General features: G+C 41.9%; 4 protein-coding genes and 1 long non-coding RNA gene across 9 annotated transcripts in view; 1 reads left to right on the top strand and 4 right to left on the bottom strand.

Moving 5' to 3' along the window:
* Positions 1-4,809: 4,809 nt before the first annotated feature.
* C2H6orf136 (chromosome 2 C6orf136 homolog) lies at positions 4,810-13,041 on the top strand. 2 transcript variants are annotated; one of them, XM_026685900.2, is made up of 6 exons: positions 4,810-5,121; positions 6,424-6,924; positions 8,614-8,702; positions 11,744-11,941; positions 12,489-12,558; positions 12,685-13,041. In XM_026685900.2, exons 1-6 carry the CDS (start codon positions 4,978-4,980, stop codon positions 12,832-12,834), a joined length of 1,152 nt encoding a protein of 383 aa, XP_026541685.1. In that variant the 5' UTR covers positions 4,810-4,977; the 3' UTR covers positions 12,835-13,041. The 2 variants fall into 2 exon arrangements, with proteins under 2 accessions (XP_026541685.1, XP_087810504.1); XM_087954378.1 differs by lacking the exon at positions 12,489-12,558 and having other exon boundaries at positions 4,834-5,121.
* A 3,418-nt stretch (positions 13,042-16,459) lies between these two features.
* Positions 16,460-41,141, bottom strand: DHX16 (DEAH-box helicase 16). 2 transcript variants are annotated; one of them, XM_026685906.2, is made up of 20 exons: positions 40,803-41,141; positions 38,376-38,641; positions 38,145-38,292; positions 36,727-36,783; positions 35,062-35,316; positions 33,815-34,039; positions 32,447-32,635; positions 31,096-31,206; positions 29,617-29,732; positions 27,529-27,739; positions 25,199-25,297; positions 24,953-25,105; positions 23,202-23,342; positions 22,101-22,263; positions 21,727-21,845; positions 20,900-20,967; positions 20,114-20,276; positions 19,030-19,191; positions 17,930-18,103; positions 16,460-16,714 (listed from the first exon to the last, which is right to left on the bottom strand). In XM_026685906.2, exons 1-20 carry the CDS (start codon positions 41,004-41,006, stop codon positions 16,586-16,588), a joined length of 3,153 nt encoding a protein of 1,050 aa, XP_026541691.2. In that variant the 5' UTR covers positions 41,007-41,141; the 3' UTR covers positions 16,460-16,585. The 2 variants fall into 2 exon arrangements, 1 of the variants encoding a protein (XP_026541691.2); XR_015747437.1 differs by lacking the exon at positions 16,460-16,714 and having other exon boundaries at positions 20,114-20,317; positions 40,803-41,095.
* Positions 41,142-43,353: 2,212 nt separating this feature from the next.
* PPP1R18 (protein phosphatase 1 regulatory subunit 18) lies at positions 43,354-85,154 on the bottom strand. 3 transcript variants are annotated; one of them, XM_087954392.1, is made up of 4 exons: positions 83,818-85,154; positions 80,545-82,752; positions 46,898-47,105; positions 43,354-46,076 (listed from the first exon to the last, which is right to left on the bottom strand). In XM_087954392.1, the coding sequence occupies exons 2-4, from the start codon at positions 82,174-82,176 to the stop codon at positions 46,057-46,059; spliced, it is 1,860 nt and encodes a 619-aa protein (XP_087810518.1). In that variant the 5' UTR covers positions 82,177-82,752; positions 83,818-85,154; the 3' UTR covers positions 43,354-46,056. The 3 variants fall into 3 exon arrangements, with proteins under 3 accessions (XP_087810518.1, XP_087810519.1, XP_026541692.1); XM_087954393.1 differs by having other exon boundaries at positions 80,545-82,723; XM_026685907.2 differs by having other exon boundaries at positions 80,545-82,219.
* A 23,348-nt stretch (positions 85,155-108,502) lies between these two features.
* The window catches only part of LOC148131869 (uncharacterized), a 312,201-nt gene continuing 298,807 nt past the window's right edge, over positions 108,503-121,896 (bottom strand). The window contains exon 2 of the long non-coding RNA XR_015747444.1: positions 108,503-110,563. This is a non-coding gene — a long non-coding RNA (uncharacterized LOC148131869). The remainder of the gene's footprint in view (positions 110,564-121,896) is intronic.
* Positions 109,474-121,896, bottom strand: part of RPP21 (ribonuclease P subunit p21) — a 13,152-nt gene continuing 729 nt past the window's right edge. The window contains exons 2-6 of the mRNA XM_026685896.2: positions 118,712-118,760; positions 117,272-117,372; positions 116,054-116,136; positions 113,560-113,706; positions 109,474-111,445 (exon numbers count right to left, since the gene is read on the bottom strand). Of these exons, the coding sequence (XP_026541681.2) occupies positions 111,300-111,445; positions 113,560-113,706; positions 116,054-116,136; positions 117,272-117,372; positions 118,712-118,759 (525 nt within the window). The 5' untranslated portion in view covers position 118,760 and the 3' untranslated portion in view covers positions 109,474-111,299. The remainder of the gene's footprint in view (positions 111,446-113,559; positions 113,707-116,053; positions 116,137-117,271; positions 117,373-118,711; positions 118,761-121,896) is intronic.

Here is a 121,896-nt window from a genome sequence, read left to right as displayed (position 1 = left end):
ATGCTATAAACTTGGGGATTTGACCCACGTGGAAACTTGAATGCAGATTTAAAACATCGTTTAAAATGTGGTAGAATTGAATTAAGTTATCTCACTTGGAGATACTGTGCCATGTTGAAGTTTTTAAATGTTAAGGGAGGGCAGGGTAGAGTCTTGTGCTTTTGTCTTGACTAATAAGAAAATGTTGGAAGGGATATGTGCAATAAAAATATCCAATTTAATCAAAATGGATTTAGCACTTTGGGGTCTAAATTCAGATCTCATTCTAGTTTGGTTTATTTTAATTCTTAATTGATGTACATCAATTTACATGTTGTAGTTGGTTGAAATAAAACTGGCATTTCTCATTCTTTGTTGATCCTTGTCAGGTTCCTTTAACTCAGTGGTCGCCAACCAGTGGGCCAGGGACCACTGGTGGTCTGTGAGAAAATTCTGGTGGTCCACAAAGAAATGTCACCCCCAAAGCAATTAATCCAGGCTGTGCAGGAACACAAGGCTTGCATTGCGAACAACACGATAGTGAGGGGAGGGGGAAAGAAAGGAGGGGGGAACTTGCCTTTCTCGCCCCACGCGCCTGGCCTGGCCACCAGGCTGCTTCTTTCTGCTTCTTTCTTCTTGTGCTTTTGGCTGCACACAAGAAAAGCAGCAAAAATCTTTTTTCTCCCCCAAACTCCATTAGAAATGAGTCTTTGGGACTCTGCAAGGCCTCCTGCTCCAAGAGGCTGCATTGGCAAAGATTCATTTCTGGTGGAGTTTGGGGGAGAGAAAGAAAGACTTCTGCTGCTTTCCTTGCATGAAGCCAAAAGTCTCTCTCTCTCTCTCTCTCTCTCTCTCCCAAGAACGGAGCTGGAGATGGTATCCTGTGATCCCAAATAAAGAATGATCAATCGGTAGGAAAACGGGGTGGGGAATTTTCCTGCAGGCTTTTGGGGGGATTTTCCCAGGGTCTGTGGTCCGCGGGATATAGAATTATGAGTTTGGTGGTCGCTGAGGTCCAAAAGGTTGGCGACCCCTGCTTTAACTAATGAGACATTTAATAGTAGTGGATAGGACAAAATATGCTTAAGGGAGGAAGTGTATTTGTTAATTGAGGCATGTGTGAAATGTGAAAGTTTATTATATGTTTGCTGATGTAGAGAAGCACATTAAGAGAACAGACATGAATTATGGATTGTTCTCCATGAATATGGAGTTGAAAGTTGATTGCTGTATGTGATAAAGGAGTATAGGATGGACATAAAGCATGAGTAGAGAGTAAATGGAATGCTTAGCAAATGATTTAAAGTTAAAGAACTTAGAATAACTTTGTCACTTCAAATGTACACTAATTGGCATACTTTGAAATGAAATTCCATTGTTATACAGCTCTCAAAGGGTCACTACCTCCAATATACGCTACATAAACATGACTAAATAAATAAATAAATGAATACAAAATTATGCATATACCCACATATATGATATGACACAGAGAAACAACACAGTCTGGCTTGGATGTATACATGTACATGGCACAAAAGTGAATCTTCCGTGGTTACCAGACGGATGGCATAAAGAACAAAGCTGTTACAGAATCTAGTAGTCCTGCTAGAAATACTTTGAAACCTCCTCCCAGAGGGGAACAACAGAAACATACCGTAAAGTGGGTATGTGAGGTTTCTAACAATGCTTTGAGCTCTAAGCACATAGTGCCATGATGGCGAACCTATGGCATGCATGCTGGAAGTGGCATGCAGAGCCATCTCTTCGGGCACGCCAGCCATCGGCCATTGCTCTTCTGGGTTTCAGCGCATGCATGTGTGACGGTCAGCTGGTCTTCGCATGTGCTGGAGCGCCAGAAACCGGAAAAACAACTTTCCGGCACACATGCGTGCAATGGCCAGCTGATCTTTGTGTGCACATGCACGTTAGAAACCGGAAGACCAGGTGGCCGACGCGCATGTGTGCACCAGGAAGATCAGCTTCCAGTTTCTGGTGCTCCTACGCACGCATGCACACTCCCATTTCGGCACTCGGTGCTGAAAAGGTTTGCCACCACTGACATAGCACTTATAAGCAGTACCCTAAATCAGGGGTCCCCAACCACCGGTCCCTGGACCGGTACCGGTCCGTGGAACATTTTCTACCGGGCCGCCGGTTTGCTGGGCGCCGCCATCTTGTTTCGATGAGAAAGGTTTTTTTAAAGACTCCAATTTTTCTTCTTTCCTTTCTCCCAAAATGAAAATACGAAAAATGAACTGCATAAAGTTCTGCTACAGCAGGCATTCGTTCCCCCAAAAAGGAACTCACAAATTACAGAACAAAAAAAAAAGAGAGGTAGGACCAGGATATAGGCAGACGCAAAACTTTATATGCAAAAAATAGCCAATCTGGGCGGTTAGCCCTGAGGTAAGTGTGGTGGGGCGGGGAATGGTAACAGCTGGCATGCATTTTTCAAAAGAACCACACAGGCTGCTGAGCCCTGGACAGAAAGAGTGAGCCGAGTAACATTTTGTTGCTTCCTGATTGACTAATTTCAAGCTCCCGGCTGCACTGATCGGGCAGGGCCGTGTCGCTCCCGTGACCTCCAGGCGCGAGATTAAATTCAAACGGCCGTGTAGGAGGATATCAGGGAGTCGGTTGCGCCGCTTCTGCGGGAGAATCTTTTCATTGCAAGGCAAGCGGGTGGGTAAGCGCCGTGAGGTGGGGGGGGTCAGATGGGGTGCCGCTGTTAAAAAAAAGAAAAACTGAGCGAAAACAAATTTAATTTGGATTTAGTAGAAGTTTTCCACTTTGTTGGATGGGTTCTAGTTGAACAAATGAAGCCGAAAAAGGGGGCTCTTGCTTTGGGGTCGCTCAGCTCGCCTTGCCTTGTCATGTCTGCTGATGTCGGTACCGGGCCGCGGATCATTTTGTGATGCCGGTACCGGGCCGTGGCACAAAAAAGGTTGAGGGCCACTGCCCTAAATAACAGGAAGCGAGCTTCTTATAACCTTCTCGGCTGTCCTAACCACTCTCTGTAGGGACTTTCTATCTGAGGCACTGCAGCCACCAAACCAAAGAGGGATGCAGTTTATTAAAACACTCTCAATTGTGCCTCTGTAAAAACAGGACTAAAATTAGGAAGTGTAATGCCCTTTTAGTTGTTTAATGTATTAATGGGTGAATGTATTAGGAATACCTGTAGAAATATTAGAGATGTGTTAGTTGGGGTTATCAGTGTCTGCACACTTTTGTATGCAGTTAAACTTATTTTGAAGACCAAAATATTGAAAACACTACAATTCAGCCAAATAAAAACAAAGGGCAAAAGACCAGAGAATTAACAGAATTTGCAGACTGACTGAGCAGAAGTAAATCAATCAAGAAATCCTTCTCAAGATAATCCAAATCCTTCTCAAGATAATCATAAACAAAATAGGGTGACCTGCCTAGATATTTCTTTAGTGAGAGTACAATTATCCCAATTTAGTCACCTTGTTGTTTGTTTTATTGCTTTTAAACTGCTCAGAATAATTTGACAAGTGGGAAGTCATAGAAATGTGCTAAATGAATGAATAAGTAGGTTTTTTTTCTGGTAATAAAAATAGAATGTTCTCACCAGATCAGTCACGATGGAAAATTAATAGGTTGCAACCAACTGATAAAAATAACAATGCAATAGTATTTGCAAAACTCTCTTGTGTATGCCATCTGGACAGCAGCCCAGGAAATCACGGGGCAATATATTAACCATCAGTGGCAAGGCACTTAGTCTAAATAGTGGGAATGTTCTTTTTTGTGCGACAGAAAGGATATTATAATTAACTATGGAGAGAGGTCTACCACAAAGATCACAGTTGCTGCTAACTCTATTCAGTTCCAAGTCATTAACTGTGGCAAAAAAGGTCATAAAATGAGGCAAAACCAGAGGTGGTATCCAGCAGGTTCTGAACAGTTCTGGAGAACCGGTAGCGGGAATTTTGAGTAGTTTGGAGAACCGGCAAATCCCACCTCTGACTGGAGAAGATTTTACAGTATCCTTCCCCTGCCACCCCCACCAAGCCATGCCCACAGAACCGGTGATAAATTTTTTTGAATCCCACCACTGGGCGAAACTCACTTAACAAATGTTTCACTTAACAAAAGAAATTTGGGGCTCAATTGTAGCCATAAGTCGAGGACTACCTGTATTGTACAATGTCTTGGGAAACAAGTTTGGTTCTCCGGATCCTCCTGAATACCATCCACAAAGGGCATAACAGATTCCAAGATCATTTAAGCAACCTCAAGGTTTTGGCAGTACACAACTAATGGGGACGGTGGGGGGGGACGGGACGGGGGACATGATTTAAAATGTTCACTCGCTGAAAACAAGGAGGAAATTTGAGGGAATTCAATAGAATATGGTTTGGTGGGGAGGGAGAACTGCTGGACGCCTTTCCCCACTGTTTGACATTTCAGACGTTGCCTTCAGACGTTGTGGGTGCTTCATCACTGGAGGTTTTTAAGAAGAGACTGCACAGCCATTTGTCTGAAATAGTATAGGCAGGGTCTCCTGATTGAGCAGGGGGCTGGACTAGAAGACCTTCAAGGCTCCTTCCAGCTCTATTCTGATTCTACTCCTTGCAAGCTGCACGTGTAACTCCAGACCTCCCGCTGTCCCCGCCCGGAGGACTCTCCACAGTTACAGCCAAGAACCGGAAGTCTCGCTGGGAAAAGCAGCGGGACGTCTGACAGGAGCCCTCGCCGACCTTCTCGGTGCGCAGGCGTAGTTAGGGACTCGGCTCGCCAAGTTCACGCCGGGTCTGCAGCTGGCGTACCATTTCCTCCTTCGGTCAAGGAGACTAGAGACGTGCGCCTGCGCAATAGTTAGCGCAGGCGTCGTGGCCTTTTTAAGCCGGCTGAAGAGGCGGCGGCGGAGTTCGCTGCTCAAGGGGCTCGCGGGCTGGCGGGTGGGGGGCGGGAGGAAGGTGGGTTACTGGCGCGTGGAAGGCGCCTGCCTCGCGCTCGCGCGCCATGTACCAGCGGAGCCCGAAGGCGGCCCTGCGCGTGGGCGCCCGCTGCTCCTGGAGGTGGGACGGCAGCAGCAGCAGCAGCCCGTTCCGCCTATGCCCGGGCGACTCGGCGCGCTGTTGCCACCCGGCGCGGTTGCGGCCGCGGGTGAGTGAAAGGCGGCGGGGGAACCGGGCGTGGTCGGCCATCCCCGATCCTCGCGGGAAAGAAGGGCAGATCTGCAAGGAGCAAGCGTGCTGGGAAGCGTGAAGGGGTGGGGGACGGGACACCGGCGGACCGCGGAGAAGACAGAAGCAATTGGATCCTTTGCAAAAAACAAAAAAAAAACCCTGGCTGAGATCGCGAACCGATCGGTCACTATTGCAGACCTCCCTTGCGGGGGATCGGCGGTGCTGGGCTGGATGGACAAAACCTTGGTTTTGATCGGGTTAGAATTGCCCCGGTTGAGCTCGGGAGGATTATAACGCGGTTGAAATGTGCCGGTTGGCTAAAAGGTTGCCCGGGACTTCACGCATCCTTCTCCGGTGACAGCTCGCCCGGCTGATCCGTCGAAGCTCTGCTGTCGCTGCAAGGATGTGTAACCTGCGGGTAAAAGCGGTTTCATCTACCGCTTGGAAAAATCTTAAGAGGTGTGCCTGGCAGTGTTCCCAAAAGTTGCTCCTCGGTGGTGGATGTCACCCCAGGGGCAGTGATTAAATCTTGGCACAATACAGGATTAGCCGTATTGAATGAAATTCGTTTTTGTCTTGCAGCACGGCTGCTTACAGGCCATTGAAAGATCACAGATAGTCAAAGAAAACAACAATTAACAGTGCAAAGTCTTGCTTTGGAATGTATTCCATTCCTGTTTCTGGTCAAATCAGCCTATGAGTTAGGAACCTCAGTCTGTACTTGCTTTGTGCTCATTAAAGTTATTTTTTTTGCCTACAAAATGGTTGCTGGGTTCTTGCCTTATGTTAGATTTGACTTTCATTTTCATGAGCCAATTTTAAATTCTTATTTCTTTAATTTATTTTATCCTGTACCATGCAGAAATGTTCTTGTTATGACACACCACAGTTCTGAGATGATTTCTTCTCTCAAAATAGAATAAATTATGGCACATAGCATATCTTGTGGTTGGTCCTTAATAATTAAAAAAAAAAGCCAACCAACCAAATAGGACATGTATTTAAATATCAAAGTTTTTTTTTCTTAATTACCAAAATTATTCTATAAAATAATGAGTTCTGTGCTCTGTATGCATTACCCAGATAAAAACAAACTTCCTTTTCCACAAAGAAAGCTTGTCACTGTGCAGGCTGGTCAGGTGAGATCAGACAGCCCAGGAAAATAAGCTGAATAATAATAAATAATAAAAATAAGCCTTTCAGGAATGCCAAGGACAATATACAATGTTTTTGATAATTAGTTTCATTATTATGAAATCTATCTCTCTTTTTTTTTAAGGATGTGGCTGCCTCCTGGGATAAATTACCTCCTGAGCTTATCTCTTCTACGTCAGTAAGACTCACTTTCCACTCTCTATTCTCCAAGAAGCTGTCAGAGGCTGCCCCTCACCTTCCAGCTCTGTCTCACCCTTCTTACTGTACTATAATAAATTATGGACTGAAATTCAGCAGCCTGGAGACCAGGCCCCTTTTCCAACCAGCTGTTCCCTCCCTCCCTGAAAGCATGGAAGATGCCATCATTTTGGAGAAGGGGAGGCAGGAGGATAGCCTAAGGGTACAGCCTAGTGAAGGACTGGACAGTGCTTCTTTAGACTCCTTGTATAGTCTGTTTCATGGCTGGCATTTGCAATCACCTTTTCAGACTTCGGAGGCAGCACCCGCATCCCTTACGCCTTTCCAAGCCACATCTGGGGCTCCCTCCCCAGTCACTTCGCCTACTAGCAGTAACCGCGACATGGAGGAGCATCTCGAAGTCATGCACCAGAAATTACGGGAAGAGGTACTAGTGTTGCAATTTTGCTGTTTAGGGAAATAGATTTTTTTTTTCCTTTGTAGAATGGCAGGGAGACTATTTTATTATGAACTTGGCATTGGATAGTTATGGGAGAGACAGTTTTGTCAAGTATACCTTGGGCAAATGAGAGAGTTATGGTTTGTGGTCCATTGTTTGTACTGAGGTTCAAGCAATTCCTAAGAAAGAGGTGATCTTTTCTAACCTCATCTACTCATGAATTACTGTCTTCTATAAGTTGTGCCAGCAGCCAGAAATGGAAAAATACATATTTTAAGTACCTTATCATAAAATATGATTTTTAGAGTAACTGGTAAATTGCTTGTAAGTATGTAAGTATAACTTAATGACAAATTCTTTCTCTTCAGTCTTGTTTTAAAATAAAATAAAAAATCCTTTCTTTCTATGAGGTATATTTAAATAGATTACTGGCTTGGTCAATGACTATGCTACAAAATGTCAGTTATAAGAGATTCCAAGATCCCAAAATCTTTTTGGATCGCTTCATAAGCTACTATCTATCTTAATGTTTTGCTTTGGACTGGTAAAATAAGCTTTATTAGGAATCCTCATTCATCAATTTGAATAACTTTTAAAGAAAGAACAGAATGTTTGTGTTCTGGTGTGTTTTTATCCCTTTGTTGCAATTTGTAGAATAGCACTAATGTGGTTTTTTAATTATTTGCCTTAGCACACCTGCATTTCCTAATCACCAGAGAAAGAGTAATGATTTTTGCTTTAGTCATATCCTATACAAGACTCAATATGGTTGTTTAATATTTGTGATTTGCAATAAACCTCCGAGTCATTGAAGTTATAATGAAGCTGTTCATTCTAATATTGTATAAAAAATTACTTAAGACAATTATTTGAGTAGGCCTTGTAGTTCAAAGCATGCTAAATCTGCAGGTAAAAGGATTACATAGCAGATGATTATGTGGTTTATTAATGTAAAAAAAATATTTGACTTCATAGACTAATGGTTCAATGTGTTGCAAAGCAGTTTTGTGTATCTTAAACACCTAAATTATTTTATATGTGGAATAGGAGGTCTAGAAATATATTGCACTAAACTTGAAAGCTTGCAGAAACAGAATTTATCTTAAGGGGAGTTTATTATCACTCTTTTCTGCAAGGAGGTTGAAATTTTGATTTGGTTTCCAAAAATATCCCCAAAAGGTCTTGATTTATGCACATTTATATTCCACCCAATCCTACAATAGTGGAAAATTATTTGTGCAGTCCAAGAGGCTGATGCATGCACTTCATGAAAGCATATAGGATCGCAACATGTTTTATTAACTAATTATTGATACAACACGCATTCATGAATAAGAAGCAAGATTGTGAAATCTGCATTCCTATTTGTGGAAAGTTGAGGCATTAGATCAGGGGTCTTCCAACTTGACAGGTTTAAGACTTGTGGACTTCAACTCACAGAATTCCTCCTCCAGTCATGTTAGCTCAGGAATTCTGGGAGTTGAAACCCACAAGTCTTAAACTTGCCAAGTTTGAAGACCCTTGACTTAGAATGTAACAAGAATTAGTTTTGTCTATACTGGACAGAATATAGGCAGAAAACTCTGAAAGCAAAATGTTGTCAATGGACTTCTGAGAATCTATGAGTTCTAAATTCCTCACTTTGGTTTGCTCTTCTTCTCTCTCCCATCCCTCCAGTTACCAGGCTTTTTTACGAGGACTCATAATTTTGCAATGTATTCCCAGGACGTAGAATTCATCAACGAGATTCTGCATCTGAAAACACGGTCAGTGTTGAATCAGGGAGGAGGGTGGGAAGTTAGAATATCCGATGGCTGGATTGTCTGTCCTTCAATGAATATGAAAAGTTCCATAATATCTTTAGGCTTATAGAGAGAAATTCAGTCTACACCAGGGGTGTCAAACTAGCGGCCTGCGGGCCAGATGTGTCACATGCAGGCCATGCCCACCTCAAATCCGCGTAGGAAAAAAAACATCGTGATATATCACGTGACTTCAATGTGACGCGGTGAGTTTGACACCTGTGGTCTACGCATATGTAAGAGATCTAACCATTGGAGAGCTGGGCACATTTTTTTCCTCATGAAAAGTTTCCCAGATCTAACTACAATTTATAGTTGGGCCTTGATTCTAGAAGACAGGAAACTATGGTCAGTGTATCTGATCCACAAAGAACAATCTTTGCAAAACAGCGCCAGTCGTGAGGAGAATGTAATAACTTGCCCTCTTTTCAGTATATGTTTTTTTTTATGTATTAAATGTGTACAATATTTTCCTTCCCCCACTTCCGTTGCCCATAGTTGAGGGGGGAGGGGAGACTTCTTTTACACCCTCTAGCCAGGGGTGCGATTCAGGTGAACCAGTCAGTTCTGGCGGATCAGTTGGCTCCGCCCACCCACCCCTGCTCTAGTCTGTCCTATATTTCCGTGTTTTGCAGCTCAGCTGCTTCGCGCAGCACAGTGGATTGCCGCGTGAATCCGCTGTTTTTACTCACCAGGGCTGCAGCAGAAGGTAAGTTTTAGAGCTGAAAATGGATGGTTTTCAAATGCACACGTGCCAGTGAAGCAAACCAGTTGTTAATACCGGTTGAACCCCACCACTGCCTCTAGCCTTCTCCCCATTTATATAAAGGTAAAGAATTCTATTTATGGGGACAATTATTAGTAATCACATTCGGTATAGGAAAGAAGGTGTCTGTAATTTTTTAATAACAAATTATACATTTTCTTAGCCATATAAAATGTGATAATTAACAATTGGCATGACAGGAAGGGCAAAAGACTGATCGAGGGAGCATCTGGGATGGTTTCCTAGAGATCCTGAATGATTCTTTGCAACCTTGGCCAGTGAAGCAACTACCTTATCTAATTAATGATTTCATGAACAGCACTGATGCTGAAAGAAAACCTGCTAATCCACCACCACCCCCTTTTATCTAAGAACATATTGTAGGAGGCAGCTGCATAAAGAAGAGTCATGGGCCATCACTTTGTACTGATGTGGCATTTTGTCAATTGCTACAATAACTACTAAACTCTCTGCTTTACAGTTTTTCTGAAAAATGTGTTTTATTGCTTTTGCTGAAAACTGGCCCGTAGTGAACAGTTGATTCACTGCCACATTTGCGTTGTGACTGCTGCAAAAAGGACTGTAAAACCGGGTCAAATGTTATGGACCCACTTTACAATCATCACTACTTATGACTATAATGGGCAGGTTCCATTACAGTTGTAAGTCAAGTTCTACCTGTAGTCCAGGGGTCCCCAAACTCTAGTGGGCCGTGCAGTGTTTGCAACTGGCCACGGGAACGGGTGAGCATGCACGCACCTCACCACTTGGGTGAGCAGCGGGCGAGCGCATGCACATGTGCTTCATTTGCGTGAGCTGTGTGCATGCATGCTTGCCCGCTACATGGAACCATCTTCTCTCTCCCTTTCCTACACAAACTCAGAAAGGTTGGGGAACTCTGTTGTAGTCAACTGTCTTACATGGGATAAAACGGGTGTCAGGTGAAACTCCATTCAAAATCCAAGAAAGAAAACCTTAGACTCCACTGTTATAGAGAAAAGGACTTTTACTGAAAATTGAAGTGGTAGCATCAGAAGAATGCAAGACCTGAGGCAATAGGCGCGAAAATCACATATAGAAAGTTATCCCATGAGTTCAAACTGACCATTCAATCTGAGGTGCGTATAATGTCATTTGGGGCATCTTCAGGTGGCGCCTCACACATCTGGTGTGCCAAGACGGTTGACCTTGGCTTAGGCAGATAAGGGGCTCCATCTGCCTAGGCATAGTCAAGAAAACATCCCAACTTTTACATTTCACCAACTTAAACCTCCAGCATCCTTCCCGCCAAGAAACCCAACTATTCTTCCCTCCCCCCGTTTCTATGGCAGCCAGAAAGACAAGCAGAAGAAGGATTCTTGGAGGCTGACCGTGGGAGTTTTGTACCTCCCGCTGCCTTAAGAAAGTTCAAAACATTCTCAAAGATCCATCTCATCCTGGGCACCCTATTTTTGAACTATTACCATCTGGCAGACGGTACAGGATAATAAAAACAAGGACAAATAGGCTGAAAACCAGCTTCTATCCCAGGGCAGTAACTCTATTGAATTCTACTGTATAGTGCAATATTAATGCAATATCAGGGGGTTTCAATTCAATGTATAGAATGTGAAGGATGTCTGTTTATTTTCATAGTCGTAATGTACACTGAAGATGGTATTTAATCTCATTGTACGAGGTGCAATGACAATAAAGTAAACTAAATAGGAAATAGATGTTTAAGGCATAATTTGATGTATGTGGGAAATCCACAGTGAGAGAATTATTTAAACATTCATTGATGTATAGATAAGGAAGTGTAGGTAGTCCTTGATTGACAAGGATATTTGTTGTGTGACCATTCTAAGTTACAATGTCACTGAAAAAAAATGGACTTATGACCGTTTTTCACACTTACGATCCATGGTCACGTGATAAACATTCAGCCATTTGGAAACTGAACAAAATTTATGACGGTAGCAGGTCACCTTTTGCGACGTTCTGACAATCAGAGTCAATGGGGAAGCTGGATAACTTCACAACCGTGTTACTAACTTAACAATTGCAGTGATTCACTCAACAGGACTGGCAAGAAAGGTTGTAAAATGGGGCAAAATTCACTTAACAAATGTCTCACTTAGCAACAGAAAGTTTGGGCTTAGTTGTGTTCGTAAGTCGAGGACTACCTGTAGCTTTTTCCACAGTGAGGTGACACAGGAGATCCCTATTCGAACCATTCTCTTCTTACTTCTACCACCAGTGGCCTAATGATATATCAACTGGCTGTTGTCTTGTGCCGTTTTGTGGCCTGGAACTATTTTGTTCATATGCACCTAGAGGTGATGAAGGTGACACAACATCCTGAGAACTGGAGTATCCAAGTGCGGTGGCGGATTAGAGGACTGCCTTTCCACATCTTCCTGATGCGTTTCTTCAGGAATAAACCTGAATTTTACAGGTGAGGCACCTCCAATGGGATAGTAATCCTTAAGATTGAAATAGAAAAGCAGGCATAGAATGCCCTAGTTTTGCTTCTTTCTAACTCTTCTGAGATATTTCTCTGGAGTCCTTGGTGCCCTCTGAGCTTGGTTGTTTTCCTGCAGATATTTCATTACCCAACTAGTAAGTAAACCTCTTCAGCGCTAGTCCTCTAGCACTGATGATGTTATCTAGTTGGGTAATGAAATGTCTGCAAGAAAGCAACCAAGCTCAGAGAACACCAAGGACTCCAACAATTCAACCCTGAGCTACAAATATTTATTTTTCTACTGATTTACTATTCCCTTTTGGCATCAGGACTGGTCTTCGGAATCCTTCCTTAATATGGGCGGATTTGTTATGCTTATTGGCCTGTGATATAAGTGCAATTAAAATTAATCCAGCTGTTTAGGACAGAGTAAAATAGATACCCAAAACACATTATAATTCTACTGCTGTATTCGTCTAAGGCGGACAGCAGAATGTGGGTCTTGCTTGGCTAATTTTCATTTTAATTCCTCTTCTAGAGTTTACGATGCCTATTCCACTTTCTTCTTAAATCCACAAGGGTTAATTAAGTGTCACAAAGTAAGCAAGGTGAGTTCCTGAGCGGGAACAGTGTTGAAGGAGGTGATACTGATGTGATTTCGAATTACCCTTCCCCAAAGTCTTGGCAAGAAAGCAAGTGTGTAGAAACCAACTTGGTGTTTTCTTTCCTTTCAGCTCATGCCCTCCCAGCCACTTCAGAACAAGCTAAAAAATCTTGCTGTAGCCTCCTTGCTGGGCCTGGAGCTGTCAGACCAGAGGCCATCACTTTTGCCGTGGCTAGTTAGCAGCAGCAAAGGGCATCAGGAGTCTATAGGGGATAGTTAAAGCCTTGACTCTCCTGTCAACACCTCTCTTGATTCATCTACCTGCCTGATAAGGAGGATGCCACTAAACAACTCATTGTATATCTGTGTTTTTTCTGTATAGTGTGGATGTTGCCCCATGTTGGTGCTGTTAAATTGCACTAGTAAGTGCTGTAAAGATGATTGCAATCTAATATTGTACATAATAAAAAAAAAGTTTACATTGGAAGAGTGTCTAGTTGTGCCTTAGGCTAAAGATACTGCCAGGAGGCAATTAATTTCACCTCCATTCATCTGTAAGGAGATCAGAGGCCTGGTAACCATAAAGCATCACCATGAAGTCCCTACCCCCAAATCTTTCTTCATAGACGTATAAGCAGAGTTGGTTTCCTTTGACGGGAGCTCTTGCTATCCAGGCTGTTTGGGATGTGAAAGAAGGAATGGAGGAGGAGTGTCACAATGAACCTATGAAGAAGATGGTGAAGCAAAATGGAATTTAAAAAGCCAGTAGGAAAAACGAAAGGAGTAAAAACATACTGAAAAAGGGCTACCCCACTTAGACTGCAAAAATTCAGATGAAAGCTATTGCACAGGACTTTTCTGTGTCTCGCTGCTGCCTGGATATTTGCAGCTCTGATCTTACAGCTCTAAAAAAACAGATAACCATTATTCCACCAGCATCTTTAATTTCTGAAGATTGAATTCCATATAAAACTTACTCCCTTTGAGTCAGGTTTGACTCCTGTCCGCGTAATTCTTTGGCCAGTTTTTTCAGAAAATGTGTTTGCCATTGCCTTCTTCCTAGAGCCTGAGACACATGTATGGATGGGTGGTGAAATAGAGCTACAAAGGCTGTACAGACTTGTCGGATCTGACTCAGAGGGGAAAGCTGAACAGCTGACAAGGAGTGGGAATGTGGCTCGGTTGGCTGTGGAAGAAACTGGGGAAGGGCAAAGTCCAGCTGGGCAGAGCAGGGAAGAGGTAGGGGAGAGGTAGAACAAGGGAGAGGTAGAGCAAGGGAGAGGGAATTCAGAGGAAGATCCAGGCCCATCCCCTCTTCATCCTAAGGCATGCAGGGAGGAACGGAGAAGGGAACAACATGAGTTGTGTGGCTTATGGGAGGAAAGGGCCCTGATTCCCATTAGCTGCAGCTGGGAACACAGTATATAAAAGAGGAAGCTGCACACAGCAAGTTGTTGGGAGCAAACATGAATTTATCTGGTATCGTCATGGCTTATCTGTGTTCCTGGCGTCTTCCCAACTCTGAGTTTTGCCGGGCTTTCAAGTCTGAAATTCCTTCTCCTGTCCTGTCAAGTTAATTACTTCAGCTTGGTTTGTTTGGATTTTTAGTTACAGTTTGTGTGTACCTTGTTTTTGACTGAATTTTCTATAGTTAAAGGCTGTTCCTGGGAGAGTTTTTCTTCAGCCGAAGGTAACCTGGACATTGGGGGCAAAGTTGGAGATAATAAAAGAACTCTTCTTGCTTATTTGACTGTGTTGCTTATTTGACTATGTTGCCATGCCCCGAGTCATCACTGTGATAGTGACCATTCAAAGTTACAATGGCACTGAAAAAAGTGACTTATGACCATTTTTTACACGACGGTTGTAGGACCCCCATAGTCACGTGATCAAAATTCAGGCGCTTGGCAACTGATCATATTTATGACAGCTGCAGTGTCACATGGTTATGTGAACACCTTTTGTGGCCGCCTTATAAGCAAAGTCAATGGGGAAGCCAGGTTACCTTAACAACTGCAGGGATTCACTTAACAACTGTGGCATGGTAGGTTGTAAAAGGGGGCAAGCAAATGTCTCACTTAGCAATAGAACTTTTGGGCTAAATTGTGGTCATAAATCGACTACCCACATTTTCCTAATCTCTCCCATGCTCCAGTTCTACTGGTAAGATGTTGACCTTGTTGGTCTACTTCAATTCAGAATTGTCAGTGTTCCAGCTGACAAGAATGCTGTGTCGCTCAACTAAATATACAGATAGTCCTTGACTTGCAATCATTCATTTAGAGACTATTCCAAGTTACAACAGCACTAAAAGAAAAGTTTTTACACAACTGTTCCAGCATCCAGGAACTCAAAATTTGGGCATTGGCAACTGACATATCCCTGGGCAGAGGTGGTATTCAGCAGGTTCTGACCAGTTCTGGAGAACCGGTAGTGGAAATTTTGAGTAGTTCGGAGAACTGTCAAATCCCACCTCTGACTGGCCCTGCCCCCATCTATTCTCTGCCTACTGAGTCCCAGCTGATCGGCTGAGTCTTGTTTGGTTGGCCTGCATAGGAGAACGGAGCTGGAAAGCAGGTTGGTGGGGTGGGGAGGGAATGGGGATTTTACAGTATCCTTCCTCTGCCACACCCACCTAGCCACGCCGACCAAGCCATGCCATGTCCACAGAACCGGTAGTAAAAAAAATTTGAATCCCACCATTGTCCCTGGTTCATGTGGTCACCACTTGTAGCCTTCCCAGCCAGCTTCTGACAGCAAAGTCAATGGGGAAAGATTTGGTACACGTGATTCGTGTAAATGGCTGTAGCAAAAAAAGGTCATAAAATGAGGTGGAATTCATTTGACACCTGCTTCACTTAGCAACAAGTTTCAGGCTCAGTTGTTGTACATTTGAGGACTTAACCTGCATTTTGTTTTTAATATTATTCAACATTCCAATAATGATTTTATATTCAAAATTCCTTGAGAAAGCTACAAAAATGTTAGTTTTGCTGAGTTATAAATCTAATATTTAGTATAAACCCAATATCTAAAAGGCTAACTTTTCCGCAGGAATGAGGCTGTCGCTTTCATGCATTTAAAGCCCGGGGAGAACTGAAGAAAACAGAGCTTTGTTTGGGTTTGTTGCATAATACCCCTCTATCAAATGTCTCAGTCTGGAATGGAAAATTCCCTTCAGTCTGAATTTGTGGTAAGTGTTGCCGGTAGCATATTCTAAAAATTTTCCCAAAATTATTTTCAGAGTATGCTACTTACAACACATATCTGCATGCCATTCTATTTTATTAGCATCTTTGAACACACAAATTTGGGCTTTGTGGGAGGTGCATGGAATCAAACACACTACATACTACAAAGATTTTCTGCTTGCTGGTACTGAATTATGGAAAAGTTTATTTGATATACTGCTTTGATATATTAAGATTTCTAACAGGTGTGGGGATGCAGCTTCTCAGTATCAAGCATGGCTGGTTATTCTTGTTTATTACTCCCTCACCTAACAAAATAGAAAAAAATACCCAAAGTACTTATTTGCTTATTTTAATGGAACAGAAAAACTTACGCTGGGTTGATGCTGGGTTCAAAGTGCCCCAAACAGAATGAGGTTCAAGTGCCTACTCAGCCACAGAACTTATAGGAAGTCTTTATGCTAATAATTATATCCCAAAATTACAATGAGCAAGGATAAAATGAGATAAAAGTTCCATGGATGCCACCTTTACATCCCATAAAACGTCAGGATACAAAGAAAATGATTGTCTTAAAATGTTGAAGATGATTTGAAAAGATTTGAATTCTGTTTGTATGCATTCCAAAGCGTCTTTTGAAAGAAGAAATTGATTTCTTAAAGCAAAGATTAAATTTGTCTAGAAAGAAAATGAAAGTAAATAACACAGGGGAGCTTATTTTTTTAAAAAGGTGTTTATTTTATGCCTCTGAATAACAGCAAAACTATATAGCTCTACAAAAAAGTGTCCAAAGGTGCTATTGAGCACCAGAATAGTCAGAACTGAAGGCAAGTCCTTCTTTTATCCCAGCTCTTCCCGTGCCTTCCCCATTTTCTTGGGCAGTTTCTTGGTTGAGGCATCTTCCAATTCTTTGGCCTTGTAGTAGTGAGGGGCCACTTCCAGCAGCCACGTACTATCAATTTCAATCACCTGCAAACAACACAAAAGCAGCTCTAGCTAGAGTCTGATTTCAGCACTGTCTCAGGATACACAGAAACATACTGGATTTAGATAGATGGTTAGATAAGATATAGGTGTCAGATTAGATAGATGATATAGATAGATAAGATAGATAAGATACAGTAGATGATAGATAAGATAGATGATAGATAGATAATGGATTGGTGGATGATAAATATTGAATATTTCTTAACTGCCCATCTCCCTTTAAAAAGGGCCCTGGGTGGTGTCCAGTATCAATAAAATTAAACTTTAAAATCAGAATAATTTGGGATTAAAAATTGTATAATTATAAAAACAACATTATGAAAGTTTCCAAAGTTGAAACATTCCAAGATGGGGAGTTAGTAGTTGTTAATACAGGTGGGTGGAGTTCTCGTGGGGCCAGCCAGCCCCATGGTTGTGTGGGCCTTTGTGTTCCCCACACAAAGCCGTACAGCCAAGTTTTGTCTCCTTTGCGGAAGGCCAAGTGATTGGGGTCTTTCCACAATGTAGGGGCAGCGGCAGAGAAAGGCCCTCTTCCTGCTCCTTCCTTTGACTGATAGGATTTTAGCCTACCTTCCCTGTTTGAACGAGCGGGATGGGCTGATGTGGATGGGGTGAAGCTGGTTCCATAGCCGATTTGACTAGCCTATCGCCTAGGTCAAAGGGCCACGGAAAGGTGGTCAAGTGTGATGTGTCAGATGTAAGAAGGAGGGTAACTGAACTGGCTGTAAAGGAAATCCAGGATCGCTGTTCCACAAAAGTCCCACTAATACCCGATTATTGAATCTCTCCTCCATCTCTTTTAATTATTTAATCCACTAATAAGAAGTCACCTCTGTCTTTACCGTTGCAGCAACAACAACGTGAAGTGATTTGTATATAAAATATTGAGTTAGACCAGAATAGAACAGGGAACTAAGTCCACTGAAAAGACAAGAGAGCAAACTAGTTCCATATTACACAAACCTCTTATTCGACACTTCAGTAGGAAGCCTACAATAAAATGCTACAAATTCACAAGCAAAGCGTTCAGCTCCTCCTTTATTTCAACTGTCAAAAATGGATATTTTCTAATGCTTAAAGGCAACCTTTTTATTTGAACTAAAGCGCCTGCTACATTCACACGTCAGTTTTCCTTTGAGCAGAGACAACGTTTTATCTCTGAGGAGAAGCTTTTTCTTGAGAAGGTTCAGAACTCACCTGTCTCATGAATTCCTTAGTGGTAAAGACCAGTTCGTGATAAATGAGCCAGCGGGGCTGCTCTTCAAACAAGGAGCTGTTGGGATGGATGTACACTGTTTGCTGATGCTTGACCGTTTTGTAACCACTGCGGGTTAGCCGGGCAGTGTGATAAAAGAAACCGGCTGTTATGGCCTATAGAAACAGAGCAGGAAGGGCCCAATGTGAGGCAGACAATGAAATAAATGGTATCAATGGCTGAAATTACAGACGGTTAAATCATAAATGGCTTTCATTTTTGCTTAGCATCTTGTGCAAATCCATCCAATATGGCTTATAAACCACCAGGCTAGTATGACTTGTTCAATAAACCATGATTAATACATTAAGTTGGATTCAGATGTCAAGCTATGAGTCAGTGTGTTGAAACCAGCTGAGCTTAAATTAATCACTACCAACTTTCAGTTTCAAAGGTTCTACTCGAAATCTGGATATAACTCATTGTATTGTAATTTAAATAACGCAAAATAAGCTATTTTTATAGACTGTAGATTAAATAATGAATGAAAAACAAAGTTAAAAAAATACTATCAATAAATAAACATTCAATAAGTACCTCCTGCAATTTTAGAAATCACTGGCTTTTTTTTAAAAAAAAAGTGATTATCATTATGAAGGTTTCTAAAATAGGTGGCTATGCCAAATACATTGTCTAAAGCAGGGGTCCCCAACCGCCGGTCCGCGGACCGGTACCGGGCCGAGGAACAAGCCTTACCGGGCCGCTGGTTGCTGGCGCCGCCATCTTTTGGTAAAAAAGCAATTTTTCGATCAAAAAGATGGCGGCGCCAGCGTTGGTGAGCTTTTCCGGGTAGAAAGCCATTTCTACCCGAAAAAGCTCACCAGAAGCGCTGGCACCGCCATTTTTTGGAAAAATCACTTCCGGTGACGTCACCGGAAGTGATTTTCGTCAAAAAGATGGCGCCCAGCTGACGCCGGAACCGGGTCGCGCCCAGCTGGCGCTCGGAACCGGGCCGCGGCATCGAAAAGGTTGGGGATCCCTGGTCTAAAGGGACTTTGGAAATCCAGAGCAGAAGAAAATAACAGATGTCGGGTGCTTTTACCTTGCGGATAGGAATGTAGTCCCCTTCAGTGGAAGTAATATCCACCTCAATGCGTTCCATCAAACCTTCCAGCTGTTCTCGCACATCTCGAGCTCTCCTCATAGAACGAAACTGTATGAAATTCTCATAGCACCACTGCATGGAGTAACCGCTTTCTACCCACTAAGAGAGAAGGGAGGAATAAAACAGATCAAAGGCTTGCTGGGATTTCAGGTAAGGAATGCCATATTCTTAGTGACTTGACCACACAGTATTGAGTACAAGTAGTCCTTGATTTATGACTGTGATGGGCCCTATCTATTACAGTTGGAAATCGTGACAGACATTAAGTGAAACATGTCATTTAATGATCCCCCCACCCCTGCTCTCCCAATGTGGTTTTTAAATGAATGCGCAGGTTACTAAGTGGAACATGGGGGGCCTTGGGTGGGGAAAGCCTACTGCAGGCCTAACCTTACCCCTAACCACCACAGCAGGCCCCACGCTTTTTCTACTATTAATAACCTATCTGTACTAGCTACTGTCCTCAGTCCCAGAAAACACTCATTTTGTATCTCTTGAAAGTAGAACCTAATGCCATAAGAGCTCTGGAAAACCCCACACTAATATCCTAGAACTGCTATAAAGCACACAGAGAAGAAGCAACCATTAATTATCATTCTTCTGAATGACCTCTACAATAAAAAGTATTCAATAGAAGAGAATATATTTCCCAACTACATAACATCATCAGCTCTAGAAAAGAGTGGGGTTTTCTCCTTGTTTATATACAGTAGTTTGCCCTGCCAATTTTGATGGTGGGGTGGTTTTCTCCTTGGTAATTCCTTGATTAGGTTATTAGGTTGTTCTATTTTTTTTTAAATAACGGGACCTTTGATATACAACTCTACAATAAATGCAAGGCTGGTTGGGATTTAAAAAGTCATCTAATGAAACTTTCATCAAAGATTGGAGTTATTTCTTCCTCTCTTACACTAATCCACCTCTACCATCCAGGATATGAAATATTATTCCCTACTCGGAATTCTAAGAATTGCAATTCTAAAAATGGGATGCCAGGCTAGCCTTGACATTTCATCCTCACCTGAGTATAAACATTGAGAAGAACCAGATGGTCTCCACCCGGCAGGAAGAAATTCATGCGGGCATTGTCAGCGTGAACCACTTTGTCCTTAGGACGGTAAAAAATGGCATTGTTGACTGAAAGCATAGCAGCAATGGTCAAGATTTGCTCTGAGCACTTGTATCTGGGGAATTTCCAGTAAAGAAAGAGTAATGTTGGGTTTTACTGTGGTAGAAACAAAATCAAATTGAACAGCAGCAATAAAAGCGATCAGAAAACTTCAGAAGAAAAAGGAGAAAAGGCAGACTGAAAGGAGACATACATTAACAATTGATGAAAAGCTAAACGAAAAATATGATTTAAAATCACAGTTTAAATCAGATCTTCTAAAGTTAAACAAATGAAACTTTAGAAACACATCAATTAATATCAAGTAGGCAGGTAGATTCTTAAAAAGAAAGTAAAATATTTAAAATTTTACTCAAGAATTGGAAGCATTTTTAATCATAATAATTTATTTCAATTCTATCCATACTTAATCAGGAATGTTTTTATGCTTACAATTTATTATTTAAATTTTAGAAATACTCTACATCTATAGGATTTTCATAATTAGATAATCATTGTTGTTCAAATATGTTGGAATGTTCTGGGAAGAATGTAGTAGGGAATTAGGGATTGAACTAAGAAATAGGAGATGGATACAGTATGTTGCACTTGTGATTCCTGAAAAAATGCTAACAAGGCCGAAGCCACTTTCAACATATTAAGGGAAAAAAACCCCAGGAAAAGCAGAGAAGGACTCACTGTTCAGAAGCTAGAATCATCTTCGAGAGCATGGGATCAACTGGCAATTCTGCCATCTTCCGGCCCAACTAAATACAAGATGCAGAGGTAATAAATTCAATTAAAGGACAAAAACCTCCCGCAAGTGTAATATATTTCTCCCCCTCCCAACAAGTCAAAACACTATTTCTGATTGAAATATATAGACAAATATTTTGAAGTTGTGTGTGCGACAACTTAAAGACATTTGTGATACTGGTTCTTATCACTAACCATCCCAGCAGGCCTCTGTTTCTTTAAGAATAGAAAGGAATAAGCAGGTACAACCCATTCAGATATCTGCCATTCTTCATTGCACTTCTGTTTCCTCTCTCTGCAACCAGGTACTTCCTTCCAAATTCCTCAAAGCTTCGTATATCCTTGGTCTTTTATCCTAATAATAACTCTATACTGAGCTGAGATACAACCATTTATTTGTTTGTTTGTTTGTCTGTTTGTTTATTTATTTGACTTTGTTTATTCTGTAGCAGAAAAGCAATCTTGATTCAGGCCCACCTACTTAAAATAGAACACTTTAGTGCTCAAATCAGGATGAACAAAAATCTTTCCTGTTACTGTTGATGTGATAGTGACAAGTCCTCTTTTATGCTATCTTTGAAGAACACAGTGAAAATAATTTGTATCCGTGGAACCTAAACTAAGGAGTAACTAGAAAGTATAGTTGGATTAGAATACAAATTTGAAGCTTCAGTCTCTTTTCCAACTTCTAACTTCACTCCCGCTGATAGACTCTACTTTCAAAGTAAGTCTCCTGCCCTGACAAGATAGTCTTGAATAAGAAATCATACCTTGGTGAGTTCACCAAGATGGTTGAGGGCCCCCAAGGCATACAGCTGCTCTAATGCCAATACTAGAGTCTCGTGGGGTGGTGGATCCATGAAATCAAAGTGAATCAAATCATTGATGCCTGAAGAAAGATAAGAAATACAATCGGCTAAGTATTGCATATACAAGTTACTAGTTTCTGTAAGATCTTGAGCCTAGATATTTCCATCTTCTATAATAAGATAAATCTTCTGAAATTTAACCCTTAAAAATGATTCCACTTCCATTGTAACGTATTCTAAGATGGGAGCATGCAATCCCCATATTTTTGTAACGTATTCTATGATGGCGCATGCAATCCTCATATTTTACCACCCAAGATTGCCAAAATACACACCTAAGCTTTTGAGAAGAAGCACTACATTGCCAAGGTTGGTTCTCTGAATCTCTGGCACCGTGGTTTCCTCCATCTCATTTTTGTACGCCCAGGCTGTGTAGAGACGGAAGCACTTCCCTGCAGCCACACGGCCTGCCCGACCTGCTCTTTGATTGGCAGAAGCCTGATGGAGAATATGAAGTGTGTGTTTTTACTGAGATCAGTGAGAACTGGAACGGTTATTTCATCAGATTCCAGAGTGAATGTAGGAGAAAAATAACAAAGAGAATCTTAAATTTCATAGTGTAAATGGCAATAAATGTTTCTCTCATCATTTATCTTTACTACAGCTAAATTAAGATAATTGATCATCCGTTCAATTACATCAATTCTGACTTGATTATTTTTTGTTATTTTAACATTTACATATGGCAGAAATGTAAGCTGCACAGAATTTATGTGGATTGGCATAAACTGTAAGCCTGTTAAAATCTACACAAGCACACCATCACTAGAAATTTCTAAAAGTTCTTGGTATGTCCACAAGGATTAAAGTAATGTCCACAAGGATTAAAGTGTATTTCAAAAACCTACATTTCAGAAAATCCCAATTTTTCCTCAACATTCAGTAACTGCAATTAGAAAAGATGCTCTGATCATTTTTTTATTAATGGCTCCATTATCACAGGACTCAACAACAGAATTTATATGACACCATAATACTCTCTTAACAATCCTTGCCCAATCCTTGCGTTGATCTATATGTTATGCACCCTTTCTATTTTCCTTTAGGCTCCTGCAGGATTAGAGCTTCACCATTGGTGGGCTGGTGAATACCATTACATGGATGTGTTATATTACAAAAGTGATTTCTGTACAGCTTCATAGCTTTACAGAATTATAGACCACAAATCTCTGATTTATCCTGTGATTTTTTTTTAACTGTTACCAGATTAACTACATTCTTAACAAATTACTTCCTGCAAACAAATTAACACCAGCACGAATAAGTGAACCAGATTAAATGAGAGCTTCAGATAACTTTGAAGACATTCAAGCTCAGCAAATGAGATAGATTGGATGGAGAAGGGAATGGGGACGTTAAGTACTAATACCAGATACCCGAGAACAGGGGGTAACAATAAGTGACTCCATGCCCGTGCGAGCGTTGTAACTCTTCTGCTTGCAAAACCCAGGGTCAATCACGTAAATTATGCCATCTATGGTCAGTGATGTCTCTGCTATGTTTGTGGCCACAACAACCTGTGGAGAGAAGAGAAACTCATAACTGATTGTGAAAGGCAGCTACTTCTCCTAACTTAAAATTTCACTATAAATCTCTTACGTTATAATACCCGAATTACATGACATGAAGGGTGCTCAAAAGAGAAGTCAGTATTTTTTAATCATGGCATCTAAACCCTGGAACAAGATGTTTTACCCATGGCAGTTTGAAGGCTGGGGAATTGTGGGAGTTGAAGTCCACACATCTTCAAGCTGCCAAGATTGAGAAACACTGTTCTAGAAGCTTGATGATGGTCTTCTGGAAGGCCTTTTATAGGGCCTTGGGGGAGGACCTATGTGCTAGCTGGAATGCGATTCTCTTAGCTAATTTATTTGCTGTAACGTATCATTTTGTAGCTTATTTATATATTGCATGTCTTTTTTAAAAAAAAACCATGGATTGTTTTTATATTTTTTTAACTCGCCATGATTCAAATTGACTATTCAAACAAATAAATAAAATGATGATTACTGAAGGAAGTCCAGCGGTAAACCTGATTTCTTCATTAAAAGCATTCTATGGAACAAGCTGCTGAAAGATCTCTGCCCAAGAATTAGCTAATACAAATAAACGACAAATGGCATCCTGTAGGTCTCAGTAAAGCAGCTTCAAATATATTTACTACAGAGACGAAAAAAATTGTCTTGAGTCCTTTTCTTTCATGCTGTGATTGACTTTCTGATTCCCCACCCCCTCTTTAAATCCAGGACAGTCAGTAAAGTGTATTAGATCAATTACATCCCTGTATTACTGGCTTGAGATGAAAGAAGAAGGGGTGTGTGTGTGTGTGTGAAATGCTTGAGTATTCCTGGCAGGCTGCAAATACAGAAATAAGCACTATTCACAGACAATATGAAGAGAGAGTGATTTCAAGCTAAGAGCTAGAGATGTTTTTTTTGTTTGTCTGTTGTTTTTGTGGTCTCTATTGAATGCTGTGTACAGTATTGCTCTTTGTGGAGCTTCTGTGATGAGTTAACAGCAGGCTTTAAAAGACTTCATTTCAATCTTTCGTGTAGGTAGAGAATTAGATCGCAGTCATCAGACATTATTACTCCACCCTAGGAAGATACTTGTTTTGCATTCCTATTGCCTCTATAGTGAAATACTTGAACTGTTCAGCAAATAGAACATACAACACTTGAGGAATTCAGAGTTTGTTCTTTTAACACTGCCAACCTGGCTGTTTTATCTCATTCTCAAAGCAAAACCTCTTCTCTTTTGTGCACACTCCTAATGTTCATCTTCTTTCAACTACTACAGCACTGGAGTACCGAAAAGAGCTCCTCACAATATTTATTCCCTTCAAGCAACAAAATAGAATACTAAACAACTGATGTCTGAAACCACATCTCCCCAAACACAGCACTTAGGCCAAAGCTCTCCACTCTCTCTTTTTCCAAACATCTCAAATGCAACTCTCTAATTCGGGGGGGTCTCCAAACTGGGCAACCTGCTGGCTGGGGAATTCTGGGAGTTGAAGTCTTAAAGCTGTCACATTTGGAGAGCCCTGCTCTAAATAATGAAAGCTGCACACATTGGCCCCAAATAGGAAGACCTTTCTTTCCTGCTTTATACAACCAGCTTTTACCTTCCGGGCTCCTGGTGGGGTTGGTTCAAAGATCTTGGCTTGCATGTCGGAGGGCAGATTAGCATAAATTGGGAGGACCACAAGTTCTGCGATTTTGGAGCCCAAGCGCCGGCAACGATCTTGTAACATCTCACAGCAGGCTTCAATTTCTTCCTGCCATTAAAAATGGAAGTTAAGCTCTGCTTATTATACTACAATACTGATAAGTAATGGCAGTAAATTAGGAGAAAACACACAAGAGCTTACCTGGCCTGTAAGAAACACAAGGATGTCCCCTCGGGGCTGAGTAACATGAATCTGCAGCACCGACACCACACAGGCTTCCAAATAATCAGCCTCTGGTGCCTGAAGGAAAGAGGCAGAGGGAGGACGATCAAATTACAGGTAGTCCTCAGTTAGTGGCTGAGGTTTGTTTAGCAACCATTCAAAGTTATGCCAGGGCTGAACAAATGACAGTTACACCTAATCCCCAAAGTTACAGCACAATGAGCCGCGGTGGTGCAGTGGTTAGAGTGCAGTACTGCAGCAGTGGTGGTATTCTACCACTTTGACCCGGTTCTGCCGAGCCGGTAGCGCCGATGAGCAGCGGAGACTGAACCAGTTCTCTCCGCCACTCTGCTGTTGTGCCCACTCACCCGGGCTCCCCTACTCACCTTTATTCCCTGCTTCTGAAGCGTAACTGCTGTGCGCTGCACAGCAGAGGGTTGTGTGGCAGCTGTAGAAGCAACAGGGAGAGTGCAGGCTTTGTGCACTCTGTGCCTGTGCAAACACCTCTGTGCTTTGCGCAAAGTGCGCATTTGGTGCATGTGCGCAAAGCGCAGACACCAAGCCATGCCCACCAAACGGGGGGTAAAAATCTTTGAATCCCACCACTGTACTGCAGGCTACTTCTGCTGCCTGCTGTCTGCCTGCAATTTGGCAGTTCGATCCTGACCGGCTCAAGGTTGACTCGGCTTTCCATCCTTCCGAGGTGGGTAAAATGAGGACCCAGATAGTTGGGGGGCAATAGGCTGACTCTGTAAACTGCTTAGAGAGGGCTTTGAAGCACTGTGAAGCGGTATATAAGTCTAAGGGCTATTGCTATAACTGCATGTGATCAACATTTGCCCGCAGAGGCACCTCAACCCTCCCCGTCTATCTCCCATTGCAGCTCTGTCCTGGTGGTGCCCTCCGCTCCACTGCCTCGACCTGCATTCCTCTGGCCCTGCCACCCCCAGCTGACCTTTGCCATCTTCTTCCTCCCACTGCTGATGAGGCATGCCTGACCTGGCCCTTCGTGAGGTGGCTGTTGGCTGCATCAGGCTTTCTTCTCAAGGCCGCACGCACCATTCTCCAAATCGCGTGTGGTCTTCACATGAGGCTTTGAAGTTTCCCAGAGCCTTGCAAGAAGGCTGCGTGCAATTTGGACAAGGCTGCTTAGGATTTGGACAAGGCCGGATATGGCTTTGGGAAGCAGGTCTGGCTCAGCAGGTCAGGCAGACCTTGCAGCAGTGGGAGAAGGAAGGCGGCAAGGATCAACTGAGGATGGCAGGGGCAGTAGAACAGCAGGATGACTGAGGATTACCTGTCACTCTTCTTAAGTTAAAGAAACACTTCATCTCCCTTCATGGTTCCTACTGTTGCTTGTCCTTGTTCCTCACTCAGTTTTTCTGCTCTGGATTAGATATGCTTCTTCTATAGCAGTGGTGGCTAACCTTTTTGAGCTCCAGTGCCAAAAATTGTGTGTGTGCTAGCATGCTCACACTCGCGTGCCAGCACCCAGAAGGCAATGCACGCCCCCCCACACCCCCTACGCATGCGCATGTAATCCCCACCCACCCACCCCTGCCACCCCTTATCGGCACTGCGCCTCACAGCTGATTTTTGGCCAGTTTGAGGCTCTTTTCGTCCTCCCAAAGGCTTGAGGAAGGCTTCTGCAGGCTTTGCAGGCCGAAAACCCGTTTCGTCACTTCCGGTATTTTCAGAAAAACAGGAAGTGATGAAACGGGGCTAGTTTTCGGCCTGCAGAGCCTACAGAAGCCTTCCTCAAGCGTTTGGGAGGCCGAAAATCAGCTGTGAGGTGCACGTATGCCCAGTGACGTTAAGTTTTCCTGCAGCTCATGTGCCAGCACAAATGGCTCTGCGTGCCAGCTGTGGCACATGTGCCATAGGTTCGCCATCACGGTTCTATTTGCTCGTTTTGCTCTAATTCTGTGAAACTAGAAAGACTTGTTATAGGGCAAGGGTATCTGAAAAATTGTAGTCCCAGTTATGGTCATAAATCAAGGACTACCTGTAGGAAATAGCGATTGTACAAAAGATAAGCCAAGTTAGGAAAGTTGAATAGAATGAAATCCAGGTATGAGAATAAAGCTTGTGATGCGGTGGCAGCACACAACAGCTATAAAACGAAGAGTGGTACAATCTACCACTTCAATTTATGAGCATATAAATTCAAGTTTGGATGTAGGAATTGGCATTCTGGAAATCTTACATGCTCTCCTCCCAGCCATGCCCACTGAGGTTTGATCACTTTGTCTCTCATCCCTTTACACACATACAAACAAACAAACACAAAACACTTCGTGCTTGCTAACCTTAGTGTAATAAATGTCAACAGGAAAACGGCGCCCCGGGATGCGGAAGATGGGAGCATCGTCAAAGAAGGTGGAAAAGCGCTCGGTGTCCAGAGTAGCACTAGCAATCAGCACCTTCAGCTCGGGCCGGAAACGAGCAATGTCCTTGATCAAGCCAAACAGGATGTCAGTGTGCAGCGTGCGCTCATGAGCCTCATCTATGATGATGACGCTAGAAAGCAAGGCAGAAAAGGGTGTGGTGCTGGTTAACACTCATGCAATATTTGTACTCGTTTGCAAGGGATTTTGCAGTCTTGGGTCTGTTTAAAATCAGCCCAGTGTTGGCTTTTTTTAAATATATACTAAGATAGGAAGACTACAGTTTATAGCCTACTACAAAGACTACAATTTTAAGGACTCTGCAACAGAGACCAGCCTTGAATCTAGATCTCTCAAAACCATAGCTTACTCATTAAGTGATCATTACTCATCACTATGATCCCACACTGCTCACCACTCTCAGAACTGTGGAGACTTTTTTTCTAACTATGGTCCCAAAGCAAGCTCTAAAATAGACTGCACTCTCTGCAGCAATTCTAAAATCAGACCCTCCCATGAAATATCATTTATCCCCCTACATCCATCTTTGGGCTCAGCGTTATGTTTGAAAACCGTAGCATAGGTATGGTTTTGCTCACTCATTTCTCAATTTATTCCATGAGCAATTTTAAAATTTAGCAATATTCTGTGGAATTTGGAAATCGTTCATTTTTATAGTTAGTCGCATTGACTAATAGGTAAGATTTGAGCTAAAACAGATTCGAGTAGCGCAATTTAATTTGCTATGGGAAACCCAGCATTAACCAAAATTATTTTGTTATAATATTTAAGCATAACATGTCGTTGGGTATAATGTGCTAAATGAACATAGCAATTGTGTTTCTTTATCTGAAGTTTAGAGTGTAGTGCATGAGTAGGCCAATCACTAGGAAGACAAGTAAAATACTGTAAGAAAAATCAGCAGTTAGAGAAACAAAAAATGCAAAAGGAATGGAAAGAAAACAATAACAGGAACTTGAAGGAAGAAACAAACCTAACCTGACCAGTAAATAGACATTAACTGAAAGAAGAATCTAACAGAAAACATATTCCAGCTAGATTTTAAGTAGGGAATGGGAATATGTCTAGATATTGCTCAGCTGTGTGGACCCGGCACTTGTAGGAAAAAGTTAGGAAGAAAAAATACCAAATTGTAGCTCCTAGCATCTCCTCCTACTGGCCATTCTGGGCAAAGTTGTTGGGAGCTCTAGTTCACCAACCTCTGGTGGTCCACAAGTGTCCCACTCCTCAAGTCAGCAGGGCAGAAAATGGACATCAAGGGGCTACATACAACCCTCCAACATCTTGTGTGGCCCACAAAATGTCCCACCAGAGTGGGCAGGGCCAAAAAGATCAGACCTCTTTGCATTCGGAAGGAAATGGAGGTAAAACAAGTGACTTAATCCTTCCTGAGTCTCAAGGAGCCCATTTTACATGTGAATACTTTTGAAGTCTCTTAAAAACACAATTTATGTTTTCTGCTAACCCAATGTTGGATGCCACTAGTGAAGGGGTGTCAAACTCACACCATCACAGTGGCATCACGTGATGTATCGAGGATTTTTTCCCCCCCTTTGCTAAACTGGGAGTGGGCATGGTCAGCGCATGATGCATCCGGCCCGCAGGCCCAGAGTTTGACAGCCCTGCTCTTAGTGAGAAAGCAGAACTCAAAACACCAATTGTAAGATGTGTCATCCGGGAAAGAGAGCGGGTAATAAGTAATAGCTTCCCTCTCAATGACCCCTGAGAAAGTTTATCTTGTCCCCAATAGAAATACCTTCTATTTATATATAATTTATAGAAAGTCTATTCTATGCTGCATAGCCCAGGATTTGAATTATTTATTCCACCGTTCTCTCATTCCACATTTTCCGATATGAAAATTCCTTCCTCTTAAGACGTTCTATCCAAAGCTAGTTTAGCTATTTATCTGAAAACAAACCAACAAGCAAGCATCATTCATTCCCCACGATTAAGCTACTAGTGCACGTGTCCACTGCTGTTACTCACCTATAGCTGCTCAGGTCAGGTTCAGTGAGGAATTCTCTGAGAAGCATCCCATCCGTCATGTACTTCAACACTGTCCGCTCTGAAGTGCAATCCTCAAAACGGATGCTGTACCCTACCTATGGGAAGGGCACAGAGCTGTCTTTATTACACACACAGCAGCATTTGTCCATGGAATTCTATTTAACTCAAATTAAGGCAGCCTTCAAAGAAATGCAGGTAGTCCTCAATTTACAATCCCAACTGAGCCGAAGATTTCTATTGCTGGGAGAGATAGTTGTTAAGTGAATTTTGCCCCATTTTACAACCTTTCTTGCCATGTTTTTAAAGTGAACCACTGCAGTTGCTAAGTTAGGGACACTGACACGGTTGTTAAGTGAATCTGGGTTCCCCATTGACTTTGCTTGTGAAAAGGTGGCAAAAGGGGATTGCATGACCTTGGGACACAGCAACCGTCGTAAATATAAACCAATTGCCAGGCATCTGAATTTGGATCATGTGACCTGCTGCAATGATCGTAAGTGTGAAAACTGGCTATCAGTCACTTTTTTTCAGTGCCATTGTAACTTCCAACGGGTCCTGAAACAAACGATTGTAAGTCGAGGACTACCTATATACAAAAGGAAGAAATGAACATATAAAGCAAATTCTAGTTCATCTTTCAAATTAAGATGCTGGACATAATCTGTGACAATTCTGGTGGGAGTATCTTGGCTCTTTTCAGAAAGCTGAGCGGTTACAATCCTGTTTAGTGTTTGAATGGAACAACACCAACAAATTTGGGGGTTACATGCGAGACTGGAAATTGAAAAAAACATGCCGAAAAAGCAATGGCGAGCCACTTCCCTAATTGTTGCTAAGAAAACAATGCGGACATATCCAAGAAGTTAAACTGCTCTCCCAAGGAAATCTTAATGCTTACAATGTTACCTGGAGAAACAGACACTGTTATGAGGTTAAAGAATACTATGATGGCCAGCACACCACTGACTTTAGATCCATGGCAAAAAAAAAAAAAGGTTGAACAATGGACACATTGGCTTTTATTTGAAGGTTTATGATAATGCCTACATAGAACGAGCTTGCTGGATCAACCAACAAGATGCTTAAGGGGAGGAAGTGGGGGAAGATATGTATGCCCCTCCTTCCATCACTGTAGATCTACAACTAGTATCTGGGGGGTATGCTATCTCCAATCTGGAAATAGAACTGAATCAATCTCAAGACTAACTCAAGGTACACTTGTCCTTCAATGTACCATCACCATGTTTTGCGGTACCGATGAATCATACATGCTCCTCACTATTTGGGTATGAACATTCTCATGCCACAGAACCAACTTTTTCTCCAATGATATAGGCTGCCATTAAAATAATTATTGGACATCCCAAAATTAGGTTAGGGCTTATAAACTGGCTAAGAGGATTGGTAATATAAACTACACAGATTCAATCCCTTCCCTTTTCCCTCTTCAGAACATACTTCATTTCCAAGCTTGACATTCATTTCCTGGGAAACACGGGCAGCAACACTCATAGCTGCCACTCGCCTCGGTTGAGTACAGCCAATTTTCATTCCTTTCTTGGTATAACCCTGTTAGGAAGAGAGAGAGTGAGAGAGAGAGAGAATCTCCATGATTCAAGATCTCAATACCAAAGTTGTTATGTGCATAAATGGTTTGTTAGGAGTTAAAATACTATGCATACTGGGGCCGCTGGATTTTACACTCAGCAGTTCATGGCCACACTCAATAATTTATGATATGAATAAATTTTGTGTGTGTGCTAAAATTCTGTTCCTGCTGGGATCACTGGATTCACACATTCAATTCTTTATGGATATACTAATATGCGCAAAATGGAACACTTGGGAGTTTGTCAAATATGAAAAATAAACTTGTTTCTTCTGCGTAAATCATCCCAAAGCACTGATTCAGACATTTTAATACAGTAATTTTATGTACATTTTAAATATTACTAAAATCAAAACCCATTTTTCAAGAACATCTCTGGAAATGTAAACACCCAACTTGCTTTGAGTGGAAAGGAAAATGTGGGTTTTTTTAAGAATGTGTCAAAAAGCAAGATGTGGCCAAATCAGAACACAGATACTGTAGAAAATGCTACCTTCCCTTCTAGTTCTGGTTGGTACAATGTTATTTTTCAGTGGATTTCTGGCTTGCCATGAAGGTTGTGAATGATAATTTCATTTTTTAATGTTAACATATTGTTTTACTAATTTCCTTACATACACTGTCCAAAGTTTGAACAACTGGGGCAGCTTATAAAATAAATAACTATTTGAGGGGATGTGTGCTTTTTTTTAAAAAAAAAAAAAACTCCATCATTTCATTTTGATTCTTGCCCCATTAACAATTTTAAAATCCTAAGTTTCAGTTGGAAAGGAGGCCAGAAATTAGGAAAAAATGCTCATGGACCAAATGTTTTACAAACTAGAATCTTGAGTTTTGTTTGTAGCTCAGAACAATACATGTCTAAATACATCGTTCTAAGCCTGAGCAACCCTGGGCCAGTGACCACCATGATTTCTAGGAAAAGGCACTGGGGCAGAGAACAGGAAAAGCTGAAGTCCAGTCAAAGACAACCGCAGCTCACTGAGCGTTTTGGAGAACCAAATTGCAATGCAGACTGAATCCTAATATTGTATGCAGGTCTACAATTACAGAAGTAGGGTATTGGCCCCTGCTGTTTTCAGAACACCAATCCCTAGCATGAAGTAGGGACCTAAGAAGCAGCATTTCCCTCCTGTAAGCTTCACCACGGATCTCCTTCACTCCTGCAATTAATTATTCTCCCCTTTCCTATTGAGTTACCTCTTCGTACAAATACTGTGGGATTTGAGTAGTCTTGCCAGAGCCAGTTTCCCCTTCAATAATGAGCATTTGATGTTCAGCAATGGCGGCCAGTAAGTCTTCATGGTATGGGAAAATAGGAAGGCTGCGGCGCACCTCCTGGATAGACAATTTCTTGAGTTCAGCCTGGGACAGCTCTGGCTTCTCCTCCTGGCACAGAGGAAGCAGAGTTAGATGAGTTTCCCCGGATCAACAAGAACGGGTAGTGTCTCTTTGGTTCTATCTTTCCTATCCCTGGACAAAACTGATACCACAAGCAGAATGTGGAAGGCACCATAAATCGATGGCGTTTATCTTTGTTTACCTGTCAAAGCTGTCAGGCGCAATCCTTCATACTGCTTGATAACAACCCAGAGACAATCTATCTGATTCCCTTAATTGATTCTATAGAGATATTGAGCTAGTAAGTCTGACTCAGCTTTGAGAGTTTCCTTTGGTCACCCATATTTATGCAGCAGTTTAATACAGAGAGTGATGGCTGTGAGGGAAATATTCAGAAGCTGTTACAAAACCAAAAAGGACAGAAGCGGGCCTTGAGCCCTGGGAATGGATACAATATCAGGAAGAGACAGGATAGCTATTCCCTGACTCACTGGGATTTAAGAGGGACGGGGAAAGGAAAACAAACACACTTGCAAGATTCTGCTATTTCTACTTCTCTGCTACTGTCAAATCCTAGATTCCTTATCTATGCTCTGAATAACAGTGTGATCCTTAATAAATAGCTTCCTGTCACTGATTCACTGAAATCAACTCCAATTTTCTAGAATTCCCTCCTGCTGAGGCAGAGCTGTTTCCCCAGCTTTTGCCTCTAAGGCACTTGTCCATGTCAGATCTCTAATCCAGGGGTCTCCAACCTGTGGGCCGTGGCCCACTACTGGGCCAGGACTAATCATCACTGGGCCGTGGGAGTGACCGGATGGTGTGCACATCTCCGCCTGCATGTGCACAGCCCCACTCATGCGAGCCTCGTTGTGGCCCCACTCGTGTATCACCATGAATGTTGTGACGCTTGTGCATGCGTATGCACGCACACATGTGCTTGCCCCTCCCACAAAAACCATCCCCCGATTCCTCGCTCCCCCTGTTCTGGGCCGCCAACCCAAAAAGGTTGGGGAACTCTGCTTTAATCAACTGGCCAGAGTCACTTTGTTGAGTAGGGCAGCTATAGAAATTGAATAAAGAAATGAAATAAATAAATCGATCCTTACATCCCACAGAGAAATAAGTATTTTTCGAGGGACAAGATCTGAATTCCCACCAAGAGTTCCTGGCTATGTTAGCATGTGCAGAGTCTCGTCTTCTGTTTCACAGCCTGCATCTTCTCACCTTGTTCTGATTTGCGCCCCGCATTTGCACAGCGTTCACAAACTGGATCATCTCATCGTCCTCAAGAACATACTCGTAGTTTTTGCGAGGATGGCGCTGATTGGCATCCCGGGCCCCAAAACGGAGAGCAGCTGCCCCAATGTGATCTTCCTCCCAGCGCCGCTGCTCATCTCTTGGAGCCATGTGATCATCTGCCTGGGGCTCCTCATAGCGATCAGGAATCTTCTGCAGGACAAAATCAAAGAATCACCAGGGCATTCAGCAGCTCAGTAGCCAAAGTTCTAGTTCAACAGTGCTATATTTTTTTTCCACATTTTCTTCAGAAGTATACGTGCACTGAGTTATATGTCCGAGTGTATGTAATTTCAGGAAGCATTAAAATGCCTTTGTTTTTTTTTTTTGTACATTCTGTCAACTGATCCAAGAACCAGAATCCGGTGAAACAGACAGCAAGCAATAGGCCTGAAACTCAGTGCTTGGCTTCAGACACAGTGGCTTAATCTGATGTGGCAGAAATAAAAGCGAACAGAAATATTTAGAGAAGAACTGGCTTTCAAGTTCTGGGAGACCCTTTTTCTTTTGTCTCATGATAATGAACATCTTATTTTTGTTTTTAATGTTGTATAAAATGGTTAAGATATGAAATTTGGAGATAACATCCTATCAAAAATAAACCAACCAGCAGAAAGACAGAGAAGCTTCTCTTAATATAGGTAAACTTTGTTTCGAAAAAGTCCAGAAAATGATAAAATGATAGCAAGAAACATTGCAAGAAATACAAGCTGTTGCTAACAAAGTATATTTCAGATAGTGGGACTGATAAGGATTGTTCTGAGTTTTGTGTCCCTCATTTGTCCTGTTGGATGCTTGTGAAGACAAAAGCCAGAATTTACCAAACATTTGGTCTTCGATATTCAGTTTGTTGAGTTGATTCTAAGTGAAGCAACTTGCGTGCTTGCTAATGTTCAGCAATGGAAAACATGCTACAGCAGTGATACAGATCCTCCACTGGTTGCCAGCAGGCTTCTAAATGCAATTTAGCCCCACACAGGTTGGGCCCTGGTTACCTGCAGGTTACCTTAGGTAGAGGTCTGTTCTAGCTCTGATTGTTGCGAACTTTTAACTAGAGACCACCGGGATAATCCAAAAACAATATTTGATGTCCTTCTTTGGTCCACCACTCATAAGAGGGAAATAGCCACCTCACCCATTCCTGGCTCCAAACTTTGCATACATCACCACCTTACCTTGCTGCGGCTCTCCTCTGGCATGTAGTACCGATTGTGCTTCTCCATCTTCTCCTGCTCTCCGGCCTGTTTGTACTGTTTGGCCAAGTCGCGCACTTTGCGTTTGTACTCCAGCTCCTGCTGCTCAAGAGCTGTTAGTTCTTGTTCAGAGAAGAGGTACTCCTCATCTGCTATTTCTGCTTCCAAATCTTCCATTTTATCCTTTTCTCGTTTGGCTAAATACTCCCAACGGGATTTCTTACGTAGTTCTGGAATCTGACGTATAGGAAGAGCAAAAGAGTTTTATCCTCGTAACAGTCTGAATGATTTTGTTTTTAGAAGAAATTCTAAAGCCCAATTTTCATTCATTATTTGGGCATTTTATTTAATCGTGCTCTATTCGGGCAACGTCATTGCAAGGCAATATTTTTGAAAGCAAAATCTACTATGATGGCTCTGATTTTTATTCAAGAGGCAGAACTAATCCTGCAGCAGTACAGGTTTTTAATGCAAAAATTGCGTCTCAAATGTTATATGGAGCTCCAAGTTGGATTACATTTGCAGAAAATAACATAGCTCAATTACTGGTGAAATTTTACAAAATGCCCTTGAAAATGCAGGCTTGGCTAAGCATTATTATATTTCAGTTGCATATATACATTTTTTTTAAAAAGGATTGTTTCAGGAAATCCCAAATGAATCTTTTGCAGATATATAATTATAAGGTGACCCAAAGATCAGTCAAATTGGCATTGATCCTGAGTATTTTCCATGGGGTATGACATCAACATTTAATTGTATAAAACAAAGATTATGTGATAATACAATATAGTAATTAATGGCCAAAGTCAAAATTCTGTGTTTACCTGTAACTTTTTGAAAAATTACAATTTTCAGCTCAATAAATATCTTAATAGTTTATATTTAAGTAAGCACAAAATAGCCTTTTCAAAATGATGGATTTTTTTTTAAAAAAAACCCTGATTTCTTAAAGATTTTGCCCCTGTAATGATATTGATTTAGACACAGTGGATCCATATTTCATTATGTTGTGAATTTTATGAGTCTTCTGCAGGATATTATCTGGCTTATTCTAAAATCCAAAACAGGAAGAGAGTCTTTCTGAGTGTATTAACATTTTACTCAAATCTGAAAAACCTAAAACTACAGAGGCAATAGCCAGAGAATGGCCATAAAAACTAGGTTTTGAGCACCATACCAATGAGTTTTACTTTTTACACTGGTATATCTAATGTCAAATTTTAGATTATATTTCTAATTTGCTATTTGGGCTTAAATAAATTAATAGTATTAAAAGTTTATAACATGGAAAACACTGGTATATCTAATGTCAAATTTTAGATTATATTTCTAATTTACTATTTGGGCTTAAATAAATTAATAGTATTAAAAGTTTATAACATGGAAAAATTTAATAACATTTTCTTGTAACATATTTTCATTACTGTCTTGTTGGCTTGACAAAAAGATACATTGTTTTTTGAATTTTTTAAAGTTTTGAAGTTTGCTTACAGACCAGACTTGTTGATCAGGGTATGTCACTCATCTTGGTTCACTTTTTTCCTGTGTCTCTATTATACTCTCCCACATTCCATCAATACCTCATTATTGTTCATTGTTCAATTATTTTTTATGTTAAACACAATGATAAAATCAAGCTCTTACCATGAATTTTTTGTCCTCTTCTACCATCTTTAAACGCTTTTGAGCTTCTTCATATGCCTAACCTCGACATAATCAGGAAACAAATATACAATATAACTCAAAACACAGCAATTCCAAAAATCCTTGCTAACAAATGTTGGATGCAATACAGGTAGTCCTCAACTTACAACAGTTGATTTAGTGACTGTTTAAAGTTACAACAGCACTAAAAAAAGTAACTTGCGTCCGTTTTTCACACAAAACAGCATCCCCTTTGCAGCATCCCCATGGTCATGTGATCAACATTTGGACATTTGGCAATTGACTAGTATTTATGACAGTTGCAATGTCCTGGAGTCATGTGAGCTACCTTTTGCAAACTTCTGACAAGCAAAGTCAATGGGGAAGCCAGATTCACTTAACAACTGTGTTATTAACTGAAGATTCACTTAACAACTGTGGCAAGAAATGTTGTAAAATGGGCAAAAATTACCTAATGAAGTTTCACTGAGCAGCAAAATTTTTGGGCTCAATTGGGGTCATATGTCTGTATTTTTAGGACTACAGATTTAGGCATACAACAAAGCAGAAAGCAGAGACTTATAGAAAAGTTGGGAATAATCTCAGCAAGAAAATGGAATTGCCTCTTCTAAATAATATAACTATTAGGTATATTTCTCAGGTATGAGAAGAGGAAGAAAATACCACCAAAGGCCAAACCATGAGAACTCTGCAGCTTGAATAGCAGAGATTTGTGAGTGATTGAAAAGGAATCAGTCACATGTTTCCATGTTGGGAATGAAGGCAGGACTGAAATAAAAGATTCCATATCTCAATGAATCAGTATTAAAATTTTAGCCATTAGTCTTGCACAATGATGAATACGGACTACCATGGTTTAAAAATAAATCAAAACCATAAGTTGTATACAAAGTTCTGAAACTTCTGCAAATTATCACCCAGTTCAGTAATTTTGCACAAGTTTCCTTAGCTCCCTATTTCAACTTTCCCCAGAAAGTGGAAATGATACCTACAAAGACACATAGAGAATTATGTCCGATTCCTGTTCCAAAAAACATATTCAGGAATCTTTTTAGGTTTACATTCTTTCAAGTCTGCATTTTGGCTAGCGTGGCTAAAAAAAAAAAGCATTATATTAAAAAAACCTGCATCTTGCTTATGCCTGAGTAGCATCATCATGTATATAAGCAGTAATATTCATAATGATATGCAGATATAGATATGTCCATATGTATATATTTGCAGGTGTGTTCAGCTCTCCGATATCCAATTTTTACCTAATTTCTCCAGCCCCAGATGAAATGCTCCTATTGCAAAAATGGGTGATATAAGAAAAGAATGGACAGAACAGTTAGGACAAATGCAACCAAGAAGGGCTTCCTCAATACGAAAGCAAAATCCAAAGGCCGAGACCACACCTTCTTGTCTGATCGCTCGAGGATATTGCGAGTCTTGTCTTTGTCCTTGCGTTTAACACGTTCTGCAAAAGCATCACGTTCTTCCAAGTCCTGCAGCCGCTCTCGTTCACTCCGGTCCCATTCATCCTCTGACTCCTCCTCTGGAATCCTAGGCCAAGAAAAGCAAAAATGTCTGTGGCTTTCCTTTTTCCCCCTCACAACTCTGCTTTTTGCAAAGAGATGGATGCTCACCGTCCCGTGTCCTCTCCGCTAGGCTTCTCATCAGAGTCTTTGTCTTCCTCTTCTTCCTTGCGCTGCCTCAGGTGTTTGTGCCGTTTCCGTTGCTTGCCCTCAGGACCTTGTGAGGGGTGATGACGCTTTGAGCTCCGGGCTGCTTTACCGGTTTCTTCATCATCACTGTCTTCCAACAGGGTGTATGAACGATTCTTTTGCTGCAAGGCTAAGGCCTGTTGCTCAGCTAATCTGGCTGGACGCTCCTGTGGCATCTGGTGTGGAACCTACCAACCATTAGAGAAAGTGAACAAATCAGTTAGAACTCCAAAACATTGTAATTTCTATACATATATCCAGAGAATATAGCTCTCATTCCTTAACACCAGCCTAGAAGACTTTTCAAAGTCTATATGTAATATTGAATTAATTTTGAGTAAAATATCAAATTCAGGAATATTCACATCTTACTTCTGCCAAGATTTCATTAATTGGATGTGTTACGAAGTCTACACCCTCCATTTATTGTTGACCAACTTGATGGGATATTCTAGAGATTACCATTAGGAAATTCATGCAAAATACTTTGAAAACACAAAATCACTAATGCAATATATTATTTTCAAAACTTACTTTCACACTTCCATTTATTTCCTATTGAATTTCTAAAGAAAGAAAAAAATAATGGAATCTGGTGCAACCATCTTTATGGAGCAGGAACACCAAAAAAGAATCAGTTTCTGCAGAAAAAAAAAATCCATTTCTAGCTGTATGGAGAACTACTACTAGTTTGAAGTTAGGAAAAAGTGATGTTGTTGCCCTTCTGAAATTTTGAATTTCAACTCCCATCAGCTCCCTGATGATAGCTATCAGGTTGTGTCCATCCAATCAGTGCATTTCCTGGTTAAGATTTCATAATTGTCAAGGAAATGTTTCAGCCCCAATTGGACCATACAAAGAAAATTCTTTATTTAGATGAGCTACAATAACAGAATTTAATAAGTGGATTCAAGTAATCAAATACAGTACCTTCACATTCTTGGTCCTTCTTTATCGTTATCTATAATTACAGCTCTTTCTACAGCTGTTCTGATGCTCAGTGGGAAAAGGTATCAGAGTGATACATGCACAATCAGTGAAAAAAGGTCTACAATTTGAAAGTCATGCTCAAAGAAGAAAATAGGAAAGGGGAGGGACAAGGGATACCATCTATACTATTGTATAATAACCGTGTTCCATATGACAGGTGGTTTTGATAGTTATTGAACAATTGCAAGCTTTCAAATTCAAAGCAAAATTCAGGAAAACTGGTTTGGATCCTTTATGTTAGATAAGAAACCTTAAGACCTACAAAGCTAAAGAGAGTTTGATTCACACATTAAAAAAAAGGGGAAACAATAATTTCTTTGCTTTGTCTTCCTAGCAATTTTAAAGGATCCTTTTTGCAACTTTGCATCTCTCGGCACCAATTAAGATCTCCATATGCACATTTGGGGGCTCTCCATCATGTCCCTTGAGATATTTATTTATTTTGATTTGTCAATCGCTTACAAGATAATAGGTATAAGTATATACATAGTTTTGAATACATGAAATGGGTATATATAAGAAAAATAAAAGAAATAATAGGACAGGGACTGTAGGCACGTTGGTGCGCTTATGCACGCCCCCTACAGACCTCTTAGGAAAGGGGTGAGGTCAATAGTAGACAGTCTAAGGTTAAAGTTTTTGGGGTTTGGGGAAGAAACCACAGAGTCAGATGGAGTATTCCAAACATTGACCACTCTGTTGGTGAAGTCGTATTTTCTGCAGTCAAGTTTGGTGCGGTTAACCTTGAGTTTGTATCTATTGTGTGCTTTTGTATTGTTATGATTGAAGCTGAAGTATTCATTTGCAGGTAGGACATTGCAATGCATGGTTTTATATACTATACTTAGATCGGACCAAAGGCGGCATAGTTCTAGATTTTCTAGGTCTAGAATTTCAAATCTGGTATATAATCTGGTATACACTCTCAACACTCTCTCTTCCACTCCACCCATTTTGTCTGAGGAAATTTTTTTGAATACTTGGAGGAAAGCTTACATCTATTTTGTAAAATGTTAATACCGATTTGGATTCCTCTCCTCTCCTTCCATCTATATATCCTATCCATCTATGTATCCCATCCATCCATCCATCGCAGGGGGTCTTCAAACTTGACCGCTTTAAGACTTGTGGACTTCAACTCCCAGAATTCTTCCTCCAGTCATGTTGGCTCAGGAATTCTGGGAGTTGAAGTCCACAAGTCTTAAACTTGCCAAGTTTGAAGACCCTTGATCTATCGCCTCCATAGAGCACTTCCTATTTCTCACCCCTTTTTCGATAGCCCCGCCCCTCGCAGCACCACCACCACCCAAGTCCCGCTGTTCTAAGAGGGTCGCGCGCTCAACTGCCAAACTGTCTCACCCGCTCCCAGAGCTGCTGGGCGAAGGCGCGCGCGGTGGGCTCGGTCACCCGTAGCGTCTCGGTCTCCTCTAAGCGAGAGAGCAAATCCTCCGGAGTCCGACTCCGCTGGGCCAGGCCCACCATGAAAGCAACGACATGGCGCTCGCTCAGCCCCAGAAGGGTATGGAGCTGGTTCGATACCCAGCGCTCCAACTCGCCCGCCATTGTAGCGGGATGCTGAACCCCCAATTCTCCTATCCCACCCCCAGCTTTTCGAAATGCGTGATAGTATTTCCGGGCTCGTGCTGCTGGGAGCCAATCAGCAAGCCGAGAAAGGCGAAACTTTCGTCATCTTAAAGCGACGTTAAAAAAAAAAAGTAGGATTACGTACGTTGCACTCGAATTTGTCAGTCTCTGAAATGGAAATATGGGAGTTGAAGTCCAGTACTCCCGAGAGGCAGCCAGTTAAAACGCTCTAATGTAAACAGTGCTTTTTAACAACCCTCGTCAGGCTGCAATTCCCATCATCCCCAATCAGTATGAAAAACAATATGTATGAATCATATTATATAATATTATAATATAATATCAGTATGAAAAACTATATGAATCATATTATATAATATTATATTATATAATCAGTATGAAAAACAATCTATGAAAAACAATCAGTATGAAAACAATAGATACAAACTCAAGGTTAACCGCACCAAACTTGATTGCAGGAAATACGACTTATTTATTTATTTAGAGTAGTCAATGTCTGGAATACTCTACCTGACTCTGGTTTCTTCCCCAAACCCCAAAAACTTTAACCTTAGACTGTCTACTATTGACCTCACCCCTTTCCTAAGAGGTCTGTAGAGGTCTTCATAAGCGCACCAATCATGCCTACCGTCCCTGTCCTATTGTTTCTTTTTTTTTTCTTATATGTATTCATGTATTCATAACTATGTTTTTACTTATACCTATTATCTTGTAAGCAATTGACAAACCAAATAAAATAAAATAAATAAATACATAAAAATGGCCAAAGATGATAGGTCGCTACATTACACAGCCTACCAACACAAAAGCTTGAACATGTTATGGCTATTTCTCATAGCTGTGTAATCTGCAGTTTATTCTGCTCTTCCACATTTGTGTGTGTGTGTGTGTGTGTGTGTGTGTGTGTGTGTGTGTGTGTGAACCAGCTGCTCTATTTCTAGCGGTATGTGCCAAAAACCATTTTCTGATGAAGAAAGATCATAAGGGAAATCATACGTAATTCCATTCAAGAGCACGTTTTGAAATCAGGGATTTTGCTTCCAGAATACAGTATACCTATCAGCTTTACACATTTTCTGTGTTTTAGACTGCAGTGCATGGAGAATGAAGAAGAGCCAATTTATTTAAATCATTAGTCATCACAGTCTTTCAATGTTGTACTACTTGCTCTTTAATCTCCCCTTCTTTATTTTAGAACTTCACTTGTGTTCCCTCAGACTGGATCCCCCTAAAATGAGGATATTTTTTTTCCTGAGAAGCACCTAATCCATATGTTGGATGTCAAGAAGTTTCAATCTTTCCCCGATTAAGTATAATAAAACTAAAGAAGTTATAGTGAGATCATTTGTTGTATGCTTTTATTTGTTGCAATAATCTAACGTAAGGATTATTTGATTATATCCAGGGTTGTGGGAGCGCCATCACTTGAGACTTTCAAGAAGAGATTGGACTCCCATCTGTCAGAAGTGGTGTAAGGTCTCCTACTTGGGCAGGGGGTTGGACTAGATGACCTACAAAGTCCCTTCCAACTCTGATTATCTGTTATCTGAGGGATAGAGGAACCTGTCATGTGAATTATTTTGGTCGTGAAGAGGAGAACTGCATGCATTTATGTCTGCTTCTAGGCAAGCTTCACTGATTGCCAGTTTGCTTCTGGGTTCAGTTGAAGGTGCTGGTTTTAACTCTCAAAGCCCTATATGGAATGGGGCCAAGTTATTTGAGAGACCACCTTTCCCTGGTTATCTCAACAACTCCAGCATATGGATAACATATGCTAAGGATTTTCATCTCATGGCACCTGCCCTCTGGAACACCATTCTCCTTAATGTGAGATTAGCCCCAACTCTATTAATCTTGCAGGTGTCTCTTAAAATATGTTCCCCCCCTAATCTTGGGGATCCCATAGAAACAGGGAACCTGCAAGATGGTTATACTGAATATAGGATATTGATCCATTCTTCCTCTCTTATTTATAAGTATGTTTTATGGTTTTAATGGTTGTTTAGACTTTTTAACTCTTTGTTCCATTATACACTGCCCAGGCAGGGTCACATTAATGAGATGAATGCTATATAAATTCATTAAATAAATAAAGGTAAGAATTAAATGTTTTGCTGGAACACACCAAAGTCTAGCTGGTCCAGCATTTTGTTTACAAAGTGCATAGGATATAACAGATATATGTGATCAGCAGACCACAAAGAAACATCTTCTTATTGTCATTTCTTTTAAGATTCAAGATGGCTATTTTAAGGAAAAGTTCTATGTAACTGTCATGATGAATAGAGCAATAAAGACCACTAGATTATCGTGCAACATCATTCTGGTTTATTGTTAATAATAATTACACGTATCAAAAAAAAAAACACTGATGGAAATGGCTGGACACAGCTTCTTCAGCCCTCATTTAACATACATTGATCATTGCAGACCCCATCACACACCTGTCAAAGAAAAATATGTCTGTAGTATTCAGTCAGTCACTCACTCACTTATTCATGGGCTTTACGTTGGCTGTCCCGGCAGTGCAAAATAAAAGGAGAAATGATAATTAAAAAGGGTGCACAGATAGATAAATTAGTAATGAAGGGAGAGAGAAGATATGTAATTTTCTCTTCTGCGCCTTCCATTCAAACTTTTACTTCTTCGCTCAACAATTTTTGTTCCTAAGCCTCACCTTTCTCCTCCCATACATTCATCAACTTTCTCTCAATCTGCATTCTTGTTCCATTGATGAGTTGTGCCATTCTTTTGAGTAATTTAATTGAGCAAGTCAACCAAGCTTCACAGTTGGGGAAGAGAAGATTCCTGTTCCGCAATTTAGAAAAAGTTTCAATTTTATTTGGACACTTCCATCTTAAGGTCAGACTTTCAGCCAGGGTAGCTATAGAAATTGAATTGTATACTTTTGGTTCCAAAATGTGGATTTATGAACTATTACAGCCCTGAGACAGGACCTGGGTTGTGGAGTGGGTGGAGGGCTTGGAGGGCCTCACTGGTTCTCAGCTTCCCTGAGTCAACCCACCTCCTCATTTTTTTATTACCAGCACTACAAATGATTTGCCCCCTGCCTCACGGCCCAAGGTGGAAGGTCATCCTGAGAGACCCAAAAGCTATATAGCTCTTTCTTCTTCTCATCAAAAATGAACGCGTCTTTATCCAGGTGTGCAAGCTGAGCGGTAGTGCTCAGATGTTCAGGTGGTGCATAGAAGTAGCCAGGTAAACATCTTCAAACAAATGTACCATGGTTTTGCTTTCCTTAACGTTAACTAAGTTAAGACTTTATCCTAGTTAAAAAATACTATGCAGTGCAGAATGGCAAATACAGGTTGTCCTCGACTTACAACCATGATAGGGAGAGCAAGATTCATCATTAAGCAATGAGGTCATTAAGTGAATCATCCATGGCTATTAAGCAAGACAGCAGGTGCTTGCAACCTCCTGCTGGCTTTTCCATGGATTGCTGGAATCTGGATGAGAAGATCACAAATGGCAGCCACCTGACTGAAACATCGTTAAGTGTGAGCTGGTTGAAAAGTGCCTAGATCACAATCATATGACCATGGGAACACTGCCACGGTCTTAAGGATGAGGACCAGCCATAAGTCACTTTTTTCAGCACCATCATAACTTTGAATGATTGCTAAACAAATGGTCATTAAGCGGACTACCTATATTTCTCAAAATGGATGGTAGAATAATATTACTAGTATTATTGCTACTAGTAATAATACTTTTTTGGCTAAAGAATCCAAAGTCATCTGGGGTGGAGGGGGAGGAAGGTCAATTTGGCAGCCACAGTTGTCCAACTGAAGGGACAGTCCTTCGAGTGTGGTGTTGTGGACACCATCCAGACCTTTTGTACCCTTCTCCTGTGGCCAACCCTGAAAGCATCGCTTCATATTTTTTTTTAACCATTCATGGCTCTGTTCACTTCACTTCATGCCCACTCATCTAAGTCTATATGAGTTGTGAATTCTAAACATGAAATGGATACTATTAAAACCAGAAGTGGAACTTTTTCTCCTGATTCTGCTTTGTTTGTCCATTCCCTCCCCCCCCCCCCTTGTTCCGCTTACTTACTTTAGCCTGGCAGTCCCACAGGACCACCCCAGCCTGAAGTCAAAGAGAGAGAAAACACAAAATGCCACCACAAAGAACAACTGTCTCTGCACCCATGCAGAGATATCCTTTCCCTAATTGCTCAATTCCATGCCTTACTAAGTGCTCTTGTTTTAAAACACAGAGAGGCCCGTCCCCGTTGCCCAGTTACATGCCATATTACTCACACCTAGAGTCATGCTAATGTTGAATTGACTTCCTCTTCAATGGCCCCCCTCCCATCCCCGAATACTGATAAGCAGTGTGTAACCTTCCCTGGTCTCCCCCTGAAATATGGTGCTTGTTTTCCTTTAAACATCATAACAAGACAAGATACTTTACAAAATAAAAAAAAGCAGAAAAACAACAACAACCAGACAAAGTTACATCAATGTCCTTCAGCCCAGAGCTGAAGCTTTCAAATGCTGTGTGGTTCATGGTAAGGAGTAAAATAGGTCAATGATGTTAGCCCTTGGTGTTTGAAGGTTCGACGGCCTTTCCTCAAGGAAAGTTTTAGGCTCCTCACTGACTGACAGGAGCGGCAGGAAAAGCATTGGTTAAGATTCCCATCTAGATTGGACTGCATTTCGCACAATTTGGAGCCATCTAGATGTGTGGGATACTTTTTCCTAAGCAAAGAGGTTCCGTTTTCAGGGTCCAACACAAAGAGAAGAGCCACATCAAGTGTGAAGATGCTGCGTAACTCCTGAAGGAAGGAACCTACGGCCTTCAAAGCTGTAGGACAAGGCTGATAGGTCTTTATTGGTTCCTGTTTCTTTTGCCTTGGCGTGTCAGTCATTGGAAGACAAAAAGAGATTCAAGGTCCAGCCGAAGGATTTTAGAACACGGCTTCAAGGCTTGAAATGGATTCTACCTTTTCCTGCACCAGGAAAGAAAGACAAATAAGCTATCGCCGACAGGACTCATCTAGAAAAAGGAAAAGAAAGAATACCAACATAGTTAGCCAAAGAGGAAAACAACAACTCCTGAGTTTGCATTCCCCATTTCTGCACTTGTTAAAAAGGCCTTTAGATGGCACTTCAGTATTATCTCTAAGGTTCTTTCTATTCTTCCGGCTATGGTATTTCTGGTTTTACAAGTATCTCCTCTATTTATAATGGTACAGAGGTTTTTTTGGAGGGAGTGAGGGAGGTCTGGATGAAAATTAGGGTTTCATCTGATCTCAATTACAAATACTTGTAGTCTGCTGATATTTTTAAAAAAAACACGTTGCCCTCTTTTTGTTGCTACTGCTGGATATAGTTCTAGACATCAGAATCATCACATGGATATTCAAGGACAATCTTTCTTCAGGGTTGTCGAAAGCTCTGGAAATAAATCATATTATTCCTGAACCAAATCTTGAATTCAGCTAAGTGAATGTGCTCTTTCAATCAGCAGAGGCTGTTATTTGTGAACCTTTCCAGCTCTAACATACTTGAAAATTCCCGCTGTATGAAGATAAGCAGAGAATTTTTAACCTAGGGAAGCTTTCAAAGTACTACATACAACATCTGCTATTGCAAGTCAAACAACAGACAGATATGTAAAAACTCCTCAATCTCTATACGGTGGCAATTGTCTACAAGACCTCTTTCCAATAAACATAACAGGTTGGCAGCCCAGTTTACCCCAACTTGCAAGTTACAATTCAAAACCCAGAAAAAAAGAGATAGAATCTGTGTCAAGAGTGATTGTAGAAAGGTCTTTGTAATCCAAGCATTTCCATGGGTATCCCAGATACTCACCTACAATAAGTGGTTTGCTCCTGAGCAGGCCAGGTAGGCCACGATGAAGCAGCAGCAACTCCTCTTCTTCTTCTTCCTCATCACCAAGGGGGTTTGTGCTAACCAAAGATTCTGACTCTTCTGGGGGCCCAAACTCCTCCAGTAGCGAACTCTCTGATGGGTATTGGAAGGTCCTCTCCAGCTGATTCTCACTGAATGAAATCTTAAGCTGCAGGTAGGAAGAGAAAGAGGGAGATATGGATGGATGGGTGGATAATATTACAAGTCTACAGTTACAGTCACCCCATTGATTTCTGGCTATGCCAGATTATGCCTCGGCCCATCTCAAACGTGGTGGGCATGGCTTGGCTTGGTGGGCGTGGCAGGGGAAGGATACTGCTAAATCCCCATTCCCTCCCCACCCCACTAACCTGCTTTCCAGCTCCATTCTTCTGTGAAGAGCAACAAAAGAAGACCCAGCCAATCAGCTGGGACTTGGGAGGCAGAGAATAGATGGGGCGGGGCCAGTCAGAGGTGGTATTTGCCGGTTTTCCGAACTACTGAAAATTTCCACTACTGGTTCTCCAGAACTGGTCAGAACCTGCTGAATACCACCTCTGCATAACTTTGTCGTTTACTTTTTGAAGGGAGGTTATAGTATACTTCAGTGAGACTCCAGGGGTTAAATCTCTAAGGAGGCGAAAGATGCCTTATAAGAAAACAAAGGCTTAATGAGTTTGAATTGCACTTATGGTACAGTAGCTACATTTAGAGCCATAGGAGAATTACATATTAAGAGTCCAGGATGGGATCATGGTAGTAGTAGTAGTACAGCGCGTCTGGAAAGCCCAGTAAGATTAAAGGAAAGTGTGTAATTGAGTGTATATGGCCTCTGGAGAACTAAATTAAGGGAAAGGATGCAAGCAAGACATCCAATTCAGAGGTGGCATTCAGCAGGTTCTGACCAGTTCTGGAGAACCGGTAGCTGGAATTTTGAGTAGTTCAGAGAACCAGCAAACACCGCCTCTGACTGGCCCCGCCCCCATCTCTTCTCTGCCTCCCGAGTCCCAGCTGATTGGCTGGGTCTTCTTTTGTTGCCCTGCACAGGAGAACGGAGCTGGAAAGCAGGTTAGTGGGGTGAGGAGGGAATGGGGATTTTGCAGTATCCTTCCCCTGCCATGCCCACCAAGCCATGCCACGACCGCAAAACCGGTAGTAAAAAAAAATTGAATCCCACCACCGATCCAATTATGTCTATCTTGCAACAAAACACTCTTATCAAAAACGGAGAATATTTGTAGTTCAGAGTTGAAATGAGGAGTCCTTAGTGCTCTCTGAGCTTTGGTTGTTTTCTTGCAGATGTTTCATTATCCAAACTAGGTAGTATCATAAGTGCTAGCATTGATGATGCTACCCTAGTAACAAAATGTCTGCAAAAAAACAGCCAAGCTCAGAGAACACCAAAGACCCCTCAAAGCCCTCTTACGTCCTGCTTTTTGAGCTCTTCTCATCCTGAAAAGCTTTACTGTAATTTGCTTGGGTTAAACCGCATAAATACTAATATATATATAAAAAAAAGTTGAAGGACTTCAAGCAAAAAGAGCTGCAGTGTCCTGGGATGTGTAAATAAAAAGGTTGCAAACTTTTAGCTAATAAATCTTTCTTCCCTGGCTTCCTAGGATGTCTCCTCACCATCCCAGGTCACACACTACACCCATTTTCCAGCCGATACAGAGTACAAAATAGAGCAGGAGATAATCTTTCAGAAAATAGTATTAAATTGCCCCATAGGCACTCCTGTAGCAAGAGGGTATCTCTTGTGTGAGAGAAGAGCTTATGGATTGGAGATTTTTAAGAAGAAAGGCAACCTCTCAGGGATGGTTTAATTTATTTTCATGCCCTCTACGCAGAATTAGACTAGATCAGTGATGGCGAACCTTTTTGTTTGTGGTGTGCCGAACGCGTGCGTGTGAGAGAGAGCATGCCACCACCCACAATGCAATGCGTCCCGCCCCCCTGCACGGGCGTGCACAACACCCCTGCCCTGCCCCCTTACTTGCACTGCACATGCACGTGCCTCCCAGCTGATTTTTGGCCTCCTTGAGGCTGTTTTTACCCTCCCGAGGCTTGAGGGAAGCCTCGGGAGCCTCGGGAGGGCGAAAAACGGGCCTCCCGGAAATACCAGAAATGCCCATTTTCAGCCTCCGGTGGCCCTCTGGAACTCGGGGGAGGCTGAAAACGGGCCCATTTCAGCACTTCTGGTATTTATGGAAGGTCCGTTTTTCGGCCTCCCGAGGCTGCAGAGGCTTCCCTCGAGCCTCAGGAGGGTGAAGACAGCCTCAAACGGACTGAAAATCAGCCGGGAGGCGCACGCATGCGCAGTGCAGGTAAGTTTGGCTGGGGCTCACGTACCCACACAAATGGCTCTGCTTGCCACCTGTGGCACACGTGCCATAGGTTCGCCCACCACGGGACTAGATGATCCTTGTGGTTCCTTTCATCACCTTTTCCAATTCTATGACCTTAGAATTAGGTGTGCTTTTTATCACCCACCAGCTTAATATGCAAGAAAGCCCACCAGTCAAAAATAACAAGAGGAAGAAGAGAGGACGTACCCCATGAGAATTTCTCAAAGTCATAAGGAATGAGATGGTATATACATTTAATAAACAAATAGTCAAGATGAGCAGATAGGTTGTCTTAACTGATCTCAAGCTAGCCTCCCCCTGCCCGATAATCCTCATTTGGGGTACACATCAATATGTGTACAAGTAGTGTGTGCCACATAGCAAAACCACCTGCAAAAGCCAGTTTGGTGTAATGGGGTTAAGGGGCTGGCTTGAAACAAGGAGACACCGAGTTCTAGTCCTGTTTTAGGCATGAAAGCCAGCTCTGTCACCCTGGGTCAGTCTATCTCTCAGCCCAAACCACTCACAGGAATGTTGTTGTGGGAAAAATAGGAAGAGGAAAGTGTATTAGGCAAACTTGTCGCCTTGGGTTATTTATTAAAAATAATAAAGGTGGTATAAACATCAAATACATGGGTAAAAACACGAAGTTACTCTATCAAGGGAGCTTACAATGTTAAGTAAATGCATAGTGGGAAGGGGAGAGAGAGAGAGAGAGATCAGGGTGGCAAATTGAAAGTTACACCTTCAAATTCTGGGCCAGCTGCCTTATGCTTAGTCAGTCAATTGGTCCATCTAGCTCCCCCTCTTGTAGACCTGTTCTTGAAGCTTCTACAGAGTTTCCCAGATGCTCCCGAAGATTCAGCTTCTCTTTAAAGCTTTCTGACTTAAATCTCAAGAGACACAGCTTAATGGGTGCACTCTGTAATAAGCATGCAACCGATTGCAGAATTGATCTTATTTAGGATAAAAGCTATCTAACAGGATGGAAAGTCTGGGTCATAGGGCTTGCCCTGGCCTCGGAGATCAAGGGGCAGTTGAGAAGAACCTACTTGGATGCTAACAGTTTATGGAGCAGGGCATTCAGAAACACTGAAGTAACAAAGAGCGACTGTGAGCATGTACAGCAGACATTTCCTGCGTCCCATGAATGCTTTTAATGAATGAGGGTTTGTACTGATAGCAGATTCCATCTTGAGCTCCATTTGTTCTTATCCATGGGATAACTTTTTGTCTAACAAATCATTGTGGCCCTGGGGTTTTTATAGACCCGGAAGAATCTTCTACCACAATACTTCACTGTAGCAAATGAATGAAACAATCTGAAAGAGATTACCAACTATATTAAGACAGCTGAGGTAAGTGCTTAAACTAGACTGTGGCTTCTTAGTAAGATAAAAACTCAGCAACATGAAGAGGTGGGTGTCAGAAAAATATATATGGAAGAAAATGTTTTGCCCTACAAATCTAATCCCATGAAGGCAAGCATAAGAGGCAATCTGCTAGGTCTAACGGAAGATCCTAGATACAGATAATCAGAGTTGGAAGGGACCTTGTAGGTCATCTAGTCCAACCCTCCACCCAAGCGGGAGACCCTACACTATTTCTGACAAATGGCAATACAATCTCTTCTTGAAAGTCTCAAGTGATGGCGCTCCCACAACTTCCGAGGGCAAGCTGTTCCATTGGTTGATTGTTCTCACTGTCAGAAAGTTTCTCCTTGTTTCCAGGTTAAATCTCTCCTTGTTCAGTTTCCATCCATTGTTCCTTGTCTGGCCTACAGGCACTTTAGAAAATAGCTTGACCCCTTCCTCCCTGTGGCAGCCCCTCAAATATTGGAAGACCGCTATCGTGTCTCCCCTGGTCCTTCTCTTTACTAGATTAGCCAAGCCCAGTTCCTGCAACCGTTCGTTGTATGTTTTAGCCTCCAGTCCCCTAATCCATCCTGGTTGTTCTTCTCTGTACTTCTTCTAGAGTCTCAACATCTTTTTTATAGTGTGGTGACCAAAACTGGACGCGGTACTCTAGGTGTGGTCTTACTAAGGCTTTATAGAGTGGTATTAGTACTTCCCTTGATCTTGACTGTATCCCTCTGTTAATACAACTTAGGATTGCTGTTTTTCACCTCTTATGAAAGATGGGCATGAAGATAACAATCTTGTCGGGTTTGCTCCAATATCACTTGCAAAATTGAAAGAAGGTGGGGAAAGTCTCAATCTATGCATCCTTCCCCCAACTCAAGATATATGGAGGACAACTTCCAGAATTCTCAGCCTATGTGGCCACAGACCCTGAATTTGAAATACATCTGTTGGCACCACTTGCCACCCAGGGTTGGTATAAGAAAAGGCACAAAGAAAAACGCAAAGAAAAAGACATGAACAAGAAACACCAAGCACCTCATTTATATCACTTTGAAAAATGTACTCTATAAATGATTCATAGCACAGGTGGAGGTTTGCAAACTCAGGAAGCCTATTTTTAATCGGTAAGCTGGCAGGGCTTCACCAAGCCTGCCCAAGAAAGGTGAGGGCTTATCTCCATGCTTCTCTTTCCTGGACTGTCCTTGATTTACAACCATTTGTTTAATGACCATTTGACATTACAACAGCAGTAAAAAAGTGACTGCTTTTCACACTGCCGTTGTAGTGTGTCCCCATGATCAGAGGTGGTATTCAGCAGGTTCTGACCAGTTCCAGAGAACCGGTAGCGGAAATTTTGAGTAGTTCAGAGAACCGGCAAATCCCACCTCTGTCTGGCCCCGCCAACCCCATCTATTCTCTGCCTTCTGAATCCCAGCTAATTGGCTGGATTTCCTTTTGTTGCCCTGCACAGGAGAATGGAGCTGGAAAGCAGGTTAGTGAGGTGGGGTGGGAATGGAGATTTTACAGTAACCTTCCCCTGTCACACCCGCCAAGCCACCCTACCAAGCCAAGCCACGCCCACCAAGCCAAGCCACGCCCACAGAACTGGAAGTTAAAAAAAATTGAATCTCACCACTGCCCATGATCATGTGATCAAAATTTGGCTGCTTGGCAACTGGTATGTATTTATTTACAGTTGAGTTCTGACAAGCCAAGTCAATGGAGAAACCAGATTCACTTAACAACCATGTCACTAATTTAACCACTGCAGTGATTCACTTAACAACTGCGGCAAGAAAGATCGTAAAATGGAGCAAAATAACTCAATAACTCTCTTGCTTAGCAATGGACATTTTGGGCTCAACTGTGATCATAAGTCGAGGACTACCCGAAATGGTATTAAGGATCCTGCCTTTGCTTCTTCCCCCTTTCAGTGCAGGATCTTCCCAGCCCTGCTGCACAGAGTTCAGAAGAACAGGTGATCTTTGACATTATCTCCTTCCCAAGCAGTTCCCATGGGAATTAATCCAAGTTAATCCCAATTAAGTGAAGTCTATTAATGACAAGGGTAGAGGTGAAGGCGGAGGAGGAAAGGCAGAGATTGGTTTGTAGATCAAGTTGACAGCAGGGGCAATAGAGGCTGATTTCGGACAACAGCAACTTGATCTTCAAATGCCAGCAAAACTATCCAATGGGTATGTCATTAGACCTAGTTTCAAGGTCCTTGTATTTATATGTATGTATATGTATATTTCCTAATCTGACACATAGTCTGCCCTCACTCTTTTTGTAATATTATGCTATCCCTACATGAAATCCAAAAATTTAGGAAGATCTTTTTATTTGTTCTTTATATGAATAAAATGCTATTGCTTAAAATCACAGAACGGTCCAAAGAAGCATGGATTCCTCAACAACGGTCTAAATAAAACATAAATCAATCTTCCCAATCTCAGGCCTTTTAGATGTATGGGATGAGAACTCTCATGGTCCTCAAGAGATCTGGGTTTCAAGCCATGGAGTTAGGGTCCTTGTGGTCCTCTGTTGTGATTTTGAATGTTGCAGTGAGTGAAAAGGCCCTGAAATGATCGACAAACTCAAGGCCTCCTTTGTCCGAATGCTTTATTTTCCCATATATGTCAATAAGGGGCACCTCTCTTCTGGTTGTTCTGCTGTTTTCCCTCACCATCTAATATTCCTTTTCACCATCTAATATCCCTTTTACAAAAAACAACAGGTTGACAAAAAGCACTGGATGCTAACTAAAATTAATCAGTTATATATTATATTACTAATTAATAATATAATTTAAAAATAGTGCCAAGCAACACCAATATCAGGAGTACGAGAAGCTGAAGAAGTTCCAGGGCTGAAGGGAGAACTAGATAACCCAAACTGAGGAAGACCAATCTACCCAAAAGGATGAATAACAGAGTTGGAAGGGACCTTGGAGGTCTTCTAATTCAATCCTCTGCTCAGGCAGGAGACCCTATACCATTTCAGACAAATGGTTATCCATTCTAAAAACTTCTAGTGTTGGAGCATTCACAACTTCTGGAGGCAAGTTGTTCCACTGATTAATTGTTCTAACTGCCAGGAAATTTCTCCTTAGCTCTAAGTTGCTTTTCGGTTAGTTTCCCCCCATTGCTTCTTGTCCTGCCCTCAGGTGCTTTGGAGAATAGCTTGACTCCCTCTTCTTTATAACAGCCCCCAAGATATTGGCACGCTGCTGTCATGTCTCCCCTAGTCCTTCTTTTAATTAAACTAGACATACCCAATTCCAGCAACCGTTCTTCATATGTTTTAACTTCCAGCCCACTAATCATTTTTGCTGCTTTTCTCTGCACTCTTTTCCCCCTTCTACTCCGTATGGGTGGTGTGTGTATATATGTACAGTATATCTAGAGCCCACTGCAACTCTAGAGCCCACTGCAACTACATAGCCAAAAAGGCATTAAGAGTTGTTAACCTAATCCTACGTAGCTTTTTCTCTGGTAATATCACACTACTAACCAGAGCATACAAAACATTTGCTAGACCAATACTTGAATACAGTTCATCAGTCTGGAACCCACATTACATATCTGATATTAGCACAATTGAGAAAGTCCAGAAATATTTCACAAGAAGAGTTCTCCACTCCTCTACTCATTGTAGAATACCTTATGCCACCAGACTTGAAATTCTAGAACTAGAAAACTTTGAATTACGCCGTCTTTGGTCTGATTTAAGCATGGTATATAAAATCATACATTGCAATGTCCTACCTGTCAATGAATACTTCAGCTTCAACCATAACAACACAAGAGCACACAATAGATACAAACTCAAAGTTAACCGCACCAAACTTGATTGCAGGAAATACGACTTCAGCAATAGAGTGGTCAATGTCTGGAATACTCTACCCGACTCTGTAGTTTCTTCCCCAAACCCCAAAAACTTTAACCTTAGACTGTCTACTATTGACCTCACCCCTTTCCTAAGAGGTCTGTAGGGGCGTGCATAAGCGCACCATCGTGCCTACCGTCCCTGTCCTATTGTTTCTCTTATTCTTCTTTTATTTTTCTTATATGTACCCATTTCATGTATTCACAACTATGTATACACTTATACTTATTATCTTGTAAACAATTGGCAAATCAAATAAATAAAATAAATAAATAAAAATAAATATCTACATATACATGAATGAATGATTCAGTTAATATGCTTCTTACCCTGTCTCCCAAAAACTTACGTCAGAGGAACACTTTTTTTGCCTTATGTATGGTTAAATTAGGCTCTGAAATAGTCCCACAAGGTAATTGAAGGTACAGAGAAACTGGCTTATGTTCACCTTTTATACCCATTTGATCAGAAGAAGTCAGCAGAAAAGGGTTTGTACCACATTCCATTTTTAAGTTTTAGTTTTACACACTAGCTCTGTTTGCACAATACCACACTGAACCATGTTTTAATCCAGGGTATTCTTCAAATGCATTCTGTGTAGAATGGGGTATGCTTCTGCGAACTCAGAAAACTGAAGTAATTGAGCAAACCACTATTTACCCTGAGTAGGCTTTCCGTCTGAACTTAGCTACCAAGGGGCAATTTTAGAAAATGAGTAAAAAGTAAAAATAATCCTAACTGATCTTAAACTACATTAGTTTGGAGAAGGTGGGAGACGAGTTTGGTCCTCAAAGCATCATAACCCCCAGTTCCATTCCATTCATCACTCCAGGATCCTCTATGTCAAATTTTCACAACTGATTTGGGATTGGCCTAGCTGCTTACTGGATAAAGTAGGTTCTGGCTACCAGACTTATGGAGTTGGAGGAGAAAGGAAAGGTGGGGAGGAAGAGGAAGGGGAAGAAAAAGGAGAAAAAGGAGAAGAAGGAGAAGAAGGAGAAGGAGAAGGAGAAGGAGAAGGAGAAGGAGAAGGAGAAGAAGAAGAAGAAGAAGAAGAAGAAGAAGAAGAAGAAGAAGAAGAAGAAGAAGAAGAAGAAGAAGAAGAAGAAGAAGTATCAGACTCTCATCTGGGTTTTTCCCTTTGCTGTGGCAGCATGTGCAGGAAGGGAGGTTCTGCAAAATTCTCCTCATTTCTCACCAGAGGTAGCGTCAGGCAGCTGTCCTGGCCCTCCCACCCCGACCAAGCGCTTCTGCCCTTATTTAGAGACCGAGTGGGTGACTCAGAGCTGGCACATTCCTTAGGGGAGCAGGCCTGTGGGTGGGGCAGAGCAGATGCTGAGGGCAGGGAGGAGAGAGGGAAGAAGAGATGCTGGTGGAGGAGGAGATGCCCAGTGGCAAAATTGCAAAGCCAGATGTGGAGGGATGGCAAAAAACAAAACGAAAGACAGGGTGCTTCATGAGGAGGCAGGGTGCCTGCTCCATACAAGCCTCGCCTCGAAGGACCTGCCTTTGTTGGAGAAACATCTGTAAGATGTCTTCCCCCTCTTCCAATGTGGACCACTAAGTAGCATCCATCCACATTAGGGACCTTCTAGCAAGATGTGGAAATCCTGTGATTTGCAAATATATAAAAGACATTTAGGGAGAAGAAAACATACTTCACTAGGGAAGCAACAGTTGAAAACAGCCCAGTTCTATCTTGCTGGGGGTGAGGGATTAACAAAAGAAAAGAAAATACCTCAGAAAGTGAGCTAATCAAATTCCTGAACAAAGTCATCTAACACTCTAAGCATTTTCTCAATCACGGCCATCAGTCAAGGACTACCTATATACAAAAGGAACCAAGAACATTTTGTTTGTTTCCAATGAAGCCATTTTATTTTATAAATGGGAGGCCCTTATTCAATACAAAGATAGCCCCTAACCCCACTGAAATCCCTAGTTTTATTCATGGAAGGCTGGGATAGTGCATAAATACGTTAATCGTTTTAACTGATCACAATAATGCCAAGTGGGACACAGCTTTCTTCCAACAGAATAGAATAGAATAGAATACTTTATTGGCCAAGTGTGATTGGACACACAAGGAATTTGTCTTGGTGCAAATGCTCTCAGTGTACATAAAAGATACATTTGTCAAGAATCAAAAATCATCAGGTACAACACTTAATGATAGTCATAGGGTACAATCAACAATCAAACCATACTAGGAAACAGTCAATATAAATCGTAAGGATACAAGCAACAAAGTTACAGTCCTACAATCACAAGTGGGAGGGGATGGGTGATAAGGAGTGATGAGAAGATTAACAGTAATAGTAGTGCACAGTGGCTGAACTGAAGCATAATTTGGTTTAATTAAGAGAATCACCATTTAAGGCTCAGCCAAGGGTGTCTGCGAGAGGTTCAAAAAAATCAAGATGGTGACTTTTGATCATAAAGGCTTGTCCCTTTTTTACATGTATCATAATGCGTGTAAACAAGGGCGGGGTTTAGATTGTGGATATCCCTGAACACAGGGTTAGCTTACCAACATGCATGTAGTTCTGCTTAGCAGTTGTTCAAAGTTATGAAACACACACCCCTCAAAAAAAACAACAACTTTGCACCAGTGGTGGGATTCAAATTTTTTCACTACTGGTTCTGTGGGCGTGGCAGGAGAAGGATACTGTAAAATCTCCAGTCAGAGGCGGTATTTGCCAGTTCTGCAAACTACTCAAAATTTCCGCTCCCGGTTCTCCAGAACTGGTCAGAACCTGCTGAATACCACCTCTGCTTTGCACTGTCCCCCAGATCGCAATTTACTTTAGTTTCTGCATTTCCAATTTCTGGCAAAAAAAACTTCCATTGAGGACAATGGGTTCACTTAGTGACTGTGGCATTTGCTTAATGACCACTGCAAAAATTGGATCAATCATATGACGACTTCCTTAACAACTGGCATGACTGTAATTCCAGGCTCAATTATAGTTGAGGACTACTTATAACTTGGCTAAGGCAATCATGGCTTGTGAACCCAGCCTAGACAATGCTGATTTTCACAGCTGAGTACTTTCTTTTTTATTTCTGATCTCCAAATCTTTCCATCAGGGATCACCACAGGAGAACATGCCAAGTTGCTAACATCAACATACAAAATATGAAGTACAGAAGATGCAGAGGCCCTTATTATGGATCATTCTACATTTCGAAAGTGACATGGCTAGATGTTTTTAAGGGAGTAAAGACTGGAAACTTTATTTTCTCTTTTCTGAGTAGGGAATTTCAAGAATCCCAGAATCCTATATTCTGTTCTTTTGCCCTGTTCTTAACTCTTAAATCAAGCCATTTCTGGCACACAATTATGTCCTTTCCTTTCCTTCCTTCTTCACTAAATGCAGTAACCCACTTCCTGAGTTTTACTTCTGTGTAGAGGCCTCTGCGTCTCTCATTTCCGCCTGCCTGCCCTCATTCCTCCCCCACCCACACCAAAAAAACTAGCAATTTCCTGTTTTTAGAACAACTGCGAAGTGGAGGTAGTGTACAGAAAACAATGTAAATAGCTATGAACTGGATCTTATATGGAGGCAGACCAAACTGCTCATGATTACTTAATAGAAACATAAATATATACACGAGAGTTGTATTTGGTTGCGAGAGCCAGCTTGGTGTAGTGGTTAAGGTATTGGTCTAGAAGCCAGAAGACTGTGAGTTCTAGTCCTGCTTGGGCATGAAAACTGTTTGGGTGATTATGGATGAGTCACTCTCTCTCAGTCCAACCCACCAGGGTTCCTGTGTTGGTGGGGGAAATAGGAGAATGACTCGTCAGAGAAGGAAAGGAAGGAATATCAGGTATATTTACAGCCTTGAGTTACTTATAAAGTAATAGAGTTGGAATAAACATCTAATAAATAAACATCATTGCTCAGACCCAGCCTACTTCATAGGACATGCTCCTACAGTATTTTGTACAATCCACTAATGTTAATTCTCCCCAAGTAGGCCAGCATTAAGAACTAGCAATCTAGTAAGCAAGCCATAATTTTATGGACTAAACCACAACCGAATGGATTCATACAGCATGCTAAACCATAATTCATAAGCCAGAGTAGATGGTTCACCAAATAAAAACTGAAGAAATCGTTTTATAGTTTAATCCCAGAATCTGGCCATGCTGTCCCACCTGTTCCTCGGTGAGTGAACCTATCTCACTGATAATGTTTAAGATGTCCACTCTTCATTGGTATATTGACCAATAGGAGATCCTATTGGCACGTGACCAATTTCATCCTATCGAGACTAATCAAACATCTAGAATTCCATGGCAGTGTTTCTGAACCTTGGCGACTTGAAGATATGTGAACTTCCCCAGCTAGCCTGGCTATCTGGAGAATTCTGGGAGTTGAAGTCCACACATCTTCAAGTGGCCAAGGTTCAGAATCACTGCTCTATGGGGTTCAAAGTTTTTAAAAACTTGCATCATGGAGGCATGATGGAATATTAATGATTACATCTTTTTGCTCCGAGAGCTGAAAGGAAAGAGGAGTGCATATATCATCCTGAGAGTTTCATTAGGACTAGGTGAAGATGCAAGATGCAGTATAGTGTGTAACATACCACTTCTTTTGTCTGTTGGTTGCACTTTGATTCTTCTGGGGTTTCCCCCCCCCGTAAATCGTTGATTGGTGTTTATGCATATGTATATGTATTTATGTAAATAGTCCTCAACTTATGACCATAATCGAGCCCAACATTTCTGTTGTTGTGTAAGACAGTTGTTAAATGACTTTTGCTCCATTTATTGCCACAGTTGTTAAATGAATCACTCCACTTGCTAAGTTAGTAACACGGTTGTTGCCAAATATGCAGCTGGATAATTTTTTGCTCTAATCCAGCAAGATATTTTTGTATATGATGTCCTTAAATTAAATGAAGAAATAAAATAACACCCCAGCTGTCAAAACCTCTTGTTGTTACAGCCAGGGCAGGCCATAGTCTCTCGAGAAGTGATAAGCGAGGCATAGCTTTTATAAACATATAAACAAATCAGTTGAGTGAATTTCTCTCTCAACCCAACCCACCTCACAGTGTTGTGGTTGTGAGGAAAATAGGAGAAGGAAGGAATATTAGGTCTGTATGGATGGTTTATAAAAATAATAAAGGCAGGATATGAATAAATAAAATAAATAAATGTGGAAATGATCATCTTTCTTGCCCATCTTACTTGTTAAGAGGCAAAGCCAAATGTATACTGTTGGTAAGGCATGCACCCCACATAAATAGATATACCCTGTTTCTCCAACAATATGGCCTCCCCCAATAGGAAGTCCCAGCATGTTTTATAGGCATGAAATGAAATTAAGCCCCTCCCCGCAAATTAAGGCCTATATTAAAACATGCAAAATGGGGGGAATGGTGGGGGGGGCTTGCCATTAGGAAGTACTTTTGTTACACACCCAGATATGGTGCTGCCTGCGTTGACCCCGATACGAAGTGCCCCACCAACGCCGAGGTCAACATCCAAGCCATCGTCGCCCGCCCAAAGATGCAAGGGGGGGAAATTAAGTCACCCCCCCCAAAAAAAGACGGCCTAGCCATTTTTTCAGGGCTCAAAAAAAATTAAGACCCGGCCTTATTATATGAGAAACACGGTAGCTTTAAAGCAAACATACCCATACACCAAAGGAAGACCCGAGAACATGAGCCACATAGAAGCAGAATAAATAAATAAAAAAAGAATTGAATAAAATGTTGACTGTGGGACTGTCCTTTTTGTTGACTTCTGTGGATTCAAACACAATTGCGCAGTTGAACAAATGAAGCTGCGATGGGGAAAGAAATAGAACAGGAAAGCAGTGGTTGCAATCCCAACCCAGAGTGCGCAATTGTGCTATTGTCTCTCCCCCACCCACCCTCTGCCTGCCATACCACCCAGGATGTGCTATTTTGCATTTTCTCCATGCTACTTTGTGCAACTCTGCTCACTCAGCCCTAATACATTGTGACGAAAGAATAAACAAAATACCAAGGAGACAGAAGGAAGAAGAGCTACTACCCAGAAGGTAAAATTGCACAACCATGACTAGGGCTGTCATTTCCAAAGGGCAGGAAATCAAGGAGGAAACTAAGAGTTGGAAATCAGCAAGATCATCCCTCGGAACCATGAATATCTTTACTCAGCTGGGTTCAGATAACAGATTATACCAGTAGGAACTAAAAAGGAGCAATGTAAAAATTATGGATCTTTATGTTGATGATGATACAAACCTGCTATTGCCAATTGAGAAAATACCAAGGCAGAATTATGAAATCAGCTTCACTTCAAAAATACTGGATCTGTAGTGTCCCCCATTTTCCGAGACAGGAAGAGATCTGGGGTCTTGCAGCCCAAGAAAGGCCCAGGCAACTACCAGAGAGGCACAAATGATATGAAAAGCACCATATAAGCCCTTCATCAATACCAGACTTGAGATGGTCCAGAGTCACAAGAGTTGGGTGGCCCTATAAATCCTTTAAGTCAGGGGTATCAAACTGGATTTCTTTGAGGGCTAGATCAGCACTGTAGTTCTCCTCTGTGGGCCGGTCTGAGGGGGGCATGCAAGACGGGACGGATGCCTCCTGCAGCACCCTGCCAGCCAAAACAGGATGTGGGGAAGGCCGTGTAAGGGCCCCCATGCCCCATTTTCAGCCTGGATGGCCTCCCCAGCAAAAACAGGGTGGCTGTCCAGGCTGAAAACAGCCCTCCCCCATGCCCCATTTTGGCTGCCAGAGGCACCGTGGGCCATTCCGTTCCGTTCCAGGCCGGCCCCAGGGGCCGGATTTAAGCATCCCGCAGGCCGGATCTGGCCTGCAGGCCTTGAGTTTGACACCCCTGCTTTAAATAAAGTAAAATAAATGGCATTCCAGGACCTGCTGATTGTGCCGCCTTCTCTCCTTATATTTTTAAAACATTTTATAGTCAACAGTTTTGGGGGGTAAATGTATACATCACAATTGGGATCAGAATTTCCACTGCTAAGTAAGGCAGGCGTTAGGCGATTTTATGACCTTTTTTGCCACGGTTATTAGGCAAAATACTATAGTTGTTCAGTGAATCATGCAGTCATTAAGTGAATCTGACTTCCCCAATGACTTTGCTTGTCAGAAGCCGGATGGAAAAGTCGCAAATGGCAATCACGTAACCCCGGGATACTGTAATTGTTGTAAACAGATGCCGGTTATGCAGTGCCCAATTTTTTTATCCTGTGACTGTGAGAATGCTGCAACAGTCATAAGTGTGAGGACCAGTTGTAAATTCCCCTTTTTTTCAGTGCCATTGCACCTTCCAGCAAGTCACTAAACAAATGGTTGTAAGGACAGAACTATCTGTACAAATGCTCCTTCCTTCCTTCCTTTCCTTCCTTCCTTCTCTTTCCTTCCTTCCTTCCTTCCTTCCTTCCTTCCTTCCTTCCTTCCTTCCTTCCTTCTTTCTTCTCCCAGAGTTTTTCTAGAAGAAAATTATGTCTATTACCAAATTAAAGGGTTTTCCACAAAAGTATGAAACCCAGAATTAGTTACCCTGTTACACCACTGATTCCCATCCCAGAATTTTCTCTCAGCTTCTTTCCCAACATAAATATTTTGTACAAGCCATGATGACATCACATGTGCCATGATGTCATCATGCAAATGATATAATTTCAGTAAAAAGGAAATCTCAGGAAACCCACCAGTACATGCTTTGGAAGCAAAGGGAGGAGTGCAAGTGATAGCCTTGTTAGCCATCTGTACCTTTACTTCCTGTGCAGCAAATCAATTGCCTGTTTGCCTCAACAGCTGGATAAGAAGTTAAACAAAATGTGCCACGGATGAAGAAATACTTCCTTTGTCTGGTCCCAGAGCATTTGAAAGCATGTCGTTTCCAAATTATTATTTAACCGAAAGGCTTTCCAGTTTTCTGGGGGGGGGGGGATGCAGCTCAAAATATACTTGTGTTTTAGCGCTAGATTTGGCGAAATGGGAAAACTTACAACTCTCACTAATAGGGAGAATTTCAACAATCAAGATGAATATATTACCCAGAATTTTATATTTGTTTCAAACAATTCCAATTAGGCTTGGAAAAGACTACTTTGAAGATCTAAATAAAATTGTGTTGAAATATATATGGCAAGGTAAGAAAGCGAGAATAAAGTTAAAACTTTTGCAAGATGCTAGAATTAGAGGAGGATTTGGTTTGCCTAATTGGGAATTGTACTACCAAGCTACAAATCTGATGTGGGTTAAGGAATGGATAACACTAAGAAATGCTAGATTGTTGACATTAGAAGGACATGATTTGTTGTTGGGGTGGCATGCTTTTTTATGGTACAAAGGAACTAAAACACAGGGGTATTTTAGAAGACATTATATATGGGAGTCTCTGTGGTTAAACTGGGAGAAGATTAAAAGACAATGTTATTTGAAAATTCCAGTCTGGTTATCGACTATTAAAGCATTCTCGTATCCTATAATATACAAAAAGGAACAAACAGTTAGATATGGTGAAATACTGAATGAAAAGGGTGAACTTAAATCAATGCAAAAACTAGAGGAACAAGGTATAAAGATGAATTGGTTTTCATATGCGCAAATACATTCAAGGTATGATAAAGATTCTAAAACAGAAGGTTTCTATAATGAACTGACTGACTTAAATAAGATTTTGACAGGTACTGATGAAAAGGTGATTAAAGAATTGTATGGATACCTATTAGAAATTAAACTAGAAGAAGAACAAGTTAAAGAAACTATGATTGCTTGGGGGAAGAATTTTGGATATGGGATTGATCTAGAGAAATGGCAAAAATTGTGGTCTCAAAATTATAAAATGACAATGTCAACAGCATATAAAGAAAATTTGTATAAGATGTTTTACAGGTGGCATTTTCCCCCGACAAGAATAGCAAGAATGTTCAAGAATAAATCCGAAAAATGTTGGAAATGTCATCAGACACCTGGCTCATATTACCATATGTGGTGGACTTGTGCGGATGCTAAAAAATACTGGACTAAAATCCACATGTGGTTGGAAAAAATGACGAAAAAACATATAGACTTGAAACCAGAGATATTTTTATTGGGAATTTTTCCTGAAATATATAGTAAAGACTTGAAATACCTGATTGTAAATGTATTAACAGCGGCTAGGATTGTATTTGCTAAAAACTGGAAAAATGAGAAAATACCATCACAGGAGGAAATCATTAAGAAAATATTGGAATGTGCTGAAATGAGTAGATTGACATTTGAAATTAGAGAACAAGAGGATAAACAATTTTATAAAATTTGGGATCTTTTCTATCAATGGTTAGACAATAAAGTACAGTAATGAAATATGTAGATTTTTAGAAAATAATAAATATATAAAGATGTATTTCTTTCTTATTATATCTACAAAATGATTTTAGAATAGATTTGGGGTGATAATATGAACTGTTATAAAATAAACTAAGTAAATTATGGTTATCTTGTAAAACATGAATGAATAAAAGTATAGTCAAATGATTGATTAATAATGATACTAAGGTATTTAATTTTTGATTGACAATATGAGATTATATGTAATGTAATTGTAATTGAAGACTACGAAATGGAAGCACAAAACAATTTGTAAACCAACCGGCACACTGTATGTACACCTATGGAAGATAGCTTGATGTTTTTATGTTTTGTTTGTTTATATTTGTTTTTAAAACCAATAAAAATTAATATATATATATATTAAATTAAATATTATATATCATCAGGCTTCTATATAGTGTTCATATATATATATATATATATATATATATATATATATATATATATATGAACACTATATAGAAGCCTGATGATGGCAGATGAGATTCTGCCGAAACGTTGCTACAACTTTAAAAGCACAACTACAATGACGTGGGAAAATACCCGAACAAAGCTGAAGGCCATACATGTAAGTACCCGCGAAAACTTAAGAATACACACACACACACACACACACACACACGCTTGTGTTTTAAGAAATTTGAATGTGTGTAAATCAGCCAGCAAAGTTTTTTCCCAGCTGAAACTGAACACAAGTGCCTCTAAAGATTGCCACTGCAAACAGTTGATAAAGAGTAGTGGTGAAAGATGACAACTCCCAAGCACTCTGATTAACAGTTAATCCCCTCTTTGGCCATAAAGTGGGAAAATAAATTGTGCTTTTAGGAGAGCTTCTTTTGATTAGAAAGATATAATCTGGGATGGAACTGGATATAGAGAGGAGCAAAAATATATGTACTGAAGATAGGATAGTCAACAGAAAGAATTAGCAATGAAGTCACTGAGACCTAGCAAATTCTATCTTAAAATTGTTCAAAGGCAATCAGACAAAAATAGCAGGCTACGCTCAATATTTCTCCAAAGAGAAAGCTCTTAAAATGGCCTGCAAAGAGTCCTGGAACATTTTCTAGGACAAGCATGTTGACACTGAAAGATGGCATCAAATGTCTGAGGGGGAATAACAAATTAACAGAGTTGGAAGGGACCTTGGAGGTCTTCTAGTCCAACCCCCCTCCTCAGGCCAGAGACCCTATACTATTTCAGGCAAATGATTGTCTAATCTCTTCTTCAAAGACCTCCAGTATTGGAGTATTAGCAACTTTTGGAGGCAAGTGTTCCACTGATTAATTGTTCTAATTGTCCGGAAATTTCTCCTTAGTTCTAGGTTGGTTCTCTCCTTGATTAGTTTCCATCCATTGCTTCTTGAGAAAGGGAGAAACAAGTGATGCTGATAAAAAGTGAAACTTTTAAATTTGTATTTATTTTACAATATTTACACCCTGGTGCACTCCTAAAGGATACTGTAGGACTCTGGTGAGTTACACAGAGTCCCCCTGCCCCCACAACTGGATGATCGGATACTGTCACCCAAATGGCTGGATTCAGTAAAATTTGCTTGCTTGGTTGCTTGGTTTATTTATTTTAATTTATTTATTTGTTTATTTAATTTTATTTATTTATATTTTACAAATAACTCAAGGCGGTGAGCATATCCAACACACCTTCCTCCTCCTGTTTTCCCTACAATAACAGTCCTGAGGGATGATTTGGGCTGAGAGAAATTGGCCTACAATCACCCAGCTGGCTTTCATTGCTAAGGCGGGACTAGAACTCATAGTCTCCTGGTGATTGGCCCAAAGTCACCCAGCCGACTTTCATGGCTAAGGTGGGACTTGAACTTACTTATTCCTGCTTTCTATCTCGGTGCCTTCGGCACTAGACCAAATTGGCTCTCCTTTAGGGGAAAAATTATGTTGGATGGTTTAGAGTTCAGTGCATTATGATGAAATCGTATTATGGGAATCAGGCCATCACATTCAGCCATAAAATTAGATTTGTTTGGCAAAGGTGTATTAAAAATAGACTTGTCTTTAATTAAACTCAGTTTAGCCTGTTATTTGAACTATAAAATTGTAGGTTTTAATTCAGATTTGACTGTTTCATGTTTCTGTGAGAGACTCACTATAGGGGAGACAACCATCAGGGACATTTGTGAAGACGAGGCCTCCCAAAACCGATGGCCATAATTCTATGAACAAAGCCTCTGGTTTTTCATGTTTTCTTGAAGAGCCTACATTCTTGTAAGTAGGGAGAAATTTTTCAGCCTACATCAGTCATCATAATCAATTACCTTAGGGTAAAAGTGAATTAGCTTTGCAAACAGATAAAAATCAAATAGAAATAATTGTATACAAATTATTAATTATGTATAAAGAAGAAATGCCTGGAATGTGGTATCTTGCACAAGCTCTTAACAAAACTGCTGCTTACAAAAACAGGCATGTCGGACTTATACATTCTCCGGAAACTATTTTTCCACAACAAAAGCAAGCAAAAAGGCCCAGATCAAGATCACATCTCTTCAAATTGAGGTTAATCTGTTGGTCACTCACAGCCTCAATTGGAGATTATCATTCTTTCCTCAGCATATCCCTTTCTGGATTGAACAGAATCAGCCCTTAGATTGTTTCCTTCATTTACGTCCCACTATTCTAATGAGCGTTCAAGGTGGCTAACAAAATTGAACAAAAGAATATAGCACAGATTAAAATTGACAGTGAAATTAATATTAAAACAATTTAGCAACCCAACAACTGTTGAAAGACATCCATTTTCACATAAATAGAAAAAGTGAGACCAAATTCAATGTTCATGGGAATGACTTGCAGGATCTGGAATCCCTTCCTTTGCACCAACATACCTCTGGAATATATTTCTGTAGCCTTCTGGAACCCTGATGTGGCTATTAAATTAGGGGAATAAATCTCAAATTAATAACAGGAATGTTTCTCAAGAATGTTCCTCAGGTTCAGGCAATTGGAGACAGGATGGATTGGAGGTGAGCCGAATACATTGGGTGGTTGCTGAAAGGCATTTGGCATAGAGAGGTGAAGAGTGAAAAGAGGCCTTCTACGGTAACTGTGACAACTCATACCTCAGTACTGGTTAATGACTTCCTTTGGAAAAACACAGCATGCAGCTTCTGCTGGTGGAAGCTTCCTTTTGCTTCTTCTAAATCAAGCTATAATTTTTTTCCCCCCGAAGCAAGAACATACCTGCAGAAGCTGGACTGTTCTGGTGTTGACTACCTTCCTAGGATTAGCAGATTTAGATGAAGAAAGGTCTATGGAGATTTTCAATCATCCAGGACATAGTTGTCCCAGAGGTGCTTTTCAAGAATTTTTCTTTGAAGACATTTTGCTTCTCATCCAAGAAGCTTCTTCAGTTCTGAAGAATGAGAATGACAAGAATCGGATGAGAAGTCAGAACTGAAGAAGCTTCTTGGATGAGAAGCGAGAGATCTTCAAGGAAAAACAAAGTCCAGTTGCCTCTTGAAAAAGCATATTTGGAATGGATGAAGACGCTTCCCTTTATAGCCTAATTGTGAGTACTATGAAGTCAGGCAAATGTTGGGCCTCTTACCTGTTGATTTCAAAGACTTTGGAGCATCTCATTTGGCTAAAACCAGAAAGAATTTAGCAGATTTCTGCAATAATGTTGAGCATTTGGGTGCCTTTGATTGTGTGTTCTCCATGTTACCTTACAGTGCTTGGCTTCACAAATTATGCTCAGCCACATTTGTTGAACCACTCTGGTTCGTACGTAATATTAAGATATAAACCATGATTTCCCAGTCAACATTATCTGTGTTATCCATTACTCTAAGCCACAACCCAAAAGCAGCCTTAAGCCACTTCATCATAAGATAAGACTGCCCAATGCAACTCTGTGAATGAGATGGGCAGTCTCCAAATTAAATAAATATAAATTTAACTACTTTGCAGACCAATTTTCTGGATATGCTAGAAACTGAACTTGCCTTCTTCTCCGTACAGAATAATTGCCTGACCACTAAACATGGGTTTGATTCACTGGTCTCCAGCACTGGTTCCCTTGATAGAGCTGAGTGGTCCCCCATGCCCTTACAGCTAGATTTTATTTCAGAGTAATCAAAAGTTTTACCCCCACTACAGTCCTAGTCTGAATCCAATTCAGCCAATACCAGCCATTTGGAAGCACCACTAAATAAATTCAGCCATAGAAGGCTAACCTGTTGCCAAATACTGTCTTTACACTGGTTTTTTATCCTCATCCACCCAATTTTACTGATGGTTATAAAAGAGAAAGACAGGGGTTAAACTCTTATTTTTAGGAGGGGGAATTTGAGCTCCCCATTCCACATTGATGCCACGTAAACCTCATGTTTGTAAAGCTACCAAACATCCATCTATCTATCTATCTATCTATCTATCTATCTATCTATCTATCTACCCACCTATCTATTTATCTATCTATCTTTGTTCTGTGTCTCTATGGAATGATATATGATCATATTTATATATCAATAACTCCCTTTTTATAACCTTGTAATCCTAAAATTGGGAACTGGTCAAAATCAAGATGGGGAAATTTGAAAGTTGTATTACTCTCTTGCAAAAAAATGAAAAGGCTAATACAGGTTTCCTAGGCCATAAACTATCTAATTACAGGCATAAAGAAAACCCATGCCAAAATAAAGAACAACCAACTTGATTTTCTCTTGGGCTTGCCTTGTTACTGTATGTTGATCTGCAACCTAATAAAAGAAAGTTAACGGGTGGAGCTTTTCCAAACTAAAAATTAAGTGTTGGAAAAAGCTTCTCTTGATAGATTTCTATGTGTCAAGCAGCTGTGAAAAGCACAGGCATATGCCATAAAAGGTTTCCTTTCTTCTTTTCTTTTGCTAAACCCTACAAAATCTTTTGCAGTGAGGAATGGGAATGGCATCCAGAGGCAAAGAATGAAATTCCTCTACAAGAGGAGCAAGTCCTTTGCAGATAAAAAGCTCCCCGAGATTGCAGCAGTGTGAAAACGTGAAAAGAACCATGCCTCTGTTAGTAACGGTGAGGAATTCTATCCCGCCACAGGGTTGCCGTCACCCAAATGTGCCAGAAAGAAAGGAGAGATTAAAAATTGCATTGTTACACATGTTGGTCTTGAAAAGTTTAATATGCTCATTGGGGATAGTTAAACCCCTCCACACCAATGCTTTCTGTCAATGTCGGATGTATGAATGGGTAATGAGGGCAAAAAAATAAGCCGTAATTATATTATTATATTATTATGCAAATAATAAGCTGTAACCGTTCCTTGAGAATAAATCATGCCAAGTTCAGGGAACATATCTACATGACCTCCTAAGCCACTTAGAAGATTAATGGGGTTGCCTTGCCTCCATCCTTTCTCACAAGATCCTTTAATTGGAGTCTGTGATTTCTTCATGGCTAAGCGTGTTGTCTGAAGCTGGAGCAGCAAGATAGATAACCGTTTTTTAAAAGTGTTTCTGTAATACTTTCCTATCACCTGGTGGTTGTCTGGATTTTTACAGGCCACTCTAATAAGTGCTGAATGAATGTATATTCTACCAAATCACTGGTGATGTTAATACAGACAGATGCTGCCTTAGGCACAAAGCTAGTTGCATGATGTTGGGCCAACCACTTTGTTTCAGCCATAAGGAAAGAGCCTCTTTGGAAATCTCGTAGAAAAGTCCCTGCAAACGCTGACTTGAAGGCATCAAAACAGGGAAGATGCAGTGCATCCTACTTTTATCGCCTCCGGCCACCTGTTCAATTCAGCTGAGAAAAGAGAAGACACCCCAGAAAAAAAACAAAAAACATAACTGCCAAGTAAATTAATGAAAGTAAAAATAATATGTAAAATACACTATTCAGTGTGCCTCTTGAGATGAAAGTGGTTCTGGATTTGGAAAGAATTAAAATGGCTGGCGCGTGACTCAGATGCTAATGATGTATACATGGAACAGCTCCTTTCCCACGGCAATATCATGATAGAAGTTCTTGCATTAGGTTATCCTACTCGAGGCCCAGAATTATTTCAGGCCCTGACACCAAACACAAAGTGTGCAAAGCTCTTTTGTAGGATTGATTCCCTCCTTCGTTGCCCTGCAGTTGAGGAATGACCCAAAGCCTTCTCAGGTGTGAAGGCAACCATATCTCCAGTTTCTTCTTCTTTCCGCTCTCAGCAAGCAGCTCAACTAGCTGCTAGGGCTATAAAAGACTTCCAACATTCCACTTTCCTTCTTCTTTAAATGATTCACACCCTGAAGTGGAGGTGCCGTCTTCCCAATAGTTCCAGGGAAATTCTCCATACGTGAGCCTATATCCATCAGTCAGGTCTGATTCATAACTCTGTATGTGTTTTAATCCAGCAGAAGTGCTCCTCGGAGAGATAGTATCTCAAAGAGCAAAATGACCAACTGCTGCTTATGAAGATTTATGCTAACTAGAAGCCTCCCAAGATCCTCCTAGAGCGCTCAATATTTTGTTCGTGTGTTTTCCATCTTTGCTAAACACACTGGGCTGACTTTTCTCCCAGCACCTGAGCTGATCAGGCCCTCTGACAACCCTGTTGAATGTTGTCTTTTCCTGATCGGGGTTTTTCGGCCCAGGCCAGAAGTCAGAGCCCATGAATTTCCGTAGCTTTGCTTGCTCAAAAGAGGAAGAAGAAGGCCAATGGGTAAAGAGTTGCATTCAGCTGATGTCAGCTGGCTTTGCTTCCTCTGAGAGGGTTGTTGTGTCAGCTCTGGACACCAGCCAGGCAGTGACAGCTCACCCCAATGAAATGCAGCCTGCAGGCAGGAGGGGAAAATCCAGTGAAGGCTGGCTGATTTGGTCGAGCAGTTAGATAAAAGGGCTATTTGTGAAGGAAGAAAGGAAAAAGAATCCAAGAGGGAATTAAAAGGCTGGAATTTTCCTAAGGGATGCCACAAAAGAGACTGGATAGAACAAAACAAGTCAAAGAGATGGATAAGGCAATGGTGGGGCAGGACGAAGATCAAACATTAGGCTCTTCTGTTTCCCTTTAATGGCTACTCAAGAGCAGATGTTAATGGGGCCTATTGGGTGTGTCATGCCTGATTTTCCGACCTTTTTGTTGCAGTTATTATGCAAACCACTGCAGCTGTTAAGTGAATCATATGGTCATTAAGTACATCCAATATCCCATTGGCTTTGCTTGTCCGAAGTCAGTTGGGAAGGTCACAAATAGCGACTCTAGGATGCAAAACATGATTTGGAGGAATGCTGCCTCTGGATGGCTTGCCGGATATTCAAAATCTAGCATCTATTCAGACAGTGGTATCCATGGATCATAGTGTGAAAACCCTGTTTATAGAATAGAATAGAATAGAATAGAATAGAATAGAATAGAATAGAATAGAATTCTTTATTGGCCAAGTGTGATTGGACACACAAGGAATTATTCTTTAGCGCAAATGCTCTCAGTGTACATAAAAGAAAAGATACATTCATCAAGAGTCAAGAATCATCAGGTACAACACTTAATAATAGTCATAGGGTACAATAAGCAATCAAATCATACTAGGAAACAGTCCATATAAATTGTAAGGATACAAGTGACAAAGTTACAGTAATACAGTCACAATGGGAGGGGATGGGTGATAAGGAGTGATGAGATTAATAGTAGTAGTAGTGCAGACTTTGTAAATAGTTGGACAGTGTTGAGGGAATTATTTGTTTAGCAGAGTGATGGCGTTTGGGGAAAAAATATCCTTGTGTCTAGTTGTTCTGGTGTGCAGTGCTCTATAGCGTCATTATGAGAGTAGGAGCTGAAACAGTTTACGTCCAGGATGTGAGGGGTCTGTAGATATTTTCATAGCCCTCTTTTTGACTTGTGCAGTATATAGGTCCTTGATGGAAGACAGGTTGGAAGTAATTGTTTTTTCTGTAGTCCTAATTACCCTCTGAAATCTGTGTCTGTTTATCTGATTTTACAATACTAGAGTACAATATTTAAATATGGAATAGATACAGGTAGTCTTGTATCCACAATTAGGACCAGAATTTTTATTGCTAAGCATTGCTTATTTAAGGTTGTTAAGCCTTAAATAATCAGCTGTGTTTGGGTTCTCAGAAATCCTGTCAATCTTTGAGGGGAAAACTCTTGCTTCCTATGATGAATATTATTTTGAGAGGCAAGTAGACTCACGGTTCCATTAAAGGGAGGTGATTGTCTCAGGCAGCAATACAACAGCGTTTTTTTTATCCTTTGTTCCAGGGGTGGGCAATTATTTTTCCCAACAGGCCACATGGGAAAGTAGGACTGCTGAGGAGGGCCAAACTGTGAAGATGTGCAGTCACATACACACACACACACACACACACACACACATATATATAAAAATAGCGATCATCTTTAAAAATAAAAGCAATCCTCCTGAGCCAGACAGGGACTGCCCAAGGGCTGAATATGGCCCAGGAACTGTAAAATGCCTAAGTCTGCTTTATTCGTTCTGTTGGAGAGCTATGCTTTTCTGGCTAGAGATTAACTCAGAACAATTTAATGCTCAGGCTGTCGTTGGGTAGAAGAGATGGTGGCAAGAGAGCTATCAATACTACCTTGAAAATTTAATGAAAAGCAATAATTCATATAAGGCTGAATGGCTTGTATGTTTTTTTAGTGTATGGGTTGTGGTTCGCCGAAAACCTGTGCAGATGGCAGCGGAATCGGACAGTGGGGAAGAAAGGGGATCAGCCCGGGAGTCTGGAGAGTATTCAGACGAGGGTTCTGCGTCCGAGGCAGGGATGGGGCCAGGACCATCTGGGAGTGGGGTGCTGCCTCCGTAGCCTCCGGAGTCTGGCAGCAGTGAGGCCAAGGTACAAGGAGAGCCTGTTCCCAGTACACATGTGCGCAGAGCTGCCAGAAGGCAAGAGCAGCTGAGACAAAATGGATGACTCGGGAATAAAGCTGGGAGGTGATTGCCCCTCCCATAAGGGATAAAGGACAGGCAAAGGTGAAGAAAACTTTGCAGGAAGCAAAGTCGTTCGTTCGGTTCAGCACCCCACTCCCAGATAGTCCTGGCCCCATCCCTGCATCGGACGCAGAACCCTTGTCCGAGTACTCTCCAGACTCCCGGACTGATCCCCTGCTCTGTGTAATGGCTGATCACTCAAAAGAGTAGAATAAAGCCCCCAGCTCAATTCCTTCTTTTTTTCTCTTTATGAATTTGTTTTTCTTGAACTTACAGGAATGAATTCTATCCAGGAGACTTCACCCATTATGCAGAAGCAATCCCAGGAATGCACTTAGCAGCGAGTTAAAACGTTACTATGCCCAACATAGAGTGGTTGGTAATCTGCCCTTCAGCTTTGCTACTCATGCAGCAAATGAAGAGGGAGTTTCCATGTTCAAAACCTGATTGCCCGTTGCAGGAAGCCAACATCTGCCGGGAACCCTGAATTTGTATATTACCTCAGACGGAACTGAGTTCCCCACTGCCAGCTGTAAGCAGAAGAAACTTCTTTTCATTTGCATGCTCAGAATAATGAGAATTAAACATGGGAAAATAATGCCTGAACAGGAGTGAGTGAAAAGGTCAATTCCAACTGCATAATAAATATACGTAGTCCTCAACTTGCAACCACAATTTATTTAGCTAAGTGAGACAGTTAAGTGAATTTTGCCCCATTTTTTCTTGCCTTAGAGTTGTTAAGTGAATCATTGCAGTGGACACGGTTGTTAAGTGAATCTGGCTTCCCCTTTGACTTTGCTCACAAAAGATGATCACGTGACTCCAGGATCACTGAAGCTGTCCATAAATATGAACCAGTTGCAAAGCATCTGAATTCTGACCATGGGTGATGCTACAATGTGGAAATTAAGTGTGGAAAAACGGTCGCGTCGCTTTTTTCAGTGCTGTCATAACTTTAAATGTTCACTAAGCTAATGGTTGTAAGTCGAGGATTAGAATTAATCCATTTGAACTCAAGAGTTTGAGGCAGTCAGGTCTTAAAGTAGGGGTAGATCTTTGAAGCAGCATGTCTCCCTTTAAAGCCGGGGTGGCAGATTTGATTTCATTGAGGTAGGCGTGGCCAGCTGGACATCACTTGTGTCGGGGGTACCTGTGGTGGCCAGAGCCCTCTGCCAGCAAAAATGGGCTCCCAAGCTCCGTTTTCAGCTGCAAGCTGTCAGGGCTCCAACAAATCCACCCTCATTCAAATCAAACGTCTCTAACCGCATCTCAGAAAAAGTAAAATGTTGGCACGTGGCTGGGTGCAGCTGATACTAAATCACATCATACATTTCCCCCTTGACCCTGGTCTTCCCCCCACCCCCTGGATGTGACTTCTCCAATGGGACACATCCGTCTCCAAGAGACATCCATCATGCTCTCCAATAACTTTCTTATGCTCTGACAACTTTAGCTAAAAAGACCAAAGGAGTATCTTTTTTAGTTGACACAACAGCCTTCTGCAACCCTCTGCCAGCGAAAACGGAGCTCAGCCCTCCCAGGCTCCATTTTCACTGGCTAGATCTAAGCACCTCTTGGGCTGGAGTTGAAGTCCCCGGGCCTTGAGTTGCTTTAAAAAGTAAGAGATAATCTAGCCTTCGTTTTGGCCACAACTACTAACTACTGTTTCTTTCTCATTTCTATGTTCTGTGATCTAAAATACCAGAATAAACTTATTTTTTCCCCGAAAGAGCAACTGCATCACGTCCACTACATGCAAAAAAAAATAAAAAAAAAAAAATCAAGCAAAAAACAAACCCCTTCATCCATCATAGAGATAGAGCAGTGAGGACAGCATCGTATACATTTTCTTCCTTCAGGTATCAATTGCCCGAATTCTCAGAAAAGCTCACAGTTCCACAAAGGAATTGCATTCTCTAATGTCTTGGCCAATGAATGCATTTTTTTTTTCTTGAATAGCAATTATTATTTTTACCTTTCTTTAATAAAGCTTAATCTGGAGGTACAAACAGGTGATCATTCTTATGCCTTTGCTACGAAAACACCCATCTGCTGACCCTTGCAAGCAAAGCTGCAGTTAGAGAACAGGAGGAGGATTGACTGTTCTCTGTTGATTGACACTAACTGGAAATCACAAAGTCCCAAAAATGCAACATCAAACTACATTTGCTTGATTGTCAAGTTCAGACACCCTCAGTTACATCAGCAGTGGAATTTTACCAGCTGCGGCTGTTTCTGTTCTTACACTGTTGTACTTGTTGCAGCAAGTTAAAAAAAAAGATTTGGCTGTTTGAATTTCCCCTTTAATATGACTATGAATTGCAAAATTTTACTACTTCTTTAGATATGATTTATGATATAAAGAACAAAGAAATAAAATGTATTTATGGTAGTGAAGAATTCTCAGAAAATACAGATCTGGCTGCTGTATCCACCTCTGGAATGTGAGTCGCTGAATTTCTTCAAACAAAGATTAGCTGGAATTCAGAGAATCCTGCCTGCAAATATGCAATGCTTTTATATAGGCTGATATGAGGAAAACATCGTTGTGGTTTTCTTTTCTTCTCCTGGCTGTGTGCAGGACTCTGCATCTCTGCAACAGTTAGGAGATGATTGCATTTGAGACTGGGATATTCAGGTCTTTACCAGTAAACCACGGCTCTTAGCAGAGATTTTTGTTCTGACTTATCACTCTCTCTATCACCAATATATCACCATTCCAAAGCTGACTTTTATATATCAAAGACAATGGCAACTTAAATAGGCACTTTTCTAGCCAATCTGCAGCCCTGCTTGGCCATAGCATTAGCTACAAGTGTAACCCTATTTTTAATTTATTTCTAAAAAATTATCTAGCCACCTGAAACCAGTCAGACCTAGGCAACGTTAGAGGGTTTCACAAGATACAAATCCAAAATTAATTTATGATTAGACTGATTATAAGCCATCAACTCCTAACAACCACATAGATACATTTTCTGCCCAATGATCTGTCCTTCACCTGGTGCTTCGGATCTTCCAACATTAATGAAACTATAACACTAAAAATGATTAAATTGAGAGGCAATGGTTTCAAGAAATTGAGCCCTGGCCTTGAGGGGAAAGTGGGAGAGAAGAAATAGTGGCTGGGAAAGTAGAAAGTGTGAAAAGGAGACACAGAATAGTTCTGCCTTGACACTGTTGTCTTTAGAAGAGGATATTGAAGGTTCTGAACAGGCTTTCAAAATTCTTTTAATATAGCCTACAACAATAAAGGAGAATTTTTGGAATCTTGGTGGTATTTGTTGCTTGATTTGGCCTTCCTCAAAGGGATGACAGGCATCATGATTTGTCAGTCCTCCCAAAGGCCCTCTGGAAGGGCCACATTTTCATCATCTTCTGAAAGGCTATGAAGGTGGGGACCATATGGTTCCAGGAAGCAAGCTGCTCCAGAGAGGAGGAGCCACTATAGAGTATGTGCACCACTGGGCCCTTATTTCCATTCTTCCCAGTAGAAGGACCATCAGGAGGTACTTCCAAGTTGTTTGGGTAGGATAGGAGAAAACTGTTGTGGAAAGCTAATGTAGGAGGTGACCAGGCTGAGCCCGAGGGAGCGATCAAACGGGTCATTAGTCTCAAGTACCTTTGTGCTCACAAGCGATCTAAATCCAGCCTACTTTGAATTCCATTGACTCTTATCTACCACCAACTTTGACCATTAGTAGTTCAGATTCTTGTAGAGTTTCAGCATACAACAACTCTATATCTATGCATCTGAACTGCCTGGACTTCTGTTTTCCTATGTTTGACAGGTGACCTCCAAGATACTCAAGACCCTGAGCCATTAGCCTGGAATATACCTAATTGTACTCCTTAAAATGACCATTCTCCCCCACCACTTCTCTGTCTTCTAAATATAACGCCCAGAGTACCTTTTGAAAAGTCAAGAATCTTAAAATCCATTTACAACTATTAACTGAGTGCAATATAATATGCAGAATCTCATGTTCCAGAAGTAGCTAATTACTAGAAGCAGGGCTCTCCTTAATGAGTGATAATGAAAAGCTGACAAAAGATCTGCATAAGGGCTATATTTAGTTAAATTGCTAGCTAGTTATTCCGGGCACCCCACCTCCTTTTCATTCACTGATCATCATGGATATTACACGTGGCTTATAAATGCAGTTTCTTTTGGGTCCTGCTTGATTCCAGTGACTTCATCAACCCGTGTGTGACATTCTCTTGGCCATGAAATTGGAAGGACTGAGAAGAAACCCAGTTCATGAGCCTAAGGGGAAGGGGAAGAGATTTACAACAAGAGGCTAGAAAGTGAGCAGCATTTTTAAAGCCAGCTGCAGAAAACCAAAAAAAAAATAGTCTCCAGAGATCCCTTCAATTGCTAATGATTTCACTAAATAACTTTCTTAGGATGAAGGGGGACAATGACGGACGATGACAAGCTGCCTCTATTCTGCTTGGGGCATATCTGGTGACCAGAGACCCTGGGGTAGACTTGCTAGGGTGAAAAGGCTTTTGTGGAGGAGGACTTAAAGACTTCTGTGGAAATGTTTGTGCAAACAGTACCATGATATTCTCAAGGCCAGCCTGGCCACTAACCCATTTCACACACTGAACTTTGGGCAGCAAATTCTGGATCCTCAGGCTCAAGTTTGTTGAACTGATACTCAAGGAAGAGGACCTAGGCTGCTAAACACGACACTTTAGCGGGAATGTCATATTATCCCCCAAAATATAGAGATCTATCCCTCCTGTATAATGATTGGCGGGCAACCAGACTTGGATGAAAACTGAGGAAACCTTTGTCGATGCTAATATAGTCTCCAGCTAATTAAGATGGTGTCCAGTTATGACTGATCTTCACTCCACCAAATACGTTTTGTAGATAGGGGGTACAAATAACCAGACTTATCCCTTTGTATCTCAAAATCACCATGGAACCTCAACATGAGGATGCATTCCCCATCTTAAGGTCTACCTGGAAGTCACATAGTGGATCTTATTCCATTAAAAAGTAAATGCATGGCTGCTACTACAGACCATTCCTTGGCTGATTGCTCTGACCATGCCTTCTCCTGACTTTATATCACTTACTCTAGAGACCTCTTTACATTCTCTCCTCATCTGGCTTTTTATATACCTCTGCTTTGCCAGCCTTAAGCCTCAATCAATCTTCCTACTAAATAGTCCAGATATACCTCTGCTTTGCCAGCCTTAAGCCTCAATCAATCTTCCTACTAAATAGTCCAACTGGCATGTTTCCTGCCATTCCACTTTCATTTTTGGGGGGGACAGGAAAATTGATACCAGGCCCACCTCATACAATTCAGGGGTGTCCAACCTTGGTAACTTTAAGACTTGTGGACTTCAACTTCCAGAATTCCTCAGCCAGCAAAGCTGGCTGAGAATTCTGGGAGTTGAAGTCCACAAGTCTTAAAGTGCCAGGTTGACACACCTGTCATATATCATCCTAAAAATACACACCTGATCTGCACATATATGCTTTGAGGGAAAAACAACACACTCAATAGTTTGCTGTGTCTAGAAACTTTCACAACCTTTTAAAAACAGCATCGCAATCTTAAATGGGAGAACGGGCAGATAGAAAGTAATGGTACGCAGGTGTTTAATTCTTCTTCTGCTCATATTTTCCTCTGAAAATTGGGAAAGTTTCTAAGCAAGCACTTAAGAAAGCACATGATGAAGGAAAGCAAAGTGAAGGGGGAAGTCAAATCACTTTTCCTCACTATTTCTTTATCCTGCCATGCTCAGCAGTGAACAGGGTTTCTATTCCTCAGCCCCCAACCCAATGCTTGGTTCTAAGCAGAATATGTGAAAATCGGTGCTCGAACGTCATATTTAGCTGGGGGAAAAAAGTATATCAGCTTCAAAAGACGCCATCTTTGATATATTCCTCGGGAAACACAAAATTTTCTTTTCTTGGATAATGTCTCTTATCCTATCCTGTCATTTTATACAAATACACGTGGGCGTGTTAATGTATATATCACTCAAAAAATGGTGAAGTTCTCAAGTGCCATTATGTGAATCATGGGATTCCCACTATTGTACAATTTTGTTACTGGTTTAGAATAAAATTATAACGTTACATTGTTTGTTCATGCGGCATGAACCACTGTGAATCTATAGGGATTTGGTAGCACACAAACCCCATAAATAAATGCATTGGAGAATGGATGCTAAAGTTCAGTAAAGTGCTTAATGTCTCATTCCATAACAGGAATGACTTTTTTTTTTTTTTTAGCAGGAATTGCTTTCAAGAGGTCAAAGCTAACACCTGGTGAAATTTCAGATGGACAGGCAGTTGCATATTAACTACAACCATGATATCAATCACCCTTTGAAGTAAGCAAAGATTTGTATTCTGGAAGTGTGCTTGGAAAATGCAGTCAACACAACAAAGGAGCTGGCCTATAGTTTCCTCTCCTGAGGTCTGTCTACAAATGTCACATATGTCTAAAAGGACATTAAAAATCAGCCTGCGAAACGAATTTGCAAATGAATAAAATAATTCTACCTGCCTAGATTAGTTATTTCCTTTTGATCAGGCATTGTGTGAACCCTAAAACATGCAAGCAAAGAGTATTTTGCAGCTTCCACAAAAACATCCCTGCCAAGAACCATGGTTTAAGCCTCAAATCCAGCATGTTGTTTCTTTTTTTTAAATTGTACATTAGGAAACCTTAATGCAGTTTGCAGGATGTAGCTGTCTTCCTCTGAGCATTGCTGACAACTCAAGGTAAGGATGAAATTAAAAGGAAGAACCGTGTGGAAGAGATAAACACAGAGCAACTGGAGACAATATTGCACAGAGAAAGAAAAAGACAGCGTGATTGGATGAAGAATTAAGCATTCATGGAATTTTGGGGTGCTGGTGCTTAGTTTTCTGTGTGGTTTCTTCCATCTTTGTTCTTAGTGTGGAAAGCTCATTCAGAGAAAACAGCAGCCTCACACACAATCTCCAAACTGATCTCTGCAGAACAAGTGATCAGAGGTACTAGATATTAATTGTTTTACTGTGTGTGGCAGGGTGTGAAATTGCACTGTATCCCAAGGACCTTTCAATATATATGTGTGTGTGTGTGTGTGTGTGTGTGTGTGTGTGTGTGTATTGCGCTATTGTAGGTAGCATAAAAGGAAAGGTTAGTATTACAAGTACATTTTCAATGGAAAGTCAAGGACTGTAGGCTAAAGCACTGAGTTTGGGGCAGGGATTTAAAGCTTTGTGTGAGTCCTGAACTGGTGTGCCAACCAAGAACAAGCTCAATTTTCTTTGCTTCATTAGCTCACCTGTAAAAGAAGAGGAACTGGAGATCTGCTTTACAGAAGGCAAAGTTTTGTATTACATTAAAAATATCAAGTTCCAATAAGACAAAAAAAGAGTAGTTTGGTTACCCGCTTTGAATTGAATCCTGCCTCCTGCAACAATAATTTCTAGAAATTGAATTGTCCCAGAAATATTCACTTTCTGAGATGAATATCTCCAATAGTGTCAGAGGAATAAAGGAACAAGAATGTAGGAAAAGGTAATAGCGATCACAAGGATGGGCGTTGCGGTGGGTGTAAAAAGTGAAAAAGCAAAACCAAGCACCTGAAAAAGTTGCGGCCCCCCAAAGGCCTTAGGAACTTAGGAGAAATGCAAAAGTGCAGGTGTTTGCGAAATGCAAGCAGCTGAAAAGGGTTTGGAGGATCACCTACCTTTTTCCGATGTCGGTCGTTCTTTGCAAGACACGATCTCTGCAGGGAGAGGTAGCCTCCAATCACCTGGATCTCCTCCACTGTGGGGTAGCGCTTCTTCATGGGCCCCGTGGCCAACGGCGGAGAGCTCTCGATGCCGTTCTCCACAGCTGTGACAGGTGACACAGGGGCTTTCCGAGGATTGATGGTGATGGTGTTGCCACTGCGACGCTGCATTGCTGGATGGGGGGATGAGACCCGGCCCAAGCCTCCTATCCTGACATCCTCCTTAACTTTGCTGTTGCCACCGCGTCTCATGGCCTCAGCCTCGGGCGGCGGCTCCTCAACAGCCTCCTGGAGAAGTTGTTCACAGCTGGGTGAAGAGCAGGAAGTGGGGACTGGGGGCTTGGCTGAAGGAGGAGAAGGGCTGGCTTCCTGTTTGGGTTCTGGGGGTGGGGAGGCCGAAGCCCTCAGTGGCACAACCATGAAGGAGTTCCTGGAGTGGAGACGCAGGTTGGCCAAGGCTTTGCCCTGGACATCGTCCTCAGCTGAATTGCATTCCACTGCCGTCTCCGTATCACCGCTCTCCACCCTGGCTCCTCTGTCTGGGGACGCGGCCTCCCTTCCCCACCTTTTCCCAGTGGGTGAGCGCCTTGGGGGACTATCTGGCCAGCCCTCCCCACTGCTTGACTTTGCTTCAAACTGGCTTCGATAAGATGCCACAGTGCAAGGTCCTGGGGGTGTCAATCCCGGGAGGTCACAGGGAGGGCTGGGGAGGCGGTTGACGCAGGGCAGCCGGGCCAGGATGGGGTCTGCCAGGGAATGGACAGTCTTCTTTCCTCCAAAGCTGATGCTTTCAGTTAAATTCTCCGTGCTGAGGGACTTCACCGGGGGCGATGGCATCACCACCCCTCCACCATCGTCTTGGCTGAACCGGCTGAGCAGTTTGCTCACCCGCCCTTGGCGCTGCTCCGGCAGCGATGCCTGATGCTCAGCTCGGCCCACAGCGTTGAGATCCTCCACACTGCGGCTCAAAGCTGACTTGACGATGAAGACCTCCCCTGCCCGGATCTCAGTCACACTGCCCCCACGGCGGGCCAGCAGCTCATTGAGTGACTCCATGCTGCCAGATTTGGCTTCTCCCGAGTGGCGGTCAGCAGCCAGCTGTGCTGGTGGCGCCCCGTGGGCTGTTTCAATTATAATGACATTGTCTGCCCTCAGGGTCCGGACGCCTGGAATCTGCCCGCACAGATCCACTATTTGCTTGGCTTTGGTGTTTGCAAGTTCGTTTTCTGGAGGGCCAGGCTCATGATGATGGCGGCGTTTCTCCAGCTGAATGAAAGGATTTTGGTGGACAGGGCCAATCTTCTCCTGTAGCACAGAACTCTCTGGCTCCCCCTCTTGGTAGGAGGATGTTGCAGCAGGCACGGAGGATGAGCCGCTCTCGGTTTCCCCTGGTCCACTTGGTTCAGAAAAAGAAGTGCTTGAACCTTGCTTCGCCCGGCGTCGTTCAATGATCTCCCGTTTCCAAGCCGGCATCTTAGCCATGCGGTCTTGCTGCTCCTGTTCCCGCCGCCGAGCCTCCTCTTCCTCCTTTCGACGACGCCCCAGTAACTGGAGTTTCCATTCTGGCAGTGGAGGAGTTGAAGACATCTTCGCTGGAAATGTGAAATATAGCAGGAAACAGGAGGGAAATCTGGGGGGGGGGGAGGGAGGAAGGAGTGGAAAAAAAAGAAAAGGAAAGGTTTGGTGGGATGTTGAGGGAGTGAGAAGGTACCAAGCAAGGGAAAACAGAGAGGGGAAAAAGGGGCTTGGAGGAGCAACTTAAAGAACACGAAAAGCAACACAAAAACAAAAGAGGCAAAGGAAAAAAATGGAATAAAAGAGGGACTGAAGGAAGAGAAAGAAGAGGACGTGGAAACAGACTCGGAAACGAGTAACAGGTTTTAGACTAGAAGGTTTTTAGAGGGGTGGGCAGTGGTTGGGAAAAGGAGAAGAAAGACAGCTTTAGGGTAACAGAAAATGGAGGCTCAGAAATAAAAAATGATCAGAGGAAAATGGTAGGAAGTGACAGATGGAGGTGGAATGAGGGAGAGCTGGACTGGAAAAGGAGAAGGAAAGGTGGGAGAGTACAAGGAACGCATTCAGAAGAAAGGAAAGGGGAAAGAGTAGCTTAAAGGGTCAGGAAGAGGAAGAGGATCTGTCAGAAGATATTGCAAAATTAAGTCCCTTTAGCAATGAGAAAGAGAGAAGGGAGAGAGAGAGAAAGAGAGAGAGAGAGGGAGAGAGAGATAAAAGGCTTCCTTCAGGCTCAACCTTTGATGTTTTTCTCCCTTCCTCCGCCCTCTCCTGATCCACTCACTCTTTCCAACTCATGCCACACGCACACACTGTCTCTGGTGTGTTGGGGTGGTGACAGTTCTACGGGTGGTGGGGGGTGGGGGGGCTCTTTACGCAAGGAATCCAGGCATCCTTGCAAGACAACGATTAGGTTTGTTTACAAGATTTGACCCCCCCATCTTGATGGCCAGTACAAGGGCCATTAAAGGGTGGAAGAGCATGAAAAATGAGAAGAGGAACTAAGGAGTGGGGGATTTTAAAAAACAGCTTCCTTCCATGTGTTTTGTGTTACTATCGGGTGTTCTAATCTAACCTTTCTTAATGGCTGTTAATAAATAAATAAAAAAGAATGCAAGGAACATAGTTGTGTCTGAGTAAGCAATCTAGATTAAAAACAAAACAAAAGTCTTGTGCGGTGATAACAATGGGGCAGGTTTATTTACAGAGCAGTTTTATGCCTTCAGCTCAGAAATAAACATGCAGCTTGAGAATTACCCACAGGCAAGGGGTGTAGAGGATTGCAGCAAGGGTATAGAGAAGGCTTTTCACCCCAGAGAGGGAATCTGATTGCAAACAAAGGTGATCCGGGAGGAATTGAATGATTTTTCCCTTCCCGTGGTCTGTTTAAATAAAATTGGCACTTCAGACACAAATGTTTGCACAGATCTCTAGACTAGAGCGATAGGGGACATGTCTTTAGTCTGGAACTAGACTGGGAGGTGGTTTCAAAAACCCACAACTGGCAAATTTGGCTGAAATCAGAAGGTTGATGTATTTTACCAGAAACTTGTAGCAACAGCGATAAATATTAGAATTTTCAAAAGCAAATTAGGATGAAACCGAACGTTATTAAAGAAAAGAGATTCTGGGTTGGTCCAAAGAACCACCCCCCAAGTTGGACAGGAAGAGGCTTGCGATAGAAAGGTCAACAAGATAAATATAATTGAAAATTACCAGAATCCGAGCTTCAGAATTTCACGTGAATTCCTGCTGTTCAAAAGCCTTACAAAAACAACGGATGGAACAAATGGCAAGATCAAGTGCGTTTTGGTACCACAACCCAACTTTTATATTCTGGAAAGCCGAGACATCTAACCAGAGGATGGCGAAGATCAGAGCTCACTTAGAATCTAGGAGCCCAAAAGACAAATGCTGCTTGGTAATTTTTCCCTGAAAAAGAATTGCGTACATCCAGAGACTTCCAAGAACTGATACCTCCAGGAATTTGGACAAAAAGCCTTAAAATAATCTTCTTAACACGTTAGTGTGTCTCAAAGTCCGCAGATATGAAAAAGCGATGCAGAAGATGGAGGGGAGGGGGGAAACACCCTTTGAGTTGCTGGGGAAGTTTTCTTCCGGAGAATTAGGGCGGGATCCGTAGAAACGTCGGAAAGGGAGCAACACGTGTACTGTACATCCAGGCGAGGGGAGATCCAAAGAGCCTTTCTTTCCCTCCACTTCCCGCCTCCCGCGGAATGCTTCAAAGATCCGGAGGAAAATTAGACGGGATCTGGAGGCTGAGCAGATAGGGATCCCGCCACCACACCATCTGAGGAGAACCCCCAACTGAAGATCTGGGTCGTCGATCCCCCGCCCCCCCCCGCCCCGTCGCCAGGAATCCCCCGATCCTTCGAACCAGGAAGCAAAGCAATGGATCCCTCTACGTACGCTTTTCAAGCCAGCTGGATCTTGGAAGCCCGAGGCAGGCGAGAGGCGCGATCCTTCGCTTGGTCCATGGCTGGAGGAAGCTCGTCTGGCTCCAGCCGGTCGGTTGGCTCGGAATGCAGGGGATTTTTTTTTTTTCCCCTTCTTCTTCAGCCGCCTCGCTTTCTCTTTTTTTTTTGTTTTCCCCCTCAGTCCAAAGGAAGGGAGGGATCTAGGCGGATCTGAGTCAGGGTTCTAGCTGGAAGTGAAGGGTTGGGGCGCTCCGATCCTTTTCCTTCTTCTTTCTTCGGCTGCTTTCCAAGAAGGCGCGTTCGCGGTCGAGGCGACGGCACCCGACGGAGGAGCAGGCGGGCGACGGGGGTGGCGGAAATCTCTGCCGGTCTCTGAGCGCATCCACTTCTAATCCTCTGCCGCCCAGCTCCACCTCCGCCCGGCTGCTAAAATCCTTTCAGAGGAGAAGAGAGACGGGAGAGAGAGAGAGAGAAGGAGAGGAGGAAGGAGGGAATGTGAAGGGGGGGAGAAAAGATCGAAAGCGAAGGAAGGAGGGAGCCCGAGACGGGAAGAAAGAGGAAAAGGGGAGGGTGGGGGTCTTTGTGTATAAACAGAAGGGGAGGACAATGAAAAGGGGCGGGGCGGGGCGGGCAGGAGACAAATGCGGTGGGGACGGGGGGGCGAGGCTGGCGGGCGGGTGAAGACAGGAAGGGAGGAGTTGATCTGTCGCAAATGTTTCATTTGAGGTGTTTCCTATTATTTCAGGGCTCTCCGGGTCTGGACCCCGAGAAGGTCCGAGGAGATTCTGCTCCATAGAATCGGACGGGCCTTCTCTAATCCGACTGCCTCTTCCTGCGCGGAATCCATTGCCCCTTCCAGTCCCACCGCCTGTAGCTCTTCCATTCCACAGAGGCCTTTGCGCACACACGCACACGTGCCCGCCACAATTCACATGTGCCGGGGGTTGCCTCGTCCCCAGCCACTCTGGCTGTGGTGGGACTGGTAGGCCTACTCGCCTGGACAAGGGTCAGGTTGGGGGAGGCGAGGTGGGGTTTCTTTCACGTGTTTACGTTTCCTCTGTGGAGTTAAGCACCCATGTTAGTGTTAGGTCTGTAGCTCTCAAGCTGTCATCTGCAGAAGGGGGCAGATGTCATCACAGGGAGTCCCCGAAGGCTTGGAGAAATGGTATGATTGACTTCTTGAGTTAAGTCCTGGGGTTCCGTGGCCACAAAAGATATTTAAAGGGGGTCTGCATTGAAGAAAAGGTTGAGAGAAGAGATGGCATTCCTTTTATTTATTTATTTTATTTATTTATTTTGTCAAGCGATTATAAGATAACAGGTATAAGTATAAACATAGTTATGAATACATGAAATGGATACATATAAGAAAAATAAAAAGAAACAATAGGACAGGGACGGTAGGCACATTGGTGCACTTATGCACGCCAGTTCCATTCAGCCAGTTCTGACAGGTTCTGGAGAACCGGTAGCGGAAATTTTGAGTAGTTCAGAAAACCGGCAAATACTGCCTCTGACTGGCCCCGCCCCCATCTATTCACTGCCTCCCGAATCCCAGCTGATCGGCTGGGTCTTCTTTTGTTGCCCTGCACAGGAGAACGGAGCTGGAAAGCAGGTTAGTGGGATGGGGAGAGAATGGGGATTTACAGTATCCTTCCCCCAGGGGTGGGGAGGGTGTAGAGTTGTAACTGCAGGAATGTTCCAATCTCGGATGGCAAACCTCAGATAAAGAATGTTTCCAATCTTCAGGGATCATTGTATAACCATTTTTTATTCCTTCTACAAGTCCTCTTGTAAAATTACCACTAATCCCATAGTCTGTAACTGCCTTTTTTTAACTCTCTTAAGATCTGATAAGGCAGACCCTCCCATTCTGCTACTTGCAGTCCAAGCTGTGGCCCCTGACCAGGACGATATTGTACTGGACAAACAGACAGTAATTCTGCAAGTTCTGTTCCTGAGACAGAGGCATCCTTTTTACAAGTCTCAACCATTTTCTGAAAAGAAGACTGAACAATAGAGTCAGGAGGCCTTTGCCCTGTATCTGCAGGAGCTGAGGGAATTGAAGACATATATTCAGGTGAAGAAGGGGGACAAATGACAGCATTAGTATAACGTGAAGGTGGAGGTGTTAAAGAGAAAGTTCATTGTGACCATAGGCACTGAGCTGCAATCTCCTGGATCAGCCTTAAGAGATTTCTCTGTGGTACCTCAGTATTATTTTTCTTCAACAAATAGCCTAATTCATCTACATGCTTCCTTTGTTCCCCAGAAAGCGAAGACCCCATACTTAAAGAAACCAAAAGGTTGAAGAAACCACAAAGGGTTGAAGGTGCACCAAATCCTTGCCGGACGAAGTAAGAGGGTCCCTGTTCAGGCGCCACTTGTTGTAATGACGAGGCAGTCGAGTTGTTTGATCATGAACAACTGAATCATGATGATCTTTATTGGAATCTAGTCTTGCATTTATATACATTTTTAGTTATCCTCCATCACTGGTTAACTTTGGTTACTGCTTAACTTTCGTTACTGTTTAGCACAGTAATCCATACAATTAATTATCTCTAGTTAAAGTCTAACATATGTTTACTTCCTCTCTCTAATCCTCCTTTAGATTAGTGACTTTGTTTACCTGAGTTGTATTTGCTTGGAAACATTCTTTATCTGAGGTTTGCCATCCGAGATTGGAACATTCCTGCAATTACAACTCTACAGGAGGGAATGGGGATTTACAGTATCCTTCCCCTGACACGCCCACCAAGCCACACCCACCAAGCCATACCACGCCCACCAAGCCACGCCCACAGAACCGGTAGTAAAAAAAATGTGAATACCACGACTGGTTGAAAGCCAGTATGCTAGATGTCTGTGGAGATTCTCAGCCATCCTCCAGGTCATGGTTGTCTCAAAGGTGCTTTTTTTTTTTTCAAGAGACAGCTGGACTTTCTGGTTTTTCTCTGAAGACGTTTCGCTTCTCATCCAAGAAGCTTCTTCAGCTCTGACTGGATGGTGGGGAAAAAAGCACCTTTGGAACACTGTGCTAGATAGTAAACACTAAAATTCACACCACCACACACAATTCTTCTGTCAGGCCTTCAAGCACAAAAGCTGTCCCTTCTCCCCTCACCTGGGATGGTCGTACTAGGGGCTTTAAATACAGGTAGTCCTTGACTTACAACTATTTGTTTAATGACCACGGGAAGTTACAATAAAATGACTTACAACCGGTCCTCATACTTATGACTGTTGCAGCATCTTACAGACAGGTGATCAAAACTTGGACACTTGACAACCCTTCCTATATTGGTTGCAGCATCCCAGAGTTGTGTGATCATCATTTAGGATCTTCTCAGCCAGCGTCCGACAAGCAAAGTCAATGGGAGAAACTGATGCACTTAAGAACTGCAGTGATTTGCTTAACAAAAATGGCAAAAAAAGAAAGAGAGAGAAAATTGGGCAAGGCTAGCTTTCGTAACAGCTGAAATTCTGATCCCAACTATGGTCGTAAGTTGAGGACTACTTATATGCCTTCCATATTTAAATACTTTATTGAAAAGAAATGTAAAATTAAACATCCAGGGCTTTCACAGTGTGATCTGTGGACACCGTTTTCTGAATACATGCTAGATTTTGCATATCTTCGAAGCCATCCAGGGCCAGCATTACTACAAACCAGGTTTTGCATTCCAGCATTGCCAGTGGTGGGATTCGAAAGTTTTTACTACTAGTTTTGTGGGCATGGCAGGGGAAGGACACTGTAAATTATCCATTCCCTTCGCACCCCACTAACCTGCTTTCCAGCTCTGTTCTCCTGTGCCGGGCAACGAAAAAAGACCCAGCTGATCAGCTGGGACTCGGGAGGTAGAGAATAGATGGGGGCGGGGCCAGTCAGAAGTGGGATTTGCCAGTTCTCTGAACGACTCAACACTTCCACTACCGGTTCTCCAGAATTGGTCAGAACCTGCTGCAACTCTTACACTGCAAAAACATGGACGACACAACTCGACCAGGGCAAAGCAATAGACGCAATCTACATAGACTTCTGTAAAGCCTTTGATTCAGTGGTACACGACAAACTACTCCTAAAAATAAAATCTTATGGTATCTCTGGACAACTGAATAACTGGATAGAAGCATTCCTGGCAAACAGACAACAAATGGTCAAAATCGGGAGCGTCCTATCAAATCCAGTACCTGTCAATAGTGGTGTCCCCCAAGGCAGTGTTCTAGGACCAACTCTCTTCATACTCTACATAAATGACCTCTGTGATCATATTAAGAGCAATTGCGTTCTTTTCGCTGATGATGTAAAGCTGTTCAATACCACAGACAATACTGCTACCCTACAAAAAGATCTTGACTATGTATCAGAATGGTCAAACAAATGGCAACTTCAAATCTCAACAAATAAATGCTCTGTCTTACATATTGGCAAAAAAAATCAGAAAATAAAATACAAGCTGAATAGTCAAGATCTTGTTGATGACCCAAGCTCTGTAAAGGACCTTGGAATACTCACCTCTAATGATCTAAGTGCTAGAGCCCACTGCAACTACATAGCCAAAAAGGCATTAAGAGTTGTTAACCTAATCCTACGTAGCTTTTTCTCTGGTAATATGACACTACTAACCAGAGCATACAAAACATTTGCTAGACCAATACTCGAATACAGTTCATCAGTCTGGAACCCACATTACGTATCTGATATTAGCACAATTGAGAAAGTCCAGAAATATTTCACAAGAAGAGTTCTCCACTCCTCTACTCGTTGTAGAATACCTTATGCCACCAGACTTGAAATTCTAGAACTAGAAAACCTTGAATTACGCCGTCTTCGGTCTGATTTAAGCATGGTATATAAAATCATACATTGCAATGTCCTACCTGTCAATGAATACTTCAGCTTCAACCATAACAACACAAGAGCACACAATACCCTGTTTCTCCAACAATACGGCCTCCCCCAATAGGAAGTCCCAGCATGTTTTATAGGCATGAAATGAAATTAAGCCCCTCCCCCAAATTAAGGCCTATATTAAAACATGCGAAATGGGGGGAATGGTGGGGGGGCTTGCTGTTAGGAAGTACTTTTGTTGCACACCCGGATATGGTGCTGCCTGCGTTGACCCCGATATGAAGTGCCCCACCAACGCTGAGGTCAACATCCAAGCTGTCGCCGCCCGCCCGCCTGAAAATGCAAGGGGGGGGGAATTAAGTCACCCCCAAAAAGACGACCTAGCCATTTTTTCGGGGCTCAAAAAAAAAAAAAACCCGGCCTTATTATATGAGAAACACGGTAGATACAAACTCAAGGTTAACTGCACCAAACTTGATTGCAGGAAATACGACTTCAGCAATAGAGTGGTCAATGTCTGGAATACTCTACCCGACTCTGTAGTTTCTTCCCCAAATCCCAAAAACTTTAACCTTAGACTGTCTACTATTGACCTCACCCCTTTCCTAAGAGGTCTGTTGGGGGCGTGCATAAGCGCACCAACGTGCCTACCGTCCCTGTCCTATTGTTTCTCTTATTCTTCTTTTATTTTTCTTATATGTACCCATTTCATGTATTCACAACTATGTATACACTTATACTTATTATCTTGTAAACAATTGGCAAATCAAATAAATAAATAAATAAATAAATAAATAAATAAAAAAAATAAAATACCACCTCTGATTGCCACGTTGAGCTGGAGCCATGGTTTTCTTGGCGCAGTCCATCTGCATGGCTAAGAGCTGATGAAGATCCATCTTTCATAGTTGTTCTAAGAATCCAGGAAGATCGTTTAGAACTCAAGTACACTTAAGCACAAAGTTCTTTCTGAAGATACTTGCCAAAGGAACACCACATGTTCATGGAGGAGCTATCTTGGGATAGCTTGTCTTGAATAAAAGGCAGGTGGGAGATCTACCCACAACCAAGGTGGCATTCTACTCTTTTCTTGAGAACACATTAAATAGATAAACAAACAAACATAAATAATCTCTTGTTGACAGAAGCCAGATTCACTTCCTGTTACTACTTTAACACTTGTAGCGATTCACTTAACAGCTGTGGCAAGAAAGGTTGTAAAATGGGGCAAAATTCACTTAACTGTCTCGCTTAGCAACAGAAATGTTGGGTTCAATTGTGACCGTAAGTTGAGGACTACCTGTGAATAAGACCTGTTGTGTCACACTTGTCTACACACTTGCTGACAACCTCAACAACTCTAGAAATTGTAAGTCAAAACTTACATTTGCGGAAGCCATGCTGATTCCTTCCAGCAAAACTCTTTTAGGAATTATTATTTTCTCTTCCATAATATTTTTAGGCACTTTCCAAAGAACTGTTATTAACGAAAGTGGCCCAGAGTTTCTGTTAATGTTACTTAATCCCTTTAAAACACACACACATACACACACACACACAGTCACAATGTTCTTTTCCAATCCCAGGAAACAGATTGTAAACTGAATAGGTTACATATTTTTTTGTGAAAAGAACATCAATTTCATATTACAGTTCTTCAAAAATTCTTTGGAGGATGTTATCTGGTCTCAGAGAACTTGTTTTTAGTTTGTCAATTTGATATATGACTTCATTTTCTGTTACTTCTTTTTGTCGCAATTTTAAATAAACTTTTATTATGGTTACAGACCAAAACCAAAGTTAAATATTGGAATAAAATCAAAACAAAACAGGACAGGACATAGTAATGTATTACAATTGATAGTGAAATCATAATGGGTAAACAGGATCTTCCTAATTTAGTAAATATAGCAAAACTTAGCTACATTTTAAAAAAAACTGTATCTCACTTTGTTGCAAATGGTCTAATCTTCCTTCTGAAGAAATCAGCAGAGGTGTAGATGCCTGTCTCTTGTGTCCTCCACATGAAGACAAACAAAACATTCATTCAATTTCTGTGCTACTTATCTATCCTCTTCTAATGCCCCTTTAGCAACTGCATTCCATAGTTCACTGATTGGTTTCCTACTGCAAATATATTTTAAAATCTGTATTGATGCTTAATCAACATCTTTGATCAATTGCTTGCATATATTTTGTGTTAGATTAGATTTACATTTACATCATATTTGATATTTTTCATCCAGAAATCTGGCCTCAAAATGTAGGCAATAAAATAGAAATCAATACATTCCAGTTTGAGTTCCCTGGCTTTTACTCACCTAATAGTTTTAATTTGGTTTTTGAATTAAATCTTTTCTGAGATCTTAAAAAACACTGATATAAACTAACCAAGCGAGTAGGGTTTATACAAAATGCTAATCCATGGAAATCTAACCAAAGTTAAAACTAACCAGAAAGAATCTTAAAGGATCTAATTAAACATGTTATGCAAAAGATTTGGAGTCCACCAAATCATTTTTTGTAGATGACTAAAGAGAAAGATTTGATCCTGTCTCTCACATGAATTTTGGTGTTTTAATAAAAGAATTGGCAGCCAGAGTATTTTTTTTTTTAAATCTGTTGATTGAGTCAATAATTTTTTGGAGACAAGAAGAGGTATCTGATTTTATGGACAAATGGAAGATGAAGAGAAGATGGGAACCGAATGGTGAGAATTAACGTTCTGCTCTGGTTAATATTTTGCAGGGTATGAGATTATTGTCGACAAACTTGTTATGTGTATTTTGGGGATGGTTTGAATATTGGGCTTCCTTATTTTGCATTTCTTCAGGATCTGGAAATCTTGAGGCTGCAGATTCCAGAATTCTTACTCATCTTCCAAGGACATTTCCAGTTGAGGGATGTGATTCTACATGTTTCATAAGCTGGTTTCTTCTTCTTAGAGATTGATTCACAACACAGGCTTTAACTGTATTGAATTAAAAGCACAGTGGCTGCATTATTTCATTTATTTATATTAAACTATTTATATGGCTGCTTATCTTACAACAATGTCTCCGGGGTGTGTGCAAGAATTAAAACTAAAAATAATTGGAACCACAATCCAAGTAACAAATGTCCAAGATCATAAAAAGCCATTCCAGTCTCCTCAGAACAACATCGGTCAAAAAGGCTCACTTATCACTATTTGCAACATATATTAGAGTAAGCTTAATAAATTACAGCATAGATGGGCTTTTGTAGGGTTTCTGATCTATGATCAGTTGGTTAATTTATGATTCAGCGTACTGTGTGAACCTAGGAAATGGGTACATTCAGTAACGGCTATGACGTCTCCGTGAATGCAGCTACAGAAAACCACAGGGGAACACTACAACAATTGTTAAGCAACCACCCACCACTTCCTGCTTTCTGGAGTTTCCCAGAGTGCATTATGGTACATTACAGATAGCCTACATTGAACAAGAATTTGTAAGACTCCCTGCAGTGGAGTCCACAGTGAGACTGCTTTTGTGATTCCAAGAAAACTTGATTATATTAGACATATTTTAGGAATTAAATCAGCTCAGCTGGATAAAGAATGCTAATATGACCACCATTGGCTGATCCGATGAATTAATGGCTGTCCATCTTTAAGTATGCTGCACAAGAGCAACTTACTAGGATAATCACCAATACAGATCAGTGTAGTGTTGTAAGCTGTCCAAATAAATTGGGGAATTAGTTATTACTGTATGGGTTGGTTGTGCTCCCTTGGCTTGATGCTTGGTGTTATGATACCCTCTAGTGTTTCATAAACATTATAACATTTTCTGGGGATGTAGCCATGTTTATTTTTATTTATCATGTATTTCTAATTCATATTTCAAAATATTGGTCTTTTGCAGCCATCCAAGAAAACAAGAATCTAATGATACTTTGGAGATTGGTCTATTTACCATCATATGCATTTCTGTGGATTTCAATATACTTCCTCAGATACTTGGTCCAAAGTTGCAAGAGAGAAGTATCTGTATTTGGACAATTATTCCCAAGAAAATGGGGGGAAAGCGGGGAAAGGGTAGGTGGGGAATTGGTGAAGGAAGTTGGAGGACAAGAAATAAAGTTGAGTGGCAAACAAGCCTAATAAACAATTAATAAATTTGAAAACCTAATATTATCAGTGTGGCATATAATAGCCATTTTTTGTTTGTTTCGTCATTTTATCAATAAAGGGGAATATTTGTAGCTCAGGGTTGAAATGAAGGGTCCTTGATGCTCTAAGAGCTTGATTGTTTTCTTGCAGTCATTTCATTACTAAACGGGGTAACATCTTCAGTGCTAGTGCTAGTCATTTTATGCCCGCTCTTAATTTTGTCTTTCCTTTACAGTACTGTCTTCTCTCCTCCTTGTTTTCCCCAAGCAACTACATGCATTTATTTATTTATTAAATCTATATGTTGCCTATTTCTCTGTCCAGCGACTCTGGGCAACTACAACATCTTTAAAGCACAACATAAAACAATGAGAGCATTCAAAACATTAAAAACACTCTGCATTAAAATTAAAGCATTAAAGATTAACAAGAGCTTAAAGGGTCAATACATGAACTACCTCCAAAGTGGAACATCCCCATCGGGGCCCAAAGCCAGTTGGCAGAGCAAGGTTTTCAGGCCCATTTGGAAGGCCATATACACATACATATACATGGATTTGTACAGTGGTACTTTGATACTCACCTGCTTTGAAATTCATTGCATTTGGTACTCAATGCAGTTTGATGCAAAAGTTTTGTCCCAATACTCATTTGTTTGATAGTCAACGCACTAGCTAGAACATGTCTGTGTCAGCTGCCTTGTAACTGATTACATTATTCCTTATGGTAAAAATGTGTTTGTTACTCATCATTTTTGTTACTCATCGCGCCTCCTAGAACCAATTAACTATGAGTATTGAGGTATCACTGTATATCGACATTCTTTCTTGGGATAGTTAAAACTCATAGAAGAATGGAATTACTGGTTATTAGGATTTTTTTTGTAGCAACACTGAGAAGGATCACTCTAAGTACACAAGGTTATTTGACAGTCATAAAGCAATTTTCACTCTCACCTACAGCCATCTCTGCATTATTAGTGAAAGTGTGGAAGGGCATTTTAATGGCAGTGAGAATGGCCTTGGGAGACAGGAGGAAGAGCCACTGGTTAGGCAATGGTAAGATTAGAGGCATCTAAGCCCACAGAGGGAATAAGGCATGGCAGACATCTCAGAAGGTTCCCTCTTGAGTTTCTTGGACTATAAAGAGGAAAGGGTTGGGGGGGAAGAGATATACTGTACTTTCAGACTTAAAAGATTCTGTTAATGTAATGTTATGAAAATACAGATGGAACTTCTAGGTGTGCTTCTTGTCTGGACTACCTATCACAGTGATGTTAGACATGTTGCAATTGACAAAATGAAAATTTGTAAAATGGGCTTCGAGCTACATTTCTCTCTCTCTCTCTCTCTCTCTCTCTCTCTCTCTCTCTCTCTCTCTCATTTTTTTTACATTTTTATTTTATTGAGCATATGGGTATATAGTAACAGAGTAACTGATGGTGCAGCAATGATCAATGCTACAAGCAATTTTAATACTGGACACAAGGTTCTGTAATGGAGCCGCAGGCATGGTGCTTCTATTATAAAATGTTTCTGAGGCAAAACAAAGCCCTTTATAGATCTGTCTTACAACATCTTTGTCTCATTTGCAGTCTGCCAAAATGCTAGCCATATACATACTTTTGAACTTTTTCATTTTCCACGTGTGTGTACATAATGGGTATTTTCTTCTGGAGAAAGAATTGCACACCACAAACTAGGCTGTTTATAGTTCTGAAGCCGTAAGTACAAGGAGTTTATATTTTGCTGTGGTGTGACTTCTTGCTAGTTTAGGAATAGAGTAGAACACGTAACACCAATTTTAGTGTGGCCCAATAAAAATAGCAATACAAATTCAACAACAGGAAATGAGAAGACTTTTTTTAGAACCGTGAGACTCAGAAGCTGGCATCATTTTAGCTCAGGAGTTTGTGGAGGATAAATAATAGTTTGCAGTCCATTTTTATCAGGAAGCAGCAGGTCCTGTTAAATGAGGTTAACCCATTCTATGCTGTATCTCTCTCCATCGAATGCCAGGATGGATTGGGCATGTGTTTGCTGGTTTCTGAGAAACAAAAAACTTTCAATGCTAGCAGTTAGTCTTATCGCACATATAATTGCACATGGGTATTGGGGAAGATAGCAATAGCATTTAGACTTATCTACCACTTCACAGTGGTTTACAGCCCTCTCTAAGTGGTTTACAGAGTCAGCCTATTGCCCCCAACAATCTGGGTCCTTCTGGGACTTCAGAAGGATGGAAGGCTGAGTCAACCTTGAGCCAAATCAAACTGCTGGCAGTCAGCAGAATTAGCTTGCAATACTGCATTCTAACCACTGCACCACCAGGTCTCTAGAACAGTGGTCGCCAACCAGTGGGCCGGGGATAACTAGTGGTCCATGAGAAAAAATTTGGTGGTTCGCAGAGAAATGTCACCCCCAAAGCACCCCCCAAAAAATGTAATCCAGGCTGCGCGGGAGCACAAGGCTACACTGCCCACATGGCCCGCGGGAACACAAGGCTTGTGCCGCTTGCATTGCGAACAACGCGAGGTAGTGAGGGGAGGGGGGAAAGGGCGGAGGGGGGAACTTGCCCCAGTTGCCCCATGCACCTCGCTTGTCCACTGGGCTGCTTCTTTCAGCTTTTTTTCTTCTTCTGCTTTTGGCTTCATGCAAAGGAAAGCAGCAAAAGTCTTTCTTTCTCTTCCCTCAAACTCCACCAAAAATGAGTCTTTGGGACCCTGCAAGGCATCCTGCTCCAAGAGGCTGTGCCGGCAAAGACTCATTTCTGATGGAGTTTGGGGGAGAGAAAAAGAGACTTCTGCTTTCCTTGCATGCAGCCAAAAGTCTGTCTGTCTGTCTGTCTATCTGTCCCTCCCTCTCTCCCTCCCTCACTCCCTCTCTCTCTCCCCCCCTGAGAACGGAGCTGGAGATGGTATCCTGTGGTCCCAAATAAAGAATGATCGATTGGTAGGAAAATGGGGTGGGGAATTTTCCTGCAGAGTTTTTTGGGGATTTTCCCAGGGTCTCTGGTCCGCGGGATTTTAAATTATGAGTTTGGTGATCCCTGAGGTCCAAAAGGTTGGCGACCCCTACTCTAGAAGATCTTGCTAGAAACCGTAACTGAGTAAGAGGTATCGTTATACTCAGGACTGATCTTTAAAACCGTAAACACCTGGGCACACAGTGCCTGCCTGAGCACCTGATACTGAATCAGCTTTCTCAATATTGAGCACTTTCTTCAGAAAAGTACTTCAGCCTTCTTCTCTTCTGAGACACGGGTTTTTTTTCTCTCACTCATTTGACCAATTCATACAATCCCTTGATGAATTAGGAAACTTGCCCTTTTAACTTTTGATCTGATCCTTTCCACTGTTAACTGCTGTACCACTGAAATATGTTTGACCTCTATGGCAGCACAGCACCAGATCAAATCTCAAAGGGACGCATTTGCATCCCTGAATGTAACACATCCATGGATACTTTTCTGCTTGGGCAGTCCTCTGGCTCATATTTATGACAATTGCATTGTCCAGAGTCATGTAACCCCCTTTTGTGACCTTCTAACAAGGAAAGTCAATGGGGGAACCAGATTCACTTAACAACCGTGTTACTAGCTTAACAACTGTGGTGATTCACTTAACAACGGTGGTGAGAAAGGTTGTAAAATCAGGCAAAACTCATTTCACAAGTGTTTTGCTTAGCAACGGAAATTTGTGGCCATAAGTTGAGGACTACCTCTATATTTCAGTGGCTGGTGAAGGATGAGTTCCCAGAACGGGACAGTATCATATGAATAAGGAAGCAGATCAGTGGTGGGATTCAAACATTTTTACTACTGGTTCTGTGGGCGTGGCTTGGTGGGCGTGGCAGGGGAAGGTTACTGCAAAATCCCCATTCCCTCCCCACCCCACTAACCTGCTTTCCAGCTCCGTTCTCCTGTGCAGGGCAACAAAAGAAGACCCAGCCGATCAGCTGGGACTCGGGAGGCAGAGAATAGATGGGGGGCGGGGCAAGTCAGAGGTAGGATTTGCCGATTCTCTGAACTACTCAAAATGTCCGCTACCAGTTTTCCAGAACTGGTCAGAACCTGCTGAATACCACCTCTGAAGCAGATCCTGTTTATGCCAACAAGGATTTTGGGGGCACTGCAGTAAAACATGTGTGTGAAGTTTTCCATGTTGCAACCAAGTCCTTCGGATAAGTTTTCTATGAACTGAACTGCACACTGCTGTTTGGTTTTTTCATTAAAGAAAATATGTGGAGAAATGTACTCCTGCAGGGGCTCTCCAGAGTTCATAACAGTCAAAAGAAAATTAAGGAAATAAAACACAGAACCGTTCTAGTAGCTAGAGATGTCAGTATGATAGTACCTTTGCTTGTATGCTGTTCTAATCCAAACCCTTGTCCAATAAAACAAACACAAACCAAAGGGAACAAACCTTTTAATGATCCTTATGAATCCCTGGTTAAAAGGCTGCTGCAAACTAATTAACTTTAATAAACACGAGCCTCTCCAAAACCGTGCGAGACTGCCAAAAATAACAGATAAGGTTACCTAGAAATATTTTACAACACAAGAGTCTTCAAATACCAACTAAGATACTGCAATGTCCATGAGGCTCAAGTTTCAAAACGTCTTTGCTTCCTGCAAAGAACGTCTGATTTACAGCTGGCTTTTATCTTCTTGAAGGAGGGGCCATTACTTTGCAGCCGTACTCCTGAGTCGCCCGTGCTGCTGCAGCTGCTCTTTCCTGCGATCAATCCTGCAAACACTTGGCACAGGCTCCTCGGGAACCTCCTCATCGCTGCTGCCAGCCCTCACAATCTCTGAAGGCATCAGTCCACTCCCTAATGGTCCTGGCTCCTCATATGAGTCCTCACTCTCCTCAGCCATCCGCACCTGCTGCCGGCTAACCTCAGCACATGCTTGCAGAACTCATTTCTAATAAAAATTAAGAGCGAACATTGAACCGGAAATTTAGTTTCCTTTGTGTTAGTGAAAATAACCATATGCTGCCCTGACTTAGTTGGGGGAGAGACATGAATTGAAAATGAACACCACATAGAGTCCAATATTGAAATAAAAACATAGCGCCACCAAATTAAATGTCTAAACTGCACTGATTTCTACAAATAAAAGTGTATTGCTCATTTTTCCCCCCTCCCCCCACAGGAATCCTATCACCGGTGACATTAAAATATTTAATTTTGAATGAATGAAGAAACAATATTCCATCTATATGTTTCTATTACAGGTGGTTCTCAACTTACGAGTTTATTTAATTACATTGGCACTGAAACAAGTGACTTATGACCATTTTTCACACTTACAACCTTTGTAGCATCCCAGAGATCATGTGCTCAAAATTTAGATGCTTGGCAACTGGTTCATATTTATGACTGTTGCTGTGTCCCAGGATCATGTGATTCCCTTTTTGCGACCTTCTGACAATGGGGCAGCCGGGTTCACTTAACAACCGTGTGACTGCTTTAACAACCTCGGTGATTCACTTAACAACTGTGGCAAGAAAGGTCGTAAAATGGGGCAAAACTCACTCAACAAACGTCTCACTTAACAACAGAAGTTTTGGGCCCCATTGTGGTCGTAAGTCAAGGACTACCTGTATTCTTCATTCCTAGGCTTTCTTGGATCCATCTTCTCAGTCTCACAAGTCTTCCCTCCCTCCACACTTGTACCTGAAAAGTTATCTTTCAAATGCTTCTAGTGATGGTAAACTTACGACACGCATGTTAAAGGTGACACACACCACAACATTTTGGGTGATACACAGGTGTTCATCCAACAACTATTCTCAAAAGTAAGCTCCATTCTCATGTCATTTTTGGAAGCGCTGGGAGCTATGCAAGAATGGGGTTTATACTCTCGTGTGGCCTCCATAAATTGAGAGGTGATTGGGGCAAACAGAAAACTGAAGGCAAGGTACCTCCGGCTGCAGAAGAAAGAGGGAGGGAAAAAAGTTTAGAAGATGGGAAGTGGGATGAAGCAGAAGTCCCCAAAGTGCTTTTTCAAAAGGCAAGTGGACTTTTGTTGTTTTTCCCTGAAGAAGTTTCGCTTCTCATCCAAGAAGCTTCTTCAGTTCATGAACATGAAAAACAAAGAAAGTCTACCTGCCTTTTGCAAAAGCACGTTTACGACGACTATGACCTGGATGATTGACAGTCTCCATAGATGCAGATTAGATGCAGATACAGATTGACAGAGTTGGAAGGGACCTTGAAGGTCATCTAGTAAGCAAGTGATGGAAGCAGAAGCCTTTGCGAATAGGAAAGCATCTGCTCTGCAGCTCCTGAGGAAATGCTGCAAAATTCTCTTCGTCGTACTTCCTCTGGAACATGTGTGCTGAGCAGATATGGCACTCCGCTTCCCAAAGAGCATAGAATCGTGGGAAAACATCAGAAATGAGCATGACCCTTATGTGCGGATGGGAACTATTATCTTTATTGGCAGTGAATAGGTTTGCCAGTAAGAGCAAACAATTGCTTTAGTACTAGTGAACTATTTAGCTGATAAGTATTTTAAAAAACTGGTATTAAATTGGGATAGTTTCATGAGCCAGCCAGTCTCTTTCATCCCTAGGAAGGAGGCAAGGGCACATCGTGCCTGAAACTTTGCTAAGAAATCTGCAGGGATTTGTTAAAATGGTTGCCGCTCCCTTGAAGAACAAATGAAAAAAAGAAGGAGGCTTATTTGTTTTCAATGCTAACAAAAGTTGTGCCTGGTCAGAGATGGTAGGTATTAATATGGTAGAGATGCTTCAGTGGGAGGTAACTGGAAAATAACGTCTTAAAATAGGTGCAATTCCCATTATTTCCTGTAAGGAGTCATGCAGTTACAGCAATCAAACCACACTAAGAGGCAAAACCATATATGTTGTATTAAAAAAGGCATGATCCTTGGTATCCTGGAATCAAATTAAGACAGAGAAATGCTCCCAACCTTCTTAAAATCCAAATGGTTTATTTTTGTAGCATATTAACAAGTGATTATTAATGGTAAAGAGAATGTGTCTGCTTCTGTTGACGCAATCTGACCTTCCCCCCCCCTCTCCCAGAGCTAAAAAGAAACTAAACAGACCACAAGAAGATTTGTATTTGCTTTAATGTCAGATGTAATCAATGATATTGGTTTTGGTCACCAGGATGTAAAAAAAGAGGTTGAGGCTCTAGAAAGAGTGCAGAGAAGAACATCAAAGATGATTAGGGGACTGGGGGCTAAAACATATAAAGAACGGTTGCTGGAACTGGGTATGTTTAGTCTAATAAAAAAAAGGACTAGGGGAGACATGATAGCAGTCTTCCGATGTCTCAGGGGCTGCCACAAAGAAGAGAGGGAGTCAAGCTATTCTCCAAAGCACCTGAGGGCAGGACAAGAAACTAATCAAGGAGAGAAGCAACCTAGAACTAAGGAGACATTTCCTGACAGTTAGAGCAATTAATCAATGGAAAAACTTGTCTCCAAAAGTTGTGAATGCTCCAACACTGGAAGTTTTTAAGAAGAGATTGGATAACCATTTGTCTGAAATGCTATAGGGTTTCCTACCTGAGCAGGTGATTGGACTAGAAGACCTCCAAGGTCCCTTCCAACTCTGTTATACTGTTATATGTTACCATATAGACAATACATGAACATTGATTTGTATAAACTTTTGGAAACTCTGAACTATTTACAAGTAGCTGTTGAAACCACAATGCAGTAAAAGGAGCGAAGCTGATAGAACAAGGAGCGGTGTTTCCCAGACTGTTGAGAATTATTATGTCAATAAATTCCAGCTGCCTTCTCTGTCCTTGAAAAAAATGACCCAAAGAAAGGTCAAAAAGGACTTTAAAGTCTGAAATATGTACACTCTTTTTCTCACACACACATGCACACATAGGCACAGACAGAGGTGATGACTGCTGTGTTTTGCAATAGATGTGTCTTCTGGAGCAGCTGGCTTCTTTTTTGCCTGCAATAAAAGTAGTTCTCAACTTATGACTGGTCTTTTAGCGACTATTTGAAGTTATGATGGACCCCAAAAAGAGGATTTACAGTTGAGATCCAAAGTCCCAGTGGGTGCCCTCCCATAGTCACATGACCTGCATGTCAGGCACTCAGTAACACAAATGCATTTATGGCCTTTTGCAGCATCCCGTGGTCACCTGACTGCAGCTGCTGATACAGTTCTACAGAGGAATCATTGAGTCTGTCATCTGCACCTCTGTAACTGTCTGGTTTGGTTCTGCAACCCAACAGGACAGACACAGATTTCAGAGGGTAATTAGGACTGCAGAAAAAACAATTGCTACCCACCTGCCTTCCATCAGGGACCTGTATACTGCATGAGTCAAAAAGAGGGCTGTGAAAATATTTACAGACCCCTCACATCCTGGACATAAACTGTTTCAACTCCGTCCCTCAAAACGATGCTATGGAGCACTGCACACCAGAACAACTAGACACAAGGACAGTTTTCCCCTGAAAACCGTCACTCTGCTAAACAAATAATTCCCTCAACACTGTCCAACTATTTACAAAGTCTGCAGTACTATTACTATTAATTTTCTCATCACTCCTGATCACACATCCCCTCCTACTTGTGACTGTACGACTGTAACTTTGTCGCTTGTATCCTTACAATTTATATTGACTGTTTCCTAGTATGATTTGATTGATTATTGTACCCCATGACTATTATTAAGTGTTGTACCTGATGATTTTTGATTCTTGACAAATGTATCTTTTCTTTTATGTACACTGAGAGCATTTGCACCAAGACAAATTCCTTGTGTGTCCAATCACACTTGGCCAATAAAAGAATTCTATTCTATTCTATTCTGTTCTGTTCTATTCTATTCTATTCTATTCTATTCTATTCTATTCTATTCTATTCTATTCTATTCTATTCTATTCTATTCTATTCTATTCTATTCTATTCTATTCTATTCTATCCTATCCTATCCTATCCTATCCTATCCTATCCTATCCTATCCTATTCTATTCTACAATGGTTTTGCTGAAAACCAGCAGTTACTTCCAGTTTTTGCCAAAACTGCCTCCATAGCAAACCATTGGTTTGTTTAATAACCATGGGTTTCCTTTAATGACTGCAGCATTCACTTAATACCACCACAGAAAAGTTGTAAAATCAGACTGATCACGTGACGGCAGGCTCCATGATAGTCATACCTCGAGGTCTTTCTGTAAAGTATCTATACAAGATGAGGCATGTCTGAGAATTTGCTGTTGAGCAAGCAGATTTCCCCAGCAAGACTGGAGACTCTACAGTACATTGAGAGTTGTGCCAGGCGGAAAGATGACAACAATTGCACAATTTCCCACTTGCACAAGTGACTAATACTACTTGAAACCAGATCTGACTAATAGTAGTCAAGTATTAGTGCACAAGTGACCAATACTACTTGAAACCAGATTTTATCAGTCAGATAACTGACTGATATCAGGAAGCTTATTGCATTGGAGAGATGATGGGGAAGCCAAGAAAGGAATGGAAAAGAGATGTCAACAATCAAGAAATAAAAACTGGGCATACCTAAGTGTTGTGGCTCGGAGGTTTGAGCCTGCTTTGTTAGAGGACGAAGACTTGGACAATGAGGAAGAGGAGGATTTGGCTTTGAGGTTTGAGCCTGCTTTGTTAGAGGACGAAGACTTGGACAATGAGGAAGAGGAGGATTTGGCTCTGAGGTTTGAGCCTGCTTTGTTAGAAGATTTGGAGTTGCCTTCCTCCCCAGGACTTTCCTCCTCGGCAAGACCTTCCTCCCTGATTGTGCCTCAGGTGTCGGCAGATAATCAGAAGGGCGTATCAGAGCCTCTGACTGAGGATCAAGCTGAGGAATGCTGGCTTGATGCGAGGCAACGGCGCAGGCAAAAGTGTGAGCTGCAACGCAGAAAGAAAGGACGAATCAGAGACTGAGATGAGGGACTGACACGCCCACAGGGAATAAAAGTGGGTGTGTTCGCTCTGGGAACTTGTTCAGGACAACGTGTTACTTAGTGAGAGAAGCTTCGTAGTATCCTGTGTGCGGTGTCAGCTTGTGATTTATATTCCTGCTTTCTTGTCAGACTTGTCAGACAGCTTGTGTGAGACTGCCAAGAACTTTATCGGCTCAAGGAATTTAACCCTGTAATTACTGGACTTGCTTGCTTGTTTTCAGTTGGAAATTTGGACTTCTCACCTTGTTGGTACAGGTGAGACATAACACCTAAGCGCACAATTGTGTCTACCGTCCCTGTCCTATTGTCCCCAATTATTAGTTCCTATTTCTTATATTTAAACTTATGTTTATTCTTATTTCTATTGTATTGTAAGATTTTGACAAAATAAATAATAAATAAATAAATAAAAAGTGAGTTGCCATCATCATCATTTTATCCTATCTTTTGTCATAAATGCCGTATTAGCTCAGGTGGCAGGAACCCCAGGAAAAAATGTTTAAAATCAAACCAAGAGACGTTTCCTTAATTAACTCACTATAAATAAGGTGGGAAATTCATGTAATTTTGGGGAGACAATTAGTTCAAGCACATAAAAGGCACTTACAAAGAAACTACGTGGTCACAGACACTCAAGCCAGAAATAACAGATGTTAAGTTGCAGCTATGTAGATTTTGTTTAAATATAGAAAAAAAAAACTTTCTGATGATGTGTATAAGAATAGAATATTTTGCCTACAGGAGTTGTGGATTTCCCCATCTCCGGAGATTTTTAAAAAGAGACTAGACAACCCATGACCCTTTGGGTCATCCTTCCCTCTAGAGATATTTCTTTACCAGATTCAGTGCCTTCAACGATAGCAGAGCTTCTAATGTACTTGGAAAAAAAAATCAGGGATATTTTCAGAGATGTATCTGCCTTGAAAGTAATCCACACTGAACTGTATACCAGGGGTCGCCAACCTTTTGGACCTCACGGATCACCAAACTCATAATTTTAAATCCCGAGGACCAGAAACCCTGGGAAAATCCCCAAAAAACTCTGCAGGAAAATTCCCCACCCCATTTTCTTACCAATCGATCATTCTTTATTTGGGATCGCAGGAAACCATCTCCAGCTCCGTTCTCAGGGGGAGAGAGAGAGAGACTTTTGGCTTCATGCAAGGAAAGCAGCAGAAGCAGCAGAAGTCTTTCTTTCTCTCCCCCAAACTCTGCCAAAAGTGAGTCTTTGTGAGACTTGTTGCACCGGTGCAGCCTCTTGGAGCAGGATGCCTTGCAGGGTCCCAAAGACTCATTTCTGGCAGAGTTTGTGAGAGAGAAAGAAAGACTTTTACTGCTTTCCTTGCGTGCAGCCAAAAGCAGAAGCAGCCCGGTGGCCAGGCCAGGCGCATGGGGCAAGTGGGGCAAGTTTCCTCCCTCTGCCCTTTCCCCCTCTCCTCACTACCTCCTGTTGTTCGCAATGCAAGCAACACAAGCCTTGTGTTCCCGCGGGCCATGTGGGTGGCACAGCCTTGTGTTCCTGCGCAGCCAGGATTAATTGCTTTGGGGGTGACATTTCTCTGCGGACCTCCAAAATTTTCTTGTGGACCACCAGTGGTCCCCAGCCCACTGGTTGGCGACCACTGCTGTATACCATAGTCAAACTTCGGGAGCTGATCACAAGAAATGTTTTACGACATGTTGTATTATTCATAAAATGCTTTATGATCATTGCTGTTATAAAGAGTTTTATTAAATTTGCCAAATTTCAATTCCACAAGAGTCACGGACAGATATTAGACACCTTCCATAAGTTAACTCATTTGAGGTAACTTGGTTCAAAACAGTGATGGTATTCTACCGGTTCTGCCCAGTTCTGCCGAGCCAGTAGCAGTGATGAGCAGCGGAGACCGAACCAGTTCTCTTCACCGCTCTGCTGTTGGGCCCACCTGCCCACCTGGGCTCCCATACTCACCTTTATCCTCTGAATTTGAAGCGCAGCTGCTTTGCGCGGCATAGAAGAGTGCTGCGCGGCAGCTGCTGAAGTGACCGGGATCATGCAGGCTTGCAGGAGGTGAGTTAGAACGCCTCTGTGCCTGCACAAAGTACACATTTGGTGCGCACACACATGCAAAGTGTGCGCATGCATGCAAAGCATGCCCACAAAGCCACGCCCACCGAAGCGGTGGTAAAAATATTTGAATCCCACCATTGATTCAAAACCTTTTGTCCCATGGTACACGGTTTCATCCAGTTAAAGGTTACAGTCTTAGTAGTGTATAGAATGGACAACCACTTCCCACAAATTATTGATTTTTTATTTTTTTTGCAAATTGCAGAAGGCTGGAATAGATAATCTTTGTGATGTCTTGTCTATGGAGATTCTTAATCATCTAGGTCAAGGGTGTCAAACTCAATTTCACTGAGGGCTGCATCAGGGTTGTATTTGACCTTGGGGAGGTGGCATGGCCAGGGTGAGCATGGCCAGCTCAACCTCACTTGTGTTAGGGGCACCAGTAGCGGCCTGAGCACACCGCCAATGAAAATGGGCTTCCAAGTTCCGTTTTTGGCTGTGATGGCCTCCTGCAAACTCTCTGCCAGCAAAAACGGAGCTAGGGAGTGCCGTGTGCAGCCCTCCCGAGCTGTTTTTGGCTGCAATGGCCTCCTGCAACCCTCTGTTAATGAAAACAGAGCTCAGGAGGGCTGCACGCGGCCCTCCCAAGCTCCATTTTCACTGGCAGAGGCACCGTGGGCCGGTCCTTTGCTGTTTCCAGGGCAGCCTCGTGGGCCAGATCTAAGTACCCCGCAGATCAGATCTGGCTCCTGGGCCTTGAGTTTGACACCCCTGATCTAGATCATGCTTGTCTCAAAGGTGTTTTTTCCAAATGGCAACTAGTCTTTCTTGTGTTTTTTTTTTTCCTTTGAAAATCTTTTGCTTCTCATCCAAGAAGCTTGAAGTCCAGTTGGCCTTTTAGAAAAGCCTTTTTGGCATGCAGAGAATCTGAGAGAAAACTTCAGTGATGTTTTTCCAACCCTACAATTCTAAGAGTTTATGAAACGAGTTCCAAGAAGTTACAGAGCAGCAGGTTATATAGCCTTTAGAAACTTAACTTCTCACAATTAGCGCAGAGGCAACCTGCCTCAACTTAGCATCCTCCAGAATCCAGATGTTAAGACTACAGGTCTAATAAATGGTTTACATTGGCTGGGAATTATGGGAGCTTAGACTAAACACATCCGAAGGGCATTAGGAGGGGAAGCTGAATCAACAAGAGATACAGCATAACCAAAACACAGCTAGTGGGAATTGATTTCATATCAATCATAAATTATGGTGATAAAATATTTTGGCTTTCAGATTACTTGGCTTTGGAGATACGACTTTTGTCCCAATTTGTCATCATCCTGATCTCTGCAATGAGGTCTAATGAAAATCTGATTAATCAAAGCATATTTGTAAATCTACAAGCTGTAAGAACAGAATACCAAGATGAATTTGCTTTGTCAACTTCTCCTTCCACTCAGTAAGTTCAGAGACAAGGAGATTCTGTTTAGATTTGTTTGCAGTTCTCTTTGGGACTGAATTAGCTAACCCAGAATAAATTGCCCTTTTATGGTCAGGATTGTATTTGCCTGTGAAAAAAGTTCCCCACACTAGCATAACATTTTCTGGAATGGATCCTTCCTCTTGGTTATCTGACTCAACTCTTTTTTTCAGATGAGCTTTTACAATGCTCAGCAAGTCAGCTTGCTTCCTGCTTACCTAAAAATGAAGTAAAAACTGGCTCTATTTATGTCAAAAGACATGACTCAACAAATTACAGGTAGTCCTCAACTTACAACAGTTTGTTTAGTGACTGTTCAAAGTTACAAAGGCACTGAAAAAAGTAACTTATGACCATTTTTCACACTTACAATCACTGCAGCGTCCTCAAGGTCGTGTGATCAAAACTCAAACGTTTGGCAACTGACTCATATTTATGACGGTTACAGTGTCCAGGGGTCATGGGATCACCTTTTGCAACTTTCTGGGAAGCAAAGCAGGGATGGGATTCAAAAATTTTAACCGGTTCTGTGGGTGTGGCTTGCTGGCTGGGCGTGGCTTGGTCATGTGAGTGAGCAGGCGTGGCTAGGTTGTCATGTGACTGGGTGGGTGTGGCCAATTTAGCAGTCCATCTTGCCAATTTAGCAGTCCATTAAACAATACACAGCAGCCCCCTTTTCTATTCTTCTTTTTACTATTGCATGAAGTTTTTGCTCTAGTTTTTTTTTTTTTACTAGGGGGGAGAGGTTGGCAATGCCTGGGGAAGGAAAGGCACGCTTTCCACAGGTCTTATGGCTATATTTAAAGCAAAGTCAATAGGGAAGCCAGATTCACTTAACAACCATGTTACAACATAGCAATTGCAGTGATTCAGTCAACAACTGTGGCAAGAAAGGTCGTAAAATGGGACAAAACTCATTTGTCTCATGTAGCAACAGAAATGTTTGGCTCAATTGTAGTCCTAAGTTGAGAAGTACCAGTATATGTAGGATGTTTAGCAGTAATAACTCTGATTAAAGTAGAAAAAGGGACGGAATAAGAACTTTTGTACACGAATGGATTACTTGTTCAACCAACAAATGTACTGGATTTTTTCTTTCTTTCTTGTATTGCATATGAGATCCTTTTTCACACTTAAAAGGTGCAAACATTCAGGTAGCATTAAGTGCCTGTATTCCAAAATGTGATTAGTTAAAATATTATAGACAGTATAGTAGTTAACAGCTGTAATAACAAATAATTAAATAACGCATATCATGAAGCCAAGACGAAGCCTGTTGCAAGGTGAAGCCAGCCTTAAAAGAGACTTACCCAAACTAGACAGGTCTGAGAGGAGGAACAGCCACAAAAGGGAACGGCTGGAGTGCAGAAAAAGAGAAGTACTGTATTACAGGGGATGGAGAAAAAAAGAACTGGCTCAGTTAGACATGTGTGTCTGAAAAGACACGAGGCCTTGTTGGTGTCAGGATTCCGGCAGTTACTCCAATTAAATCATGAGCCTCGAGCCATACTCCCAACACTAAAAAGGATTTATTTGAAGTTAACATTCTATATCCGGCATTAACCTGGGCGTAGCCAACTCTGAGATACGTAATTCACTGTCACCCTTGATCCTGCTTTCCCCCCCACCCCTCTGAGTGTATCATCCAATGAAACACGTCCATAGCCAAGACTTATCAATCATGCTCTCCAATTAGATTTTTTGTGCGGCAGAAGCTTCAGTCAGCTAATCAGTCTTTGAAGAAAATATGAATGGAATGTACTTTCGATTCCACACTGCTGCCTGCTCTTTGAAACTCCCCCCGTCCTTTCTGTTGACAACTATAAAACCTGTATACAAAACGTTTTATGTGTTGACATTTGATGCCAAATAAGTCCAAAAAGGAAAAGGACTTTCCATCGAAGACTGAGGAGGTGCATATAATATAATAACATTATATGCTGGGCTGTATATAAAGGAAGACAGAACCAAGAGGGAATTGAGAAACTTCAACATTCAGATTTGATTTCTCCCAGCACACTGGCCGATCCCATTTCATTTATTGGCTTCCTATGCAAAGAGAGAAGTCTTCTTGGATATCCATATCTATCCACTTCAAGTCAATAAAATTGTTCCAAGTTTCTACGGCAGAGATAACATTGACAAAGGAATACAGGACAAGAACCTTTAGCAGATAAAAGTATGTGACACCTCAGCCTTGGGAAAGGAGAGAAATAAAAGAAACTCAGAATAATCCCACATTGGTTCTGCATGGTAGAAGAGGCTGCAAAGGGAAACTGGCAGGCGTTCAATTCTGTTATTATACCTGACAACAAAAGTAGAATTTCAATAATTGTTGTTTCCTGAACTTGAAAGGTTGACAGTCTCACAGTTTTAGACAAAGGTATATACATTTTTAGCTTTAGCACTTCCCTAAAGCGGAAAGATAAATTGAGCAATTTGGTAGAAAGCACAATGCAAGTACTGTACACGTATTTTAAAAAAAACAAATTTATTTCCAGTTTCCTGTATTTATCTGGTACACAAAAGTGATATGAGACTGAAACTTTATTTCCTTTGTCACTTTTTCATTAAGCTTTTTCTGACAGGAACATCAGCAGTGCTTTAGATCTGAGGTGCATCTAGTTAAAGCAGGGGTCTTCACACTTGACAGCTTTAAGAATTGTGGACTTCAACTCCCAGAATTCCTCCTCCAGTCATATTAGCTCAGGAATTCTGGGAGTTGAAGTCCACAAGTCTTAAACTTGCCAAGTTTGAAGACCCTTGAGCTAAAGAATGGCAGAAACTGAAGTCACGACCAGCAGTGTTGGAAAAGAGGGATTCCTCTAGTCATAGAGATAGAAAAGGGGACACACATTCTTAGCAGCGATGGTAGAATAGCCCCACAGCGATAGGTGGCAAACATATTTAACAAACAAATAAATAAAAGTTAGTTCAGGGGTGTCAAACTCAATTTCATTGAGGGCTGCATCAGGGTTGTGTTTGACCTCGGGGGGGACGGGACTAGGGTGGGCATGGCTAGGGTAGGCATGGCCAACTCCATGTCACTTTTGTCAGGGGGCTCCTGTGATGTCCCGAGCGCTCTGCCACAGAAAATGGGTTTCTGAGCTCCGTTTTTGGCTGCAACAGCTTCCTGCAACCCTCTGCCAGTGAAAACAGAGCTTTGTGTGCAGCCCTCTCGAGCTCTGTTTCGCTGGCAGAGGCACCGTGGGCCAGTCCTTCGCTGTTTCCCCATGGTCTAGATCTAAGCACCCCATGGGCTGGACCAGTCCCTAGGCCTTGAGTTTGACACCCCTGCTCTAGTTGTACAGTGTACATTTATTAAATTATGTGTCATGCCCCTGTTGGAATCTGACTCGGGGGGTGGGGGGGTGAACAGCTGACAGGGAGTGGGAGTGGGCTCCGTTGGCTGTGGAAGAAACTGAGGAAGGGCAAAGTCTGGCTGGGCAGGGCAGGGCAGAGGTAGAGCAAGGGGGAAGGAATTCAGAGGAAGATCCAGGCTCACCTCCTCTTCATCCTAGGACATGCAGGGACGAATGGAGAAGGGAACAATGTGAGTTGTGTGCCTTCCCTTCATTAGCTGCAGCTGGGAACACGGTGTTTAAAAAGGGAGATTGCACACAGCAACTTGCTGGAAGAAAATTGTGAGTTATCTTTTGTTTTCAAGGCTTATCTGGGTTCCTGGCATCTTCCTAAATGTGTGTGTTTTGTTGGACTTTGAAGTCTGCAATTCCTTCTCCTGCCCTGTCCAGTTAATTGCTGCAGCATGGTTTGTGTGGATTTTTATTTACAATTTATATGTACTTTGTTTTCAGACTGAATTTCCTCCATTTAAAGACTGTTTTGGGGAGTGTTTTTTTCTCCAGCCGAAGGTAACTGGACATTGGGGGCAAAGTTGGAGGTATTAAAGGGACTTTTCTTACTTATGTGACTGTATTGCCTTTGTGCCATGCCCTGGGTCATTACATTATGTATGGCTACCCATCTTGCCAGAAGCGACTTCAGCATTGGGCAGCCAGAAAAAATGAAACAATTAACATGTCAAAAACAGTCATATTAAAACTTTAAAAAACCCATAAAATGCCAAATAGCAAGAGATTAGCAAAAATGCCAACTTTATCCTAAAATTAAGATCACCAACTCATTGAAGTTCTTCAAGTAGCAAGATGAACTTTTGGAAAGAACGTTTCTTGACTTTCTCTTCTCCTGAATGTCATCTTGCTGCCTTCTTCCATCCAAGGCAGGGGATTCACTCCTGGGCTACAGCTGCTTGCCTGTCTGGAAATGGAACAATCCCAAGGCAGATGTCACTTCCCACTCTTTGCTCCCATTAATTGGGCGCCCATTGTGATCTCCTCAGAGGTAAGACTGCTGCACAGACTTGAACTCGGGACTGTTGCCTTTTTCATTTGGGAGGCCTTGTGTGGCTCTTGTGCTGGATTGGGGGTCTGGCCTAAAAATGGGACACAAGGAGAAGGTTTCAAGAGAAGTCTGTGGATGCCAGTTGCTAAACAGCTACCTGCCCTTCTCTTGCCTTAATTCTATGTAAATTGTCCCTTCTCTTTATTTTTTGTAATTCCTCTCCTTTCTCCCAGTTCCAACTCAAATCATTTCTCTGGCTAATCTAGAACAAGAAACTACAGACCATCTAGGATTTGTTTACAGCAAAATTATGTTCTTTTGACCAGACTTTATGGCTAATACAGGACGGCTAAGTGGCATTTATGCTGGCTATTGTTATACTAATTTGTAGTAGCAGTTGAGATCCTATAGATGGCGCTAACGCTAGCAGCAAACTGCAGTGTCTGATGCCTATATGGGCCTCTTTTGCTACTTGCATGATCTCGTTTCTTAGGTGTATTTTGATGAAGGTGGAAAGTCCCGGACTTATACAGTAGATGATCTCATTTACTAACATCACCACTAGTCTTAAGGATGTGGCTGGGAGGTTTCATGTGGTATCTATTCTCCAATCCAAATACTGTATCTATGCTACTCTTCCTTGCTTGTAAAAATGGTACATAAGGAATAAATGCTACATATGTAGTCAGACATCTTGGCACCCTGCCCAATGACTGGTCTTTGAAATCTATCAGGCTATGGTTCCCCACCCCTGCCCTTCAGCAAATAAAATTCAATAGAACTAGTAAACACAGTCAGTAGAGAACAGTGTAATCTTATTCAACAGTAGGAACGGGCCCCTTAAGATCAGGCTGCATGTCCTCCCTAAATTTATTTTCTGAGTTCCTTCCACACTTTTTTGTGTGAGTCACCGGTTGACTCATTGTGACCAGACAAGGTCTTGCAATTCTCTTGGCAAGGTTTTTCAGAAGTAGTTACCCCTTGCTTTCTTCTTCTTCTTCTTCAGTTTAGTTTATTGTCATTGCACCTCGTACAAAGAAATTAAACGCCACCTTCAGTGTACATTGTAACTATAAAAATAAAACGCAAACACATATCCTTCGCATTCTATACAATTGAACTGAAAACCCCTGATATTGCATTAATATTAGTATATATTAATATTGCACTCTATAGTAGAATTCAATATAGTTACTGCTCTGGGATAGAAGATGTTTTTCAGACTATTTGTCCTTGTTTTTATTATTCTGTACCGTCTGCCAGATGGTAATAGTTAAAAAAAAAAAAGGTGCCCAGGATGAGATGGATCTTTGAGAATGTTTTGAACTTTCTTAAGGCAGCGGGAGCTATAAAGCTCTTCCAGAGAGGGGAGAGGGCAACCAATGATCTTCTGGGCAATGACGTTAACCCTCTGAAGTGCTGTCCTATCTGCCATTGTGCAACTGGCAAACCATACAGAGGTGCAGTAAGTTAAGATACTCTCTGTGGTGCAGCGGTAGCAGGTCACCAGCAGTTTTTCATTCAGTTGTTGTTTCCTGAGAAGTCTCAGGTAGTATAATCTCTGCTGGGCCCTTTTGACCAGTGCTACAATGTGAGCACCCCAGGTCAGGTCCTCTTTTATGGTAACACCCAGAAACTTAAAACTGGCCCCTTGCTCCATTCGGTCTCCATAGACGTCTGATCTATTCCTTCCATAGCCCACCATAAGCTCCTTGGTCTTATTGGTGTTAAGGACCAAGTTATTGTCTCCATACCACAAAAAAAACAACCGGTTCTTCCAAAAGTTGAGACAATGACTGTCCCAAGGACACCTTGCTGGCTTTGTGCCTAAGGCCAGACTGAAGATCACATTTTCTCACTCTCATGTGCCTTAACCATGATACCAAACTGTTTTTTTTAGTTCCTTCCAGGCCTAGTTGCTGAAAGCCAACAGGGAAAATAAATAAGTACTGAAATAAATTTCACATAAAGAGAGGAATTGCTCCTCCAAACATATGATAAATTTTGAAAAGCCTCTCTTCTGTCAAATTTGCCTCAACATCCTGTTCACCACAAACCTTTGCTGTTGCAACTGAGATGGCGGGTTCAGCTCTGAGGCAACCGAGGTTGCTCAAGAGGGACCTTCAGGCACAAAGCAACCATGACCTTTTCCCTCCATTCCCAGCAGCTTTTTCTCTTTCCAGAGCCTTCCCTGCATTGGTTTACCTTTGGTGCCTGCACCGGCTGGCGCCTGGTTCTCCAGCAACGCCTCAGGCTGCTCCGACCACAACTTGTAGTCAGGCTTACTCAGGAAACGCTTGCTTAGGCCACAGTTCAGGCACCGCACAACAGTCCAACGTTGATGACGGCGCCCTGGTTGGAAACATGGAAGAATGAGTCACCGAAAGGGACCTGGAACAGAAGGCTTGCCCTCCCTTCCCACTAGAGTTCCCACAACAGTTCACTTAGTGACCGTTTGAAGTTACAACGGCACCGAAAAAAGTGACTTTAAGACCGTTTTACACACTTACAACTGTTGCAGCATCACATGATTTACATTTGGAGGCTTGACCACTGACTCACATTTGTGATGGTTGCAATCCCGGGGTCATGTGATCCCCTTTGGCAACCTTCATGACAAACCAAGTCAATGGGGAAGCCAGATTTGCTTAACGACCACATGACTAATTTGACAACTGCAATGATTCACTTAACAAAAGCGGCGAGAAAAGTTATAAAATGGGGCAAAACTCAACTTAACCAAGTTCTCACTTAACAACATAAATTTTGGGTTTAACTGCGGTTATAAATCGAGGACTACCAGGATTCCCCAAACTTACACGTAGTCCCTGACTTACAACCATTCGTTTAGTGACTGTTCAAAGTTACAAAGCCACTGAAAAAAAGAGACTTAGGACTGTTTTCCATACTTATAACCGTTGCAATGACCCCATGGTCACATGATCAAAATTCAAATATTTGGCAACTGGCATGTATTTTTGACAAGGGTCCCAAAATTATGTGATCCCCTGGTGCCACCTTCTGACAAGAAAAGTCAATGCGAGAGCCAGATTCACTTAACAATCGTGTTAACTAACAACTGCAGTAATTCACTCAACAGCTGTGTCAAGAAAGGTTGTAAAATGGAACAAATGCTTTCCTTAGCAACAGAGATTTTGGGCTCAATTGTAGTCATAAGTCAAGGACTACCTGTTACCAAATCAACTAGTCAAGCTCCCTAACTTTCCTTGGCAATGTCATTTCATGGATTCTACATCAAAAAGACTGCATAATATGTTTTAGAACAGGCACGTACAGATCTTCCGGTTTGTCGGCCGCAGCGGCAGGGATTCGCGATATTGCGCGATCCCTGCTGCGCTAGCCGTTTTGGTGCTCCGATCCGGACGGGTTTGGAGCTAAGGCTGCCCTGCAGGGTGGCTGAAGATAGGGGGATCCGGAGAGGGGTTTGGGGTGTTGCAGACCCCCTTCCCGGCCGGCAGAACCCCCTTTTCCCAAGACGGTGTAGCGGCGGTCTGCAATGGCCGCCACAAAGAAGCTGGCAGCCGGGTAAGAATGCGCAGGAGGAAGAGGAGAAAGCCTTTGAAAAGAGAAAGTTTTTCTTGGTTCCCAGGACTCTAAGACATATTTAACGAAATTCCTGGAAATTATGGCTTTTTGAATGATACCTTCCAGAAGAGAAAATAAGCGGCAATTTGGAGGTGCTGAAAGGAAAGTTTACTCTCCTTCCCTACGGAATTAACAAGTGGATATTAAGAAACCTGTCTTTTCAGGTAAAAACTGGCTTTAAGTGATAAGTGGGAAGGGAGAGGACTAAAAAATATTTATATGTTAAGATTTTGTTGGAGGAGATTCCTTAAGGATTTGAAGACTGAAATATATTGCAATAAGGCTTTAAGATACAGATTTGGACTTTCTTTTTTTGATTGATACTACCCCAGGAAGAGAAAGTGAGAACTTTGCCTTGGCTTGGATTGATTGATGACTCTGGGACTGTTCTATTTTTTTTTGAAATTATTATGTTATTAGAATTATAAATAAGTATATAGAAAAGATAAGATTTATAATGGCTCCTCCTGCTTCAGAACTGAGAAAGAATACAAGCAAACTAAAAAATTGGCAAAGATGTGTGAAAGGCCCCCTTTTTATTATTATTATTACCTTTATTGTCCAAGTACAACATGTGTACAATGAGATTGGCTGACCCTCCCTTCGTGCACACACCTTCCCCCAACACAACTCACAGTGTGGACAGAAATTCCTAACCCAGTCCCAATCGTGACTTACACTATGTGACCTTGTTGCACAACGCGCCGGCCTTGCAAACCTATCACACTAGAAACAGAATGTGAACAATTTGTGAAACAAAAAGGTTGGCTTTGAAGAAAAAGAACAATGGGGAGGTTTTCCAGCCATCACCTTTTTTTAGCATTATAATGCTGTGGAGTTGAAATATGAAACTACAAGCAAAGACTTTGGCTTTGTGGCCACTGGGTAAAAAGAGAGAATTCCAAGTGGGAAATGCAGGTAGTTCCTCTCCACCACCCATCCCAGAGACCCTCTTCTCCACCTCAACCCTAGCATCCATTTACCCCAACGGTGGGTGGGGAGACATCAACCATATCAGATTCTAGAGCAAGAATAACACCAAAGAGCATCCAGGCAGCTCTGCAAAAGAGGAGGAAAAGAATATAATACTGACTTCTTTGGCGAACAGTTGAGCTGACTCCAGGAATGAGGAGAGAGAAGCAGGATTTGCAGATGGTCCTCTTCACAGAAGGGTCCCTGCATACAAAATCAGGTGATCAATGAATTTGCAGCACTCAATTACCCTTGTTCACTGAAGGCTATCCATACTCTTTATAGCCAACCACACACTGACAGGGTGTTCATGTCAAACTAAGCTATAATGTGGTTTTGGTTAGGGAAGAATCTAGTTTTTGCCTTAATGGGATATGTGAGTTTCCTTGTGGCTCACTGCAATATATGAACCTAGCCAAACGTAACATTTTGGTTAGAAAAGTTGTGCTATAATGAGAGGTATGAACAGGATCGCTGAGTACATGGCCAAAGTGAGATAGCAACCAAAAACCACCCAGCTCTTCTAAACCAGAGGTCTCCAAACTGGGCAACTTTAAGACTTGTGGACTTCAACTCCCAGAATTCCCCAGACAGCATGGCTGCCTGAGGAATTCTGGAGGTTGAAGTTCACAAGTCCTAACACTTGGAGATGCCTGTTCTAAAACATTGTTTGCCCAAACTCATCAATTTTAAGAGGTATGGAGTTCAGCTTCTCCTACAGGCTAGGGAACTCTGGGAGTTGAAGTCCAAACACCCTAAAGTTGCCAGGCTGGGAAATACCAAGCTCAATCCAATCAATTTCAGTTTTGACCCATAATGCCAAATTTAGAAAACAGTAAAAGAAGAGAGTCAAAAGAAGAGGAGTTGAGAAAAGGCTGACTGGGAAAAAGCAATGTGACTTCTATATTGGAGCAGTTAAGTGCAGAAACTGTATGTCAAGTTGATTGAAATCTCAAGGCAGCCATGAATTTACCTGTATGATAGTAGTAAAACTGGCATTTTCAAAAGTACACACAAATTATAAAGTACAGACTTTATAGCTCTATTTACTGAAATCTCACCAACCCCCAATCTCACTCCTAAATATGGATGCATTGTTAATAATTACAAAATGTTCCCCATAAAGAACATGAGACTAAATAAAGCATTAATAATTCATTAATAATTCAGACCACAAGTAGATTTTTAGGGGAAAAATGGGCAACAGGAAGAAAATAAGTTTAAAAATGGGAAGAAAAAGGTTCAATTTATTGTTGGGCTGGAAACGGTATCTTAACCCTAGAAATTAGAGGTTTTAGACCCTGCTTGTAACTGTCTTCCCCAAAAGATGGCTACTCACTGTCTCAAGACGAGCCGCCGGCTGATGTTGTTTTGGGTGTGACAGTAGAAACGAGCCAACTCTTGGTTATTTGGGTTTTGGGCGAGCACACAATGTGCTGCCTGTGTAAGAAAGAGAAACATCCTTATCACCTCCCAGAGATATCTAGGCTAAAGGCATCCTACACAGTCCAATTGCCTCATAACAAAGGGATCTTATGGAGAATCATCCTGATCCTATTAAGGCCTTGGTTGTAAAACATGTGAAGAATCTTAGCGCATCTTAAAAGCTACGTCAATTTTCTTGGGTCAGATGTCAGAGCTCGAGTAGCATAATGTGATCACTAAAGGAAGGAGGTGTCTTATTTCATTGCAAGACATTAATTGGCCAGATCCTGAAAGATTGTGCCTTTAAAAAGGTCTTCCTTGATTCTTACTACCTGGGCATGTGACTCATCCTTGGTGATTCCTACTTTGGGGAGGGTGACATTCATTATTTCCCCATTATGACTCTGTATTGTGGACAAACTTTCATGAAAGTCAAATGAGCCCCATAGTTGATTGCTTTCCAGAGCAAGTCAGGATTAGGTACTTCCTTTTGGTGATTGATTATTGATTATCTGGAATTTTGAAGAATACTCTGGTTTATTGGCTAGAAAATTCTGGGAGTTGAAAATCCACACATCTTCAAGGATCATTATGTGAAAACAGGATCAAATCTGTCGTGAGATGGGAGGTGGGAGAAGTTGGAAAGCCAAGTTTAGGATCCAGAAGAAAAAATACCCCACTACAATCCTATAGAATTCTGTCAACTGCTCCATTCTTAACCCTTCCTCCCTCTTGGCCCTGTGATCAAGCCTGATATATACGCAGCCCACTCTATGCTTCCCAGTTCACATATACTGCATTCAGCAGGAACATGCAGTAAATCCAAGCAACTAAGGCAGAGTTAGTTACATAGGTACATGCCCTGATTTAATTCTAGGGAGAATATGCACACATATAAACACATGTAGGTGTACCACATTTCAAGAGTAGGAACATGGGCACGCACGCATACATGAGCAATTGTATTACAGGGGGGAAAATAAGACACCTCCAATAAGCACTGTTGGGAAAGTGGTTGGAAAAAATTCCAGAAACCATGCTGTGCTTTTAAAGGACTTGTCTTTCTGACTGTACCCATGAGAAAAACATGAACTTCACATGCATTTGTGAGCAAACTGGAAACGGAGGCATAGCTAAAGTCACTTCCCATTACAACAGGGGTGGGCAACTATGGCCCTTTTATGAATTATGGACTTCAACTCCCAGAATTCCTGAGCAAGCCATGCTAGCTCAGGAATTTTGGGAGTTGAAGTCCACAAGTCATAAAGGGGCCATAGTTGCCCACCTCTGCATTACAACCTCCATTTTAAACAGCCCAGCGAAATTAATTCTTATGCCGGGAAATTCTCCTCACCTGATAGAGGAAATTCAGTCTCTGAAAGGCTTCTTTGTCCTTTATCATGCTGGTAAAAACAATGAAGAGATAAAGATTATCTTAAATTGTTTAAGTGACAAAACAACTGACGGCATGCAAAAAAGGGCTATTGAACAGTAATTTTTTAAAGAAGTTTTGCTTATATGGATTGGATTCTTAGAGTTCAAAGGGTATCATAATATCAGAGGCCCTGATCTTTTTTGATCCAGTAAAACTTTGGATAACCACTAAGGGGTCAAAGGATTCCAAGTGTCAAACATTTCAAAGCTTTCTATATGCTACCATGTAGCTATCTGGATTTGACAATTTTGTTTATTTATTTTTGAGATTTATCCCCATCTTAATCCTTAACAGACTCTATGCAATTACAGAATATAATACAAATAAGGCAAAGGTAACAGATACAAAACTGTATTAATATGATACATTACAGTAATTCATTTTGGTGTTATTGATCCCAAAGTCCTTTGAGATAAGTCCAAATTTTAGTAGTTTCTGTGAGAGAAGGGGGTCAGCCTTGTCTCAAACTCTTCTTTAGCAGGGGAGCCAGATAGATAGATAGATAGACAGACAGACAAGACAAGACAGACAGACAGACAGATAGAGAGGGAGAGAGAGACAGACAGAGAAACAGACAAACCAAGCGCTCTTCAACATTTTCATACAAGATCTAGATGACAGGATAGAAGAGGAGATCATTAGATTTGTGGATGACACAAAGCTGGAAGGAATTGCTAACACTCTGGAAGACAGATTCAAAATTCAGACACATCTTGCCAGACTTCAGCATTGGATCCTATCCAACAAGATGCAGTTCAGTGGTGAGAAAAGGAAGGTCCTGCACATATGCACAGGAACATATTGGGCAGTGCATAGCTCAACAATAGTGAAAAGAATCTAGGTGGCCTGGTGGAATAAAATATGAGCCACCGGTGTCCTGCAGCTGTCAAAAAAGAGCCAATGCAGTCCTAGGCTGCGTCAAAAGAAGAATAACATCAAGATCACAAGAAGTGATACTGCTGCTCTATTCTGCACTAGTGCGGCCACATTGCATCCAGTTCTGGCCATCACAATACAAAAAAGATGCTAAGAAAGAGTGCAAAGAGCAGCGAAAATGACAATGGATCTGGAGGCTAAACCGTATGATGCACACCTAAGGAATTAGGTATGTTTAGCTTAACGAAAGAAGGCGTATGCCTTAGGGCAGGGCTGTCAAATTCTCCGCCTGTGGGCCAGATGCATCATGTGCTGGCCACGCCCACGCCCGGTTTAGCGAAGGGGGAAAAAGTCCCGATATGCCACGTGACGCCAATGTGACAATGCGAGTAATATGATAGCTGTCTTTCAATACTTGAAGCATCGTTCACAGGGAAGAGGCGGTCGATTTATTCTCCAAGGCATCTGTGATGACCCGGAGTGTACCACAAATATAATAAAAACCAAAACGTAAATAAAGGTCCTTTAATGCCTCAACTTGGCTTCACTGTTCAATTGTTCACAGTTGGAGATTAAACTATCTTCAAAATAATATTCCAAACGAAAGAAATACAGTTCAAAATCAAAGAGCAGATAACGAAGCAAAAACCAAAAACAAACCCCACTGAAGAAAGTTCCACGACAGACCAGGATAATTAATTACAAACTTCAAGAAGATAACCAGGTACAGTTTGTTGGAAGAACGCCAACCAAGATAAACCTCATCTAGGAATAAAACACTAATTTGTCCCCAGCGTTCGTTAGCACGCAGGTCCAAACTCTTATGCAGATCTCACACCTGCAACCCATGAAGAGGATCATGGCCCTCTCCTCCCTGCGTGCCCTAGGATGGATAGGGGATGGGCCTGGGTCCTCCTCTGACTGCTCAGCCGGCCTCTGCCCTTCCTCAGCCTCCTCCACAACTTCTGGAGCCACACTTCCACTCCCTGTTGGCTGTTCCTCCTCTCCCTCAGAGTCAGTCTCCACCAGGGGCATGACAGCATCCGAGGACAGGACAAGAAGCAGTGGGTGGAAGCTTGTCAGAGAGAGATCCAACTTGGAACCAAGGAGAAATTTCCCAAACAGTGAGAATAATTAGTTAGTGGCATAGCTTGCCTCCTGGAGTTATGGGTGCTCCATTGTTAAGAGGTTTTCAAGATTGGATCACCATTTCTCCAGGATGGAATAAGGACTCCTGCCTTGGGGGAAGAGGGTTGGACTAGAAGACCTCCAAGGTCCCTTCCAGCCCTATGATTCTATGATTGATTGATAGGCCTGTTTAGAAAAATCTTAAGTCTTTTTTGATACCATGCAGGGCAGTGGTCCCTAACCTTTCCGGCTCTGTGCACCGTGGTGCACTATAGTGGTGGCAACAGCGGCGGCAGTGGCAGGGAGGGAGGGGGGGAGAGAGGGGATGGTTCTGTGCAAGTTGTGCTTGTGCACGAAGCTTCACTTGTGCAAATGTAGCTTCACCCGCTTGCCAGCCACTTGCGACCGGGTACCAGGCCATGGCCCGGAGGGGGGGCACCTCAAACTGCACTTCAAAACACATTTCTAACAAGTGCAAACACCTCCAGCAATGTTGTACACGTGTCAGAAACGTGAGTGACTCACTCATCCAACCCCAGCAACTTTTAAGATGTGTGGATCTTAAACTCCCACAATTGCCCTAGCCAGCATAACATCACATCGCTTTGTTTCTCTCAGTTCCCCTCTTCCCTAGATTTTGAAAAGCAAAATTAAAGGATGCTACATTCCCACCCGCCCCCCCTAAATTGTTACAATCCATTAGTTCCATTAATTTTGGAAGGAGGTGGCAAGAAAAAAAAAGTAAAATAGAGACATTGCTACAATGCAACTTGGTTCTCCAACCTAAAGGGATCTTAGCAGAGGTGGCATTCAGCAGGTTCTGGCCAGTTCTGGAGAACCAGTAGTGGAAATTTTAAGTAGTTCAGAATACCACCTCTGACTGGCCCTGCCCCCATCTATTCTCTGCCTCCCGAGTCCCAGCTGATTGGCTGGGTCTTCTTTTGTTGCCCTGAACAGGAGAACGGAGCTGGAAAGCAGGTTAGTGGGGTGGGGAGGGAATGGGGATTTTGCAGTCTTCTTCCCCTGCCATGCCCACCAAGCCCTGCCCACAGAACCAGTAGTAAAAAAAATTTGAATCCCACCACTGGCTCTTAGATTTA

This window comes from Notechis scutatus, chromosome 2 (genome assembly GCF_049901735.1).
Source record: "Notechis scutatus isolate UNSWTSFEM ecotype Mainland chromosome 2, rNotScu1.2, whole genome shotgun sequence".
Lineage (NCBI taxonomy): Eukaryota > Metazoa > Chordata > Lepidosauria > Squamata > Elapidae > Notechis > Notechis scutatus.
This window is presented reverse-complemented; position numbering and strand designations above follow the sequence as displayed.

Coding starts and splice junctions, on each gene's coding strand:
- PPP1R18 (XM_087954392.1), bottom strand. CDS start 82,176: ATGTCTTCAACTCCTCCACTGCCAGAATGGAAACTCCAGTTACTGGGG. Junction 47,106..80,544: donor ACGACCGACATCGGAAAAAG/GTAGGTGATCCT, acceptor TCCTACCTGCAG/CTTAAGATTTCATTCAGTGA. Junction 46,077..46,897: donor GAGCAAACCACTTATTGTAG/GTGAGTATCTGG, acceptor TCCTTTTTCTAG/ATGAGTCCTGTCGGCGATAG.
- C2H6orf136 (XM_026685900.2), top strand. CDS start 4,978: ATGTACCAGCGGAGCCCGAAGGCGGCCCTGCGCGTGGGCGCCCGCTGC. Junction 6,925..8,613: donor ACCAGAAATTACGGGAAGAG/GTACTAGTGTTG, acceptor CCATCCCTCCAG/TTACCAGGCTTTTTTACGAG. Junction 8,703..11,743: donor ATTCTGCATCTGAAAACACG/GTCAGTGTTGAA, acceptor TTCTACCACCAG/TGGCCTAATGATATATCAAC.
- DHX16 (XM_026685906.2), bottom strand. CDS start 41,006: ATGGCGGGCGAGTTGGAGCGCTGGGTATCGAACCAGCTCCATACCCTT. Junction 27,740..29,616: donor CCTGACCTGAGCAGCTATAG/GTGAGTAACAGC, acceptor CTTGCTTTCTAG/CGTCATCATCATAGATGAGG. Junction 23,343..24,952: donor CCCCACCAGGAGCCCGGAAG/GTAAAAGCTGGT, acceptor TTCTCTCCACAG/GTTGTTGTGGCCACAAACAT.